The following is a 144,179-nucleotide window of genomic DNA, read 5'->3' as shown; positions in this document are numbered from 1 at the left end:
GTGGATCATATCGCCCCATATCATTGGTGAACGTAGATTATAAAATCTTCACTAAAATATTGGCCACTAGACTAAATACAATCATATTAGATCTTATACACCCAGATCAAACAGGCTTTATGCCTGGGAAAAGTACCTCTATTAATATTCGGCGGGTCCAATCAGTGATTCAATATAGCTCCCTAGAATTGGATAATAACTGGGCTCTGGCATCCCTAGACACAGCTAAAGCGTTTGACTCCCTTGAATGGCCTTTTCTTTCTGCATGTCTGCAGAAATACGGTTTTGGAGATAAATTCATTAGAGGGATAGATACACTATATAGGAATCCTAGGGCACGGGTAATTGTGAATAATTCTATCTCTGATTCCTTTACTTTACATAGGGGAACCCGTCAGGGATGTCCTCTGTCCCCGGCCCTCTTTGCCCTCGCGATAGAAGCATTGGCAATACGCATAAGGTCTTCCACAGATATCAAGGGAATAAGTATTGCGGATCGTGTAGATACCATCGGTCTATATGCTGATGATATGATCATATTTATGGATAAAACAGAAGAAACACTACCGCGAGTAATAACGACTATAGATAATTTTAGCAAATTCTCTGGTCTCTATATCAATTGGGATAAGTCTGCTCTGATGCCTCTGTCTCATGCGCCGATGCCCCGTCTCGAAAATCTCTCGTCACTACCTGTAGTCTCCAATTTCAAATATCTAGGAATACATATGTCTCAATATAGTCAGCTGGACCTACGACTTAATATTTATCCACTATTGGACCTGGCCAAATCTAAATTCATAGCTTGGAGCAGACTCCCTCTCTCCGTTGCAGGTCGCATTAATTTAGTTAAGATGATATTGCTCCCCAAATTTAATTATTGTCTACAACATAGTGCTGTGCCAATACCCAAATCTTTCTTTGCAAACTTAAACTCCCTGACCACGTCCTTTATATGGGGGAAGACTAGACCCAAACTCAAGCTATCTACTCTACAGAGACCGGCAAGGGGGGGAGGGGCAGCCTTACCAGACTTTTATCTATATTATCTTGCTGGGCAGGCTAGGGCGATAAGCAAATGGATGCCTAGCAACTCCCTACCTAATTCAGAAAGCCATATAATCCATTCTGCCCGTATTGACTGTCCACTGGGTTTTTTGGAAATGGAGAAAGTCAGTGCTCCCCGTTTGCTGCCATTGCTTCGACAAGCGAGATTAATATGGAGACAAATTAAAAAAGTTATTAAATATACAGATATAATAGCCGAAATGCCACTGTGGTATAATAGTTATTTTCCAGAATTACTAAATCACCCGTCTACTGAGTTCTGGATCTCATGTGGTGTTCTCTCGGTAGGTAATTTGTATAACCAGGATGTTTTTGTGTCCTTTGAGCAATTGCGGGATACCTGCAATATCCCAAGATCTCAATTCTTCCGTTATTTACAGCTGAGGTCAGCTTTCCAGTCACATATGCGAAATGCAGGTGCAAGTCGAGCAATTTCATCTTTACCCCTTATAGGCATTCTCAAATCACAGGGTCCTCAGGGGCTCATTTCCTCTTTATACACATACCTATTATCCGTGGGAGATGGGCTCACTATTAACACCTTAAAAAAGAAATGGGAGGGACTCCTTCCTGATACACTGGGAGAGGAGTGGGAAGATATTTTGGAATCTCCAACTAAAGTTTCTCCCTCAGTTAACAATAGGATGACCCAGCTATATATTACATATCAGACTTATCTGACTCCGACACGACTTTTTAAAATGGGCCGCCTTCAGACGTCAGACTGCTTACGGTGTCACGCACATGATGCGGATTTTACCCACATGATATGGCGGTGCCCGGTAATCCTTCATTATTGGAAAGAAGTCACGACATTGTTAACGTCTTTATTGTTAATCCCTGTCCCACTTGAACCATTGACTTGCCTATTTGGGGTGTGGGATACAGAGACCTGGGATCACCATACTGGGATTTTCCTTCGAGAAACGCTCTTCTTAGCACGAAAGGTACTGGCATTAAGGTGGATGGGTGGCTCCTCCCCGTCTCTCAGAGCTTGGATTGACCTGGTGAACTCGGTTATCCCATATGAAAGAACACTGTACCATAATAGAGGATGTCCAGGTAAATTCGAAAAAATTTGGGGTAGATGGAACTCATCTCATCATACTCTGTAGTCTGCGTGGATTAGATATATGCACGGGGAGGAGGGCATGGGGTTTGGGGACATCGTTGCAGAGCAAACTTGAATCTGTTTTCTTTTGGCGACTTATTACTAAAGGTTAAAGTTGTTTAAGTTGTATAGTAGGTATTTTGTAGGTATTAGTGATTCAACATGCACAGTCTATTGCCTCTGAACTTTGGATGCGATGATGTTTGTAATCATTTGTATCTGATGGTATGTTTAATAATGATAAATGTAATATGTGCAATGTTTGTCTATTCTGAAATTAATAAACGAATTTAAAAAAAAATAAAATATATATTTTGCGGATTGCCCTCTTGATAATGTTTCTTCTTGCACTTCCCAGGCTTCCACCCTAGGTCAGACCTCTTGGAAGTTTCCAGCACTGAATTCCAGATGCGGATGCTATGGGGCTGCCGGGGAGCAGCGGGAAGTCAAGCTGAGAGATACGACAAGTTTGACAAAGTTCTCACTGCTCTCTCACACAAACTGGAACCGTCTGTGCGCTTCAGTGAATTATAACAAAGAACCCAGTGATACGGACCGAAAAACAAAGGGATAAAATCTGCCCGAAGCAAGAAATCAAAGACTTTGTCCCAGAGGAAATATAGCACTTTTTAATGACTTTTCTTGGGGGAGGAGGTGGGGGGTATTGCTATATCACATCACAGTGCATGCTGGTTCTTGTGACATGGAATGGGTTAAATTAAATATGCTTATTAATTTACAGGTGGCTTTTATATGGAAAGGCCTGACCCCCAAAAATATGAATTCATGCTTACCGGCCATCCCAAGTGTGTGAAGAAAATATGCACTGACACTTGGGCGTCATAACGGCAGCCATGCTAGTCAGCGACTTGTTATAAAGAGGGACCGTATCTCCCCCTAGTGGTTGTGATTTCACCCGTAGGTCTATATTCCATATCAATGCCGTCTCTCCAAAATCTATCCAAAAATCATTAAACTGAACTATACCATAAAGAACACATTCCCATTTACCGCAATAACACGGACCATTACAATCATTAAACCATTTAATCAGAGCGAGATGTATAAAATAATTTTATATAACTGGAAACATTTTACTGTATATTTTCAACATATAGGAAAAGCTATAAAGAAACATTATTCATAATCTGTCATTACCACTGCTCTCTACGTGACACATTGGACTACAGTGTAATCTGTTTGCAATGCGTCATTATATTTTTATAGAAATCCTAACATTAAAATTACTTTTCTTACCAGAAACCACAAAAGGAACCATAAAGGGAGGCTCTATAGCAAATATTAGGCTTATCCTTCTACACCTTTGGCAACTCTAAAGGTACCTTCACACTAAACGATATCGCTAGCGATGCGTGACGTTGCAGCGTCCTGGCTGATATCGTTCAGTTAGACACGCAGCAGCGATCAGGATCCTGCTGTGATGTCATTGGTCGCTGCAGAAAGTCCAGAACTTTATTTCGTCGCTGGACCTCCTGCAGACATCGCTGAATCGGCGTGTGTGACGCCGATTCAGCGATGTCTTCGCTGGTAACCAGGGTAAACATCGGGTTACTAAGCGCAGGGCCGCACTTAGTAACCCGATGTTTACCCTGGTTACCAGCGTAAAAGTAAAAAACAAAAACCACTACATACTTACCTTCCGCTGTCTGTCCCCCGCTCTGCTTCTCTGCAGTGTGAGCGCCGGCCGGAAAGCACAGCGGTGACGTCACCGCTCTGCTTTCCGGCCGCTGTGCTTACACAGTGCACAGAAGCACAGCGCCGGGGACAGACAGCGGAAGGTAAGTATGTAGTGTTTTTTTTTACTTTTACGCTGGTAACCAGGGTAAACATCGGGTTACTAAGCGCGGCCCTGCGCTTAGTAACCCGATGTTTACCATGGTTACCGGCATCTTTGGTCGCTGGAGAGCTGTCTGTGTGACAGCTCTCCAGCGACTAAACAGCGACGCTGCAGCGATCCGGATCGTTGTCTGGATCGCTGCAGCGTCGTTTAGTGTGAAGGTACCTTAACCCTATCCACTGCACTGCAGTGGAGGAAGGATTGTTTTGAGGATCGTGCTACACTTCTCTTCTAAAATTAGTAGAAAGGGGTGAAAATAAATGATTGTAGCAGCTAGGGTTCAAATTCTTAAAATCCGCTGCAAAATTCCCATGTCATGTGGATTTTGATGCGGAAAATCGGCAGAAACCCTGCTGATATACAGGGGAAAGTGCGCATCAAATCCAAATTGTTGTGCGTGGCATGTAGTGTCGTTTCGAGGGGCAAAACAAATGGCGAACCTTTCCAATCCTGGATAAGGGATTGGTGGCATGGCGTGAAAATCCACTCCTTATTGGAAATGTATTTAGACTTCTGGATCTCAACCACATTCTGAAAAAAGGCCCAGATATACAGTATAAAATACCCATGTTTTGTATGTGTAAGGAGTTTTCATACATTCTCGCAAATGCGTCCCAGATAAGATGATAGGGGAGACAGTAATGTCTTTGCACAAATGTATAATTACGATGTGTCATTTCAATGTTGTCATTGAAGAGTTATAGTTTTCTTCTTTGTTGTCGATCCAACACCTCCACCACGACCGCGAACGTACAGACTTGTATAAGGACTATAAAGGACCTCTAAAGTGGACTTCACTTACAGAATGATGAATGTCAGTCGCCGTGTGTATAGGGACGTGATTTCCCCATGTAAATAATCTCAGTATGTAAATATCTGTTCACGGTCTGTGCTGTACAGAACCCTCATCTCATCTCATTGTACAGAACCATCCGCTATTGATTTCAAGTCATTTGTAAATAAATGTATTGATGTAAGAAAAAATTTTGTTTGTGGATATACGTGAATAGGAATAATACAATCCCTGAGAAAATTTATGGAATCACCGGACTTGGAGGATGTTAATTCAGTTGTTTAATTTTGTAGAAAAAAAAGCAGATCACAGACATGGCACAAAACTAAAGTCATTACAAATGACAACTTTCTGGCTTTAGCTACAAGAAATCAAGAACAAAAAAATGTGGTAGTCAGTAATGGTTACTTTTTTTTTATCCAAGCATAGGGAAAAAATTATGGAATCATTCAGTTCTGAGGAATAAATTATGGAATTGTGAAAAACAAACAAAAAAACACTCCAAAACATCCCTAGTATTTTGTTGCACCACCTCTGGCTTTTATAACAGCTTGCAGTCTCTGAGGCATGGACTTAATGAGTGTCAAACAGGACTCTAAGGGTATGTCCACGATCAGGATGGCCGGCGGTTTCGTCGGAGCGACAAACCCACTCTGCGCTAAGCTCCGCCCCCTTCTGGGACGCGATGATGCCGGATGTGTTCATAGCACACATCCGGGTTCATCGCACCCCACACATAGGGCCCTGTGTTATACCTTGCGGCGACGGTGTGTCGCCGCAAGGTATACGGACATGCTGCGATCTTAAAAGATGTGCCGCATGTCCGGAGTCGCAGGGCCGCTGCGTGTGTGTTACCACGCATAGTGGAGTTGGGATTTCATTAAATCCCCTCCACTATGCTGTAACATCTGGACGCTGCGTGTTTGACGCTGCGTCTCTATGCAGCGTCAAACACGCAGCGTTTCCTGCACGTGGAAACATACCCTTAATCAGTCTGGCTCCTACTTTCTCTGATTGCTGTTGCCAGATCAGCTTTGCAGGTTGGAGCCTTGTCATGGACCATTTTCTTCAATTTCCACCTAAGATTTTCTATTGGATTGAGATCCGGACTATTTGCAGGCCATGACATTGACCGTATGTGTCTTTTTTTCAAGGAATGTGTTCCCAGTTTTTGCTCTATGGCAGGATGCATTGTCATCTTGAAAAATGATTTCATCATCCCCATACATCCTTTCAATTAATGGGATAAGAAAAGTGTCCAAAATCTACTATATAATTGTCTAAGGGTCACTTCCGTCTTTCTGTCTGTCTATCATTTTTTCTGTCACGTATATTCATTGGTCGCGGCCTCTGTCTGTCATGGAATCCAAGTCGCTGATTGGTCTCGCCAGCTGCCTGTCATGGCTGCCGCGACCAATCAGCGACGGGCACAGCCTGCTCCATACTCCCCGCAGTCAGTGGCCTCGGCGCCCGCTCCATACTCCCCGCAGTCAGTGGCCCCGGCGCCCGCTCCATACTCCCCGCAGTCAGTGTCCCCGGCGCCCGCTCCATACTCCCCGCTCCATACTCCCCGCAGTCAGTGTCCCCGCCGCCCGCTCCATACTCCCCGCAGTCAGTGTTCCCGGCGCCCGCTCCATACTCCCTGCAGTCAGTGTGCCCGGCGCCCGTTCCATACTCCCCGCAGTCAGTGTCCCCAGCGCCCGCTCCATACTCCCCGCTCCATACTCCCCGAAGTCAGGGCCCGCTCCAAACTCCCCTCCGGTCACCGCTCACACAGGGTTAATGCCAGCGGTAACGGACCGCGTTATGCCGCGGGTAACGCACTCTGTAACCGCTGCTATTAACCCTGTGTGACCAAGTTTTTACTATTGATGCTGCCTATGCAGCGTCAATAGTAAAAAGATCTAATGTTAAAAATTATTTAAAAAAAAACCAAACCTGCTATTCCCACCTTCCGTCGTCGGACGATGCACTCGCGCCGGCCGCCATCTTCCATTCCCAGAGATGCATTGCGAACTTACCCAGAAGACCTAGCGGTCTCACGAGACCGCTAAGTCATCTGGGTAATTTCGCAATGCATCCTGGGAACGGAAAATGGCGGCCGCATCACACAGCTTCACTGGATCCCAGGGGTGAGTATATAACTATTTTTTATTTTAATTATTTTTTTTTACAGGGATATGGTGCACACACTGCTAAATACTGCGTGGGCAGTGTTATATACCTACGTGTCTGGGCAATATACTATATGACTGGCCAATACACTACGTGACTGGGCAATATGCTACGTGACTGGGCAATATATTACGTGACTGGGCAATATACTACGTGGCTGGGCAATATACTACGTGGCTCTGTGCTGAATACTACATCGCTGGGCAATATACTACGTCGCTGGGCAATATACTACGTGACTGGGCAATATACTACGTCGCTGGGCAATATACTACGTGACTGGGCAATATACTACGTAACTGGGCAATATACTACGTGGCTGGGCAATAAACTACGTAACTGGGCAGTATACTACGTGACTGGGCAATATACTACGTGACTGGGCAATATACTACGTGACTGGGCAATATACTACGTGACTGGGCAATATACTACGTGGTTGGGCAATATACTACGTGGGCTGGGCAATATACTACGTCGCTGGGCAATATACTACGTGACTGGGCAATATACTACGTCGCTGGGCAATATACTACGTGACTGGGCAATATACTACGTAACTGGGCAATATACTACGTGGCTGGGCAATAAACTACGTAACTGGGCAGTATACTACGTGACTGGGCAATATACTACGTGACTGGGCAATATACTACGTGACTGGGCAATATACTACGTGACTGGGCAATATACTACGTGGTTGGGCAATATACTACGTGGGCTGGGCAATATACTACGTGGGCTGGGCAATATACTACGTGGACTGGGCAATATACTACGTGAACATGCATATTCTAGAATACCCGATGCGTTAGAATCGGGCCACCATCTAGTACAGGTGTGTCAAACTGCATTCCTCGAGGGCTGCAAACAGGTCATGTTTTCAGGATTTCCTTGTACTGCACAGGTGATAATTTAATCACCAACTCATTATTTGTGTAGGTGATTAAATTATCACCTGTGCAGTACAAGAAAATCCTGAAAACATGACCTGTTTGCAGCCCTCGAGGAATGCAGTTTGACACCACTGATCTAGTATCAAGATAAACTTGTGCATTTATTGAAGATGTAATTGTAATACCCCAGGGTCCTGGTTGTTGCAGTGGTATTGCTTTCTTCATGGGAAGAGTGATGTCACGGAAGATGAGGAAAGGTGTGTACTCCAGTTTCTAAAATCTTGAAATTCTTTATTGGTGCATATAAATATAGCGTGATTAAAATCCTTGCTCAAAGGTGGATGCAGTCATGAGGATAGACAACGCGTTTCGATCTATACGATCTTAATCATGTCTAACAGCATATGAACATTGCCAGTATTCATAGTACTAAGAAACCAATCACTATGAGTTTCACAGTCACATGACTGAGAAGTTGCAGGTCCTAGTATATAACCATGTAACAATAAAACTAAGTATAAATAAAAACTATTTAACAATAATTATATCATATTTTGTTTTTCTTATTTAAACCTAACAGTGATCTCGTTTGTAAAGTGTATATCCAATACCCCTCCCTGGTTAGGAGGAGTCTTTTGATATCCCCACCACGATTTGAGCATTTAACCAATTCTATGCCCTGGACAGACATCGCTGCAATGTTACCTCCGTGGCAAGTAGCAAAATGTTTGGCAACCATAGATACATTTCTATTACCACCGTTGAAATTACTTGTGTCTCTTCTATGTTCAGAGATTCTCGTTTTGCGCTTTCTGCTGGTACATCCCACATATGCAACTTTACACTGTGTACAATTGATCTTGTATACCATGTTTTTAGAGTGGCAATTTATAAAATCTCTAATTTTATAACTTTTAGAGTTTTCATAATTAGTGAATGTATTGCCTAATTGGCTGTGTACACATGTACTGCATGCAATAGTGCCGCATTTATAGAAGCCTTTACATTTCAACCACGTATTAGATTTAGGTTTGGATGTATATTGACTTGGAGAAATTATATCTCCTATGGTTGGGGCTCTTCTAGCTACTATATTTATGCCATCATTTAGTATATTTGACAAAATGTCTTCCTGTTCTAAAATTGGTAGCATAATGTTTTTTCATTTAAAGGGAACCTGTCACCCCGAAAATCGCGGGTGAGGTAAGCCCACCGGCATCAGGGGCTTATCTGCAGCATTCTGTAATGCTGTAGATAAGCCCCCGATATTACCTGAAAAAGGAGAAAAAGACGTTATATTATACTCACCCAGGGGCGGTCCCGCTGCTGGTCAGGTCAAACGGGCGTCTCCGGTCCGCTGCGGCGCCTCCCATCTTCATTACAAGACGTCCTCTTCTGATCTTCAGCCACGGCTCCGGCGCAGGCGTACTTTGCTCTGCTCTGTTGAGGGCAGACAAAGTACTGCAGTGCGCAGGCGCCGGGCCTCTGACCTTTCCGGCGCTTGCGCACTGCAGTACTATCCTCTGCCCTCAAGAGGGCAGAGCAAAGTACACATGCGCCAGAGCCGTGGCTGAAGATCAGAAGAGGACGTCTTGTAATGAGGATGGGAGGCACCGCAGCGGACCAGAGACGCCCATCCGACCTGACCAGCAGCGGGACCGCCCCTGGGTGAGTATAATATAATGTCTTTTTCTCCTTTTTCAGGTAATATCGGGGGCTTATCTACAGCATTACAGAATGCTGCAGATAAGCCCCTGATGCCGGTGGGCTTACCTCACCCGCGATTTACAGACTATTTACAGACAAAGGACTGGAGTTCCTATGGGAGCTAAGGCTACGTTCACATTGGCGTTCCGCCAATGTGCGTCGCTGTTGCGCCGGCGACGCAGCGGCGACGCGCCCCTATGTTTACATAGGGGACGCGTGCGTCGTTTTGGTGGCGTTTTTCGCCATGTGCGTCGTTTCCGACGCTAGCGTCGGATGCAAGGAAACGCTACATGTAGCATTTTCTGTGCGTCCGATTTTAGTCGGAAAATGACGCACGCGTCGCAAAACGCGCGCGTTTTTGCGCGCGTTTGCGTGCGTTTTAGCGTGCGTCGCGCGTTGCGTCGCCGACGCACGGCGGCGCAACGCTAATGTGAACGTAACCTAAGTACTCCCCATCGCTTGCAAACCTGACTATGGCTTTTTGGGAATCTGTGTACATATATTCTGTTCATAACCCATTTCTTGATTATTTGTTCTGGTATGGCAGATACATCGACGACACCCTCATTATTTGGGGGGGCGCTGTGTCTGCCATTCCGGAATTCATGGAATATGTTAACGGTAATGATTTTGGTATTAGGTTTACGTACAGGCACAACAAAAAGTGTATATCGTTTCTTGATCTAGGACTGGAGGGTGAGTGCGGTAAATCTGTTCACAGCAAAACGCATATTAAACCCATGAGTGGAAATACGGTTTTACACGCCAAGAGTAGTCACCCCTCCCACACAATTAAATCCATACCAGTGGGAGAATTTACTAGACTCAAGAGAAACTGCAGTAAAGCAATAGATAAAGAGAGTTTGACAATTTGGAAATACAACTTGATAGGGGCAGTTATCCTAAACAGTGCCTAAAAAGAGCCCGAAATATGGTGGATAAAAAAGATAGAGAAAATTTATTAAAATTTAATCTTAAATCTAAAAAAAAGTAGGGCAGTTAAGCAAAATAAACCGTATGTTTGCCTTTAGTATAGTTCCCATTTCAATGAGATCAAAAACATTATACAGAAACGGCTACCAATTTTAGAACAGGATGACATTTTCTCAAATATACTAAATGATGGCATAAATATAGTAGCTAGAAGAGCCCCAACCATAGGAGATATAATTTCTCCAAGTCAATATACATCCAAACCTAAATCTAATACGTGGTTGGAATGTAAAGGCTTCTATAAGGCTACTTTCACACTAGCGTCGTTTGGCCTCCGTCGCAATGCGTCATTTTGGAGAAAAAACGCATCCTGCAAAGTTGCCCGCAGGATGCGTTTTTTTCTCCATAGACTTTCATTAGTGATGCATTGCGATGGATTGCCACACTTCGCATCCGTCGTGCGATGGATGCGTCGTGTTTTGGCAGACCGTCGGCGCAAAAAAACGCTACATGTAACGTTTTTTGTGCGTCGTGTCTGCCATTTCCAACCACGCATGCGCGGCCGGAACTCCGCCCCCTCCTCCTCGGATCTTACAATGGGGCAGCGGATGCGTTAAAAAACTGCATCCGCTGCCCCAGTTGTGCTTTTACTTCACAGCATGCTTCGGCCGGATGCATTGCGACCGGCCCGTACTGACGCTAGTGTGAAAGTAGCCTTAATGCGGCACAATTGGATGCAGCACATGTGCATCTAGCCAATTAGGCAATACATTCACTAATTATGATAACTCTAAAAGTTATAAAATTAGAGATTTTATAAATTGCCACTATAAAAACGTGGTATACAAGATCAATTGTACGCAGTGTAAAGTTTCATATGTGGGATGTACCACCGGAAAGCTCAAAATGAGAATCTTTGAACATATAAGAGATACAAGTAATTTCAACAGTGTTAAGAGAAATGTATCTATGGTTGCCAAACATTTTGCTACTAGCCACGGCCTCCACACCTTTAGTTAGGTGGTGGAGTTTATTTTTGTATTTTCTGCTGTGGATATTTTGGAAGGATTTTAATGCTGACCGCTTAGTGTCCTGTCCTGTCCTTTCCTATTTAGCTAGAAGTGGCCTCATTTGCTAAATCCTGTTTTCTGCCTGAGTTTGTCTTTTCCTCTACTACTCACAGTCATTATTTGTGGGGGGCTGCCTATCCTTTGGGGTTCTGCTCTGAGGCAAGATAGTATTCCGATTTCCATCTTTAGGGATATTTAGTTCTCCGGCTGTGTCGAGGTGTCTAGGTTTTGTTAGGCACACCCCATGGCTACTTCTAGTTGCGGTGATAAGATCAGGGTTTGCAGTCAGTATAGTTACCACCTACTCCAGTGAAAGTTTTCTTGCTGCTCCAAGGTCACCTGATCATAACACCTAGAGACTACTCAGCCCACGGACAACAGAGGGACGACAAGTGCAGCTGTTTCTCAGCGCCTACGTTGGAGAAGACGACCCTTCAAGCAAGTCCTCAGACTGATAAGTATTCTTTTCTCAAGAAATCCTGCTTACTTGCGTTACACTGTTTAAGTCCCATATTTTTGCACTGTTTTATTGCTAGTTAAATTCCATTGCTTCCTCCCTGCGAGGAGAACCTGTTTCCTGTTATTAAACCCCTCAACTGTTGGTCTGTCTGTTCCGTGGTGACATACTCAGTACTTGCATACTATTACATTTGGCGTAGTCGGCAGGATGTCACACGGTAGCCCAGACAGGGTAGACCAAGCAGCTGGAGAAGTTCCCAGGTCTAGCATTTCCCTGGGAGCCATGTTGAATAATTTGCCAAGGTTCACTGGGAACAATGTAATGCTGTGGAGTTGGACGGAGCGTATCCGTGGAATGATGCGGATGCATCCCATGACACCAGCCCTGGAGGCAGAAATTGCATTGATGGCCCTGGAGGGGGAGGCACGGGATTCTGTCATGCATAGGTCCCCCCGGGAGAGAGATACCCTGGACAAAGTGCTGGGCTTACTTGAGGAGACGTATGGGGACTCCACTGACGTAGGGGAACTTCGCATGCGACTGTTTCACCGGGTACAATGGGAGGGGGACACCGTGACCCAATTCATGAATGCCCTACAAGAGCTTCATACTGCTATCAGACAAAAGGATGGTGTAGGGGTTGGATCAGTTCATGTGGTGCTCAGGGATCAGCTGGTGATGGGACTGCGTGATGCAATGATGAAACAGGCACTGCGAGAGCGCATGCGAGTAAATCCAGACATGTCTTTCTCTGAGGTTGGCAGTGAGGCGCGTGTGCGAGAACAAGAACAGGGAGTGACGGGGCTGGTGGGAAGGGTATAGAGCGGGGAGGTAACCACCACCGCAGACAATATCCCCCAGTGGGTGGAGAACCTGAGAATGGAGTTTAGACAAGTCCATGAAGAACTCTGGCAGAAGGGCCCGGCCCTCTGGTGCGAGACAGAGAAGCTGCTCCCCCGAAGGGAGGGTGAAACTACCAGGAGGAGAAGCCCTCTTACATGCTACAATCGTGGAGAATCCGGCCACATTGCTCGATGGTGTCCCCGGCGGAGCCGACCATCTCCATGCCCTCCTTTAAACTAGGTGGCTCTGAGCTCAAGGGGCACCGCTCGGAGCGTGAAGAACAGAGGAGGAGTAGTAGTAAAAGTCCCCACAGCCTTGTTTCCACGTGCCCTCTGGTCTGGGCAGAAATCAATGGAAGAGCAGTGCAGTGCTTGATAGACACCGGTTCACAAGTGACCACCATGCCTGAGAGATATTTCCGCCATCACTTCACAGAGGTGCTACGGCCCGAATGGGGCCCTGTAATCAAACTTATGGTGGCCAATCACTTGCCCATCCCAGTCGCAGGGGTGGTATGGATGAACATAGAGGTCTGCGGAAAAGACCTCGGGAGAAGAGGAGTGGTACTGGTGGATGGAGAGGTAGCTAAAGACCATACCGTGACCCTGGGCATGAATGTGTTAAAAGACTTCGGAAGCATGGTTTTCAAGGAGTCCCCGGAACAGTTCCTGCAACAATGGAGCGACCAAACCTCGCAGAGAAGGGTCTTTCAACAACTGATATGGACCGCCCAGGATGAGGATGTGTGTTGATTACAGGCAGATAAACCGCATTACACACAAGGATGCCTACCCATTGCCCAGAATTGAAGAGTCATTAGCTGCTTTAAAATCTGCTATTTCTCCACTTTGGATCTCACTAGTGGGTATTGGCAGGTTCCTGTGGCAGAGGCGGATAAGGAAAAGACTGCCTTCACGACACCGATGGGCTTCTCTGAATTGAACTACATGCCGTTCGGATTGTGTAACGCACCAGGAACATTCCAGAGGAAATCGTCCTATTGTACCTGGATGATGTCATTGTATTTTCCAAGATGTATGAAGACCACCTGAAACACCTGGCCGAGGTGTTTGAAGCTCTGTCCAACTTTGGCCTGAAGGTAAAGCCATCTAAGTGTCACCTGCTAAAGCCCGAACTGTAGTACCTGGGCCATGTAGTGAGCGCCGAAGGTGTGGCACCAGACCCCGACAAGTTCACTGTGAATCAGGGACTGGACGAAACCCAGCAACATCCACGAAGTCCGGCAGTTCCTCAGGTTGGTAGGCTACTACCGAAGGTTCATTAAAGACTTCACAAAGATAGCCACACCACTGCAAGACCTGTTAGTGGGCCAGTCCAAGAAGACCAAGAGTAAGAATTCTCCGTTTGAATGGAACGACAGGCTGAAAGGATCCTTCACCCAGTTGAAGTTGGCTCTCACGGGAGATGAGGTACTGGCCTACCCTGATTATGATCAACCGTTTGTGCTGTATACGGAAGCCAGCAATGTGGAACTGGGAGCCGTGTTGTCCCAGGTGCAGAAAGGCAAAGAAAGAGTAATTGCCTACACCAGCAGGAAGCTTCGTCCCATGGAAAGGAACCCCGAAAACTACTGTTCCTTCAAGCTGGAGTTCCTAACCATAGTCTGGGCAGTAACAGAGCATTTCAAACACTACGTGGCCTCAGCAAGATTCACCGTGTTCACGGACAACAACCCGCTGATTCACCTGGAGATGGCAGAACTAAGTGCCTTGGAGCAGCAATGGATGGCCCGGTTGTCCAACTATGAATTTACCATCAAGTACCATGCAGGTCACAAGAATGCAAATGCCGATGCGCTGTCCCGAATGCCCAACTTACCAGAGGTGGAAGAGGATCCAGAAGCACTTGAAGAGATAGAGTTACCAGCTTTCCATCGCCCCGGAGCGACTCAGTATTCCCATCATGTGAAGAGTAAGCGTAATGACAAGCGAGAAGCCACGCTGAACCCATTGCCTCACCATGGGTGGGCAGAGACACAGGACAGTGACCCCGCAGTCCATCTGGTAAAAGAGCTACTGACGCAAGCCAATTCACACCCTAGTCCAGATACTCCACAAGAGGCGCAACAGCTGTAGAAGGAAAAGGGCAAATTGTTTATCTACGACGGTAAGCTGTGCCGGAGGAATGTTGACCCATGCACTCACGAGTTAGTCTGGCAGGTGGTGGTCCCGAGACAAGACGCGCTAATGGTTCTGGAAGCATACCACGATGGAGCAGGACACTTTGGATGGAAGAAGTTAGAGATCCTACTTCGTAGAAGGTTTAACTGGATTGGCATGAGAAAAGCCGTTGAAAAATGGTGCCGAGAGTGTGGCTCATGCAACCTGCGCAGAAAGGACCGTGGCAGCCAGAGAGCTCCCCTACAGCCCATAGTCACCAAACAGCCACTTGAGCTGGTGGCCTAAGACCACATGAAGCTATCTCCAAACCGGTCAGGCTATGTCTATGCTCTGACCATTGTGGACCATTACTCCAGATTCCTGGTAGTCGTGCTTGTCAATGACCAGACAACAAAGACGGCAGCCAAAGCCTTCCAACAGCACTTTTGTCGACCAAATGGTTACCCTAAGAATGTACTTATCGACCAAGGCCCAGCCTTTGAAGCAGAAGTATTCCAGGAGTTCTGCAACCTGTACGGATGTAAGAAGATCAGAACAACACCGTACCATCCACAAACAAGTGGTAAGTGTGAAAAGATGAATCAAGTGGTAATCAACTTACTGAAAACCTTGCCTTTGGAAGAAAGAAACCTGTGGCCAGAGAAGTTGCCAGACTGGCAGGCACGGTACCGTATAGGGAATGTGCCTCTAACTGCAGAGCCCCTACGGGAAAGCTAGTAGCAAAACACCGTGCAGTGCCAATTCCCCCCTCCCACTACTCCCCCAGGTGATGCATTTAGTGGGACGCCCAGCTGACCAACGGGAAGAAAGAAGGGGTGTCCGGGCACACCGACAAGGGTTAAATTCAGGTGCCAGGGTCAATACCTTCCTCTTTCTCCCCGGCTGACCCTCTGGAAGCGGTTGTCTTGGATCTTCCTGCAGCTATGTCTGAAGCCATGATTGAGGCCCTGCGGCAGAGAGCTGCGCAGGAAGGTGAGCAATGGTTACCATCCCTTATGTCTGGCCTAGGTGCTCACTTTCCTTTGCCCTCTCATGACTCCCTAGCCTCCCATCAGGCCCCCTCACCATCCCCCAGGGCTCCATCCTCTCCTAACCTCTCCCCGGATCACACGGGCCACGTCCCAAGGCCTCCCACAGTCCCCGATCTCGGGCCACCAGTCCCCCTTCCCCCGTCTGCGGACGCACGATTGTCAGCCACCCCGCTGGAAGGCGATCGTTGCTCCCCTGGTCGGCATGCGGCCCCATCCTCATCCATCGGTGCTCCTACCACTAATGTTGTATCGTTGCCGCCGGGTAGACGCTCTGTGCGCTCCTGCCGCCCCCCCGAGCGTCTGCATGTTGTTGGGGGGCCGGCGCTTCCAAGCTGCCGAGCCCGAGCTGCTGTTCAGTCTATCGCTCTGGGGGGCGCGGCAGTCATCGCGGGGTCATTGCCGGGCGTCACTGCTGGCAGCAAGGGACCTGGTTACCGTGCTCGTTCGTGCCAGGTGCCTTCTTCAGTGGTTGTGTCCTCCCCCTCCCTCATGCCTGAGCAGGCACCATCCATTACGGCCTGCAGGTCACAGCCCCTACCTAGAGAGCAGTGCGAGCTGCCGAAACCCCACCCACTTCCTCCCTGCAGGCCCGCGCTGCTGCCCAGAAAGCAGCGCGAGCCGCAAAGGACCTCCCATCAATCCCCAGCTGCCCTCGCGATGGCCGCGTTACCAGGCTACCCCGGCCGTTACACATGCTGGTGTAACGGAGCAGCACAGTCATCAAACCCAGGCATGCCGCGGGTACCCCTCTGCGGTGGGGAGCCTGCCCTCCCTTGTCGGTGCGGCCCCGTAAAGCCCTGCCCACTCCCCCAGGCCCGTGCACTCACTCAGAGCGCAGCGCGTGCCTGTGAGGTCCCGCTCATCCACCCACCACCCCAGCACAGACCACCGGCTAGCTGTGGCCTGGCCCACAACATCCCTCCATCAGACATAGCTGCAATGCCTGCACGGAGGGCTGTGGGGTCAGGCCGTTCACCCATCAATGCGGTCACAGGGCGAACTGTTGTGAATTCCGCTCTTGGGCTCCCTCCGGTGGTTGTAAGTGGCACTTTTGTGAGTTCTTCTCTTGGGCTCCCTCTTGTGGTTTCTAGTGGTATGGCTGCTCCTTTGAGTTAGCTGTCATCAGCTGCCTCCACTTATCGTCTCTTCTGCTCGGCTATTTAGGCCTGGCTCTTTCTTCAGCCAGTCCCACTTGTAAATGGTTCCTGGTTGGATTCACATCGCTTTGGAGTTCCCTGTTATCCTGACCAGTTCAGCAAAGCTAAGTTTTTGCTTGCTCTTTTCTGTCCATAGATTGTGGACTTATCCATTCTGTGCTTTCTATGTTTGTCCAGCTTATCAGTGTGAATTAATTCTGTCTTGCTGGAAGCTCTGGGAGGCAGATTTGCCCTCCACACCTTTAGTCAAGTGTGGAGATTTTTTGCAAACTCTGCGTGGATTTTTGTAGTTTTTTATACTGACCGCACAGTATTCCATTCTGTCCTATCTATTTAGCTAGACTGGCCTCCTGTGCTCATCCTGGTTTCATTCTGTGTATGTCTTTTCCCTCTCCACTCACAGTCATTATTTGTGGGGGGCTAATCTATCCTTTGGGGATTTTCTCTGAGGCAAGATAGCTTTCCTGCTTCTTTCTTTAGGGGTAGTTAGCTCTTAGGCTGTGACGAGATGCCTAGGGAGAGTTAGGAGCATTCCACGGCTACTTCTAGTGTTGTGTTGAGCTTAGGGACTGCGGTCAGTACAGTTACCACTTCCTTCAGAGCTCGTTCCATGTTGCTCCTAGACCACCGTATCATAACAGTACAAGTGGCCAAAAATGAATTAAATGCATCTCAAAAGAAGGAAAAAAGAATTTTTTTTTCTGTGCTCTGGTTTGTCTTTTTTTTCCTCTTGATATCTGGGTGGTTCAGGATATATGCTTTGGCATGGATGTTCAGGGTTTGTTTTCTCGTGTGGATTAACTTGCTGCAAGAGTACAGAGTATCCAGGACTATGTTGTCCAGACTCTTTAGAGCCTAGAATTCCTACTCCTGATTTGTTTTTTGGGGACAGATCCAAGTTTTTGAACTTTAAAAATAACTGCAAATTGTTTTTTGCTTTGAAACCCCGTTCTTCTGGTGATCCCATTCAGCAACTAAAAATCATCATATCCTTGCTGCGTGGTGACCCTCAAGACTGGGTTTTTTCTCTTGAAACAGGGGATCCGGCATTATTGAATGTAGATGCATTTTTTAGAAATTTAGAAAATGGTCTGTGCTCACTAAATGGAATGAAGAGGCTCTGGCTGCTATTTTCAGAAAAGGTCTTTCTGAAACCCTTAAAGATGTTATGGTGGGCTTTCCTACGCCTGCCGGTTTGAGCGAATCTATGTCTCTAGCCATTCAGATTGATCGGCGTCTGCGCGAGCGCAAAGCTGTGCACCATATGGCAGTATCCTCTGAGCAAAGTCCTGAACCTAAGCAATGTGATAGGATTTTGACTAGAATAGAACGGCAGGAATTCAGACGTCAGAATAGGCTGTGTTTTTACTGTGGTGATTCGGCTCATGTTATCTCTGATTGCCCTAAGCGTACTAAGGCTAGGTTCACACTAGCGTTGCGCCGCCCTGCGTCGGCGACGCAACGCGCGACGCACGTAAAAACGCGCGCAAACGCTCGCAAAAACGCGCGCGTTTTGCGACGCGTGCGTAGTTTTTGACGAAAATCGGACGCACAGAAAATGCTACAATGTAGCGTTTTCTTGAGTCCGACGCTAGCGTCGGAAACGACGCACGTGGCAAAAACGCCACCAAAACAACGCACGCGTCCCCTATGTTAAACATAGGGGCGCGTCGCCGCTGCGTCGCCGGCGCAACAGCGACGCACATTGGCGGAACGCCAATGTGAACGTAGCCTAAGAGAGTCGCTAGGTCTGTTACCATTAGTACTATACAGCCTAAATTTCTCTTATCTGTGACCCTGATTTGCTCATTGTCGTCCTTTTCTGTCATGGCATTTGTGGATTCAGGTGCTGCCCTGAACTTAATGGACTTAGAATTCGCCAGGCGCTGTGGTTTTTCCTTGCAGCCTTTGCAGAGCCCTATTCCTTTGAGGGGTATTGATGCTACACCCTTCGGCCAAGGATAAACCTCAGTACTGAACACAGATGACTATGTACATGGCTCCTGCACATCAGGAAGATTGCCGTTTTCTGGTGTTGCATAACCTGCATGATGTTGTTGTACTGGGATTTCCATGGTTACAGGAACATAATCCGGTGCTGGATTGGAAAACTATGTCGGTGACTAGTTGGGGTTGTCGAGGAGTACATAGTGACGTTCCTTTGATGTCAATTTCCTCTTCCCCCTCTTCTGAGGTCCCTGAGTTTTTGTCGATTTTCCAGGATGTATTTGATGAGCCCAAGTCCAGTTCCCTTCCTCCGCACAGGGACTGTGATTGTGCTATAAACTTGATTCCTGGTTGCAAGTTCCCTAAGGGCCGACTTTTCAATCTATCTGTGCCAGAGCATGCAAAGTTATGTTAAGGAGTCTTTGGAGAAGGGGCATATTCGGCCCTCTTCGTCACCATTGGGAGTGGATTTCTTTTTTTGTTGCTAAGAAGGATGGCTCCTTGAGACCCTGTATTGATTATCGTCTTCTTAATAAGATCACGGTCAAATTCCAATACCCCTTGCCTTTGCTTACTGATTTGTTTACTCAGATTAAGGGGGCTAGTTGGTTTACTAAGATTGACCTCCGAGGGGCATACAATCTTGTTCGTATTAAACAGGGTGACGAATGGAAAACTGCATTTAATACGCCCGAAGGCCATTTTGAATACCTTGTGATGCCATTTGGGCTCTCTAATGCTCCATCTGTGTTCCAGTCTTTCATGCATGATATTTTCCGCAATTATCTTGATAAATTCATGGTCGTATATTTGGATGATATTTTGATTTTTTCTGATGATTGGGAGTCTCATGTGAAGCAGGTCAGGATGGTGTTCCAGATCCTTTGTGATAATGCTTTATTTGTGAAGGGGTCTAAGTGCCTATTCGGAGTTCAGAAGGTCTCTTTTTTTGGGTTTTATTTTTTCTCCCTCATCTATAGAAATGGATCCTGTTAAGGTCCAAGCTATTTATGACTGGATCCAACCCACATCTGTGAAGGGTCTTCAAAAATTTTTGGGCTTTGCTAATTTCTATCGCCGTTTCATTGCCAACTTTTCCAGTGTGGTTAAGCCCCTTACTGATTTGATGAAGAAAGGCGCTGATGTGACGAATTGGTCCTCTGAGGCTGTTGAGGCCTTTCAGGAGCTTAAACGCCGATTTACTTCTGCCCCTGTGTTGTGTCAGCCGGATGTTTCTCTTCCTTTTCAGGTTGAGGTCGATGCTTCTGAGATTGGGGCAGGGGCCGTTTTGTCTCAGAGGGAGTTTGATGGCTCTTTGATGAAACCGTGTGCTTTTTTTCCCAGAAAGTTTTCGCCTGCGGAACGCAATTATGTCGGCAATCGGGAGTTGTTGGCTATGAAGTGGGCGTTTGAGGAGTGGCGACATTGGCTTGAGGGAGCTAAACACCGTGTTGTGGTCCTGACCGATCATAAGAATCTGATTTACCTCGAGTCGGCCAAGCGGCTGAATCCTAGACAGGCTCGATGGTCCCTGTTTTTCTCCCGTTTTGATTTTGTGGTCTCGTATCTTCCGGGATCTAAGAATGTTAAGGCTGATGCCCTCTCTAGGAGTTTTTCGCCTGATTCTCCTGGAGTCCTGGAGCCGGTTGGCATTCTTAAGGAGGGAGTGATTCTTTCTGCTATCTCCCCTGATTTGCGGCGGGTGCTTCAGGAATTTCAGGCTGATAGGCCTGACCGCTGTCCAGTGGGGAAGCTGTTTGCTCCTGATAGATGGACAAGTAAGGTAATTTCTGAGGTTCATTGTTCAGTGTTGGCTGGTCATCCTGGGATTTTTGGTACCAGAGATTTGGTTGCTAGGTCCTTTTGGTGGCCTTCCTTGTCGCGCGATGTGCGTGCTTTTGTGCAGTCCTGTGGGACTTGCGCCCGGGCCAAGCCTTGCTGTTCCCGCGCTAGTGGGTTGCTTTTGCCTTTGCCGGTCCCTGAGAGGCCCTGGATGCATATTTCCATGGATTTTATTTTGGATCTTCCTGTTTCCCAGAAGATGTCTGTTATCTGGGTTGTCTGTTACCGGTTCTCTAAAATGGTCCATCTGGTACCTTTGCCTAAGTTGCCTTCCTCCTCAGATCTGGTTCCATTATTTTTTCAGCATGTGGTTCGTTTGCATGGCATTCCGGAGAATATTGTGTCTGACAGAGGTTCTCAGTTTGTCTCTAGATTTTGGCAGGCCTTTTGTGCTAGGATGGGCATTGATTTGTCTTTTTCTTCGGCGTTTCATCCTCAGATTAATGGCCAAACTGAGCGAACTAATCAGACCTTGGAGACCTATTTGAGATGCTTGTGTCTGCTGATCAGGATGATTGGGTGTCTTTCTTGCCGTTGGCCGAGTTTGCCCTTAATAATCGGGCTAGTTCGGCTACTTTGGTTTCACCTTTCTTTTGTAATTTTGGTTTTCATCCTCGTTTTTCTTCTGGGCAGGTTGAGCCTTCTGATTGTCCTGGTGTTGATTCTGTGGTGGACAGGCTGCAGCAGATTTGGACTCATGTGGTGGACAATTTGACGTTGTCTCAGGAAAGGGCTCAACGTTTTGCTAACCGCCGTCGGTGTGTTGATCCCCGGCTTTGTGTGGGGGATTTGGTTTGGTTGTCTTCTCGTCATGTTCCTATGAAGGTTTCTTCTCCTAAGTTTAAGCCTCGGTTTATTGGTCCTTATAAAATTTCTGAAATTATTAATCCGGTGTCTTTTCGTTTGGCTCTTCCAGCCTCTTTTGCCATTCATGATGTTTTCCATAGATCTTTGTTGCGGAGATATGTGGTGCCCGTTGTTCCCTCGGTTGACCCTCCTGCCCCGGTGTTGGTTGAGGGAGAGTTGGAATATGAGGTTGAGAAGATTTTGGATTCTCGTTTTTCGAGGCGGAGGCTTCAGTATCTTGTCAAGTGGAAGGGTTATGGCCAGGAGGATAATTCTTGGGTTGTTGCCTCCGATGTCCATGCCACCGATTTGGTTCGTGCTTTTCACTTGGCTCGTCCTGATCGTCCTGGGGGCTCTGGTGAGGGTTCGATGACCCCCCCTCAAGGGGGGGATGGGTACTGTTGTGAATTCCGCTCTTGGGCTCCCTCCGGTGGTTGTAAGTGGCACTTTTGTGAGTTCTGCTCTTGGGCTCCCTCTTGTGGTTTCTAGTGGTATGGCTGCTCCTTGGAGTTAGCTGTCATCAGCTGCCTCCACTTATCGTCTCTTCTGCTCGGCTATTTAGGCCTGGCTCTTTCTTCAGCCAGTGCCACTTGTAAATGGTTCCTGGTTGGATTCACATCTCTTTGGAGTTCCCTGTTATCCTGACCAGTTCAGCAAAGCTAAGTTTTTGCTTGCTCTTTTCTGTCCATAGATTGTGGACTTATCCATTCTGTGCTTTCTATGTTTGTCCAGCTTATCAGTGTGAATTAATTCTGTCTTGCTGGAAGCTCTGGGAGGCAGATTTGCCCTCCACACCTTTAGTCAAGTGTGGAGATTTTTTGCAAACTCTGCGTGGATTTTTGTAGTTTTTTATACTGACCACACAGTATTCCATTCTGTCCTATCTATTTAGCTAGACTGGCCTCCTGTGCTCATCCTGGTTTCATTCTGTGTATGTCTTTTCCCTCTCCACTCACAGTCATTATTTGTGGGGGGCTAATCTATCCTTTGGGGATTTTCTCTGAGGCAAGATAGTTTTCCTGCTTCTTTCTTTAGGGGTAGTTAGCTCTTAAGCTGTGACGAGATGCCTAGGGAGAGTTAGGAGCATTCCACGGCTACTTCTAGTGTTGTGTTGAGCTTAGGGACTGCGGTCAGTACAGTTACCACTTCCTTCAGAGCTCGTTCCATGTTGCTCCTAGACCAACGTATCATAACAGCGAACTGACAGGTCCGATCCGACTGACCAGCATGCTCCGCAACTATTACAGTACGAAACAAACACGCGCATGGTTGTACGCAACACATGCATGCCACTAATAAACGGTGCACTGCCAACACCCCCATACACTCAGATGCAAACTGGCCTTTTTAATACACCCTCCCCAGTCCCTTCTGGCACACCCCATGCGGCTATTGTCACTGCTTTAGCACCAACGCCGTCATCATGCCCCACACCGCCAGTCACAGCCCACAGCCAGCACAACGCCCCCTTTAGTCCAGAAATAACTGCCCCCGACACATTCCTCAATCACGACAGTTGCAGGCGTATAAGCCGCAGACCGTCCCCATCCTCCTCCTAAGACTCCCGACATCACGTTTGCCACCCCTCTAATTCTCACTATTCCCCCTATCGATGCAGAGGCAACACACATAGGTGCCACCACAGGTCTCGGTCCTCTAGATGGTGCTCCCCATCCACATCAGGATGGTCTGACGATTCTGTGAGCCAAGAAAGGCGGCACCCTAGAAGACGGTGATCACCCCGAGGATCCATTGCCGGCGAAAGGGGGGTACCATCTACACCCCCAGGGCCTCCAGCCATACCATCATCCATACCAAGGCCGGAGCGACACCATCCACGGTAACTGCTCAGGCGCAGGCGCACGACGAGCCTCCACTATCAGGTGCACCATCCTCGGCTGCCGGCAGGGGGGACTCACCCCATCTCCCCGGGCTACCGGCCATCTTCAAAGCACTGCCACAACGGGAACTGGAGAAGTTACTCTCGCCCAGGCACACGGCTGTCTGCAACAACTATGTGCTGCGTCATCGGCTACCTGCCAGGGAACCCCATCTCCACCTCCCTGGGCTCCCTGCCGACATCAAAGGAACGCTATGGTGGGAGCAGGAGTACCTCCACCCCCGTGAGACACTCGGACTGCATCTGACAGCGGTAAGTGTTCTGAACTCAGCGAACTCCACGCCATACACAACATAGGAGAAAGCTAAATAGCATCCACTATCAGGACGCTAGTCCACCAGCTGACTTGCCCTGCCGGATCAACTGACCCAAGGACAACACCTCAATCAGCTAGCCTCCATAAAGACGCATTTTTCTGCAGGATTAGCCCGCTAGGTACACACGTAGATTTAGAGACAAAACATAAAATATGGGATAACGATTACGTGGATATATGGTCGCTATTATCAGCAGACCAATAGTCTGTAGATAAAGAGAGGACAGGATACAAAAGAAACAGACCAAAAATAGCGCAAACGATGAACAACTGGCCTCAGGCCTTTGCAGTCCTAGGCTGCATTATGGGGCAAAACATCCAGAAAGCTATTTATCTACCAGGACCTTGTATATAATTCATATAAGTTCCACAGCAGTTCCGCTTGGAGGCGGTATGACGAAGAGTTCCGCAGGTGACTGGCCATGCAACCCGATCTAGGCTGGGGCGTAAAAGCGACGGTTTGGCTACGACTTATGCTATCCCAAAAACAGCGCCCCTTTTTGTTGACGGCCACTAATTACCCAGCTACCGCAGGACAAACTTCAGTGGTCGTAAGGAGACCAGGGGCCTGCTTGCTGTATAATGAAGGGTACAGAAGATTCCACGGGGCCTGTAAATATAACCACAACTGCTCTGCCTGCGGAGGCGGACACCCTGCAGCAAGGTGTACCCGCCAAGCACCTATAAGGTATAACCCCCGGTGAATGTAACCACAATGGGCCCCTGGCTAAGCTTCTACCCCAATAAAGAGGCGGCCCAGCATCTCGATCACGGCTTCAAATTTGGTTTCTTTATCACCTTTAATTTTAGTCACGCACCAACATCGGCGAATAATTTAAAATCTGTGCACGAATTTCCTGAGATCTTGCAGCAAAAAATTGGAAAAGAGGTATAACTAGGCAGGATGGCGGGCCCATTTACATTGCTGCCATTCAGGAATTTCAGAATCTCACCCTTAGGCATCGTGCCAAAATAGGAACCCAGAAAATATCGGCTAATACATCACCTTTCATACCCTAAAGGCAATTCGGTCAACGACGCAATACTCGCAGAAGCGTCGGCAACCTACGCTTCATTTGACAGAGCAGTTGAACTCGTGCGGATAGCTGGGCCTGGTGCCCTGCTGGCAAAATCGGACATAGAGTCAGCATTCCGCATATTACCCGTTCACCCCGAGTGCTTCCACCTGTCAGGTTGCAAGATGGACCAGCTCTTTTACTTTGACATGTGCCTGCCGATGGGCTGCTCCATCTCTTGTCACTATTTCAAGCTTTTCAGTACCTTCCTGGACTGGGTAGCAAGTTACACAACTGGCAGAAATTCGACGGTTCATTACCGTGACGATTTCCTGTTCGTCGGACCAAAAGACTCTAAACTTTGCTCCTTCCTTCTTTAAAAATTTAAGTTTTTAATCAGTCATTTCGGCGTACCACTTTCAACCGAAAAAACAGTCGGCCCGTGTAATGTGCTGCCTTTCCTCGGCATCGAGATAGATACCAAGGCGATGGTCTTCAGACTACCAGCGGAAAAAGTAGAAAAGACTCTGCAAATGGTAGAAGACTTCTACGGATCTAAAAAAGTCACCCTCCAGCAAATGCAGTCCCTGCTAGGTTTGCTCAATTTCGCTTGCAGCTTAATGCCGGCGGGCAGAGCCTTTTCACGCCGATTACCGCTGGCAACAAAGGGCATCTACCAGCCAAGCCATAGAATCAGGCTTACTCGCACACTGGAGGAAGACTTGCGAGTCTGGAGAACATTCCTAAATTCCTACAACCGTCATACTTGCGTTATGTCTCAAGAGATGCTAAGCAAAGATCTAGGACTAGCAGCGAGAGGAAACATCAGAGATGGTTTTGTGGCAATCTACGAGAACCAATGGTGCAAAGGCAGCTGGCCAGCGTTATGGACCACAGCCAGCTGGGTCCACGACCCAGCCCTGCTAGAAGTCTTTGCGATAGTAGCAGCAGTCGAGCTCTGGGGCGCTCAACTAGAGAACAGAAACATTAGATTTTTAACTAAAAACCAGGAACCGCAAAGGGCTTAAACAGCATGTCTTCTGCATCCCCGCCTTTACTGGCTCTCCTGCGCCGCCTAGCACTACTATGCTTAAAACACAACATCTGGTGTCGTGCCACAGTAACATCGACTGTTGATGATAACCTCGTTAACTCTCTGTCATCTTCCGATTGGCAGGTCTTCAAAGCCCTCCTAATGAATGCCCAACCATCGGGCGTCCAGTGTCCGGCACTCCTTTTTGACACGGTTGCCAATCAATTATGCCATTGATCTGTGCGTCAGTGACATCGGCTACTTGGCAGGTTTATTGTAAGGCATGGGACACGTGGTGCTCGTTAGTTCAGGGAAGACTGGTTGATACGTGCGATCATGCGAGATGCAAGGTTTTGGTAGAACTCCTGAATCAGCTCAGGCAAAGAAGCGCGTCAGGAACAATGGCGCAGCATCACCTATCGGGAATAGCCTTTTTCTTCCAGCTAATGGGGCGGATGGACGTAACGAAATATTTATTTCATCAAGCAAGTGTGAGGATACTCTAGAAAAAACAGAAAGTGGACCCACTGGACCGTGACGACGACCCACCCACGGACGAGCTGACCAGATAGCCCGCCCCCTATACAGGGAGACCCGTGGGGGACTAAAGCCACAGCAGCTGGGAGACCAAAATGGACAAGAAAGTAATCCCCGGAGACACCGGACTAGCGGGCGTGCGAGAGACACAGGACTGGCGGGTATGCAGGGACTCAAGACTGGCAGGTATGCAGAGACACAGGACTGGCGGGTATGCAGAGACAGGACTGGCAGGTATGCCAAGACACAGGACTGGCGGGTAAGCAGAGACACAGGACTGGATCTAAGGAATGCAAGGAAAACAACAAGGTGAACGTGCGGCCAAGAACACTTGAAATCACAAATGATCATCAGGCACAGGGGAGAGGAAGGAGGCGATTAATAAAGCAGCGCTGCGCAATACTTCTGGGTGAGAGTCCTCCAAGGTGATAGAGAGGACAGGAAGATAGTGCCAGAAGGTTAGAAATGCGCGCGCGCAGTACTGAACCTGGTGTGCGTGTGCACCCGACTAGCAGCAGAAGCCGGGAGTGAGCGCTGAGAAGAGGACGCTGCAGCTGAGGAGACGCGCCGGGACACTGAGGACACGTGAGCATGACAGGGCGCGGGGAGCGGCATGACAGTACCCCCGTCTTTACGCCCCCCTTTTTTTAAGCTAGAAAGGAACCAGGCTAAAATTTGAGGAGCCTGAATGTTCGCCAGAGGCTCCCAGGACTGAAACCCTTCCAGTCGACCAAAAACAAAGTTCTACCTCTAAGTTTTTTCATGGCAAGAATGTCCTTAACCTCAAAGACTTCATCCGCAGAAATAGGCGAAGGCAAACAGGAAGTCGAGGTATGAAACTGATTAAAAACCACTGGCTTTAGAAGAGACACATGAAAGGAATTAGGAATATGGAGAGGCAGGTAACTTAAGCTTGTAAGAAACATTATTAATGCAAGCCAAAACCTCAAAAGGACCAATATAGCGAGGACCCAGCTTATGCGAAGGAATTTTAAGATGGATAAATTTAGAAGAAAGCCAGACCTTATCCCCAGGATGATATACAGGAAAATCGAGACGCCTCTTATCCGCATGTATTTTCATCCTCTGCTGAGCTAGATCGAGAGCAGACTTGGTCTCCTGCCAGACCCTGGAGAACTCTCTAGACAGAAGATCAGCCGCTGGTACAGCAGACAGGAGGAACTGGTAGAGGAAGACCAGGATGCTGACCATAGACGATAAAAAATGGAGACTTGGTAGAAGCTTCGCTGGTATGGTTATTATAGGCAAATTCAGCCTACGGTAATAAGTCAGACCAGTCATCATGATGAGCATTGGTGAAATGATGGAGATAAGTCACCAAAATCTGATTAGTACGCTCCACTTGGCCGTTGGTCTGCGGATGGTAAGCGGAAGAGAAGTCAAGTGAGATGTTCATCGACTTACAGAGAGATCTCCAAAATCGAACGGTGAACTGGACGCCTCGATCAGAAACAATATGTTGAGGAAGACCATGAATACGAAAAATATGATGAACAAAAATTGTCGCCAATTCAGGAGCCGATGGTAAACCAGGTAGGGCAATGAAATGAGCCATTTTAGAAAAACGTTCCATGACCACAAGGACGACAGTGCAACCAGAAGAACGAGGTAGGTCAGTAATAAAATCCATTGCAATATGTTGCCACGGAGTAGTAGGCACCAGAAGAGGATGTAAAAGACCAGAAGGTAACTGCCTCAGAACTTTATTCTTAGCACAGGAAGGACAAGAGGCGACGAAACTTCGGACATCCTTTGAAAGAGTCGGCCACCAGTAGTAGCGAGAAATCAGACTGAGGGTCTTTTTGAAGCTGACATGTCCCGCCAGTTTGGAAGCATGACCCCAAAGTAAAATGCGTTTCTAGTCCCTCTCAGAAACAAAAGTCTTACCCGGAGGTAAAGAGGTCAGAGAGACCGGAGCAACCGTGACGATCTTGGCAGGATCGATGATGTGCGTGGCCTCCTCCTCAATATCCTCTGACAAGAAGGACCTGGAAAGAGCATCAGCCTTGAAGTTTTTATTACCAGGCAGGAAGCGAAGCTCAAAGTCGAACCGAGGGAAGAACAAGGCCCACCTGGCCTGCTGGGGATTTAGTCTGTGCGCAGAATGGATGTATGCCAAATTCTTATGGTCCGTATAGATTAAAAAGGGATGTAAAGCTCCCTCCAACAGATACCTCCATTCCTCCAGTGTCAATCTGATGGCCAAAAGTTCTTTTCAGAAGATGAGAAGATCTTGGAGAAGAAGCCACAGGGAGCAAGACAACCAGAAGAGGACCTCTGAGAAAGCACAGCACCGGCTCCGATAGCAGAGGCATCAACTTCAAAGACGAAGGGTTTATTAGCTTCAGGGCGTTGGAGTATAGGAGCGGAAGCAAATGCTTGTTTAACCCCTTCCCGACCTTTGACGCATACGCTGCGTCATGAAAGTCGGTGCCATTCCGACCCATGACGCAGCATATGCGTCATGGAAAGATCGCGTCCCTGCAGATCGGGTGAAAGGGTTAACTCCCATTTCACCCGATCTGCAGGGACAGGGGGAGTGGTAGTTTAGCCCAGGAGGGTGGCTTCACCCCCCCCGTGGCTACGATCGCTCTGATTGGCTGTTGAAAGTGAAACTGCCAATCAGAGCGATTTGTAATATTTCACCTAAAAAAATGGTGAAATATTACAATCCAGCCATGGCCGATGCTGCAATATCATCGGCCATGGCTGGAAACACTAATGTGCACCCACCCCACCGATCGCCCCCCCAGCCCTCCGATCTGTGGTCCGCTCCCCTCCGTCCTGTGCTCCGCTCCCCCGTCCTCCTGTCCGCTCCCCCTGTGTTCCAATCACACCTCCCGTGCTCCAATCAAACCCCCCCACACTCCGACTCCCCCCGCACAGCGATTTCCCCCCCACACACAGCGATCCCCCCGTGCTCCGATCCACCCGCCCGCACAGCGATCCCCCACTCTGTGCTCCAATCCACCGCCCGTGTTCCGATCCACCCCCCCATGCTCCGATCCACCCCCCCGTGCTCCGTCGCCCCCCCGTGCCCTGATCTCCCCCCCCTTATACTTACCTGGCCTCCCGGGGTCCATCCATCTTCTTTCCTGGGCGCCGCCATCTTCCAAAATGGCGGGCGCATGTGCAGTGCGCCCGCCGAATCTGCCGGTCGGCAGATTCGTTCCAGAGTGAATTTTGATCACTGAGATATAACCTATCTCAGTGATCAAAATAAAAAAAAAAAGTAAATGACCCCCCCCCCTTTGTCACCCCCATAGGTAGGGACAATAAAAAAAATAAATATTTTTTTTTTCCACTAAGGTTGGGGTAAGAACTAGGGTTAGGGGTAGGGTTAGGGTTAGGGTTCGGGATGTGCACACGTATTCTGGTCCTATGCGGATTTTTCCGCAGAGGATTTGATAAATCCGCAGTGCTAAACTGCTGTGGATTTACCGCGGTTTTTCTGCGCATTTCACTGCGGTTTTACAACAGCGATTGTCTATTGGAGCAGTTGTAAAACCGCTGCGGAATCCGAAGAAAGAAGTGACATGCTGCGGAATGTAAACCGCTGCATTTCCGTGCAGTTTTTCCGCAGCATGTGTACAGCGATTTTTGTTTCCCATAGGTTTACATTGAACTGTAAGCTCATGGGAAACTGCTGCGGATCCGCAGCGTGTGCACATACCTTTAGAATTAGGCTATGTGCACACGGTGCGGATTTGGCTGCGGATCCGCAGCGGATTGGCCGCTGCGGATTCTCAGCAGTGTTCCATCAGGTTTACAGTACCATGTAAACATATGGAAAGCCAAATCCGCTGTGCCCATGGTGCGGAAAATACCGCGCGGGAACGCTGCGTTGTATTTTCCGCAGCATGTCAATTCTTTGTGCGTATTCCGCAGCGTTTTACACCTGTTCCTCAATAGGAATCCGCAGGTGAAATCTGCACAAAAAACACTGGCAATCCGCGGTAAATCCGCAGGTAAAACGCAGTGCCTTTTACCCGCGGATTTTTCAAAAATGGTGCTGAAAAATCTCATACGAATCCGCAACGTTGGCACATAGCCTTAGGCTGGGTTCCCATTGCGTTATGGGACCGCATTAAACGGACAGCGTTGCACGGCGAAATTAACGCCGTGCAACGCGTCTGTTAACGCGCCCATTCACGCTAATGGGAACGCGCTACACTAGCGCGTGCCATGATCGGCACGCGCTAGCGACGCGCCGGAGATTCCTGGCGCGCCGCGGACGCTGCTTGCAGCGTCCGAGGCGCGCCCGCGGTCCGTTCCCCGCTCTCGCAGATCAGGGATCTGCGAGAGCGGGGACGTTACCGCGACCCCGACCACAGCCCCATATAAAACATTGCGTTAGCGCAATCCGCTAGCGCTAAACGGATTGCACTAACGCAATGTGACCCTAGCCTTAGGGTTAGGGTTGGAATTAGGGTTGTGGTTAGGGTTAGGGGTGTGTTGGGGTTACGGGTGTGTTGGGGTTAGGGTTGTGATTAGGGTTACAGCTACAGTTGGGATTAGGTTTAGGGGTGTGTTGGGGTTAGTGTTGGAGGTAGAATTGAGGGGTTTCCACTGTTTAGGAACATCAGGGGGTCTCCAAACGCAACATGGCGCCACCATTGATTCCAGCCAATCTTGTATTCAAAAAGTCAAATGGTGCTCCCTCACTTCCGAGCCCCGACGTGTGCCCAAACAGTGGTTTACCCCCACATATGGGGTACCAGCATACTCAGGACAAACTGCGCAACAATTACTGGGGTCCAATTTCTCCTGTTACCCTTGAGAAAATAAAAAATTGCTTGCTAAAACATCATTTTTGAGGAAAGAAAAATGATTTTTTATTTTCACGGCTCTGCGTTGTAAACGTCTGTGAAGCAAATGGGGGTTCAAAGTGCTCACCACATATCTAGATAAGTTCCTTGGGGGGTCTAGTTTCCAAAATGGGGTCACTTGTGGGGGGTTTCTACTGTTTAGGCACACCAGGGGCTCTGCAAACGCAACATGACGTCCGCATACCATTCCATCAAAGTCTGCATTTCAAAAGTCACTACTTCCCTTCTGAGCCCCGACGTGTGCCCAAACAGTGGTTTACCCCCACACATGGGGTATCAGCGTACTCAGGAGAAACTGGACAACAACTTTTGGGGTCCAATTTCTCCTGTAACCCTTGGGAAAATAAAAAATTCTGGGCTAAAAAATAATTTTTGAGGAAAGAAAACGTATTTATTATTTTCACGGCTCTGCGTTATAAACTTCTGTAAAGCAAATGGGGGTTGAAAGTGCTCACCACATATCTAGATAAGTTCCTTTGGGGGTCTAGTTTCCAAAATGGGGTCACTTGTGGGGGGTTTCTACTGTTTAGGCACACCAGGGGCTCTGCAAACGCAACGTGACGCCCGCAGACCATTCCATCAAAGTCTGCATTTCAAAAGTCACTACTTCCCTTCTGAGCCCCCACGTGTGCCCAAACAGTGGTTTACCCCCACACATGGGATATCAGCTTACTCAGGAGAAACTGGACAACAACTTTTGTGGTCCAATTTCTCCTGTAACCCTTGGGAAAATAAAAAATTCTGGGCTAAAAAATTATTTTTGAGGAAAGAAAACGCATTTATTATTTTCACGGCTCTGCGTTATAAACTTCTGTAAAGCACTTGGGGGTTCAAAGTGCTCACCTCACATCTAGATAAGTTCCTTTCGGGGTCTAGTTTCCAAAATGGGGTCACTTGTGGGGGGTTTCTACTGTTTAGCCACATCAGGGGCTCTGCAAACGCAACGTGACGCCCGCAGAGCATTCCATCAAAGTCTGCATTTCAAAACGTCACTACTTCACTTCCGAGCCCCAGCATGTGCCTAAACAGTGGTTTACCCCCACATATTGGGTATCAGCGTACTCAGGAGAAACTGGACAACAACTTTTGGGGTCAAATTTCTCCTGTTACCCTTGGGAAAATAAAAAATTGCGGGCTAAAAAATCATTTTTGAGAAAAGAATTTTTTATTTTTATTTTCATGGCTCTGCGTTATAAACTTCTGTGAAGCACTTGAGGGTTCAAAGTGCTCACCACACATCTAGATTAGTTCCTTTGGGGGTCTAGTTTCCAAAATGGGGTCACTTGTGGGGGATCTCCAATGTTTAGGCACACAGGGGCTCTCCAAACGCGACATGGTGTCCGCTAATGATTGGAGCTAATTTTCCATTTAAAAAGCCAAATGGCGTGCCTTCCCTTCTGAGCCCTGCCGTGCGCCCAAACAGTGGTTTACCCCCACATATGGGGTATCTGCGTACTCAGGACAAACTGGACAACAACATTTGTGGTCCAATTTCTCCTATTACCATTGGCAAAATAGGAAATTCCAGGCTAAAAAATCATTTTTGAGAAAAGAAAAATTATTTTTTATTTTCATGGCCCTGCATTATAAACTTCTGTGAAGCACCTGGGGGTTTAAAGTGCTCAGTATGCATCTAGATAAGTTCCTTGGGGGGTCTAGTTTCCAAAATGGGGTCACTTGTGGGGGAGCTCCATTGCATAGGCACACAGGGGCTCTCCAAATGCGACATGGTGTCCGCTAACAATTGGAGCTAATTTTCCATTCAAAAAGTCAAAAGGCGCGCCTTCCCTTCCGAGCCCTGCCGTGTGCCCAAACAGTGGTTTACCCCCACATATGAGGTATCGGCGTACTCGGGAGAAATTGCTCAACAAATTTTAGGATCCATTTTATCCTATTGCCCATGTGAAAATGAAAAAATTGAGGCGAAAAGAATTTTTTTGTGAAAAAAAAGTACTTTTTCATTTTTACGGATCAATTTGTGAAGCACCTGAGGGTTTAAAGTGCTCACTAGGCATCTAGATAAGTTCCTTGGGGGGTCCAGTTTCCAAAATGGGGTCACTTGTGGGGGAGCTCCAATGTTTAAACACACAGGGTCTCTCCAAACGCGACATGGTGTCCGCTAACGATGGAGATAATTTTTCATTCAAAAAGTCAAATGGCGCTCCTTCCCTTCCGAGCCTTACCATGTGCCCAAACAGTGGTTTACCCCCACATGTGAGGTATCGGTGTACTCAGGAGAAATTGCCAAACAAATTTTAGGATCCACTTTATCCTGTTGTCCATGTGAAAATGAAAAAATTGAGGCTAAAAGAATTTTTTTTGTGAAAAAATAGTACTTTTTCATTTTTACGGATCAATTTGTGAAGCACCTGGGGGTTTAAAGGGCTCACTATGCATCTAGATAAGTTCCTTGGGGCGTCTAGTTTCCAAAATGGGGTCACTTGTGGGGGAGCTCCTATTTTTAGGCACACGGGGGCTCTCCAAACTTGACATGGTGTCCGCTAAAGAGTGCAGCCAATTTTTCATTCAAAAAGTCAAATGGCGCTCCTTCCCTTCCAAGCCCTGCCGTACGCCCAAACAGTGGTTTACCCCCACAAATGAGGTATCAGCGTACTCAGGACAAATTGGACAACTTTCGTTGTTCAGTTTCTCCTTTTACCATTGGGAAAATACAAAAATTGTTGCTGAAAAATCATTTTTGTGACTAAAAAGTTAAATGTTCATTTTTTCCTTCCATGTTGCTTCTGCTGCTGTGAAGCACCTGAAGGGTTAATAAACTTCTGGAATGTGGTTTTGTGCACCTTGAGGAGTGCAGTTTTTAGAATGGTGTCACTTTTGGGTATTTTCAGCCATATAGACCCCTCAAACTGACTTCAAATGTGAGGTGGTCCCTAAAAAAAATGGTTTTGTAAATTTCGTTGTAAAAATGAGAAATCGCTGGTCAAATTTTAACCCTTATAACTTCCTAGCAAAAAAAAATTTTGTTTCCAAAATTGTGCTGATGTAATGTAGACGTGTGGGAAATGTTATTTATTAACTATTTTGTGTCACATACCTCTCTGGTTTAACAGAATAAAAATTCAAAATGTGAAAATTGCGAAATTGTCAAAATTTTCGCCAAATTTCCGTTTTTATCACAAATAAACACAGAATTTATTGACCTAAATTTACCACTAACATGAAGCCCAATATGTCACGAAAAAACAATCTCAGAACCGCTAGGATCCATTGAAGCGTTCCTGAGTTATTACCTCATAAAGGGACACTGGTCAGAATTGCAAAAAACGGCAAGGTCTTTAAGGTCAAAATAGGCTGGGTCATGAAGGGGTTAAGAGACTGGAAAGCTTCTTTGGCCTCTGCTGGCCAATGGTGAGGGTTAGCTCCCTTTCGTATCAGTGAGGAGATGGGAGCAGACAAGGAAGAAAAGTGAGGAATAAACTGCCGGTAGTAATTCGCGGAACCAAGAAATCGCTGAATTGCTTTCATCCCAAACGGACGCAGCCAGTTGAGCACAGCAGAAACCTTTTCCAGATCCATACGTAAACCAGCATCGGAGATGACGAAACCCAGGAATGGCAGAGAAGACTGTTCAAAGGCGCACTTCTCAAGTTTTGCGTACAGACGATTCTCTCTTAGACGCAGAAGTACTTGCCGAACATCTCTCCTATGAGAAGGCAGGTCAGGAGAAAACACAACAATATCGTCCAAGTACACCACTACATAGGTGTAACGTAGATCCCGAAAAACGTCATTCATCAATTCTTGGAAGACTGCGGGTGCATTGCATAAACCGAAGGGCATAACCAAATACTCGTAATGACCGTCTCTGGTGTTAAAGGCAGTCTTCCACTCGTCTCCAGAGCGAATACAGATCAAATGATAGGCGCCTCTGAGATCATTTAGTGAAGATTCGTGCTCCTCGCACATGATCAAAGAGTTCAGGAATGAGATGAAGTGAGTACATGTTTTTAATTTGTGATATTATTGAGGCCACGGTAATCAATGCAGGGACGAAGGGAACCATCCTTTTTCTTGATAAAGAAAAAAACAGCTCCTGCAGGAGAGGAGGACTTCCGAAAAAAGCCTCTAGCCAAGTTATCTTGGACATATTCTGATATGGCTTGAGTCTCGGTAGGAGAGGATAGATACAACCTCTGGGAGGAGTAAAACCAGGAACAAGGTCAATTGGACAATCATAGGGGCGATGCGGTGGTAGAATCTCTGCCTCCTTCTTGTCAAAGACGTCCAAAAAAGAGAAATAAGCCGAAGGTAAGTTCGCAGGTTCCGAAACTGGCCGAAAGGAACTTGCAGGCTTGATGGGAAGCAGGCACCTATTCAGACAAGACTGTCCCCAACATAGAATGTTTCCAGTATGCCAGTCCAGAGTAGGCTCATGATTCCTTAGCCAGGGAAGTCCTAAAAGAAACGAATGAGACAGAGAGGGCAGAACATAAAAAGCCAACTTCTCTCGATGAAGAGCTCCTATTTGAAGTTCAACTTCCTCAGTGACCAAGTTGATGGACTCCCGCAAAGGCTGACCATCGACAGAAGCTATTTGCCTAGGAGTCTCCAAGGGTCTGACAGGAATCCCAAGTCTCCTAACAAGCTCTAGTCGAACAAAATTCCCAGCCGCACCCGAATCAACTTAAGCCTTCAGAGATAAGCGACTAGAACCCAAGTGCAATAAAAGACAGAATCAGAGGTGGAGAGGAATCATAGCTACCTAGGGAGGCCTCTCTTACCTGTCCTAGGAGGAGGCGTTTCCCGGCTTCTGGGGACAGGAATGCAAAAGATAAGAGGCACTGCCGCAATAAAAGCAAAGACCCTGTGCAAGTTTCTTCTTGCGGCGTTGTTCTGCGGACTTGAGGCGATCTACCTGCATGGGCTCAGGAGAAGAAGAGACTGAAGCATTTTAAGGGAAAGAAGCACCACATGTAGCAGAGGACAAACGAAGAGGTCTCCTCTCTGACCACTTCGCGGGAACGCTCCTGGAAGCGCAAATCTATGCGAGTTACCAAGGAAATAAGATCATCCAAAGAAGTGGGCGTGTCTTGCCCTGCCAGCTCATCCTTAATCTGGGACGATAGACCTCGCCAAAATGCTCCATCCAGAGCCTCATTGTTCCAACGTAGATCTGAGGACAGCGTACGGAAACGGATTGCGTACTGACCTACGGAAAGAGTACCCTGGTGAAGGTTGAAGAGGGACTCTGTGGTAGAGACCAAACGACTGGGTTCATCAAAATACCTTGCGGAAGGTATCTAAGAAAGGATTAAGTTGGGAGACGAAAGGATCGTCTCGCTTCCAGAGGGGATTCACCCAGGCCAAAGCCTCACCCTCCAAATGGGAAACCACAAAAGCTACCACAGCTCGATCGGTAGGGTATAGTAGCGGTGACAATTCAAAATGTAATTGACACTTGTTAAGAAACCCGCGACACAATTTAGGATCCCCACCATACCGAGGGGGCCAGGCCAGGCGGGGTGAGGGTTGCGGAGCGGGCGCCTGGATAGGAGCTGAGGCGGCATTCTGGAGAGAAAGAAGCCGATTATCCACAGAGGCCATATAATTCAACATATATGACTGAGTGTCCCGCTGTTGGCTAAGTTCCTGCTTGAAGGGTGGCCAACTCAGAAGCATTACCAGGATAGAAGACTGTAAGCCCGCGAGACGAGACTTCATGTTTTTAAGAAAGGACATGATCCTAGTCTGGTTCTCACGTAAAAAATGTAATTCCTTTTGAGTAGCAGAGACACCAGTGGGGTCCATGGCCTGATGATACTGTGAGGATACTCTAGAAAAAATGGAAAGTGGACCCACTGGACTGTGACCCACCCACGGATGAGCTGACCAGATAGACCGCCCCCTATACAGGGAGAGTTAGGGGCAGGCCCGTGGGGGACTATCGCCACAGCAGCTGGGAGACCAAGATGGATAAGAAAGTAATCCTCGGGGACACCGGACTAGTGGGAGTGCGAGAGACACAGGAGTGGCAGGTATGCAGAGACACAGGACTGGCGGGCATGCAGAGACACAGGACTGGCAGGTAAGCAGAGAACCAGGACTGGCAGGTATGCCGAGACACAGGACTGGCGGGTAAGCAGAGACACAGGACTGCATCTAAAGAGAGCAAGGAAAACAACAAGGTGAATGTGCAGCCAAGAACACTTGAAATCACAAATGATCATCAGGCACAGTGGAGAGGAAGGAGGCGATTAATAAAGCAGCGCTGCATAGTACTTCCGGGTGAGAGTCCTCCAAGGTGATAGAGAGGACAGGAAGATAGTGCCAGGTTAGAAATGCGCGCGCGCAGTACTGAACCTGGTGTGCGCGCGCACCCGACGAGCAGCAGAAGCCGGGAGCGAGCGCTGAGAAGAGGACGCTGCAGCTGAGGAGACGCGCTGGGACGCCGAGGACATGTGAGTATGACAGGGCGCGGTGAGCGGCATGACAGCAAGCCGTTAAAGGCTGGAAAAGGCGCCAACCTAGTCAGGAATGTTGTCGTCCGATTTCATTGAGGCTATCGCACGATATTATCACAATTTCCCTATCGGTGTGCAAGTCCCAATACGAGTCAATCCTAGTATCGGCTGTGTTCGCCTTTTTCGGAGCACTACGCATTAGTGAGCTGGTTCGCGGTCAAAAACTTAATTGGAAGGCAGTCTAACCAGCGAAGACCTCGTCATATGCAACGACGCTCTGCGCATTAGGGTGCGCAAATCAAAATGCGACCCACGGTAGAGGGACGTGGGTCCTCCTTCAAACTTTGCTTTCGTCAAGGAATGCTCCCTTTGCAGCAATTACAGCATTGCAAACCTTTGGCATTCTAGCAGTTAATTTGCTGAGGCAATCTGGAGAAATTACACCCCATACTTACAGAAGCCCCTCCCACAAGTTGGTTTGGCTTGATGGGCAAGAGTTGCCTCTTCACTGTAGACGTTGACACTGGCGTTTTGCGTGTACTATTTAATGAAGCTGCCAGTTGATGACCTGTGAGACTTCGATTTCTCAAACTACAGAATCTAATGTACTTGTCTTGTTGCTCAGTTGTGCAGCAGGGCCTCTCACTTCTCTTTCTACTCTGGTTAGAGCCTGTTTGTGTTCTCCTCTGAAGGGAGTAGTACACACCGTTATAGGAAATCTTCAGTTTCTTGGCAATTTCTCGCATGGAAAAGCCTTAATTTCTAAGAACAAGAATAGACGGTCGAGTTTCACATGAAAGTTCTTTTTTTCTGGCCATTTTGAGAGTTCAATGGAACGAACAAATGTAATGCTCCAGATTCTCAACTAGCTCAAAGGAAGATCAGGTTTATAGGTTCTCTAATCAGCCAAACTGTTTTCAGCTGTGCTAACACACTTGCACAAGGGGTTTCAAGGGTATTCTAACCATCCATTAGCCTTCTTACACAGTTAGCAAACACAAAGTACCATAAGAACACTGGAGTGATGGTTGTTGGAAATTGCATTACAAACCAGATGTTTGCAGCTAGAATAGTCATTTACCACATTAACAATGTATAGAGTGTATTTCTGAATCATTTAATGTTAATCTTCATTGGAAAAAACTGCTTTTCTTTCAAAATAAGGAAATTTCTAAGCGACCCTAAAATTTTGAACGTTAGTGTATATATATATACAGTGGGGCAAAAAAGTATTTAGTCAGTCAGCAATAGTGCAAGTTCCACCACTTAAAAAGATGAGAGGCGTCTGTAATTTACATCATAGGTAGACCTCAACTATGGGAGACAAACTGAGAAAAAAAAATCCAGAAAATCACATTGTCTGTTTTTTTAACAATTTATTTGCATATTATGGTGGAAAATAAGTATTTGGTCAGAAACAAACAATCAAGATTTCTGGCTCTCACAGACCTGTAACTTCTTCTTTAAGAGTCTCCTCTTTCCTCCACTCATTACCTGTAGTAATGGCACCTGTTTAAACTTGTTATCAGTATAAAAAGACACCTGTGCACACCCTCAAACAGTCTGACTCCAAACTCCACTATGGTGAAGACCAAAGAGCTGTCAAAGGACACCAGAAACAAAATTGTAGCCCTGCACCAGGCTGGGAAGACTGAATCTGCAATAGCCAACCAGCTTGGAGTGAAGAAATCAACAGTGGGAGCAATAATTAGAAAATGGAAGACATACAAGACCACTGATAATCTCCCTCGATCTGGGGCTCCACGCAAAATCCCACCCCGTGGGGTCAGAATGATCACAAGAACGGTGAGCAAAAATCCCAGAACCACGCGGGGGGACCTAGTGAATGAACTGCAGAGAGCTGGGACCAATGTAACAAGGCCTACCATAAGTAACACACTACGCCACCATGGACTCAGATCCTGCAGTGCCAGACGTGTCTCACTGCTTAAGCCAGTACATGTCTGGGCCCGTCTGAAGTTTGCTAGAGAGCATTTGGATGATCCAGAGGAGTTTTGGGAGAATGTCCTATGGTCTGATGAAACCAAACTGGAACTGTTTGGTAGAAACACAACTTGTCGTGTTTGGAGGAAAAAGAATACTGAGTTGCATCCATCAAACACCATACCTACTGTAAAGCATGGTGGTGGAAACATCATGCTTTGGGGCTGTTTCTCTGCAAAGGGGCCAGGACGACTGATCCGGGTACATGAAAGAATGAATGGGGCCATGTATCGTGAGATTTTGAGTGCAAACCTCCTTCCATCAGCAAGGGCATTGAAGATGAAACGTGGCTGGGTCTTTCAACATGACAATGATCCAAAGCACATCACCAGGGCAACGAAGGAGTGGCTTTGTAAGAAGCATTTCAAGGTCTTGGAGTGGCCTAGCCAGTCTCCAGATCTCAACCCTATAGAAAACCTTTGGAGGGAGTTGAAAGTCCGTGTTGCCAAGCGAAAAGCCAAAAACATCACTGCTCTAGAGGAGATCTGCATGGAGGAATGGGCCAACATACCAACAACAGTGTGTGGCAACCTTGTGAAGACTTACAGAAAACGTTTGACCTCTGTCATTGCCAACAAAGGATATATTACAAAGTATTGAGATGAAATTTTGTTTCTGACCAAATACTTATTTTCCACCATAATATGCAAATAAATTGTTAAAAAAACAGACAATGTGATTTTCTGGATTTTTTTTTCCTCAGTTTGTCTCCCATAGTTGAGGTCTACCTATGATGTAAATTACAGACGCCTCTCATCTTTTTAAGTGGTGGAACTTGCACTATTGCTGACTGACTAAATACTTTTTTGCCCCACTGTATGTGTGTGGTGATGTATATACCATCTCACTGCAGACTGCCCCGATAACCAGTACGTGACAGTGCAGCCTCTCCGGCGAAAACTTATCCTAGGTGCAGTTCCCTGACTGACCTGAGGGTAAGGGGGGCGCCAAAGGGCTGTGACTGTGTAAGCTCCGTGCAGTTCCCTGACTGACCTGAGGGTAAGGGGGGCGCCAAAGAACTGTGATTGTGTAAGCTCCGTCACAGAAAGGTGACAGCGGGGTGATATCCGTATCCCCCCGGTCCTCTCTCTCATTTTTCTTACAGCGCCTAATGGAGGTGATGGCCACAAGAAACACCACCTTCCAAAACAGAAAGGACAAAGAGACCTCTCGCCCATAAATGTAATAAACGTCCTAGTTTATACTGATAACCCGTTGAGCGCCAATTTTGATACCATTTAGGCTAGCAGTGACCACCAGTCTCTGCAACGTGTACATGAGACTTTATAAATTGTCACACACAAGGCCGCTATTGTAAAATGCTGTAAAGAGAAGCAATTTACAAATGAAAATTCCTATATTATTGTGTATACAGCACTGGTGCAGACCGATGTGTTTCCGTAATGACAGACGACAATCCCTCAGTTTTTATAAGCAAATACACCTCTCCACCGCTGCCATATTCCACCTGTCCTCCAATATTTAGTAAAGAGATGATAAAAAAGATAGGACCGATCGGTAGTCCGTGGCCACTAATCAGAGCCCTGCGAACCTGCCCTACCCACTGTGTTCGGCAGCACCTCTTCCAGTTGGTAGGACCAGCGAGACATTGTGCTGGACCTATTAATCAGAATTGGTGAGGGGAGGACAGCGGGGCTCCGAGCAGCAGCCATGCTATAGCGGCTTCATCAAGGTCTTACAAAACTTTTTATACTCCTCTCTAATTGGTAAGATTGCATGTTGAAGAGGCCAGACAGAAGGGAGAAACATAGCTGAATCGTTGTGTGTAGCCATGGAGACACATAGTACTGCTTAGCGGTTCTATACACCAAATAATAGTCATCAAAACTATTTGGAACACGGATTGTGAAGGTGGAAAAAGTCTTAAAGGGGTATTCTGTAGGTGGACATTGTTATCTCAGTCGGTCCATCCTTTAAAGTCATGTCCTCTGTGCTGCATCCACAAGCCCTTGGGACTACAGAGACAGTAATGCAGGCTGAGCTCCAGCCTTTCCTTAAGCCCGATAAGATTGAATGAGGCATTCAGCAAATGGCATATTGCAGCCCACCTGGCCATTTCCATACTTCTCCATAGAGGCAGATATTTCCATCATAGTCATTCTTGGTTAAGGTGGAATATCCCTTTAAGTCCTTCTTTACTATAAGTGGCTTGTAATAATGTGTGAATTGTAACTGATTGTCACAAGTTTGTCTTCCTCTGTACAGGGGGATCACAATACCCAGCTGATCGCAAGTCTTAGGAGACAAACCAACAGCCTTCATATATGCCTATGAGACTGATCATTTGTGTCAGGAGACCCGAGGCCTGGCCGGGTATTGTGGTCCAGAGTATGAAGAGTGAAAAACTGAGTTGTGAACCGATGGTCACATTTAGTCTGTAGCATGTATCCTATAAGTGTGTATCATACAAGTGTGAAGATCAGAATTCCAGAACAATGTATACAGACTGTGCACTGCCATCTGCCACTATCGCACTCTAATCAGTATGTCTATTCTCCCTACAGGTATGTCACTCAGCTTTCCACACAGACTTCTTACCTCTGCTCCTACTATTCACTTGGTACGTCTATCAACTAACCCCAGCTTTACCTCAGTGTTATTTATGACCTTGTTTACTTTGACTTGATCATGTGCATCTGGTCCACTCTTAATTCTCTGACCAAGACAAGCACAGACCACTCCTCTCTTCTTCACACCTGAATGCAATTTGTAGCACATATATTGCGTAGCACAAGTCTGCCAAGACTTTAGTCTGCAGTATGTATCATACAAGTGTGAAGATCAGAATTCCAGAAGGGAACTGGATACAGTCACTGTAAACAATGTTTCTGTTTGTTTTCACTATCACTCCCATAATCCTTCACTTTCTATTAACCCCGCTATTCCCTACACCAAGTAAGGAACTATTCATCTCTTCTTCAATCCTCCCCATCCACCTCATCTCCGCCTCTGAACTGTTTTTCAACATACAATCCTCTGTCTCCAAACACAGTCTCCTCATGCCCTCTCCTGCTCCCACCTGCTAACACTTTCTCTGCTCCTCCTCACTGCCGGTGATATTGCTCCAAATCCTGGTCTTCCTCACCACATTCCCACAGTCATTTCTACCTCCTATCCACGCTCTATCACAACTTTCTATTATTATTTATTAACTTTCCATAACCTCTCTAACCTTACACCCATTCACCCAGCCCCCGCTTCCCCTGTCCCACTAACAGGAGCTCTGTGGAACCCTCGCTCTGTCTGCAACAAACTTTCCTACATCCATGATCTTTTCATTACTCACACACTTTCCTTCCTCGCCATAACTGAAACCTGGCTCACCCACTCTGACACAGCCTCTCATATGGTGAATTCCATCTTTTTCACACCCCCTGCCGCAGCAGCAAGTATGGTGGAGGAGTTGGTTTTCTCCTGTCAGATAACTGCTCCTTCACCCACATCCCACTGCCACCCTCTGTTACCCTCCCTTCCTTTGAGGTGCACTCTGTGCGCATCTACTCCCCTTCCATCTGAATGTCATTTATCGCCCCCAAGGGCCATCCACCACCTTCTTTGACCACTTCACCACCAGGCTACTTCATTTCCTCTCCGCTGACACCCCCACTATCATCTTGGGTGACATCAACATCCCCTTGACACTTCCCTGTCAGCTGCCACTGAGCTTCTATCTCTTACTTCCTCCTTCGGCCTCACTTGGTGGTCTTCTGCAGCCACTCACAAAGATGGCCACACACTGGACCTCATCTTCACCCGCCTCTACTCCCTATCCAACCTCTCTAACTCACCTCTTCCTCTTTCTGACCACAACCTACTTACATTCTCTTCCCTCTACACTCCAGGTCCACAATCCCCTCTCCACCAACTCGCAGAAATCTTAAACACCTCAATCTACACTCACTGTCTGAATCCCTTCTTCCTCTTAAAGATATAAGTTCCCTTGCGGATGCCGCTGCCACTCTATATAACACCACAATAGCTGCAGCTCTGGAATCGGTTGCCCCTCTCACACATACCAAAGCTCGCAAAATCAATAGACAGCCCTGGCACACAAGCCTGACCAAAGAACTGAGACGGGATTCCAGGGTTGCTGAGCAGAGATCGAAAAGATCAAACTCCAACGAGGACTTCATCACATTCAAACAATCCCTCACTACTTTCAAAACCACACTCACCACAGCTAAACAAACCTATTTCTCATATCCTCCCTGTCTCACAACCCTAAACAGCTATTCAACACCTTCAATTCTCTCCTCTGTCCCCCAGCACCTCCTCCCTCTCCACTCATCTCAGCTGAAGACTTTGCCTCATATTTCAAGCAGAAGATTGATAACATCAGATACAGTTTTGGTCAACAACCCCCAGAGCCCTTCCTCCTAACTGTCCAGCCCTCCACCTCCAAAACCAACTTCTCGACCATTACAGAAGATCAACTCTCCATTCTACTCTCAATATCACATCTCACCACCTGTGCACTTGACCGAATTCCATCTCACTTCATCCCAAACCTCACCACAGTCTTCATCTCAACCCTAACCCATCTCTTCAACCTATCACTAACAACTGGTGTTTTCCCCTCAAGCTTTAAACATGCCTCAATCACACCTATCCTCAAAAAGCCCTCCATTGACCCATCCTCTGCATCTAGCTATCGCCCCATATCACTTTTACCCTATGCCACAAAACTACCAATTAAATTTCACCTGTCAGAAGTGTAGACTAGTGGCCCTTTTAGAAGAAAAGGTGCGGGGTCTGGAAGAAAGAATAGCAACCTTGAAACTCATCAAAGAGAATGAAGACTTTCTAGACAGAACAGAAGCATCTCTACTGGTCACAGAAGGTGAAAAAAGTGTCAGAGAACCTCCAAAAGCAGATGAGTGGAAGCATGTGACCAAAAGAAGCAAGAAGACCATGGAGAAATCACCAACCACACAACTGAAGAACCGATATCAAATTTTTGTAGAGGATGAAGATGGCACACCTAAGAATGAAGCAATACCAGCAAGCAAAAAAGAAAAGGGCACACAGCAACAAGTGACAGCAAAAAGTACAGCCAAGAAGCAACGAAGAGTGGTGGTGGTGGGAGACTCACTACTGAGAGGCACAGAAGCAGCCATCTGCAGACCGGACATAACTGCAAGAGAAGTATGCTGCCTTCCAGGTGCGATGATCAAGGATGTGACCGATAGGATACCAAAGCTCTTCAGCTCCAAGGACGTCCACCCATTTCTTCTGATACATGTTGGCACCAATGACACGGCAAGGAAGGACCTACCGACAATCTGCAAGGACTTTGAAGAGTTGGGGAAGAAAGTAAAGGAACTGGATGCACAGGTAGTTTTTTCTTCTATCCTTCCAGTAGACGGGCATGGCACCAGGAGATGGAACAGGATCCTTGATGCAAACAACTGGCTAAGACGATGGTGCAGACAACAAGGATTCGGATTCCTGGACCACGGTGTGAATTACTGGTATGATGGACTCCTCGCCAGAGACGGACTACACCTCAACAAACCTGGGAAACACACATTCGCCAGAAGACTCGCTACACTCATCAGGAGGGCGTTAAACTAGAAGAAGAGGGGACGGGAAGAAAAACATTAGACTCGAACAAAGACGACCCAGGAAAACATACTCTGAAGGGAGGTAAGAACATTTCTAAAACAATCCACAGTGAGGAGATTGGAACAAAACAAAATCCTCTAAACTGCATGCTCGCAAACGCCAGAAGCCTGACAAACAAGATGGAAGAACTAGAAGCAGAAATATCTACAGGTAACTTTGACATAGTGGGAATAACCGAGACATGGTTAGATGAAAGCTATGACTGGGCAGTCAACTTACAGGGTTACAGTCTGTTTAGAAAGGATCGTAAAAATCGGAGAGGAGGAGGGGTTTGTCTCTATGTAAAGTCTTGTCTAAAGTCCACTTTAAGGGAGGATATTAGTGAAGGGAATGAGGATGTCGAGTCCATATGGGTTGAAATTCATGGAGGGAAAAATGGTAACAAAATTCTCATTGGGGTCTGTTACAAACCCCCAAATATAACAGAAAGCATGGAAAGTCTACTTCTAAAGCAGATAGATGAAGCTGCAACCCATAATGAGGTCCTGGTTATGGGGGACTTTAACTACCCGGATATTAACTGGGAAACAGAAACCTGTGAAACCCATAAAGGCAACAGGTTTCTGCTAATAACCAAGAAAAATTATCTTTCACAATTGGTGCAGAATCCAACCAGAGGAGCAGCACTTTTAGACCTAATACTATCTAATAGACCTGACAGAATAACAAATCTGCAGGTGGTTGGGCATCTAGGAAATAGCGACCACAATATTGTACAGTTTCACCTGTCTTTCACTAGGGGGACTTGTCAGGGAGTCACAAAAACATTGAACTTTAGGAAGGCAAAGTTTGAACAGCTTAGAGATGCCCTTAATCTGGTAGACTGGGACAATATCCTCAGAAATAAGAATACAGATAATAAATGGGAAATGTTTAAGAACATCCTAAATAGGCAGTGTAAGCGGTTTATACCTTGTGGGAATAAAAGGACTAGAAATAGGAAAAACCCAATGTGGCTAAACCAAGAAGTAAGACAGGCAATTAACAGTAAAAAGAAAGCATTTGCACTACTAAAGCAGGATGGCACCATTGAAGCTCTAAAAAACTATAGGGAGAAAAATACTTTATCTAAAAAACTAATTAAAGCTGCCAAAAAGGAAACAGAGAAGCACATTGCTAAGGAGAGTAAAACTAATCCCAAACTGTTCTTCAACTATATCAATAGTAAAAGAATAAAAACTGAAAATGTAGGCCCCTTAAAAAATAGTGAGGAAAGAATGGTTGTAGATGACGAGGAAAAAGCTAACATATTAAACACCTTCTTCTCCACGGTATTCACGGTGGAAAATGAAATGCTAGGTGAAATCCCAAGAAACAATGAAAACCCTATATTAAGGGTCACCAATCTAACCCAAGAAGAGGTGCGAAACCGGCTAAATAAGATTAAAATAGATAAATCTCCGGGTCCGGATGGCATACACCCACGAGTACTAAGAGAACTAAGTAATGTAATAGATAAACCATTATTTCTTATTTTTAGTGACTCTATAGCGACAGGGTCTGTTCCGCAGGATTGGCGCATAGCAAATGTGGTGCCAATATTCAAAAAGGGCTCTAAAAGTAAACCTGGAAATTATAGGCCAGTAAGTCTAACCTCTATTGTTGGTAAAATATTTGAAGGGTTTCTGAGGGATGTTATTCTGGATTATCTCAATGAGAATAACTGTTTAACTCCATATCAGCATGGGTTTATGAGAAATCGCTCCTGTCAAACCAATCTAATCAGTTTTTATGAAGAGGTAAGCTATAGGCTGGACCACGGTGAGTCATTGGACGTGGTATATCTCGATTTTTCCAAAGCGTTTGATACCGTGCCGCACAAGAGGTTGGTACACAAAATGAGAATGCTTGGTCTGGGGGAACATGTGTGTAAATGGGTTAGTAACTGGCTTAGTGATAGAAAGCAGAGGGTGGTTATAAATGGTATAGTCTCTAACTGGGTCGCTGTGACCAGTGGGGTACCGCAGGGGTCAGTATTGGGACCTGTTCTCTTCAACATATTCATTAATGATCTGGTAAAAGGTTTACACAGTAAAATATCGATATTTGCAGATGATACAAAACTATGTAAAGCAGTTAATACAAGAGAAGATAGTATTCTGCTACAGATGGATCTGGATAAGTTGGAAACTTGGGCTGAAAGGTGGCAGATGAGGTTTAACAATGATAAATGTAAGGTTATACACATGGGAAGAGGGAATCAATATCACCATTACACACTGAACGGGAAACCACTGGGTAAATCTGACAGGGAGAAAGACTTGGGGATCCTAGTTAATGATAAACTTACCTGGAGCAGCCAGTGCCAGGCAGCAGCTGCCAAGGCAAACAGGATCATGGGGTGCATTAAAAGGGGTCTGGATACACATGATGAGAGCATTATACTGCCTCTGTACAAATCCCTAGTTAGACCGCACATGGAGTACTGTGTCCAGTTTTGGGCACCGGTGCTCAGGAAGGATATAATGGAACTAGAGAGAGTACAAAGGAGGGCAACAAAATTAATAAAGGGGATGGGAGAACTACAATACCCAGATAGATTAGCGAAATTAGGATTATTTAGTCTAGAAAAAAGACGACTGAGGGGCGATCTAATAACCATGTATAAGTATATAAGGGGACAATACAAATATCTCGCTGAGGATCTGTTTATACCAAGGAAGGTGACGGGCACAAGGGGGCATTCTGTGCGTCTGGAGGAGAGAAGGTTTTTCCACCAACATAGAAGAGGATTCTTTACTGTTAGGGCAGTGAGAATCTGGAATTGCTTGCCTGAGGAGGTGGTGATGGCGAACTCAGTCGAGGGGTTCAAGAGAGGCCTGGATGTCTTCCTGGAGCAGAACAATATTGTATCATACAATTATTAGGTTCTGTAGAAGGACGTAGATCTGGGTATTTATTATGATGGAATATAGGCTGAACTGGATGGACAAATGTCTTTTTTCGGCCTTACTAACTATGTATGTATGTTACCAAAACAACACGTCCATCTTGAACTGTCCACCCACCTCTCTTCTTGCTCCCTCTCCGATGGCTTACAATCTGGCTTCCGGCCACACCACTCCACTGAAGCAGCCCTAACTTGACCAATGACCTATTAACCGCCAAGGCCAAGCGACACTACTCTGTCCTCCTCCTCCTGGATCTGTCCTCTGCCTTTGGCACAGTGGACCATTCCCTATTACTACAGACCCTCTCATCTATTGGCATCACTGACTTGGCACTAGCTTGGATCGCGTCATACCTAACAGACCGGACATTCAGCATCACCCATTCGCACACCAGGTTCAGTCCTAGGGCTCCTGCTCTTCTCCATCTACATCTCACGGCTTTCAGTATCACCTCTATGCTGATGACACACAGATCTACATCTCTGGACCAGATATCACCACCCTACTAACAAGAATCCCACAATGTCTGTCCACTATTTCATCCTTCTCCGCTAAATTTCTAAAACTTAATATGGATAAAACAGAAATCACCATCTTTCCCCCATCTCACTCAATCTTCCCAACGACCTATCCATTAAAGTAAAAGGCTGTCCACTCTCCCCAGTCCAAGAAGCTCCCTGCCTTGGGGTTATCCTTGACACTGATCTCTCTTTCAAACCACATATACAAGCCCTTTCCACTTCCTGCCAACTTCAACTCAAAAATATTTCACGGATTCGTACATTCCTAAACCAAGAATCTGCAAAAACCCTAGTCCATGCCCTCCTCTCCCGCCTTGACTACTGTAACCTCCTGCTCTGTGGCCTCCCCTCTAACACTCTCGCACCCCTCCAATCTATTCTAAACTCTGCTGCCTGACTAATCCACCTGTCCCCCGCTATTTCCCGGCCTCTCCCCTCTGTCAATCCCTGCACTGGCTCCCCATTACCCAAAGACTCCAGTTCATAACCCTAACCATGACATACAAAGCCATCCACAACCTGTGTCCTCCATACTTCTGTGACCTCGTCTCCCGATACTTATCTGTACGCAACCTTCGATCCTCACAAGATCTCCTTCTCTACTCCCCTCTTATCTTCTCTTCCCATAATCGCATACAAGATTTCTCCCGCATATCCCCCTACCCTGGAACACTCTACCACAATATATTAGACTCTCGCCTACCATTGAAACCTTCAAAAAGAACCTGAAGACGCACCTCTTCCGACAAGCTGAAAACCTGCAGTAACCACCTCTTGACCAAAGCCACTGGTGACCAGCTCTACCCTCGCCTATTGTATCCTCACTCAACCCGGGTAAATTGTGAGACCTCGTGGGCAGGATCCTCTCTCCTCCTGTACCAATGTGACTTGTATTGTACTGTACTTGTTTTTATTATGTATACCCCTCTTCACATGTAAAGTGCCATGGAATAAATGGTGCTATAATAATAATAATTAGACCGATATATTAGCCATCTGACTAATGCATTAAAGGGATACTCCTACATCAGTTTATCAAGGCCTGGACCCGAACCACACTACCTGGCTGGGCCGTGGGGTCACCTGACACAAACTATCAGGCCCAGAGTAATATGTGAGGGTGGTTAGTTTGTCTCAGAGACCCACAAAGAGCTGAAAATTGTGGTCCGACTATGGAGCATTAAAAACTGAATGTGGACTTAGATTTGCATAAGGAGTTATTGCAACGTAACCTGGTAAAAAAAAAAAAAGGCAGATAAAACACAAGAAACGTGACCTTCCGGCAGCTGTATCCATTTATAGCTACTGAAGAGAGAAACCAGACAGTCTAAAAAAAATATATAAATTACAAGTAGTAAACGGAAACCTGAACATAGGAAAAGCTTCTTACACAGATGCTCAGCCCATATGAAGCTGAGGTGCAAACACGATGACAGGTTATTCTCACATCTGCAGGGGGGAATGCTCTGGGAGATTTTTTTTTAGCATTAAGTAATGTTTAAGAATAAAAAAATTGAACAAACAGCTAAAACCTCCTTTACCGCGTATCTGGTAAAGTCTTGCTATTACTGTGTAAATTTCCTGAGCCGTTCATGTGTAAAACGTGGACAAATGATGGAGGCTCTAGTGTTAAAGTGGGATTCACATGTCCTGCGCTTCTGGCGTGGCCACATGAGATGGGAATACCCCTTATATCTGTTCTGCAAATGGGAAAAGTGCAATCAGTACAACAATCTTGTCCATGGCGCTCGTGCTGCAATACCAGACACTGCCCCATGTAATGAAAGGAGGCAAAGCTGTTGCACTGAGTGCTTCATCCGCTGCAAAAATCACTAGTGACCTTTCTGGGCCAGTGCAGACGTGCTGCCATAAGCTGTAATTGGGAGAAAAAAGATCAATGCAGTGGACAAAAAAAAAGAAGAAAAAACAACTTTCTGAGCTTGTGTACAATCCCTAAGGTTCAGAGTGTGGTAACAAAACTAATGTGCTGTCTGACAGTCAACATTACAGCTTCTATATAAAAGGGAAGAAAAAATCTATGTATAGGGAAGGCCGGATGGACAAGGAGAGAGCAGAACTGCTGAAACCTTGAAGAAGTCCAGGGTCTAATGTCCTCCAGAGCTTTCAGGTAAGAAGCAGCGCTGCTCCAATCTTCATTCTTACAACCGCCAGTCCAAGTGCTCAGTACAATATTAGATTAAAAACCTTAAAAACATGATTTTAGTATTTTCAGGGGAAGGAGTTGAGAGGTTAATAGAGATAGTTCATGTTCTACCCCCTTGCTTAAGATGGGCGTCTCCATGTCCTTTTAAAAAAACTTCGGAGAAAATAAAATCAACACAAAGGCCATGGAGCAAGCTGAGGAAGGGTCGGCACACATTACCTGATCTCCACTCCATATTTAAATGTCCGAACATGACCCACATGGAAGAAGAAAGCCCACACAAGGGCTGAGGACAAGGCCACATCCAGCAGTTTTGTCATGTAAGCATCTAGCTCTCGGGGGTCTTTGTCCTGCCTGGCCTTTTTGGTTTGTTTCTCTGTAAAACATGTCATGTTTATATGCAGTTTTTAAAAAAATAAGTGTTGAACACAGCCAAAGGGGGAGGCAGTATTGCGTTCTCTGAGGGCTTTGTCCCATGGCCCTACAAAAAGTCTAATCCACCAGGGGGGTCAAGCAAAAGTGTGGGACAGAAGGTCACAGCAGGAGCAGCTTTCCATTCCTGTGGATTTTCAGGATCTTTCCCAAACGCTGCTTTGCAGTTGCCAAGCCTTTCTTGGGTCTCTTCCCTGAAAATAGAAATAAATGTAACTTGCACTGAGTCATCATCACAACTGATTTTCTATAAGAGAAACCAGGCTCCTTACCCTGAACTACTTGACTTGATGGAGAGGTAGCAGAAAGCCGCCGGTGAGAGAGGAAGACACCTGGTGCCATAGGGGTAGTGCCTCGGTTGACCTGAGCCATGCCAAATATATTGGGTCCTGCTGTGTATTCGTGATCCACAAGGCTACCAGAGAAGACCTCAATCTGTGGTTCTGGTGGAGGGGGCTCTGGTTCTGATGGGAGAACTGGCGGTTCAGGTTCACTTGGCAGCTTCTTCTTACTCGATACTTTTTTCTTCTGGGATTTCTGTTGCTCCTATTTCATAAAAGAAGGTGTAAATAATATAATAATCATTGCCTCTGACAATGCCCACGTTATAGTATTTCTGATTGTTTTTTGTTCATTTACCTGCTGAGAAAGTCTTGCTGCAGCTACCGCTAACCCGGTCTCCACCGAGGCCACACGCGTCCCCTCACGAATCGGACGGGCCTGTTTAGGAAGTGTTGGAGTGACCCGTGCTGAAAAAAAAAAGAACTACGGTAGTTAATATCCCCTGGATCAGGTAATGTGAAATCCAGGGGATGTAATCTGAAGAAATGGCTACATGCTAGTAACATTAATGTGCTTCCTACTGTGGAGACCAGACTGAACCAAAGGATCCATTTTGTCTCCCAGATGAAATCTGCTTCTGCACAGCAAACTTGACATTTCCTTTTATAGAAGTAATCACGCGCGCATTTCTCCTTGATATTGTAGCCTTTCACCCACATACCAGATATTGTAACTTTTCACTAGTATAGATTTGCTTTGTAAGTGATTATGAAATATGAGCGCTTGTGCGCATGTCTGTAAATGCCTAACTTCTTACTATATAAAGAAGGGGCAGCGCCCAGTGAGGCAGGCGTGCTCCGGGGCTACCCCTGTTTATGAACACACAACCTTTGTGCTGCGTGTCATTTACTTGGATTCCTCAATCCAGGAAGCCAGGGACGGAAGAGGACTCAACATTTCTTGGCGCCCGAAACAGGGACCCGAGGCGAGAGTGTCTACTCGAGATTCACCTACGGATACGGACAACGGAGATCTGGGATAATGGACGGCAAATGAATTGAAAAACCTGGCCAGGTAAGAGACATTATTAGTTCTCTTTTATCTGCCCTGTATTATCCGAAAGATCTCTACGAGCCGTGTCACGCTGGGTTAGTCTAGTAGTGAGTAGATACCTATAACACTCGGGTTACCATATTGTATAGATTTATGAGTCCTGTCCCTGGCAGTGTGTGAACAAGTGTGAAGGTTGTGGCATGTTATGAAAGAAGGATAAAAGTACGTAGAACAATAAGCCGAAATTGTTAGGACAAGTCTTATTAGTGAAGTCAGCCTAACTGGGTCATGTGGTTGCGTCCTTTCGGGGAGACCTCCGCCCATGCTTGACTCTCTTTGAGAAACTTGTTCCTTCATTTTTGGATAAGAGTTTGATAGAATGAGCCCAGGACACGAGTCCATGAGCCTGGGACAAGTATGATAACAGAGACGGAGAGTTTGGTGATCTGTTTGGTGTTGCTGATCCTGTTTGCGTGCATTGTAGGAATCAAGTTTATTCTGCACATTAGAAAGAACGGAGCAGATCAGCCCTTCAATATCTTAGCTCCCTAGGAGAGAAGGCAACGAGACATCACTCCAGAGAGGTGGTTGTCCAAACGTCACCTAGGGTAGATACAGCTATTATTGAAAAGAAAAATGGGAAATAAACAGACAAAATCCGTCTTAGGACAAGTAGAAGCAAAAGATATCATACAGGAAAGATGTGGAAAGACAGTCAGAAGGCAGATCAGAAGGGTAAGAGAAAAATTGGGAATTTCAGAAGCACTTATGTTTAGCACTGAATGGGAAAGACTGAGTAAAGAACGAGGTGGAATTATCAGGGATAATGGGTGGGAAGAAATCATACACTGTATGATAAAGGTCTCAAAAACAGCTAAAGAGGAGAATTGGAAGTATGATCCAGACACTTCCAAATGGAGTATGGGTACGGGAAAATGTTGTGCCACGACTCATTCAGTTCCTCCTCCTTACCTAGATCCGAATGTTCAACCATTTGTACCTTCTGAAGGAGGACAAACCAAACCAAATTTATATCCTGGGTTAAATGGGGTGGAAGGATGGGTGTGCAAAAATTGTGGCCAGCAGAATCCAGACTGGAGAACTGAATGTTCTGCCTGTGGGGCCCCCAGAGGTCATCAATTGTTAGCTCCTGTTAGGATAGTACCGAAACCCTTCAGAGAAACTGGTGTAGATGGAGCAATGGCAACTAGATATCACCAAACCCGACAATACTTCCCTTGGTCCCCCGCTGAAGGAATGTCTCTTCTACATAATGCACCAGATCCTACCCAGTACCCAGTTAGATTCGCACAGTATATACAGCAAATTATGCAGACTCATGCAGGAGTCTGGGCAGATGGAGAGGAATTATGTAGAATGAAAATGACTCCTGGTCTCTTCCAGGAACTGCTAACACATCTACAGGGACACAGGCCACAGGTGGGACAGGAGCTACAAGAGGGACAAGCGGGACAAGGTGCCTTACAAACGATAGAATCAGGAACACAATTTGTAGACCATTTAATAGTTTTCATGAGGCAGAAACAGAGGCAGAGAGGAACAACGGGAGTGGTGGCTCAGAGACCTGGACAATCGGTAGATGAATATTATCTAGGGGTAGAGAATAATTTTAGAGATGAAGGAATAGATCTAACCGCTCCAGGAATGATGAGGTTAATTACAAAAACCTTTATAGATGGATTGTCTCCAAAAGTAAAGGAAAAACTTAAGGCTGCAACTCCTGATTGGAGAACCTTGGAAGACCCACACTTGACCAGGCAAAAAGCCGTAGGGATAGAGTTGGATTTAAGAGAAAATCATAAGCCTGTCAGAATAGCGCAAGCAAACACAACAGGTGGAAGGGCAAGACATAATTTTCCCTGTCATTACTGCAAGAAACCAGGACATTTCCAGAGAGAATGTAGAAAGAAGCAGGCAGACATAAAATCAGGAAAATTTGTACCAAAGAATAAGCCCTCAGACATCCAACAGACATCCATAGTGGATGGTCCCATACCAGATTCAGATTGACTCAATGTGTTACAAACTTCTCTACCAGCTAGAAGACCTATAATACAGGTGAATGTAGGGGGGAGAGAGATTCCATTCTTGATAGATACAGGTGCAACTTCCTCAATTTTGAATCAAGATTTTCTTCCAAACCCGGAAGATATTTCACAACAAACAACTTTTGCTGAGGGTTATGATGGGGTAATTCAAACACTACCATACACTGTGCCCCTAGAGGTCTCCTTAGGACCTAAATGTTTTGCATCCAGATTTTTGTATGCCAGAGGTGCCCCAACATGTTTGTTGGGAACTGATGTCTTGAAGAAATTAGAAGCTAACATCAATTTTAGGGAAGATGGCACAGTCATGCTGACTATCCCTGATGATGCGGAAACATTAGAACAATATGTCAGAATTCAGGCTTTTGAGCATTATACTGAAGAAAAAGAGTACACCACAGATCTAGACCTCTCAACGGTCCCAGAAACACTGTGGGCACAGGGTGACACTGATGTGGGATTATTGCATATCTCTCCTGTAAAACTATCTGTGCAACCAGGAACTGTTCTCCCAGAGCTCAGACAATACCCTGTGAGTGCCCAGCAGGAACTAGCGATTACAAAACAGATAGAGGGATATAGAGAGAAAGGGGTTTTGGTAGAGATACAATCACCTGCTAACACTCCTCTGTATCCAGTCAAGAAGAGAACTCTTGATAAGGGTTCTATGCCCAAATATCGTATGGTACATGATCTAAGAGAAATAAACAAAGTTCTAGATCCAATCACCCCAGTTGTACCCAATCCTCATACGTTACTATCACAGATACCAGCCAGTTCTCAAGTGTTTACTGTAATAGATCTTTCAAATGCATTTTTCTCGGTTCCTTTACACCAAGACAGTTGGCATTTGTTTGCATTTACATTTAAGGGCAAACAGTTGGCGTGGACACGCCTTCCACAGGGAATGATACACTCCCCTACTCTTTATTCAAATGCCCTACAAACAGTCCTTCAGAGGTTTGAACCCGAACCACAGGTAGTAATTTTGCAGTATGTGGATGACCTACTACTTTGCTGCCCAGATCTAGAAACTGCAGAAAGGTCCACTGTGAGTTTACTATGTTTCCTAGAAAAAGAAGGGTGTAAAGTGAATAGACAAAAGCTACAAGTTTGTCAGACCAAAGTGGTCTTTCTAGGTCATTGCATTTCTCAAGGTAAAAAGCATCTTACACCTCAAAGAACTGAAGCAATAAGACAGATGAATGAGCCTAGAAATCATAAACAGCTACGAGCATTTTTAGGAATAGTGTCTCATTGTAGACAATGGATTATACATGCCAGTCAACTAATGCAACCACTGTATGACTGTGTAAAAAGTGAACCTTATTTGTTGACAAAAGAAGGTCAGATTTCGTTCCAACAATTAAAAGATGCCCTTGTTTCAGCTCCAGCGTTAGGGCTACCAGACTACACCAAACCATTTCAGCTTATGGCTGCAGAAGTTGATTCCCATGCTACAGGAGTTCTTACCCAGAAGCATGCAGGGAAACAAAGACCAATTGCATATCTTTCAGCAAGGTTAGATCCCGTAGCTAGAGCAGCGCCAACCTGTGTACGTGTAGTTGTTGCTGTCTCACTATTGTTGGACAAAGCATCAGAAATTGTCCTAGAGCATCCACTCACAGTTCAAACTACACATGATGTTTATGGGATATTAAACCAGGTCCAACCAAAACACATTTCCATGGCCAGACATTTGCGGCTGCAGTGTTCTTTGCTGCTCCCCTCTACTATCACATTTGCAAGGCTTCAGACTCTCAATTTAGCTACACTGCTACCTCTCGAGTCTAAAGGGGGGAATAAGGACACTGATCCACACGCAAATTTTTTCCCTACAGATACACATGATTGTACAGAGCTCATTTTACAAGAAACGGTAGGCTTACCCAATGTATCCGAAACACCACTTCAAAATCCAGATTTAGAGCTGTTTATAGATGGTAGTAGGTTTGCAGATGACACAGGTAACTTCCATACAGGGTATGCAGTTGTGTCAGAATCTGAAACTCTCAAAGCAGAACCGCTTCCACCGAAACAATCTGCACAAGAAGCAGAACTAACAGCATTGATTGAAGCTCTAAAAATAGCTGAGAATCAGACAGCTAATATATACACTGATTCTAGGTATGCACATGGTATTGTGTTTGATTTTGGAGTAATCTGGAGAGCTAGAGGTTACATGACAGCGTCAGGACAACCTGTAAAACATGCTTCTCTGATCAAACAGATCTTAGAGGCTGCACAAGAAACAAAAGAAGTAGCAGTAATCAAGGTAGCTGCACATGTGAGACTCGACACTAGGGAATCTAGGGGAAATGATAGGGCTGATAAAGCAGCAGCAGTCAAACCCTTACAACAGGTCCATACTGTAAACCTCACAGAAAATACTGAAGATAGACTGAGACAAGCACAGGAAGATGCAGGAGAAGAGGAGAGGGACAGGTGGAAAAAGGAAGGGGCAGAAGAACAAGAGGGAATTTGGAAGAAAAATGGACTAATATGTCTACCTAGAGCCTGGTACCCGATAGTAGTTGGTGGATTACATCACCCTACGCATGTGTCTGCAAATGCAATGACACTACTGGCAAAGCAAGTCTGGTTGGCTCCAGGTTTTGGCAACTACGCAAGAGACTATTGTGCTGCATGCGCTATATGCCTGACACAAAATCCCGGACAGACAGCAAAGACCCCTATGAAGCACCACGTCCGACCTCTCTACCCGTTTCAACGGTTGCAGATAGACTTTATCCAGCTGCCAAAGAGTAATGGGTATGAGTATGTGTTGGTGTGTGTGGACATGTTCTCGGGGTGGCCAGAGGCCTATCCAGTTCGGAAGGCTTCAGCTAAAAACACTGCTGTAAAGCTAGTTACCGAACTGGTGCCCCGTTATGGTCTCCCTGAAGTGATCGAGTCAGATAGGGGTACTCATTTCATTGGAGAAATATTTCAAAATGTACTAAAAATGTTGGGTGTTGAAAGTCAGTTACACACTCCGTATCATCCTCAAAGTTCTGGTAAGGTAGAATGCATGAATGGAACTTTAAAATTAAAAATACAGAAAGCCATGGCTGAAACAGGAAAACCTTGGACAGAATGCCTTCCACTGGCCCTTTACTCAATACGCAATACCCCAAGGGGTAAGACTAAACTGTCTCCATATGAAATTTTGTTTGGCAGGACTGCCAATTTAGGATGTTATTTTCCACAGCAACTTGTGTTAAATATTGAATCACTGACTTCCTATGTGCAAAATCTTCAGAAACAATTAACTAAGGTGCATGCACAAGTTTTTGCTTCCCTTCCAGATCCTGACAACACTGAAGGAAGTCACAAGTTGGAACCAGGTGATCAAGTCTATATAAAAAGACACACCAGAAAGGCTCTTGAACCAAGATTTGACGGACCCTTCCAAGTCCTGTTGACAACACCTACATCAGTCAAGCTTGAAGGAAAGGCATCATGGATACATGCAAGCCATTGCAAAAAAGCAGTATAAAACTCATGATATTGATGTTAATAATGTTAACCACAACGAAGGCATGGGAAAGACTAAATTCTTTAGCCCCTTTGAACAATAGATTCGTACAACATCATAGAAAATTAGTGCACGACTTGTTAAACAATACACAAACCCTGACAGATTGTTGGATCTGTACCCATTCGCCGGTATCAGCCACAAGTATACCTTTTCTAGCAGTTCCCGTATTAGCAGAAGAAATATTCGCTTGGCCTAATTGTTCAGACAACCTGGCCAACAACCAAACTGGTAATACTAGGCTATGGAATACTACAGCTCAGTTTCAGTACAACCGCCCCTCCCTCTGATGCTTTCAAACCTGTAGTATTGGAAAGATACATACATAATAGAAAATGGGAACATTCTGAGTTGTTCCCCCAAGGTGATGATAACAGTTGTACAAGTAAGCCGGGGAACCTGGTTTGTAATGAATCTGATGAGTATGTCAACGGAATGCATGTGTGTGGTAATCCCGCAGCCGGGTACTGTAGCCCCTTGGGACAAAAACCCTCTTGGTGTATGCTTCAAAATGTATCTAGTTTTGTGGATTTGGCTCACAGATTGGTATTGCAGCACTCAGCTCTATGGGATCTGCCTGAGGGTACATTTTGGATATGCGGAGAAGGAGCATATAAATGGCTTCCCGTAGGTATAAAGGGTACTTGTACATTAGGACGCCTAACCCCAGCTACTTTCATAATTTCAAATAAACAAGTGAATATGCAAGCCGTGCCCAAGCACACACTATATAAAAGAGCTGCAGATAACTCACCACGTCCCTCGGGGAGGCCACATATAGTAGAAATGGGAATTCCCAACAAAATTGCTAGTACCATTTTTATTTATCCTATGTTAACACAAATGTGGGATAAATTAGTTAGAGCCACGGATTATCTAGATGATCAGATCTGGGATATATTAGATATACTAAACACTAGTGTAGCTGTACAGAATCAGCTTATAATAGTCGTCAACCAACATACCCTGGTATTGGATTACCTAACTGCCTCACAAGGGGGTATGTGTCAAATCATTGGACCCACCTGCTGTCATTATATAGACCCGAATAGTACTATGAGTATGACATTTAAATTAAAGGACGTACAACGACTCAGAGATCAGTATGACAAAGACAATGACCAGAATAAGGATAGCTGGTGGTCAGATACCTTTTCTTTTCTTAACCCAGCCAACTGGTTCAGAGGGATCGGTGGGTGGGTTGCCGGGATTATGCAGAGCATAATACATATAGTTATGATTATTGTAATCATATATGTGTTATTCAAGATTGTACTCAAGGGTATCTCAGTATGCACAAATAAATTTTGTGTAAGAGTATAAAGTTTATTATTGCCGTACTAATTTTCTTTTATATTTTAGTATACTGCCGCATAAAGAAGAAAATGCACAAGCTTCATGCAAAAATTTATGACAAATTATAAAAGAATATGTCAAAGGGGGGAATTGTGGAGACCAGACTGAACCAAAGGATCCATTCTGTCTCCCAGATGAAATCTGCTTCTGCACAGCAAACTTGACATTTCCTTTTATAGAAGTAATCACGCGCGCATTTCTCCTTGATATTGTAGCCTTTCACCCACATACCAGATATTGTAACTTTTCACTAGTATAGATTTGCTTTGTAAGTGATTATGAAATATGAGCGCTTGTGCGCATGTCTGTAAATGCCTAACTTCTTACTATATAAAGAAGGGGCAGCGCCCAGTGAGGCAGGCGTGCTCCGGGGCTACCCCTGTTTATGAACACACAACCTTTGTGCTGCGTGTCATTTACTTGGATTCCTCAATCCAGGAAGCCAGGGACGGAAGAGGACTCAACACTACTAAACACATAATGACTACATGTGCAGATGGCCCAGGGCTGTTTGCTTATACGTCATAGCAAACATTGGGGTCACTGGTATGGCCTCAATTATGTAGACATCCGTTTTTCCTGGATAGAACTTGAACCTAGAGTGCTGTTCACATGTCTGTGTATTTTTATGGACAGACACAGAGTGGTCCACACCACAACAAGGAGACATGTCCAATTTTATCAGTCATGGACCAAACTGGCCAACATTCTCTGTCTATCAAACATTTCATGTTTTTTTTTTTTTTTTTAATTTGTTTATTAATTTCAGAATAAACCATACAATACACACATTTGCATTCGTTATTATCAGGTACAGCATAAAGTACAGATAATTATATTGCATTATTGAGTATGCGAAAAGGTGCGTACTTTATTCATAACAAAAAATATTGTACCTATTATTGATAAATTATTTTAAGGACAGCAAATTGTGTACGTCAAATCACTGATATCCTGTAAATCACCGATTATATAACATCAACTACAATAACTACTAGTTTGCCGCTTAAAAGAAAACTCTGCATTATTCTGTCCTTCATGCAATGCCCCCAAAGCCATAAACCCAGCTTCCTGCACTGATATCTAATTAGTATGGATCTATAGAGTACGGTAAGAGGAGTTCCATCTACCCCAGATCTTCTCAAATTTCCTGGACATCCTCTATTTTGATACAATGTACGTTCATACGGGATAACCGAATTCAACAATTCAACACAGGCTCTGAGAGATGGGCAAGAACCACCCATCCACCGTAGCGCCAATACCTTCTGTGCCATAAAGAGTGTCTCTCGTAGAAAAATCCCATTATAATGGTCCCAGGTCTCCGCATCCCACACCCTGAATAAACAGGTCAAAGGCTCAAGAGGGACAGGAATTGACAACAGAGATGTTAATATTGTCGTCACCTCTTTCCAGTAATGAAAAATAATAGGGCATTTCCATATCATATGGATAAAATCTGCATCCAATGAGTGACATCGCAAACATTCTGGTGAGTGGAGACGACCCATTTTAAAAAGTGGCGTCGGTGTCAAATAGGATTGATATATTATATACAACTGGGTCATCCTATTGTTAATTGATGGGGAGACCCTAGCTGGAGATTCTAGGATATTCGCACCAGGTAAAGAAAGCTTTCCAGGTACTGTAATAAATCTTGGCAGAGGCTGGCTTCCATGCCCTGATCATGGCTCCAATGACATCCGGCGAGAGCCCTGCCTGGGTTAGAACCCAGGTCTCAAGGGCCACACCGTCAAATTGAGAGCCCCTGAGTTCTGGTGGTAGAATGGGCCTTGTGATAGAAGATCGGGGCGGTCAGGGAGACGCCAGGGGGCGTCTGCTGTAAGTTGTACGATGTTGGCGTACCATGTACATCTGGGCCAGTCCGGTGCGATTAGGATGGTTGGAACTCCCTCTTGCTTGATCTTCTTCACCACCCTGGATATCAGGGGGAGAGGTGGATAAATGTACAGAAGCTGGAACTGGGTCCAGTCCTGAACCAGAGCTTCTGCTCCGAGCGACCGCGGATCGTGTGTTCTGGCCATGAAGTTGGAGACCTTGGCATTGAAGTGGGATGCCATTAGGTCTACATCCGGGGTCCACCAGTGATGGCAGATCTGGAGAAAAATTTCGGGATGGAGAGACCACTCTCCCGAGTCTATTCCTTGTCAGCTAAGGAAGTCTGCTTCCCAGCGGTCCACACCTGGAATGTGGACCGCCGAGAGAACGGACCCTGTGCCCTCCGCCCAGTGGAGGATATGCGACACTACTCGCATCGCCTGGGTACTGCGGGTCCCCCCTTGGTGATTCACATGTGCCACAGCCATGGCATTGTCCCACTGTATTCTGATGTGAGAGGCTGCCAGTAAGTGATGGAAGGCCCTCAATGCCAGGAGGATGGCACGAATTTCCAGGATGTTGATGGACATGGTCGCTTCCACTGGGGACCACTTGCCTTGTGCCCTGTGGAGTAGGTGCACTGCACCCCAACCCGTCAGGCTCGCATCGGTTGTCAGAACCTTCCATTGACCTGTGAGAAAGGATTTCCCCTTTGCTAGCGAGGTTGGCTTGAGCCACCAGTGCAGGGACCTCTTGGTTGACGACATTAGCCAGAACTCCCTTTCGAGAGAGAAAGGGTTCTTGTCCCAGGACTTGAGGATGGCTAGTTGGAGAGGCCTGAGGCAAAACTGGCCAAATGGCACAGCTTCTATTGCTGCCCCCATCCTGCCGAGGACTCTCATGGCAAACCGGAGAGATCGAGGGGGTTTGCGGAGGAGGGTGCGAACTCCTTGGCGGAAAGCCAGTGCCTTGTCCTTGGGAAAGGAGCACTAGACCCCTGGAGGTGTTGAATAGCATTACCAGGAAGGTCAGAGACTGACTCGGGGTTGGAGATGACTTTGTAGGTTGACTAACCATCCCATGCGACTCAGAGTGTCAATTGTGATTGAGACGCTGAGCTCGCAGTCCTTGAAGGTGGGAGCCTTGATGAGTAGATTGTCCAAGTATGGAACGACTACTATGCCTCTGGAGTGCAGGACATCCATGGTGGCTGCCATGACTTTGATAAACACTCTAAGAGCCGTGGCGAGTCCGAACGGGAGAGCCACGAACTGGTAGTGGTCCTGGTGCAATCGGTATATGCAGGTATGCATCTTGTATTGTCTGTGGAGGCGAGATATTCTCCCTTCTCCATGGACGCAATGATGGACCGAAGGGACTCCATGCAGAAGTGACGGACCCGTACATATTTGTTGAGTTGTTTTAGGTCCAGTATGGGCCGCACGCTGCCTCCTTTCTTGGGGACTACGAATAGATTGGAGTAGAACCCTCGGAAGCGCTGGCCATGGGGACCGGTACTATGACTCCTGCTTGAAAAAGCGAGGAGACCGCTTGTCGGAAGGCACGAGCCTTGGCTGGTGGTTTTGGGGGGGACAGAGAGGAAGAATCGGTCCGGTGGGTTGGAGGTGAACTCTATCTTGTATCCGGAAGACACTAGGTCCCTGACCCACCTGTCTTCTGTAATAGGCAGCCAGACTTGATGAAAGAGCAAAAGTCGTCCGCCTACGGGTTGTGGTGTCTTCCGGAGTCCGTAAGTCATGATGAAGAGAAAAGTCTGAGATTTTCCTCCTCTGGGCTTAGACTGGGCTGCTTTTGACTGCCAGGTCTTGTCCGACCTTTGCGTCGATCGTGAGTTGTCCCTGCGTGGGGAACGCTTACGATTTTTGTGCTGGATGCGAGACGGACTAGCCCGAAGAATTCTGAAAGGATCGGAATTGAGTTTGGTTACACTTCTTGTAAGTGCGTTTAGGTTTCAGTTGGGGAAGAGAGGTACTCTTACCCCTGGTTGCGTTGGATATCGTGTCCAACTGTTCACCGAAAAGTCGCCCACTGAGGTAGGTGAGGTGCGTGAGGGACTTCTTAGAGGCTGCGTCCGCTTTCCATTCCCACAGCCAGAGGATACGCCGAATTGTGATGGCGTTTGATGCTATCCCCGCTACGCCCCTTGCTGAATCCAAAGCTGCATGAAGCATGTAATCTGCTACGACTACTATTTGAACCGCTTGGTCTGACAGCTCAGGAGCGGATGCATGGAGGCCAGCTTGTAAATTTTTGGCCCAGGCCAGAATGGCCTTGGTAGCCCAAACTGAAGCGAACACGGGAGCCAGGGATGCCCATGCGGCCTCGAAAATTGAACGAGCCATGCGTTCTACCTGCCGGTCTACTGCGTCCCTGAGGGTTGAACTATCTGGCAGTGGAAAGGAGGGTCTGTGCTGCTAGTCTAGAGACTGGGGGATCCACTTCGGGTGGGTCTGTCCATTCCTTGGTATCCTTCAGCGGGAAGGGGTACCTCACCTCCAGATATTTGCGATTAGCGAATTTTTTCTCAATCGCCTAAAACGCTGGGTGGTTAGAGAAACCTTAGGCGGCTTCAGAGGAAATCTTGTATTCTGGGGCCTCTGGTGGCGGATCAGAAATGTCCAGCACCCGATAGATGGAAGTAGATGAAGTCCTCAACTAGCGCTGTATTGCTAGGGGGAATTGGGATCAGGGACCCCTCCATTAACTTGTCTGAGTTGGAGTCACAGATGCCTTCCGAATCCTGTGTATCACTGAGGCGTCCCCTGCTGGTGAGCTGGGGCGGAGGCCTTCTCTGGTTGGGGATTGCGGAGATCTGCATTGTCTGCCCCTGGAAGGGGACGGTCTAGGTGACCTGGAACTACGGTGTCTCTCCCTAGAAGGGGATGACCGTGTAACATAGTAACATAGTTAGTTCCTGCCATGTGATGCCAACCATGATGCTCCTATACTATTGCTTGCCATGTGAAGCCAACCATGGTTCTACTATACTAGTTCCTGCCATATGATGCCAACCATAGTAACATAGTAAGGCCGAAAAAAGACATTTGTCCATCCAGTTCAGCCTATATTTTCCATCATAATAAATTCCCAGATCTACGTCCTTTTACAGAACCTAATAATTGTATGATACAATATTGTTCTGCTCCAGGAAGACATCCAGGCCTCTCTTGAACCCCTCGACTGAGTTCGCCTTCACCACCTCCTCAGGCAAGCAATTCCAGATTCTCACTGCCATAACAGTAAAGAATCCTCTTCTATGTTGGTGGAAAAACCTTCTCTCCTCCAGACGCAAAGAATGCCCCCTTGTGCCCGTCACCTTCCTTGGTATAAACAGATCCTCAGCGAGATATTTGTATTGTCCCCTTATATACTTATACATGGTTATTAGATCGCCCCTCAGTCGTCTTTTTTCTAGACTAAATAATCCTAATTTCGCTAATCTATCTGGGTATTGTAGTTCTCCCATCCCCTTTATTAATTTTGTTGCCCTCCTTTGTACTCTCTCTAGTTCCATTATATCCTTCCTGAGCACCGGTGCCCAAAACTGGACACAGTACTCCATGTGCGGTCTAACTAGGGATTTGTACAGAGGCAGTATAATGCTCTCATCATGTGTATCCAGACCTCTTTTAATGCACCCCATGATCCTGTTTGCCTTGGCAGCTGCTGCCTGGCACTGGCTGCTCCAGGTAAGTTTATCATTAACTAGGATCCCCAAGTCCTTCTCCCTGTCAGATTTACCCAGTGGTTTCCCGTTCAGTGTGTAATGGTGATATTGATTCCCTCTTCCCATGTGTATAACCTTACATTTATCATTGTTAAACCTCATCTGCCACCTTTCAGCCCAAGTTTCCAACTTATCCAGATCCATCTGTAGCAGAATACTATCTTCTCTTGTATTAACTGCTTTACATAGTTTTGTATCATCTGCAAATATCGATATTTTACTGTGTAAACCTTCTACCAGATCATTAATGAATATGTTGAAGAGAACAGGTCCCAATACTGACCCCTGCGGTACCCCACTGGTCACAGCGACCCAGTTAGAGACTATACCATTTATAACCACCCTCTGCTTTCTATCACTAAGCCAGTTACTAACCCATTTACACACATTTTCCCCCAGACCAAGCATTCTCATTTTGTGTACCAACCTCTTGTGCGGCACGGTATCAAACGCTTTGGAAAAATCGAGATATACCACGTCCAATGACTCACCGTGGTCCAGCCTATAGCTTACCTCTTCATAAAAACTGATTAGATTGGTTTGACAGGAGCGATTTCTCATAAACCCATGCTGATATGGAGTTAAACAGTTATTCCCATTGAGATAATCCAGAATAACATCCCTCAGAAACCCTTCAAATATTTTACCAACAATAGAGGTTAGACTTACTGGCCTATAATTTCCAGGTTCACTTTTAGAGCCCTTTTTGAATATTGGCACCACATTTGCTATGCGCCAGTCCTGCGGAACAGACCCCGTCGCTATAGAGTCCCTAAAAATAAGAAATAATGGTTTATCTATTACATTACTTAGTTCTCTTAGTACTCGTGGGTGTATGCCATCCGGACCCGGAGATTTATCTATTTTAATCTTATTTAGCCGGTTTCGCACCTCTTCTTGGGTTAGATTGGTGACCCTTAATATAGGGTTTTCATTGTTTCTTGGGATTTCACCTAGCATTTCATTTTCCACCGTGAATACCGTGGAGAAGAAGGTGTTTAATATGTTAGCTTTTTCCTCGTCATCTACAACCATTCTTTCCTCACTATTTTTTAAGGGGCCTACATTTTCAGTTTTTATTCTTTTACTATTGATATAGTTGAAGAACAGTTTGGGATTAGTTTTACTCTCCTTAGCAATGTGCTTCTCTGTTTCCTTTTTGGCAGCTTTAATTAGTTTTTTAGATAAAGTATTTTTCTCCCTATAGTTTTTTAGAGCTTCAATGGTGCCATCCTGCTTTAGTAGTGCAAATGCTTTCTTTTTACTGTTAATTGCCTGTCTTACTTCTTTGTTTAGCCACATTGGGTTTTTCCTATTTCTAGTCCTTTTATTCCCACAAGGTATAAACCGCTTACACTGCCTATTTAGGATGTTCTTAAGGCCCCTTCACACTGAGCGACGCTGCAGCGATACCGACAACGATCCGGATCGCTGCAGCGTCGCTGTTTGGTCGCTGGAGAGCTGTCACACAGACCGCTTTCCAGCGACCAACGATGCCGGTAACCAGGGTAAACATCGGGTAACTAAGCGCAGGGCCGCGCTTAGTAACCCGATGTTTACCCTGGTTACCATCCTAAAAGTAAAAAAAAACAAACACTAGATACTTACCTACCGCTGTCTGTCCTCCAGCGCTGCGCTCTGCTTCTCTGCTCTCCTCCTGTACTGTCTGGGAGCCGGAAAGCAGAGCGGTGACGTCACCGCTCTGCTTTCCGGCTCACAGACAGTACAGGAGGAGAGCAGAGCACAGCGCTGGAGGACAGACGGCTGTAGGTAAGTATCTAGTGTTTGTTTTTTTTACTTTTAGGATGGTAACCAGGGTAAACATCGGGTTACTAAGCGCGGCCCTGCGCTTAGTTACCCGATGTTTACCCTGGTTACCAGTGAAGACATCGCTGGATCGGTGTCACACACGCCGATCCAGCGATGTCTCCAGGGAGTCCAGCGACGAAATAAAGTTCTGGACTTTATTCAGCGACCAACGATCTCCCAGCAGGGGCCTGATCGTTGGTCGCTGTCACACATAACGATTTCATTAACGATATCGTTGCTACGTCACAAATAGCAACGATATCGTTAACAATATCGTTATGTGTGAAGGTACCTTTAAACATTTCCCATTTATTATCTGTATTCTCATTTCTGAGGATATTGTCCCAGTCTACCAGATTAAGGGCATCTCTAAGCTGTTCAAACTTTGCCTTCCTAAAGTTCAGTGTTTTTGTGACTCCCTGACAAGTCCCCCTAGTGTGCTATGGGATGACGCAGATGGACTTAACCTATGGGTCCGCTTGCGTCCTGACCTAGACGTGGATGTGCCAGGGTCATCCTGTCCCAGAGTCAAGCTCTTCCTTTGCTGGGTAACGGTCATAGCCGACACATGACTCTGCAGAGCCTGAAGCAATGTGGAGGTTGGGTTATCTATAGACTGCGTCATAGATTGCGATATCTGAGTGACCCATTCCGGCGTGGCATTAGACACTGAAGCATTAGCACAGTAGTCTGAGTGAGCAGAGCAGGAGATAATATGCTCTCTCCCCCCACAAAGTCACACTGGCTGCGTTCTCTTAACCCCTATGTGCCAGCTCTGACACAAGGATCTTCTCACTCAGTCAGTGCAGCCAGGCAGGCACACATAGGGGTTAACAGAAGGCAGCCAGTGTGACATTGTGGGGGGAGAGAGCACTTTCTCTGCTCTCCCCCCTGGGTGGCTGCAGACAGTGCTGAAGTTTATCAGGCAGATTCCGAGGAGCTCCGTCCTACTAGTGCCTGAGTGAGTGCAAAGGTATCCAGCAGTGGTTGCAATTGTGGCTCAGTCTGCTGCTGTCTGTCTCCACTGCCTAAAAATGTGGGTGATGTCTGGAGGAGCAGCTGGTGGGGTGCAGCCTGTAGCCGCCCAGCTCACCCAGAATACATGCATGCTGCACCAAACCTGCACCAGTGGGGTAGGAAGAAGCTTAACCCCTTCCCATCTGTATGAAGGTTATTGCTGAACCTTAAAGATAACAATCCGACCCGCATAAATGGGGTTAACCAGATGCCAGGAGGAAGGGGAGCTGCTGCCATGGATAAAACTGAGCTGTGGGCTGTACGTTGGGGCCCCAGGCTGGTGACTGGAGGGACTCTGCCCAGTGCTGGTATGTGGGTGATTTCTGCTCCGGAGTCTCAGCTTCTCTCCTCCAGGTCACACTGTGCAGTCACAGCAACATTGGTTGTCTCTGTCCAGGTCCCAGCAGCTGCCACTGCTTCCACCAAGGACATGGCATCACTTAACCCTTCCCCTGCAGCCACCGGCAACAAATCCACATTATTCCTTGATTAAATCAGGTTCCAACCCAATAGAGGAGCAGACATTTCCTGCTGCCATTAGGGTCCGGGAGGGGGTGACATTGGCTGCCCTGCTACTCTGTAGTGGGGGGTGACAAGTGTAACATGGGGTAACGATGACAGAGAAATGCACAGGATAATAGTGAGAGCGACAGAGGGCAGTGTATGGTATGGAGCAGTCAGGGGGTGGGCTGCAGGATCCCCCCATACTGTACATGACTGCTCGGGACAGGGAGGCGTTTAATGAGCTTCTAATGGCGGGGCACTAATTGGGTCATTAGGGTTTGTGGAAAGGATTCAGCATCAGGTCCCTCATTAATGCCCGAGCCGCCTGTTACTTTGTAGCACAGATCTGTTGGGGCCGCAAAACCAAACAACGTTGTTTATGTAGAAAAGTCTTTGTTTCATAGAAAAACTCAAAATAGAAAAGCACCTCTCCTGTATATATACACTGCACAGCACCTTTCCTCCTGTATATATACACTGCAGAATCTACAATAGCTGTCACTCATGTAAGAAGTGAAATCTGGCATTGTACTATACATTTCTCTGCCGTATCTGTGCATCATAAATCGGGGTATGTGTTAAAGGGGGGGCCCACTGAGACTCTTTCGCCCGGGGCCCTCGAAAACCTGGAGCCGGCCCTGGATAGAGGACACCCCTGACGAGTTCCCCTGGGTAATGAAAAGGACTCAAAAATGGAATTATTTACAGTTATATGTGCCTTAGGTTTCATATACAGTATACCAATCCATCTTAAGAATTTGTCCCCAAAACCATTCTTTTGCAAACATGCAGACAGAAAGGGCCACTCAAGGGAGTCAAAAGCCTTAGCCGCGTCGAGCGATGCTAGTGCCCAGTTATTATCTGATACCAGAGAGCTATACTGAATCACTGACTGAACCCGCCTAATATTGATAGAAGTACTTTTACCAGGCATAAAACCAGTTTGGTCTGGGTGTATAAGATCTAACATGATGGTGTTCAGTCTAGAGGCCAAGATTTTAGTGAAAATTTTATAATCTACATTTACCAGTGATATGGGGCGATAAGATCCACATTCCAAAGGGTCCTTCCCCTCTTTCCTGAGCATAATAATGTTTGCCTCATAAAATGTTTCAGGCATAAATCCTCGCTTCCAAACCCCCCAAAACACCTTCAATAGGAGTGGTGCTAGTATATCTCGATATTTCCTATACAGCTCAATGGGAAACTCATCTGGTCCAGGGGCTTTTCCAGAAGCCATGTCCGCCATAGCGTACTCTAGCTCCTCCAGGGTAAACTCAGCATCCATAAAGGCCCGTTGGGCTGAACTCAATGTGGGAAATGTTACATTTGATAGATAATCTAAACATTCCAAAATATCAAGGCTGCGACTAGATTTATATAATGGCTTATAGTAATCATGAAAACAATGGAGTATTTCATCATTTGAAGATACTAATGAGCTATCCGATGCACGAATCTGCAATATTGCGTTACAAGTATTATGTTGACGCACTAAGAAAGCCAAGAATTTACTTGCTTGATTTCCCAGTTCAAAATAGGATTGACGAGTAAAGAATAATTTGCGTTTAGACTTAGTGTCTGCATGCTGAGTATATAACCTTTGAGAAGCTAGCCTCTCAACCCTATTACCATTAGTTTGATTAGATATATATGCAGCCTCCAAGTCTTTCAACCGTTGTTCTATCACATCATCCTCTCTCGTGGTCACTTTTTTGATATAAGAAATTGTAGAAGACAAGCACCCCTTAAGTATGCCTTTAGGGTGTCCCAAAATAGACTGGTATTCTGGGGTTCTGGGTGAGTTGAGGTGAAACAGTTCAACTAATCAACCGTCCTATCATTAGAATCTATTAGTTTCAGCCAGAATGGATTCAATTTCCAGAACATACCATTATTTGATTTCCCATATTTAAGTTTAAGAATAACTGGACTATGGTCCGAAATCCCCCTATTGCCATGTTCAACACTCTCCACCCACAATGCCAACCCACTGGATCCAAATATATAATCTATAAGAGATAGAGATCGCCTAGTGGATGAGTGGCAAGTATATCCCCTAGTCTCGGGGTGACGTATTCTCCATAAATCCAACCATCCGCTACCTCCCATAAATAGTGCCAGTTGGGACGGAGCTTGAGACGGGGGTTCTCAGATATCGCGTCATCCAATCTCAGTCTATCAAGATGATTATCCATGACTAAATTAAAATCTCCCATACAAATAACACTTGCATCTGGATAATTTAAGGAGAAAGTCATTGCCATACGAAGAACCGATGTGTTAGCCTGGGGAGGATTATAGACACATAATATCACATATTCACGGGAGTTGATTAATGCATGCACAAAAACAAAGCGACCCTCAGGATCCCTCCGAGCCTCCCTGGCTTCCCATCTGACATCTCTATGTATTAACAGGGAAACCTCTCTCGAATAGCTAGTATGGAATGCATGGATAGACCACTGTACCCATGGCTTTTGCACGGATAGGGCTGTATCTCTGGTCAGGTGTGTCTCCACCAGCGCTACAACGTGAGGATGATAACGTTTAATCTGTGAAAATACCTTAATTTTCTTCCGAGGAGATTTAATACCCCGTACATTCCAGGTCATACATATAATCTCAGATCCCAAACTTATATTTAAAAGAAAGAATAATGTGCATTTTTACTCGGGCAAAGTTCAGAGACATCACACAGAGCACAATAATGCTGTTGGCGGCGACTTTACACACATAACAGACAAAACTAATATAAAGAACAAAACAGAGCAAAAACGGAACAGTGTAGGAGTGAAGACCTGAAATCCTACAATCAAATAGAAAAGGGGATACCCTCACTGAATCCAACGTCCGGTATTGTTGATGAACTCGGCGCCCGTATAGAGAGCTCCGCTTGTATAGCCATTAGACAAGAAAGATTTTGTTGGATTATGAGTATATTAGGATTCTTTTGCATTAGACACCTTGTGGGACCGTAACCATTCAGTTACTTCCACTGGGTCTGTAAAGAATATGGAAGAACCTTCATGGTTGAGTCGAGCTGGATAAAGCATAGAGTAGATGACATTTTTGTCTCTAAGTTGCTTCTTGATTTCCATAAACCGTGCCCGCTGTTTTTGGAGCTCCATTGAAAAGTCCGGAAAAATCAAAATTGTAGCATTGTTGAATTTGATAGGGACTTTTTGCCGTGCCAAACGAAGAATAGCATCTCTATCCTTACAGTTAGGAGACGTGCCAGAAAATGTCGAGGTGGAGTTCCAGGGAGGAGAGGTCTTTTAGGGACCCTGTGGGCCCTCTCCACCGAGAATGTTGAGGAAAATTCATCCCCCAGAGAGGCCCTGAGCCAGTCTTCCAGAAATTGCTCAGATTGCTGACCCTCTGAACGTTCCGGCAGGCCAATAATTCGGATATTATTTCGGCGTAGTTTGTTCTCCAAATCGTCTGCCTTTTGTTTCCAGGCGTTTATAGAGCCAGCCACTTTCGTCAGTTTAGCCTCCATGGGAGTGATGGTATCGTCTATATGGGACACTCTTGTTTCCACCTCGGTAATGTGCCCCCTCATGGCCTGCATATCATGCCGCAGACGACCCACCTCAGTGTGTACATCCTCTATTTTTTCAGTAAGAGATGATCTAGTTAGGGATATAGCCTGCATTAATTGCACAGATGCCTGTTTAAGAGTCAATTCGTTTTGTTCACCCTCCTCATTACTATTAGAGAGGTGGTTTTTACGCTGGGCCAGTGAGGGGTTATTTCTAAGAGTTCGTACACTATCAGGGGGATCATCCCTGGCATACCTTTTTAATTTGTCAGCAGCTCCTGCTCCCTTGGAATGGTGCATGGCTAACAGCAACAAGGTACCACAAAATGATTACAATTGTATTTGTGAAGAATCCACATTCCAGTCACGGACACAGCAGGGTTAAATGCAGAGTTTATATCTTAAAGTGACTCTGAATAAATGGGATGTTCAGAATTGTAAATGTAGCAGCTTTAAAGGTACCGTCACACTTAGCGACGCTGCAGCGATACCGACAACGATCCGGATCGCTGCAGCGTCGCCGTTTGGTCGCTGGAGAGCTGTCACACAGACAGCTCTCCAGCGACCAACGATCCCGAGGTCCCCGGTAACCAGGGTAAACATCGGGTAACTAAGCGCAGGGCCGCGCTTAGTAACCCGATGTTTACCCTGGTTACCATCCTAAAAGTAAAAAAAACAAACGCTACATACTTACCTACAGCCGTCTGTCCTCCAGCGCTGTGCTCTGCTCTCCTCCTGTACTGTCTGTGTGAGCACAGCGGCCGGAAAGCAGAGCGGTGACGTCACCGCTCTGCTTTCCGGCTGACCGACGCTCACAGCCAGTACAGGAGGAGTGCAGAGCACAGCGCTGGAGGACAGACGGCTGTAGGTAAGTATGTAGTGTTTGTTTTTTTTACTTTTAGGATGGTAACCAGGGTAAACATCGGGTTACTAAGCGCGGCCCTGCGCTTAGTTACCCGATGTTTACCCTGGTTACCAGTGAAGACATCGCTGAATCGGTGTCACACACGCCGATTCAGCGATGTCTGTGGGGAGTCCAGCGACGAAATAAAGTTCTGGACTTTCTTCCCCGACCAGCGACAGCACAGCAGGGGCCTGATCGCTGCTGCCTGACACACTGGACGATATCGCTAGCGAGGACGCTGCAACGTCACGGATCGCTAGCGATATCGTCTAGTGTGACGGTACCTTAAGTCTTCACCAGGGCTCTGTGCATCAGAGCTGACTCACAGAAGGGAGGGGGTTAATCCCTCCAAAGTAATGGCGTTGGCAGGTGAGTGCCTATCTAATAGGGGAGCGCAGGGCCCAATCTTCCAGAGCACACACCACACGTCCCTTTATTGTCTCAGGATGTATGCTCACCTCCTGAGCATCACCGCAAGGATAGCAAGTAGCGTTGCTTCTCCTCCTGTCAGGGCGCGCGCTTTAAAAATGGCCGCTGTCCCACGTAGGCGCCGCCGCCCGCCCAGGTCTTCCAACTCCCGGTGCACCAGAGTTCCACAGCATTCAACCGCAGGTGTCGGGAGACACCGGAGCCCAAGGGGAGAGTCCCGCCGCTGATAGAGGTTGGCGCCACGTCCCGTCGGAGCACACGCTTTAGAAAATGGCCTCCACCACATGTGGATCCCGCTGTCCGTCCAGGTCTCCTTGACTCCTGATGTCCCGGAACCTCGCAGCACCCTTCCGCAGAGGTCACAAGCCTCCCAAGGTCCAAGGGTTCTGATACCGGCAGGTATAACTTACTAAAAAGGGGTCTTAATGGCAGGATGAGCTCAGGATTCCAGGAGCTCTCTCTGGGTGAGTCCTCTCTCCTCTGCTACATAGCCACGCGCCACAACTTTTCATGTTTGATGGGAGAATCTTGAAAAAACATCTTATACAAAAAAAAGATAAAACTGAAATGGATATAAGAAACTAAGAATCTGATCCAAACCACTGGTGGAAACGGGTCAGTTTTTGAGTACAAGAAAAATCAATGATGTCTGAATTATGCCTTACTTCTCGCTATCCTACCGAATGAATGTTTGTAGCAAACAGGTGACAGCTGTAAGGCGTATGAACTGTTACCATGCCCACTCTCCTTTTACGTAATTTTTTTTTTGCCTTCAATGCCTGTATATCTCTGGACCACAAGAAAACTGCTGCACATAAGCAACCATAACCAGACCTGTCGCAATCACACAAATACCTTTTGGGTTCCAAGGGGCATCGTCCGTTTGTTTCTTTTTCTTGGGACGTGACCTCAGGGCTGGGTCGTCATCATCTGACTCCAGAGAAGGATAAACTGTAGGAAGAACATCGATAAAAATGTACTGTATGCAACCGTGGACAGCACCGACCATAAATTACATGATGACTTGTGTGTATAACAAATGTGCACTTACTATATTCAGAGTCTTTGAAACATGCCCCCAAGGTTTCCTGCTCATCCGTACTGTCGTCATCCTCCTCGCTGTCCATGCTGCGATGTGCTGGTCGTCTTACTGGCCTTTTCCCCGGCCGGAGTATAACTTTACTGTTTCCTGTTCCTCCGCTGGTACCATTGCTACCCGCCTTGTTACTCCCTGCAGCTTTTCCGCCACCTTGAGGTATACTTCCTGTAGCCCCACCCTCCTGTCCCGCGGCCCACCAAGCCTGCAGACTGGAGGGTGTACAGGAGGAGGAGGCTTGCAGATTTGCCATGCAGAGCATGCCCTGGATTGCTTCCTGGGTGCTCGGAGATGCAGGAGCTTCACTGTGCATTAAGGGGGGGAAAAAAAAACAAAACAAAACAGGATCACTACTAGCTATTATTATAGGGAGGGGGATTACATGTCTATGATATGTTCTGAGTTGGTCTATGTATATCTGCCAGCTTTAAAAGGGGTTTGCTCACCATAGAAAGGTGCGCACACCCTTCACACTGCGGCTGTATCTAGGATCCCGCGCTCCATATTTATGAGTTTTCCTCCTTATACCACCATACAGATCTTTGCCTTGATAAAGGCCAGTTGTGGCCGAAACGTTGGCTTTTTTTTACTGTATGTCTGGTCTTCAATAAACAAACTAATGATTTCCTCAGAATTATTGACTTTTCTGATGTCCTCGGATTGATCTTTTTGATATTAGTAAATTGTTTTCCTGAGGACGATTAACTCATTGATCTATTGAATATTGATCCCCTTGATCTTTTTCATGTATTAATACCAGAGTATGACATCTTTGTATGGACAGTGTAACCCGTCACCTCTCAGTTTTGTAGGAGACGGCAGAATAGCGCTATTCAATTGAATGTAGTTGTGTTACATTTTCATGCACGGTGGGTGGCGCCACCGAGTAGGCTAAAGATTGAAGAGAGGGTCCCAAACCCCTAATCACAATTTTATGGCATATTCCTAATATGAAACAGGGATTTTTGTGTACTCTCCGTAAAATCCTTTTCTCCGAGCCACTCATGTGCTCCTCATGCCTGTTTGCTAGACCTGGAACTAATGACCCAAGCTGGCAGACAGTCGTGAGCCACAATTCATGGGACCGCGAGCCACATGTGGCTCCCGAGCTATAGGTTGGGGACCCCTGCTTTAGAGCCTTGGGACTTCAATTTGGTGCTAAGTGCCCTTCAGGAACTGCCCTTTGAACCGCTTCAGGACATTTCGCTGGTCTTTCTGTCCCGGAAGGTTGCCTTCCTTGTGGCGATCACAAAATTGAAAGCGCTCTCCACACTCTGAAGCTAGTCAGAGCTCTGCAAAGGTACGTCTCATGGACCGCATCCTTCAGAAGAACAGATGCCCTGTTTGTTCTCCCGAAAGGTCACATGAAGGGTCTTGCTGCTTCTAAGGCCACGATAGCCAGGTGGATTCGTTCCACCATTCAGGAGTCATGCCGAGCCAGAGGTCAGCCCATCCCAGTGGGGATCAGGACACACTCCACTCGGGCGGTGGGGGCTTCTTGGGCCATTCAGCATCAGGCAACGGTGGAGCTGGGCTGTAAAGCTGCGACTTGGTCCAGTTTACATACCTTCGCAAAGCACTATAATATTCACTCTCAAACTTCAGAAGATGCGAGTCTGGGTAGAAGAATTCTGCAGGCAGTGATGGCGCACATCTAGGCAGTTGTTGCATGTAGCCTAATTCTTTGTGTTGTTTTCCCACCCAGGGACTGCTTTGGGACGTCCCATGGTCTGTGTCCCCCAATGAGGCAAAGGAGTAACAGGGATTTTTGTGTACTCAACGTAAAATCCTTTTTTTGAGTAACCCTGCACAGAAGAGCAGATCTGAATGCACATACAGGTCCTTCTCAAAAAATTAGCATATAGTGTTAAATTTCATTATTTACCATAATGTAATGATTACAATTAAACTTTCATATATTATAGATTCATTATCCACCAACTGAAATTTGTCAGGTCTTTTATTGTTTTAATACTGATGATTTTGGCATACAACTCCTGATAACTCAAAAAACCTGTCTCAATAAATTAGCATATTTCACCCATCCAATCAAATAAAAGTGTTTTTTAATAACAAACAAAAAAACCATCAAATAATAATGTTCAGTTATGCACTCAATACTTGGTCGGGAATCCTTTGGCAGAAATGACTGCTTCAATGCGGCGTGGCATGGAGGCAATCAGCCTGTGACACTGCTGAGATGTTATGGAGGCCCAGGATGCTTCAATAGCGGCCTTAAGCTCATCCAGAGTGTTGGGTCTTGCGTCTCTCAACTTTCTCTTCACAATATCCCACAGATTCTCTATGGGGTTCAGGTCAGGAGAGTTGGCAGGCCAATTGAGCACAGTAATACCATGGTCAGTAAACCATTTACCAGTGGTTTTGGCACTGTGAGCAGGTGCCAGGTCGTGCTGAAAAATGAAATCTTCATCTCCATAAAGCATTTCAGCCGATGGAAGCATGAAGTGCTCCAAAATCTCCTGATAGTTAGCTGCATTGACTCTGCCCTTGATGAAACACAGTGGACCAACACCAGCAGCTGACATGGCACCCCACACCATCACTGACTGTGGGTACTTGACACTGGACTTCAGGCATTTTGGCATTTCCTTCTCCCCAGTCTTCCTCCAGACTCTGACACCTTGATTTCCGAATGACATGCAAAATTTGCTTTCATCAGAAAAAAGTACTTGGGACCACTTAGCAACAGTCCAGTGCTGCTTCTCTGTAGCCCAGGTCAGGCGCCTCTGCCGCTGTTTATGGTTCAAAAGTGGCTTTACCTGGGGAATGCGGCACCTGTAGCCCATTTCCTGCACACGCCTGTGCACGGTGGCTCTGGATGTTTCCACACCAGACTCAGTCCACTGCTTCCTCAGGTTCCCCAAGGTCTGGAATCCGTCCTTCTCCACAATCTTCCTCAGGGTCCGGTCTCCTCTTCTCGTTGTACAGCGTTTTCTGCCACATTGTTTCCTTCCAACAGACTTACCATTGAGGTGCCTTGATACAGCACTCTGGGAACAGCCTATTTGTTGAGAAATTTCTTTCTGGGTCTTACCCTCTTGCTTGAGGGTGTCAATGATGGCCTTCTTGACATCTGTCAGGTCGCTAGTCTTACCCATGATGGGGGTTTTGAGTAATGAACCAGGCAGGGAGTTTATAAAAGCCTCAGGTATCTTTTGCATGTGTTTAGAGTTAATTAGTTGATTCAGAAGATTAGGGTAATAGGTCGTTTAGAGAACCTTTTCTTGATATGCTAATTTATTGAGACAGGTTTTTGGGGTTATCAGGAGTTGTATGCCAAAATCATCAGTATTAAAACAATAAAAGACCTGACAAATTTCAGTTGGTGGATAATGAATCTATAATATATGAAAGTTTAATTGTAATCATTACATTATGGTAAATAATGAAATTTAACACTATATGCTAATTTTTTGAGAAGGACCTGTATACTGGTTTTAGAGGTTTAGAGATGTTTTAGGTATGGGGGATATTAACTGTTAGAGCCGGTTCTTGAACCTGAATGCGATAGTGTGTTGGGAGTCCTTGATGGGAGAAAGATTGAATTGGAGCATTTTGGTAACCCTTGGATCTCAATGCACTGCTTTGGAGTGATTTCTGTGGAAAAGCTTCGGTTATCATTATACTCGTAATGGGGGCTTTGGTTGACACTATGTTGAGGGAGACAGGAGCAGGATGTTGCTTGTGACCCCCTCAGAGCAGAATGTGGCTTGCGACCCTCTCTCAGTGCTGAATGTGGCTCTCTATGTCAAAAAGGTTGGGGACCGCTGCTCTAAAGGCATGCGATAGGGAGGAGCGACACGTGACACCCCCTGAAGAAAAGTCTTAACCTGGAGTTTTGACGAGATGCGTCTCTGAAATAAGACCTATAGAGGGAAGATTTGGCCCTTGAGAGAGCTGAGTGCCAGCTCGGAGTCCATACCGACCTGTAGGAAGTCTAAAATGGTGTGAACCGAAAAGACGAGAGGAAAAAGGCCACGATCCTTGCACCAAGCAAAAAAAATAGCTTCCAAGTACGATGTTAAATGCGTACCGATGAGGATTTACAGGCACTAACCATGGTGGAAATTACCTGTTGAGAAAACCCTGCCTGGGTTAAGACACAGGATTCAACGGCCACGCTGTAAAACACAGGGCCCCTGAGTTCTGGTGGTAGATGGGGACCTGGGAGAGCAGATCTGGCCGATCCAGCAGTCTCCAGGGTATGTTGGCGACGAGGCGTACCAACTCTGCGAACCACGAGCGGTGAGGCCAATCGGGGGCAACCAGGATCACTGGTACTCCTTCCGCCTTGATTTTCCTGATTACTCTGGGGAGTAACGGTAGAGGAGGAAAAATGTACAGAAGGCAGACTTGGCGCCATGAAAGAACCAGAGCGTCGACACCGATGGCTCTTGAATCTCGAGACCTCGCTATAAACTGGGGAACCTTGGCATTCAGTCTGGACACCATGAGGTCCACATCTGGGATTCCCCAGCGAAGACATATCTGGGAGAAGACTTCCAGATGGAGCTCCCACTCCCCCGAAGTGAGACGCTGACGGCTGAGGAAGTCCGCCGTCCAGTTTTCCACTCCAGGAATGTGTACCGCTGAGATCACTGAGTGGTTGTTCTCTGCCCATCAAAAGATGTGAGTTACCTCGGACATGGCAGTCCTGCTGCGGGTACCCCCCTGATGATTGATGTATGCAACAGCTGTGGCATTGTCTGATTGTATATGGATGGGGTGACCTGCCAGAAGATGATGGAAGTGCTGCAGGGCCAGCCGAATAGCACAGATCTCCAGAACGTTGATCGGTAGCTTCGATTCATGAACTGACCAGCGGCCCTGAGCAGCAAAAGACATCGGCAGTCACCACTAGCCATTGAACGGGAAGAAAGGATTTTCCCCCGTTGAGGGAAGAGTTCAATGTACACCGCCTGAGTGTCTGTTTGACCTGCAGGGATAAGCGGCACTTTCGGTAGAGGGAGAAAAGGTTTCTGTCCCAAGCTGCCAGAAGGGCATGTTGAAGGGGACGAAGGTGCGGTTGCACAAAGGGGACAGCTCAATCTTTCCTAGTACCCTCATTGCAAACCGGATGGAGTGAGGGGTAGACTGACAAAGCGCTCGGTCTCCTTGTTGAAGGGCTAAGACTTTGTCTGGAGGGAGAATTACCAACCCCGAGATGAGTCCAGGGACATTCCTAGAAAGGAGATCTGCTGGACTGGGGCTGGAGAGGATTTGCTTACGTTTATCAGCCAGCCCAGGCAAGAAAGGTTATCGCAAGTAATGCGAACGGACTCCATGCAGTCGTGGAAGGAGGGGCCTTTGATCAACAGGTCGTCCATATAGGGCAGAACAATCACGCCCCGAGAGTGCAGGAAGGACATGACGGCCGCCATGACCTTTGTGAACACTGTGGGGGCAGTAGCAAGGCCGAAGGGCAGGGCCGTGAATTGGAAATGCTGTTCGCAAATGGCGAAGCGCAGGAATCTCTGGTGAGGGGGAAAAATTGGAATGTGCAAGTAAATGTCTCGGATGTCGATTGAGGCTAAGAATTCCCCTTCTTCCAGGGAAGTGATAACTGAACACAGAGATTCCATGCGGAAATGATGGACCTTGACAACTTGTTTAGAAGTTTGAGGTCCCCGAAGGATCACAGAGGGATTCAATCGCTTTGGCCAGAGAAGCCATAGATTGAGACAGTGTCAAAGCCCACTCAGGGGACCTAGGTACACGGGGCTTGGTGGCGGCAGAGGGCTCCTGAGCGCAGTTGGGGTCACAGGCATTGCAGATAGGCGAACTCTGAGCCTTAGGAAATGCAGATTGACAGGAGGACCATGAAGTAAAGAATATAGCCATAGTCTTGTTAGACTTTTTAGATGCCTTAGGCTGGAACATGATGTACCCTTCTATGTGGCCCTATCATATTAGGGGCTGCCGAGAAAAGATACTGCTGAGAAAAGGGGGATACAGCAGGGAGGAGGATGTATAATGCAGCGCTCCCTTACCCAGGTCCATGTCCCCGCTCCTCCTTCATGGCCCCTATGCTGAGAACACTTGCTGCCGGTCCTGATGGCAGTTAGTGTGTCCTGAGGTGGTCTGGGGGGAGAAAGATGGCCCCCGAGATCTCAGATGCGCTTCTCGTTCTGTACGAGAAGTGCCAGGACTGGTGGGTGGGGCCTCTGCATTGCATCATCGCATGGGCGGAGATAGGGGTTGCGGCCTAGTACAGGGCCGAAGCCGGGGACTAAATTTGCGGCACCAGCCGGCGCCGATGCAGGAGGGGGTCGAATGCACGCCACTGCAGTGAAAATGGGTCCCCCTTAACCAGCGCTGCCCCCAGACCACCTGAAAGGAGCCCTCCAGCCCCAGCACTTACCCGGAGAAGCTGCCCGGTGGCAGGTAAGGCAGCTTGCTGCAGATCCTCCTGTGCTGCTGCTGGTTTGGACGGTGCAGGGATAAGGGGGAAACCCTCAATCCACCATCCCTTTAGAAGGGAGGTGAAGCGGGACTGTCCGACTCCTTGTACTATCCACTTTAACAGTGGTGGTGCAGCGGGGGGGCTGCTCGGATACCATGAGGTGGGCCTCTGTACATCGAAAGGGTTAATCATCTAGGATGGGACAGGGCAATAGGCCTAGCTGCGGAAGAGGATACGTAGAGGCGACACTCCATGTGCTCGTCTGTTCAAGTTGTGGGGAGATCCGTGGCCTTGAAGGGACCCGTCGCCCCTAAGAATCAGCTCAGGTGTGGCATTCCATGTCGCAGAAGAGGATACGGAGAGGCGACACTCTCCGTGCTCGCCTGTTGATGGTTTGGGGAGATTGGAGCCTTGAAAGGATCCGTCGCCCCTTCGTCCGTTGTAAAAAAATAAAATAAAAAATGTGAACAATTGTAAAAATGTGAAAATTAAAATAAAGAGTTTTTGGTTTGTATAGCAGACCAATCCGTGTGCCTCCTATGGACACTAAGGCTACTTTCACACTAGCGTCGGATTCGGCCCGTCGCATTGCGTCGGGCCGAGATTCCGACGCTAGCTTTTGTTGTGCTGCACAACGGGTGCAGCGGATGCATTTCTCCGGCGCATCCGCTGCCCCATTGTGAGGTGCGGGGAAGTGGGGGCGGAGTTCCGGCCGCGCATGCGCGGTCGTAAAAGCGGTCCGTCGGCTGCAAAAAACGTTACATTTAACGTTTTTTTGCTCCCGGCGGTCCGCCACAACCGTCGCAAGACGGTTGCGACGTGTGTCAATACGTCGCAATGCGTCGGTAATGTAACTCTATGGGGCAAAAACGCCCCATAGAGTTGCAGGATGCGTTTTTTCCCCTAAACGACGCATTGCGACATATTAAAAAAAACGCTAGTGTGAAAGTAGCCTAAGCAAGAACTCTTGACTCTGAGTGGCAAGCAGCATACACCCATGGTCTGTGTCCACCAATGAGGCGAAGGAGAAAATGGGAATACTCTTTTACATGGCAGCATGTAATTATAGGTAACTAGAATTAAATGGCAGCAGAATACATTCGCCTTACTCGATCTCGGAGTAGTCTGGGCCTCCGACTTGTCGACTGGCCTTCAGAAGGTCCAATATTCCTCCGCTGCTAGCGCCAAGTTGGTCTCCGTCAGCGTCTCCCATCTCCTCGTCTGTGGTGTAATCCTCCTAGTACATGAACACAGTTCCAGACTAAGAATATTACACACAACGCGTTTCCAATGCCAAGCAGTAGCTCATTTACCTCTACGTCAAACTCCAGCTCCCCAGGCTCCCGGACCCGATTGGGGTCTGAACATGGCTTTGCTCTTGGTAGTTTTCGAGGGAACTCTGCAAAAAATAAAAATAAAGGATTTGTACAGGCTTAGTATAAACGGTCTCCTTTCTAGATATTGCCCATGGATTGGACTGGACTGTCCTCTGGGATGGTGGGAGCCAAGAAATTACTTTGCTCATTTACTGTGAGCCCTCGCAGGCAGGGTCCTCTCGCCTCCTGTACCAGGCGCTAACTCATTTTGTTCCAAGATTATTTTACTTGTTTTTGTTATGTATATCACTTTTCATAGTAGAGCGCCATCGAATAAATGGTACTCTAATAATAATGATCTAGCAGTCTGAGGTAGGCATTGGGTACACACTATGAAGCTTTCTTTTCTGAGGAGGCAACTTCCTCTCTTTACGAGGTGTCTCATCAATTTGAAGGTCATCTTCAGAGTCCATGAAGAAAGGGTCACTGGGCAAAAGTTCTGGATCCAGAGATTCACTTTTAGGGGTTTTTAGGGTAGTTCCGTGACGCCTACTGCCTGCTCCTACGCGGATCTTTTTACCACTAGAATAAAAAATAATGACAAATTACGATGAGCAGGGTGACAAAAGACCTTGTAAAATTAGATTAGGAATTATCCAGTAACTACAGCTCACAACATGGCCTCTCAGCTGATGGAGCTGCGTCGTCTACACAGAAAAGTGGTTCTATAAGTGACTCCCATATCTCACCATTCCTTTTACATTGAAACTTCATAGGATTATCAGGAAAAGTAAAATTCACCAACCTCACATTTGCACCATTGGACAGGACCAGACGCAGTTTACTCTCGGTCAATTCTGAATCCAGTAAGCAGCCATCAGACTCTTCATCAAGGTCGTCCATGAGGTCGTCGTCTTCCTAAAAGTTTGGAAAGAATCTCACTTAGTCTTTGGTTTGTTGTAGAAGCAGATCCATCAGATAATGGACCCTATTGATTTATAATGGGGTCTGTCAAACCAAAGCAGAAGTAGGAGACGGCAAAATAGAGACCCTTCTTATAAGCTAGAGTGACACTGATGAGAAATAGGGATTTTTGTGTACTCACCGTAAAATCCTTTTCTCCGAGCCAATCATTGGGGGACACAGGACCATGGGTGTTATGCTGCCGCCACTAGGAGGACACTAAGTTAACACATAAAGAATAACTCCTCCCGTGCAGTATACGCCCTCCTGCTGGCTCTAATTGAACCAGTTCGGTAACAAAGCAGTAGGAGCTTAACAATTAACAAGAATGAACTATTTCAAAACAAGGTCAACACAGAAAAAAAAAAAACTAAAGCCAATAGGCTAACAGGGTGGGTGCTGTATTCCCCCAAAGATTGGCTCGGAGAAAAGGATTTTACGGTGAGTACACAAAAATCCCTATTTCTCCTACGCCTCTTTGGGGGACACAGGACCATGGGACGTCCTAAAGCAGTCCCTGGGTGGGAAACAATCCACTGCAATTGCTCCTTGTACCCACAAGTTACAGATGCGGTACTGCCACCTGCAAAATTCTTCTGCCGACGGACACATCTGCTGAGGCCTGAGAATGGACATGGTAATGTTTCGTAAACGTATGCAGGCTGGACCAGGTCACAGCCCTGCAGACTTGTGCTGCCGACGCCTGGTGCCGGATGGCCCAAGACGCACCCACTGACCGAGTAGAATGAGCCTTAATCCCTGCTGGGACGGAGTGACCTCTAACTCGGTAGGACTCCAGGATAGCTAAACGAATCCACTTAGCTATCGTAGCCTTGGAAGCGGGTAGACCTTTCCTTGGCCCTTCTGAGAGCACAAACAGGGCATCTGACCTGCGGAAAGACGCCGTTCTCGAAACATATCTCCTAATAGCTCTTACCAAATCCAGTGTGTGTACAGCCTTCTTGGTGCGATGTACCGGCGCCGGGCAAAGTGAAGGCAAGACAATCTCTTCATTGAGGTGGAAAGATGAGACAACTTTTGGTAGAAAAGACGGGGATGTTCTCAAAACCACCTTATCCTGATGAAAAATGAGGAAAGGAACTTGGCAAGACAAGGTCGCCAGTTCTGAAACTCGTCGGATGGACGTGACCGCAACCAGGAAGGCAACCTTCCATGACAGAAAAGACAGGGAAACGTCATGGGAGCCTCCTGCAAGTCTCCGAGGACCAAATTAAGGTCCCATGGAACGTCTTCACCTGTAATCTGTTGGCAATTTTAGGTTGGAACAGGACTGACAAGGCTGAAATTTGCCCTTTGAGAGACCTAAGTCCAAACCCAACTGAAGGAATTCGAGGATGGAAGGAACTGAAAATTCAAGAGGAGAGTGTCCTCGGTCCTGGCACCATGAGAAGAAGGTCTTCCAAGTGCGATGATATATACGCATAGACGTAGGCTTCCTAGCACTCATCATAGTAGAAATGACATTTTGAGAAAAGCCTGCCTGTGTCAGGACCCAGGACTCAACGGCCATGCCGTCAAACACAGGGCCTCGGAGTTCTGGTGGTAAATGGGGACCTGGGACAAACAGGTCTGTGCGATTCGGTAATTGCCAGGGGACATCGGTGACTAGTTGAACTAGTTCAGCGTACCAGGCCCTGCGCGGCCAATCTGGCGCAATGAGGATCACTGGAATCCCCTCTGCTCTGATCTTCTTGATGACTCTCAGCAGTAAGGGGAGCGGGGGAAATATGTACGGAAGCTGGAACTGACGCCACGAGTGAACGAGTGCATCTGCCCCGATCGCTGCCGAATCGTGGGACCGAGCAATGAATTTGGGAACCTTGGAATTTAGCCATGAGGCCATCAGATCCACGTCCGGGGTTCCCCAACGACAACAGATCTGGTGGAAGATCTCCGGATGGAGAGGCCACTCTCCGGAGTCGAAACCTTGGCGGCTGAGGAAATTCGCCTCCCAATTTTCCACTCCCGGGATGTGAACCGCTGATATCATTGAGCGGTTTTCCTCGGCCCAACAAAGGATGTGTCCTACCTCGGACATGGCTGCTTTGCTGCATGTTCCCCCCTACCGGTTGATGTATGTCACAGCCGTGGCATTGTCGGACTGAATCCTGATGGGACGACCTGTCAGGAATGGATGGAATTGAATAAGAGCCAACCTGATTGCCCGTATTTCCAGGATGTTGATGGGCAGGAGAGATTCATGAAGAGACCAGTGGCCCTGAGCAGTGTGATGGTGGAACACCGCTCCCCAGCCCAGAAGACTGGCATCTGTTGTCACAACTAGCCAATGTACTGGGAGAAAGGACTTCCCTTGATTCAGGGAGGACTTCAAAGTCCACCACCTGAGAGAGTGTCTGACTCGCTGGGGAAGAAGGAAACGACGATCGAGAGATAACAGGTTCCTGTCCCACACAGCCAGGAGAGCATGTTGTAAGGGGCGGAGGTGTAGTTGAGCGAATGGGACCACCTCCATAGCTGCTACCATCCTATCGAGGACTCTCATACTGAAACAAAGAGAGTATGAGGTTGGGAGAGCTTCTGAGCTTCCCGCTGTAAGACTGAGATTTTTTTTCCAGGGGAAGAAGTACCAACCCCTGAGACGAGTCCAATAAATAGTATTCAACACAAGGAGGGCACCATCAAGTAAAAAATTTAAAAATACCCATGGGATCCTCCTGCAGTATGTATTGTATATAGGATCAACAACCAAAGAGCAAGAAGACATACAAAAAAGCAGGGATCACCTTAAGAAATGTCAAATTTTATTATTACACATAATCCCACAACACCAGGAATTTTTAAAAACATTTAAAAACAATCGGTAAGTATATAATTAATATAACAATCAGGAGCACTGGTTAATACAGTCAAGGCAGGTATGTACCATGCAATCACAATATAATAAAGCACAAATGTTAGATTTTAAAGGAGGCAGAGGGAAGTGTGACTGTATTAACCAGTGCTCCTGATTTTTACATTAATGGTATACTTACCGATTGTTTTTAAAAGTTTTAAAAAATTCCTGGTGTTGTGGGTTTATGTGTAATAATAAAATTTGACATTTCTTAAGGTGATCCCTGCTATTTTGAATGTCTTCTTGCTCTTTGGTTGTTGACCCGGGGACGAGTCCAGTATCATTCCTAGAAAGGAAATTCGCTGAGCCGGTACTGGGGAAGATTTTTTTGAAGTTTATCTTCGAGAAAGAGTATCTATTGTGATGGTCACGGCCTCCTTGCAGGTGTGGAAAGAGAGGCCTTTGATGAGGATATCGTCAAGATACGGTAACACCACCACACCTCGGGTATGAAGGATGGCCACGGCGGCCGCCATGACCTTGGTGAATGGCCTGGGAGCGGTGGCGAGGCCGAAGGGCAGAGCAGCAAACTGGAAGTGATCTTCCTGAACTGCAAAGCGAAGAAACCTTTGGTGAGAAGGTAAAATGGGAATGTGGAGGTACGCGTCCTGGATGTCTATGGACGCCAGGAACTCGCCTTTCTCCATGGAGGCGATGACAGAACGAAGCGATTCCATCCGGAACCGTCGTACCCTGACAAATTTGTTCAGCAGTTTTAGGTCGAGTATGGGCCGTACTGTACCGTCCTTCTTTGGAACAATGAACAGGTTTGAATAAAAACCTTGAAACCTTTCGCTTTGAGGAACTGGGATAATAACCCCGTCTTAACTCTGATGCCTTTGCCCTGGGAGGGGAAGACAGGAAAAAGTGATTTGGTGGAAGGGAAAGAAAGTCTATCTTGTATCCGGAGGACACTAGGTCGCGGACCCATTCGTTGTGAACGACCGAGAGCCACGCGTCGCTGAAGGAAAGCAGACGGCTGCTTACTTTGAGGGTGTCCTCCAGATACCGCAGGGTGTCATTGTGTGGGAGACCTGCCCGGTCTGGACTCTCTGGACCCTGACTGCCTAGGCCTGCCTCTCCAAGAGGGAGAAGGTTTGTAAGAGGTTTGAGGACCTCTATCCCTGCGTTGTGCCCGGCCAGGTCCGGAGGATGTGGAAGTAGAGGACCAGTTTGAGTTGAAGCGAAAAAAATCGGGACCGGGCCTGTTGTTAATGATTCCGAAATGGCCTAAAGGGTCTCTGCTGTGGAAGAAATTTACTCTTCCCTCCAGTGGCGTCGGAAATTAATTGTTCGAGCTTTTCGCCAAACAGGCGACCGCCCCCGCCCTGATATGGAAGAGAAGTCAATGACTTTTTGGAAGTCGAATCCGCACGCCAGTCCCTGAGCCATAAGGACCTCTGGATGGTGATTGCATTTTCTCCCGCTCTGGCTATCTGAGTAGTGAGGTCTGCTATCTCGGGGGGGGGGGGGGGGGGGGAGGTTAATATCCAGCACCGCTGCGGACAAGGCCTCAGCCCAGTGGGTCATAGCCTTAGCCACCCGCGTAGCGGCAAAAGATGGGAAGAGCGCGGCTGCTGAGGCTTCAAAGGCTGAATGTGCCATATTGTCAATCTGACGATCGGTTGGATTTTTAATAGAGGCGCCCTCCGAAGAGGAAAAATAGATTTACTAGCCAGGCGTGATACCGAAGGATCTACCAGGGGAGATTGAGACCAATCTTTTCTTAGATCCTGGGCGAAGGGATATTTTGATTCCATGGACTTCTGCCCTGTGAATCGTTTATCGGGACGGATCCTGTGAGATTCAACAATTTTCTTAAATTCTGGATGAGTATCGAATACCTTGTGAGCTCACTTGGTCCTCTTAAAGGACACGGCATGATCCTTCTTAGATAAAGATTCCTCCTCAAGTTTCGAAGACTTATTCACTGACTCAATCAGAGAGTCGAGAGTCTCCTGATCATGATGAAATTCCTGATCTAGGGTCGTGTCAGAATCGTCCTCTGAAACAGGTGCTCTGCTAGCCCCAATGGAAAGGGAGCGAGAAATGGAGCTCTCAGAACCCGAATCCCAGTGATGGTCTGGGGACATAGCATGAGTCCTTTTCTGGAAGGGCGAGAGCCCCTTGGCAAGGTACGACCCCTAGAGTACGAGGGGTTTTGAGGATCGGAAGCGTCGTCCGTAAGAGTGCCCTGGTTAGAGGAGGGGTCTCAAAACAATTCTAACGCTTTTGCCAGGGAAGCCATAGACCGGGTAAGGGAGGTAGCCCACTCAGGGGGACAAGGCTCACTAGGTTCGGTATCAGTAACAGGTGGTTCCTGAACAGTCGCCAGTTCACAAGCTGTGCATAATGCAGTATTATGACCTCGGGGTAATGAGACCTTACAAGAGGTACATGCAGCAAAAAATACTGTGTGGGTTTTCCCAGACTTTTTGTGAGGCCTTGATTGAGACATAGTAACCTTGAGGAGAGCGCTAACTAGCAGGGGAAGGGTTAAGCTATGTATCTGCAGCTTACCCAGGTCCTGTGTCTTGAGTCCCCAGGGGAGGTCCGCAATGTATAAGCTGTATATCGGTTGTGACCCCGGATCCAGAGATTAGGAAGGCTTGAGAAGCGCTGCAGGATCAGCGCTGGGTGTTCCAAGATGTCTGCCGAGATCTGAGAGAGCGCTTCTCATGGAACGAGAAGCGCTGGAAAAGATGGGCGGCGATAATTGCCGGTGGGCGTGGCCAAGGACTCCGGCCTGTATGAGAAAAGCTGGGGACCAAATTGAAAAAACTTGCGGTTGCGGCCTGCTGCCAGTGGCGGCGCCATCCTGAGGTAGCGCTCGTACATCAAAAATGAGCGTTGCGGACCACCCACGGACCCGGGCTTAGCCCGTTAGAAGTGCGGACCTTCCATACCCCGGGGACCGGGACCCCCCAAGCGCCTCGGCCCCCGCAGTGTACTCACTGTATATGCGGTGGGTCGTTGCTCTATCCACCGAGGAAAAAAATAAAAAATTAAAATAAAAATGGTAGGGTCTGAAACAGATCCAAGTGCCTCCTACAGACACTAAGCAAGAACTGGTTCACTTAGAGCCAGCAGGAGGGTGTACACTGCAGGGGGGGGAGTTATTCTTTATGTGTTAACTTAGTGTCCTCCTAGTGGCAGCAGCATAAACACCCATGGTCCTGTGTCCCCCAATGAGGCGTAGGAGAAATTAAAGGGAACTTACAGTAACAACCGATTCACATGCTGCTCAGACTACAGGCCGCATAAATCAGTCGTGTGCGGTTATTTCAGGCAGATAAGTTCTACCTTGAATGTGGCGAAGGAGAAAATATACTAAAGCTGACCGAGGCCCATGCTTCCGAGGTGACTAATCCAAGGCAGCGGCTTCTCCACGTCACATTCCGCTTGAATGACTGATTTCTCCCTACATGTGTGTGTACAGACAGATCACTCCAGGGGCGCAGAGTAAGGAGAATCCACCGGCGTCCAGCTGCGGACTAGTTAACTGAATGTTATGGTCCCTGGCTGGCTTTTAAACACATTTTCTGTGAAACAAAGGGTTTCAGAGCAAAATATGCCGGCCATGCAACCTTAATAGCAAATCTTTCTTCCCTGACAGTACACTTCTCCAGCTAGAACATGGAGTCACAAGATCTGAGCAAACAGGTCCCAAGAGGTGGAGTGTGCAGCCTAACTAAGCACTGACAGTACATGAAAAAGCACAGAAATGTGGAGCCAGTAACTCTCTGTAATATATACAGATTTGCACTGTGTAATGTATCCTTGGTACTTATTTAGGCAGCAAACTCCAGGAGCAAGCAACTGTAGACTCAGGTCATGTGATCCTGATGACATCATAGGCCTTTCTGCACTACTATGTTGCTGCCTGCTTATGATTGGTCACTGTCATATAGGAGTCAAAAGTACACGCCCCAGGCATATTCACATCTCCAAGATCCTCTCCCAATATGTAGTAGGTGTAATTATAATGATAATAATGTTAGCATACACCTCCAATTAGGAATGTAGCGTAGATTTTCTGCTTCGCTATGTTTCCTTCCTCATGTGCACGTATTGCCGGACCTTGGGTATCCATGGTTATGACCAGGGCCAGCCATCAGGGCATTACTGCCCTTACTGCTGGATGGGGCCCAGTCAGCAGCAGTACACAGAGGGGCCCGCCGATCCGGGGCTCCACTGTTGTGCTGCTACTGATCGGGCCCCATCGTACACTAAAATACTGTGCACTGCGGCGCACAAGTCAGCGCTGAGGCCCGGGAGCCTTTTTGGAGCTGTGCACGGCCGTCTTACCTAGTCGGCTGCGCAGCTCCTGCTCGGCGGGAGCTAGAATGTATGGGCTCCCTGCAGGTCCTGGCTAGAGCCCATACATTCTAGCAATCTCAATAGTGAATGTGCTAGAATGTATGGGCTCCTTTCAGGTTCTCTCGGCAGCCCATACATTCTAGCTGCTGCTTCATTGCTGAAAACACTACACGCCCCGGGAACGACGGAGATAAGTATTTTTTTTTTTAATGGGTGAGATGGGGGAAGAGGATGGGGGGGGAGTGAGACTGCAGATGATGAAGTGTGTTTGAGGGGGTACTGCACATGTTGAAATAATAGGGGGCTGCAAATGATGAAGTGTGCTTGAGGGGGTACTGCACATGATGAAATGATAGGGGGCTGCAAATGATGGAAGTGTGTTTGAGGGGGTACTGCACATGATGAAATGATAGGGGGCTGCAAATGATGAAGTGTGTTTGAGGGGGTACTGCACATGATGAAATGATAGGGGGCTGCAAATGATGAAGTGTGTTTGAGGGGGTACTGCACATGATGAAATGATAGGGGGCTGCAAATGGTGAAGTAAGGGGGACTGCAGATGAAGTGAAGGGTGGATAGGGGACTGCAAATGATGATGTGGGGGTGATGGGGAATGTAACTGATCATTTGGGGGTGATGTGGACTGCAAATGATGATGCAGGGGTGATGAACACTGCAAATGATGATGTGGGGGTGATGGGGATTGCAAATGATGATGGGACTGCAAATGATGATGTGGACAGCAAATGATGCAGGGGTGATGGGGACTGGAAATGATGAGGTGTGGGTGATGGGGATTGCAAATGATGGAGACTGCAAATGATGAAGTAGGGTGATGGGGACTGCAAATGATGTGGGAGTGATGGAGACTGCAGATGATGAATTGTGTTTGAGGGGGTGCTGCACATGATGAAATGATAGGGGCTGCAAATGATGAAGTAAGGGGGACTGCAGATGAAGTGAAGGGGGGATAGGGGACTAAATAATGAAGTAAAGTGGACTGCAAATGATGAAGTGGGAGTGATGCGGACTGCACATCAAGTGAGTGTGAGGGATGGTGGACAGCAATTGAAGGTGCGGGTGGGGAGAGCAAATGGTGTACTGAAGGTGGGGAGAGCAAATAATGAATTTTGAGGGTGGGGAAGAGCAGTTGATAATGAATAGAGGGAGAGAGAGAAGACATGACAATGAATTGAGGCAGAAGGGGCATGTAACTATAATGAATCGGGGTAAGGGTTAGAGCGGGAGGTACATAGTAGGGTCGTTGAGGATAAAGTGACTGGAAATAAATTGGGGGAAAGAGTACAGGTGCTAATTAATTTATATGTTAAACTAGATGGTGGCCCGATTCTAACGTATTGGGTATTCTAGAATATTTATTTATGTACGTATATAGCAGCAACATAGTATATAGCACAGGCCACGTAGTATATAGGAGCCATGTTGTATATAGCAGACAAATACTACGTGGCCTATGCTATACACTATGTGGCTGCTATATACATACATATTGTAGAATACCCAATGCGTTAATACAGGCCACGCAATATATAACAGTGGCCACGCAGTATATCACACAGCCACGTACTATATAACACAGCCCACGCAGTATATAGCAGCCACGCAGTATATAACACAGGCAACGTAGTATATAACACAGGCCACGCAGTATATAACACTGGCCACGTAATATATAGCACAGCCCACGCAGTATATAGCAGCCACGTAGTATATAACACTGCCCACGCAGTATATAGCAGCCACGTAGTTTATAACACTGCCCACACAGTATATAACAGTGGCCACTTAATATATATAGCACAGCCCAAGGAGTATATCACACAGCCCACGCAGTATATAACACTGCCTATGTAGTATATAGCAGCCACGCGGTATCTAACACAGCCCACGTAGTATACAGCAGTGTGGGCACCATATCCCTGTTAAAAAAATAATTAAAATAAAAAATAGTTATATACTCACCCCCTAGGATCCACCGAAGCTCCGGCGATACGCGCGCAGCTGCCGCCATCTTCCGTTCCCAGGATGCATTGGGAAATTACGAGACCGCTAAGTCTTCTGGGTAATTTCGCAATGCATCGCCAGGAACGGAAGATGGTGGCAGGCGCGAGCGGCTCGGCGGACTACGGAGGGTGAGAATAGCAGGTTTTTGCTTTTTTTTATTATTCTTAACTTTACATTTTTTTTTTACTATTGATGCCGCATAGGCAGCATCAATAGTAAAAAGTTGGGGACGCACAGGGTTAATAGCAGCGGTTACGGAGTGTGTTACCCGCGGCATAACGCGGGCCGTTACCGCCGGCATTAACCCTGTGTGAGCGGTGACTGGAGGGGAGTATGCGGGCACTGACTGCGGGGAGTAAGGAGCGGCCATTTTCTTCCGGACTGTGCCCGTCGCTGATTGGTCGTGGCTGTTTTGCCGCGACCAATCAGCGACTTGGATTTCCATGACAGACAGAGGCCGCAACCAATGAATATCCGTGACAGAAAAAAGGACAGACGGAAGTGACCCTTAGACAATTATATAGTAGATGGGGAAAATGGCTATGTACAGATAGTGGGGGCACAGTGGCGGATTATAATTTATATTTGGAATGGTGGGTTGCATAATAACCAATTATATATGAATGGTGGGTGAACGTCTGTATTCAGATGTGTAGTGTGGAAGAAAGGGAAAAAGTGGGGAATGTGCTCTGGAAGCGGTGCTCTAGATAACTGTGTTATTTTATGCAGAGACGAGTCCTGGCTGAAAGAAGTGATGGCGGTCTGCGCTGGATTAAAAAGAAACGCAAAGATGAAGGACTTCAGCTAGAGACGTCACTGGTGAGTCACTATGTTACCTGTACACTGACACTATACACTGTTTACTGTATACAGAGCTCCTGTGTATAATGTCAATGGTGATCACTATATTATCTGTACACTATACAGTATATACAGAGCTCCTGTGTATAATGTCACTAGTGATCACTGTATTACATATACACTGTATCCCAGGGGTGTCAAACTGCATTCCTCAAAAGCAACAAACAGGTCATGTTTTCAGGATTTCCTTAGCATTGAACAAGGTGCTGGAATCATTCTGTGCAGGTGATTAAATTATCACCTGTGCAATACAAGGAAATCCTGAAAACATGACCTGTTTGCGGCCCTTGAGGAATGCAGTTTGACACCCCTGCTGTACCCTATATACAGAGCTCCTGTGTATAATGTCACTGGTGATCCCTGTTTTACCTGTACAATGACACTATATATAGAGCTCCTGTGTATAATGGCACCGGTGACCACTGTATTACCTGTACACAGACACTGCATACCAAGTACAGATCTGCTGTGTATAATGGCACTTATGGTGATAGTATTTTTTTTTTATTATTAATGATCAGTATTGTACTAGTATTTTTTTTTTATTATTAATGATCAGTATTGTACTATTCAGTCACAATGTGGTGGTAATATGTTGTCCGGCCATGGTGTGGCAGTATTTGTTCCTTGTATGTGCTATTATTTGGTCACTATGTGGTGGTAATATGTGGTCTGGTCATGGTGTGGTGGTATTTGTTCCTCGTATGTGCTATTATTCGGTCAATGTGTGGTGGTAATATGTGGTCTGATCTGTTGTGAATTCTGGGCTCCCTCCGGTGGTTGTAGGTGGTAATGCAGTTGTCCCTGGGTTGCAGTCCTGGTCAGGTATATCTGCTGATTGCAGTTCTGACTGAGGTATTTAGGTGTGCAGGATTCGTTAGTCCTTGCCAATTATCCATGGTTGTTGGGAGGTGTTGGACCTCTGTCTGGTTCCTCCTGCCTTGCTGCCAAATCAGCAAAGATAAGTGTCTGGTTTTGTTTCTGTGGCACACATGCTGTGTGCTTGATAATTCAGTGCTATTCATTTGTTTTTAATTGTCCAGCTTAGATTGTGTCAGTATTTTCTCAGTCTTGTTGGATTCTCAGGAGTTGCAGATATACGTTCCACGTCTTTAGTTAGATGGTGGAATTTTTTTTTTTTTTTTTTTAAATTCGTTTATTAATTTCAGAATAGACAAACATTGCACATATTACATTTATCATTATTAAACATACCATCAGATACAAATGATTACAAACATCATCGCATCCAAAGTTCAGAGGCAATAGACTGTGCATGTTGAATCACTAATACCTACAAAATACCTACTATACAACTTAAACAACTTTAACCTTTAGTAATAAGTCGCCAAAAGAAAACAGATTCAAGTTTGCTCTGCAACGATGTCCCCAAACCCCATGCCCTCCTCCCCGTGCATATATCTAATCCACGCAGACTACAGAGTATGATGAGATGAGTTCCATCTACCCCAAATTTTTTCGAATTTACCTGGACATCCTCTATTATGGTACAGTGTTCTTTCATATGGGATAACCGAGTTCACCAGGTCAATCCAAGCTCTGAGAGACGGGGAGGAGCCACCCATCCACCTTAATGCCAGTACCTTTCGTGCTAAGAAGAGCGTTTCTCGAAGGAAAATCCCAGTATGGTGATCCCAGGTCTCTGTATCCCACACCCCAAATAGGCAAGTCAATGGTTCAAGTGGGACAGGGATTAACAATAAAGACGTTAACAATGTCGTGACTTCTTTCCAATAATGAAGGATTACCGGGCACCGCCATATCATGTGGGTAAAATCCGCATCATGTGCGTGACACCGTAAGCAGTCTGACGTCTGAAGGCGGCCCATTTTAAAAAGTCGTGTCGGAGTCAGATAAGTCTGATATGTAATATATAGCTGGGTCATCCTATTGTTAACTGAGGGAGAAACTTTAGTTGGAGATTCCAAAATATCTTCCCACTCCTCTCCCAGTGTATCGGGAAGGAGTCCCTCCCATTTCTTTTTTAAGGTGTTAATAGTGAGCCCATCTCCCACGGATAATAGGTATGTGTATAAAGAGGAAATGAGCCCCTGAGGACCCTGTGATTTGAGAATGCCTATAAGGGGTAAAGATGAAATTGCTCGACTTGCACCTGCATTTCGCATATGTGACTGGAAAGCTGACCTCAGCTGTAAATAACGGAAGAATTGAGATCTTGGGATATTGCAGGTATCCCGCAATTGCTCAAAGGACACAAAAACATCCTGGTTATACAAATTACCTACCGAGAGAACACCACATGAGATCCAGAACTCAGTAGACGGGTGATTTAGTAATTCTGGAAAATAACTATTATACCACAGTGGCATTTCGGCTATTATATCTGTATATTTAATAACTTTTTTAGTTTGTCTCCATATTAATCTCGCTTGTCGAAGCAATGGCAGCAAACGGGGAGCACTGACTTTCTCCATTTCCAAAAAACCCAGTGGACAGTCAATACGGGCAGAATGGATTATATGGCTTTCTGAATTAGGTAGGGAGTTGCTAGGCATCCATTTGCTTATCGCCCTAGCCTGCCCAGCAAGATAATATAGATAAAAGTCTGGTAAGGCTGCCCCTCCCCCCCTTGCCGGTCTCTGTAGAGTAGATAGCTTGAGTTTGGGTCTAGTCTTCCCCCATATAAAGGACGTGGTCAGGGAGTTTAAGTTTGCAAAGAAAGATTTGGGTATTGGCACAGCACTATGTTGTAGACAATAATTAAATTTGGGGAGCAATATCATCTTAACTAAATTAATGCGACCTGCAACGGAGAGAGGGAGTTTGCTCCAAGCTATGAATTTAGATTTGGCCAGGTCCAATAGTGGATAAATATTAAGTCGTAGGTCCAGCTGACTATATTGAGACATATGTATTCCTAGATATTTGAAATTGGAGACTACAGGTAGTGACGAGAGATTTTCGAGACGGGGCATCGGCGCATGAGACAGAGGCATCAGAGCAGACTTATCCCAATTGATATAGAGACCAGAGAATTTGCTAAAATTATCTATAGTCGTTATTACTCGCGGTAGTGTTTCTTCTGTTTTATCCATAAATATGATCATATCATCAGCATATAGACCGATGGTATCTACACGATCCGCAATACTTATTCCCTTGATATCTGTGGAAGACCTTATGCGTATTGCCAATGCTTCTATCGCGAGGGCAAAGAGGGCCGGGGACAGAGGACATCCCTGACGGGTTCCCCTATGTAAAGTAAAGGAATCAGAGATAGAATTATTCACAATTACCCGTGCCCTAGGATTCCTATATAGTGTATCTATCCCTCTAATGAATTTATCTCCAAAACCGTATTTCTGCAGACATGCAGAAAGAAAAGGCCATTCAAGGGAGTCAAACGCTTTAGCTGTGTCTAGGGATGCCAGAGCCCAGTTATTATCCAATTCTAGGGAGCTATATTGAATCACTGATTGGACCCGCCGAATATTAATAGAGGTACTTTTCCCAGGCATAAAGCCTGTTTGATCTGGGTGTATAAGATCTAATATGATTGTATTTAGTCTAGTGGCCAATATTTTAGTGAAGATTTTATAATCTACGTTCACCAATGATATGGGGCGATATGATCCACATTCCAAGGGGTCCTTTCCCTCCTTCTTAAGTACAATGATATTTGCATCATAAAATGTTTCAGGCATAATTTCTCCCTCCCATATATTCTGAAGCACCTTCAATAAGAGTGGTGCCAGGTGGTCCCGATATTTTTTATAGAACTCAACGGGAAACCCGTCAGGTCCAGGGGCCTTCCCGGTGGCCATATCCATTATAGCCTGTTCCACCTCCTCCAGAGTAAACTCGGCTTCCATAAAAGCTTGCTGGGTTGGGCTCAGTAAGGGGAATGTCATGTCTGATAGATAGTCTATACATTCAGGGACCCCAAGACCGCTACCCGATTTGTACAGTGACTTATAGTAATTGCAAAAACTTTGAAGAATTTCCTCGGTGGAGGATACCAACGAACCATCGAGTGTCCGAATCTGTAGTACCGTGTTGGAGGTGTTATGCTGACGTACCAAAAAAGCTAGGAGTTTACTGGCCTGATTCCCCATTTCAAAATAAGACTGACGGGTAAAAAATAATTTACGTTTTGATTTAGTGTCTATATTTTGGGTGTATAATCTTTGGGAAGTGAGCCACTCCACCCTGTTGCCGTTAGTTTGATTGGCCACATAGGCGGCTTCCGAGTCCTTCAGCCGTCGCTCAATCTCGTCATCTTCCCCCGCCGTCACCCTCTTTATATAGGAGATTGTAGAGGACAGACATCCCCTCAAGTATGCCTTTAGAGTGTCCCAGAACAGATTGAGATTCGAGGGGTCTGGGTGAGTAGAGACAAAGCAGTTTAACTGATCAACCGTTCTATCACTAGCATCTATTAGTTTCAGCCAGAAGGGATTCAATTTCCAAGGTATATTATTATTTGACTGACCGTATTTAAGTTTGAGAACAATTGGGCTGTGATCTGATATCCCCCTGTTACCATGTTCGACACTATTCACCCACAGCGCTAGGTCGCTAGATCCAAATATGTAATCTATACGGGATAGAGACTGTCTAGTTGAAGAATGACAAGTATATTCCTTTATCTCAGGGTGACGTGTTCTCCATAGGTCTAACCATCCGCTACCGTTCATAAATGATGCCAATTGAGAGTGAGATTGAGAAAGGGGCCCCCTTGACATCTCGCCGTCTAGTCTCAGTCTGTCTTTAAGATTATCCATGACTAAATTAAAGTCTCCCATACAGATAACACTAGCATTAGGATAATTTAGGGAGAAACCCAGTGCCATGCGAAGAACCGATATGCCGGCCGGGGGTGGGTTATAAACACATAATATCACATATTCCTTCATATTAATAAAGGCATGAACAAAAACAAAGCGACCTTCGGGATCGCGTCGCGACTCTCTAGCCTCCCACCTGACATTCCTATGTACCAACAGGGAGACCCCTCTGGAGTAACTGGTGTGAAATGCGTGAAGGGACCATTGCACCCACGGCTTTTGAGTACACTTAGCTGTGTCTCTGGTCAAATGCGTCTCCACAAGTGCTACAATATGTGGATGATACCTTTTAATTTGTGAAAATACCTTAATTTTCTTTCGAGGAGTCTTAATACCCCGTATGTTCCACGTCATACATACAATCTCAGATCCCATATCTACGTTCGGGAAAAGGCATAATATACACCACAGCCTGGGCGGGAATCAGGAACATCATACAGAGCATAAGGTTATCACTGGCGACTAATAAACATAACAAACAATTGAAACTGGTGTAAAATACCAAACCAAACAACATTTGAACAGTGGAGGAGTGTAATCCTACACTCCTATAGTTGAGTAGAATAGGGGATACCCTCACTAGAATCAGCGTCCGGTATAGTTGACAAACTCAGCACCCACATAGAGAGCTCTAGATTGTGTTGCCATCAGATAGAAAGAGCTACTCAAGAGTCCGGGGTACTAGGCCCCTTGTATGACCGTAACCATTCGACCGCCTCCGCCGGGTCAGTGAAGAACAGGGAGGAGCCTTCATGAACAATACGGAGTCGAGCTGGATAAAGCATGGAGTAAATGATGTTTTTATCCCTGAGCTGCTTTTTGACTTCCATAAATCGAACTCGCTGCTTTTGAAGTTCCATAGAGAAGTCCGGGAAGATTGATATAGTGGCATTATTGAATTTAATAGGGGCCTTCTGCCTTGCCAAGCGAAGAATTGCATCCCTGTCTCTGCAGTTAAGGAGACGTGCCAGAAAGGGTCGGGGCGGAGTTCCAGGAGGAAGAGGTCTCGTTGGGACCCTATGGGCCCTTTCCACAGAAAATGTTGAGGAGAATCCGTCTCCCAGGGAGGTTTTAAGCCAGTCCTCTAGAAATTGTTCAGGTTGCTGACCCTCCGAGCGTTCTGGTAGGCCAATAATTCGGATATTATTACGGCGCAGCCTGTTTTCCAGGTCATCTGCCTTTTGCTTCCAGGCATTCACAGAGCCAGTGGCCTTTGATAACTTAGCCTCCATTGGGGCAATGGTGTCCTCTATCTGAGACACCCTTGTTTCAACCTCTGAAATACGCCCTCTCATAGTTTGTATATCTTGTCGCAGACGGCCCACTTCAGTATGCACGTCTTCTATTTTCTCAGTGAGAGAGGACCTGGTGAGAGATATAGCCTGCATCAACTGCTCAGATGCTTGTTTAAGAGTCAGTTCGTTTTGTTCTCCCTCCTCATTGCTGTCAGAAAGACGATTTTTGCGTTGACTCTGCGTGGGATTATTTCTGAGAGAGCGTGTATTATCTGGGGCATCTTCTCTGGCATATTTCCTCAACTTGTCAGCAGCCCCCGCTCCTTTAGGATGATGCATAGTGATTGGCAGAAGATCCCCACCAAAGGACCAGAGTTATTATTATGGCAGTCTATTCTCCACTAGCAGACCGGACAGGGCCAAACACCGGGATGCACCCCCGAGAGGCAGCAAACCAAGCAAAAAGTCTCAGATATCTGCAAATGTATCAACTTAGGGGTTTGCCCAGGCACCGTGTCCCAGAGCAGCCACAGTTCCCCAGGAAGAACAGCAGGGAGGGGGAACGATCCCTCCAAAGTAATGGTGCAAGCAGGGGTTTTGATAAGGGGAGTGCAGGGCCCAATTTTCCAGGGCGCACACCGCTCTGCCCCTTTTAGTGTTTCAGGCCGGTAGCTCACCTCCTGAATGCACCGCAGTCTTGCTATATAGCGCCTCTCTCCTTGCTGCTGGAGAGTGCGCTATGGTAATGGCCGCCGTCTCCCAGGGCCCGCCCGCCGCTCCAGACCCGGCACCTGTCTCCTGCTCCTCGATGTTCCACAGCGTCCCCGCTGTATGTAAGTGCCTGCCGTGCTCCCCGGGGGATCCACCCGGCTTCAGCCGCCGCCGGCACTGCGTCCCGCCCGTCGGAGCCGCGCTCAAAGATGGCCGCCGCAGCTCAGGGACTCTGCCGCTCTTCCAGGCCGCCACAAATACCGGCTCTCCAGCGTTCCACCGCCGCCGCCCGAGGAGTCGCCGGTCTCCCGAGCTCTCAAAGCACCGTCTCAGCCGGTGCAGGCTGCAGTTCAGGGGAATTAGTGGCCGGATTCAGGTCAGGATAATGGGAGCCTCCAAAAGGTGCGTCTTCTCTCTTGGCTTACATAGCCACGCCCCCCGGAATTTTTTGTATTATCTGCTGTGGATATTTTTGGAAGGGTTTTAATACTGACCGCTTAGTATTCTGTCCTATCCTTTCCTATTTAGCTAGAGTGGCCTCTTTTGCTAAATCTTGCTTTCTGCCTGCGTGTGTCTTTCCTCTCCTACTCACAGTCAATATTCGTGGGGGGCTGCCTATCCTTTGGGGTTCTGCTCTGAGGCAAGGTAGAATTCCTATTTCCATCTATAGGGGTATTTAGTCCTCCGGCTGTGTCGAGGTGTCTAGGGTTTGTTAGGCACACCCCATGGCTACTTCTAGTTGCGGTGTTAGTTCAGGATTTGCGGTCAGTACAGTTTCCACCTACTCCAGAGAAAGTTTCATGCGGCTCCAAGGTCACCAGATCATAACCCCTGTCATGTTGTGTTGGTATTTGTTTCTAGTATGTAGTTGGTCACCATGTGGTGGTAATATGTGGTCTGGTCATGTTGCGGTGGTATTTGTGCCTTGTATGTGATATTGTTCGATCACTGTGGTGGTAATATGTTGTCTGCACATGGTGTGGCGGTATTTGTTCCTTGTAGGTAGTATTATAGGTCACTGTGGTGATAATATGGTGTCTGGTCATGGTGTTGTGGTACTTGTCCCTTGTATGTCGTATTATTGGTCATTTGAAAAATTGAAAAATAAAAAAAAATATACCTAAATTGTATTGCATATTTTAACAAATGTTTAATAAGTTAGAGTAGAGTATGGCCCGGCCAAAAGAGTCTACCTTGTCGTCGTGACAGATTAAAACAGAGGGATTTTTGGTTCTTACCGTAAAAGCTCTTTCTTGGAGCCTTCATTGGGGGACACAGGTAACCATGGATGTATGCTGCTATCACTAGGAGGCTGACACTATGCAAATAAAGAAGAAGTAACTCCTCCCCGGCAGTATACACCCTCCGACAGGCACCAGGCAACTCAGTTGGTGCAAAAGCAGTAGTAGGAAGTGGAACAGGTAATATAAAACTCAACCTATGTACCAACCCACAACAACGGCCCGTTGGCCAACACGGTACAACTTCAAGGGAGGGTGCTGTGTCCTCCAATGAAGGCTCCAAGAAAGAGATTTTACGGTAAGAACCAAAAATCCCTCTTTCTTTCTCGCCTCATTGGGGGACACAGGTAACCATGGGACGTCCAAAAGCAGTCCCTAGGGCGGGATATTCTGCAGAAAAAGAGGAGTTAGGTTCAGTCTTTGGGCCCCTGCTCTTCTCCATTTACACCTTTGGCCTGGGACAGCTCATAGAATCTCATGGCTTTCAGTATCACCTCTATGCTGATGACACACAGATCTACATCTCTGGACCAGATATCACCTCCCTACTAACCAGAATCCCTCAATGTCTGTCCACTATTTCATCCTTCTTCTCCGCTAGATTTCTGAAACTTAACATGGACAAAACAGAATTCATCATCTTTCCCCCATCTCATGTGACCCCCCCAACGAACCTATCCATTACAGTGCATGGCTGCCCACTCTCCCCAGTCCCACAAGCTCGCTGCCTTGGGGTAATCCTTGACGCTGATCTCTCCTTCAAACCACATATCCAAGCCCTTTCCACTTCCTGCTGACTTCAACTCAAAAATATTTCACGAATCCGTACATTCCTCAACCAAGAATCTGCAAAAACCCTAGTCCATGCCCTCTTCATCTCTCGTCTTAACTACTGCAACCTACTGCTCTGTGGCCTCCCCTCTAACACTCTCGCACCCCTCCAATCTATTCTAAACTCTGCTGCCCGACTAATCCACCTGTCCCCCCATTATTCCCAGCCTCTCCCCTCTGTCAATCCCTTAACTGGCTCCCCATTGCCCAGAGACTCCACTACAAAACCCTAACCATGACGTACAAAGCCATCCACAACCTGTCTCCTCCATACATCTGTTACCTCGTCTCCCGGTACTTACCTACACGCAACCTCCGATCCTCACAAGATCTCCTTCTCTACTCCCCTCTTATCTCCTCTTCCCACAATCGTATACAAGATTTCTCTCGCGTATCACCCCTACTCTGGAACCCTCTACCACAACACATCAGACTCTCTCCTACCATCGAAACCTTCAAAAAGAACCTGAAGACCCACCTCTTCCGACAAGCCTACAACCTGCAGTAACCACCGATCGACCAAACCGCTGCATGACCAGCTCTATCCTCACCTACTGTATTTTCACCCATCCCTTGTAGATTGTGAGCCCTCGCGGGCAGGGTCCTCCCTCCTCTTGTATTGTTTAAGATTATTGTACTTGTTTTTATTATGTATACCCCTCCTTACATGTAAAGCGCCATGGAATAAATGGCGCTATAACAATAAATAATAATAATAATAATAACTGCCCAGGAAGCTCCCACAGCCCGGGTAGAGTGAGCCTTCACCCCCGAAGGAGGCTGTTTGTCTTGGCACGGTATGCCTCCAGAACCGTCGAACGGATCCAAGGAGCAATTGTGGACTTGGAGGCGGGGAGCCCCTTTCGACGCCCTTTCGAGACGACGAACTGCGGATCGGCCTGACGAAAAGAGGCAATCCTGGCGAGATAAATCCGGATAGCCCTGACCACATCCAACTTTTGAAGAGCCTTCTCCAAGGGATGAACCGGGGAAGGGCACAAGGAAGGGAGGACAATGTCCTCATTGATGTGAAAGGGCGAAACTACCTTTGGTAGGAAAGAAGGAACCGGACGAAGAACCACTTTGTCCTGATGCAGGACTAGAAAAGGAGAACGACAGGATAATGCCGCCAGCTCCGACACTCTTCTAATGGAGATGATGGCGACCAAAAAGGCAACCTTCCAGGATAGAAGCGAGAAGGAAATGTCCTGAATCGGTTCAAAGGGCGCACGCTGGAGGGCATCTAACACGAGGTTGAGATCCCAAGGCTCGACAGGAAAACGGTAAGGGGGAGCTATATGAGCGACCCCCTGGATGAAGGTCCTCACCTGAGGCAGGGAGGCCAGGTCTCTTTGAAAAAGAATGGATAGGGCGAAAATCTGACCCTTCAAAGTGCTAAGGGAAAGACCCGAATCTAGATCGGCTTGAAGGAAACTGAGAAGGGAAGGAAGGGAAAAGGTCATAGGAAACAGATTGTTGTCCTGACACCACTGGAAAAAGGCCTTCCAACATCTGTGGTAAATACGCGAGGAAGCCGGTTTTCTTGCTCCTATCATAGTCTGGATGACGCTATGAGAAAAACCCGCGTTCTTCAGGACCGTGGCCTCAACGGCCATACCGTTAAATTCAGAGACCGAGAATTCGGGTGGAAGAGGGGCCCCTGCGAAAGAAGGTCCGGGAGATCCGGAAGCCTCCACGGAACATCCGATAGCATGTTCACCAGTTCCGCATACCAGGCCCTGCGAGGCCAATCTGGAGCTACCAAGAGTACAAGGACCCCTTCTGTCTTGATCTTTTTTACGACCTTTGGGATCAAGGGGAGATGTGGGAACAGATAGGGCATCTGGAATTGGGCCCACGAGATCACGAGAGCGTCGTATCCGACGGCTATCGGATCCCGAGATTTGGAGACGTACTGGGGAACCTTGTGGTTTGCCCAGGAGGCCATCAAATCGACGTCTGTGACGCCCCACCGCTGGCAAATCTGGCTGAAGATTGAGGGAAGAAGAGACCACTCGCCCGCCACGATGCCCTGGCAACTTAGAAAGTCGGCCTCCCAATTGTCCACCCCTGGGATGTGGACGGCTGACAGAGAGGGAACGTGACCCTCCGCCTAATGGAGAATTTTTGCCACTTCCGTCATGACTTGACTGCTGCGAGTCCCTCCCTGATGGTTTATGTAAACCACGGCTGTGGCGTTGTCCAACTGAATGCGGACCGGCTTTCCCGAGAGGAGGGACTCCCAGCGGATGAGGGCTAGGAAGATGGCTCTGATCTCCAAGAGGTTGATAGGGAGGCACGCCTCCTGAGCAGACCAGCGGCCTGGGCCGTGAGGTGGAGAAAAACCGCTCCCCAGCCTTGGAGGCTGGCGTCGGTGGTGATCACCTGCCAGCGGGGAGGAATAAATGACCTCCCGCGCAGAATGGAGGTGGACAGCGTCCACCAAGAGAGAGACTGTTTCACTCTGGGGGAGAGGCGAAACGGGCGATCCAGGGAAAGAGGATTCCTGTCCCAGGCCGAGAGAAGGGCCAGCTGGAAGGGACGAGAGTGGAACTGGGCATAGAGGACCGCTTCCATGGAAGCGACCATTTTCCCCAGAACCTTCATGGCGAGGCGGCGAGACAGAGGATTCGGGCTCTTTAGAGCTCTGACCCTGACGAAGAGAAAGGAACTTCTCCATGGGGAGAAAAACCTGAGCCTGAGGTCGAATTCCATGCCCAGGAACACCAGACGCTAGTTGGAATCAGGGAAGACTTCTGGTAATTGATTATCCAGCCGAGGCAAAGAATCATGTCCAGAGTAAGCTGGAGGCTCTGGCTGCAATCCCGACAGGATGGACCCTTGATCAAGAGGTCGTCGAGGTACGGGATTACCAGAATCCCCTTTGAACGTAGGATGGCCATGACAGCTGCCATGACCTTCGTAAAGACCCTGGATACAGACGCCAGACCGAAAGGGAGGGCCGTGAACTGATAATGATGATCTTGGATCGCGAACCGGAGGAATCTCTGATGCCGTACGCAAATAGGAACGTGAAGGTACGCATCTCGGATGTCCACGGAACACAGAAACTCTCCCGGTTCCATGGACGCGACCACCGAGCGTAGAGATTCCATCCTGAAGCGCCGAATCCGGAGATGGCGGTTCAACTGCTTGAGGTCCAAAATTGGACGGAGAGAGCCGTCCTTTTTTGGAACCACAAACAGGTTTGAGTAAAAACCCGAAAACCGCGATAAGGCACCTGGAGAAGCCCTGGGAGATGAAAGGGCTGTTTGGGAGGAGGAGAGAGCAGGAAACGACTTCCTGGGGGCGAAGAAAATTCTATTTTGTAGCCTGACGTGACGATCTCCCTGACCCAGGCGTCGTCAACTACCGATAGCCAAACCTCCGAGAACAGAAGAGGCCGGCCTCCCACCCTGGAGGGATTTCCAGGTGGGGGCAACCCGTCGTTTATTAGAAAACCTGTGGCCGGTGGAGGCCTGAAAGAAGGTTTTCTTCGGTCCCCCTGCGAGGAAGAACGGTCCTGGTTGGGGTTTCCTGAGGAGGCGAAGGACCGAGAGGGACGAAAAGACTGGGGGCCCCTCCTGTTAAAGGGTTTCGGCTCGTACTGGGGTAAGGAGGTACTCTTGCCACCCGTAGCGTCCGAGATCATTTGATCCAGCTGCGTGCCAAAGAGTCTAGAACCCTGGAAGGGCAGACCAGTGAGAGATTTTTTAGAAGCAGGGTCAGCGTTCCACGCTTTTAGCCAGAGAATCCGGCGAATGGCCACAATGCTGCTGTTAGCCCTGGTGGAGCAGGCCGCCGCATCAAGGGAGGCATTCATGAGGTATTTTCCTGCAAGAGAAATGTGATCCGCCAAATCAAACAGTTCCTCAGCAGGAGCAGAGGCCAAAATGCCCCTGCGCAGGGCTTTGGCCCAGGCTGACACAGCCTTGGCTACCCATGACAAGGCGAAACTAGGGCAAAGGGAGGCTCTGGAAGCCTCAAATGCCAATTTTGCTAGTGCCTCGATCTGTCTGTCCGTGGGGTCCTTAAGGGAAGCCGCGTCCGGGATAGACAGAACCGTCTGCGAGGATAGTCTGGCCACGGGCGGGTCGACCTTAGGAGACTCGGACCATTTGGAGACAAGGTCGGAGTGAAAAGGGTATAACACGTCTAGCCGTTTCCTGCCAGGGAAATGCTTACCAGGGTTTTCCCAGTGTGTAGAGGTAGTCAAACTCCCTGTGATTAGGAAAAACCCTAGAGGGACGTTTAATCCGTTTAGAAGCAACGGAGACATCCTGAGAGCTTGCCTCATCCTCCTTAAGTTCAAGCGTCTGAATGATAGTTGAAATAAGGCTATCGACCATCTCCTGTGTTCCGGAAGTCTGATCTGCATCGGAGTCAGATTCCGACTGAGAGGATAGGTCAGACCCGACGTTCGCCTGCGAGGAGGGAGAATGGGCAGATAGGGGGATCCCGGTGTGGTCCAGGGAACTGGAAGAGGAACTAGATAAGGTCCTTTTTCTGTCTCTTTTGTCCGGTCTGCATCTGTGAGGGTCTAGGACAAGTGCGAGCGAATCGCCGTGTGAGGCGTTCGTGGCACTGGTGGCATTAGAGAGAAGCGGGATACGTTCAAGTGCCTGGACCAGGGACTGAGACACCTTAGTCAGGTCAGACACTGATTGAGACATTGCATCAGCCCACTCCAGGGGACGGGGGTGCACTCATCCCGAGACCTAGGAGCTTCCTGAGGGGCTGACATGATGGGAGGAACGCAGGACGGGCAGAAAGGAGAAGGCTGACCTGAGGCCCACTTTTTCTTACAGTGAGCGCAGGCATAATCGATGGCCGTAGTGGCAAGGGCCGGAGTGGGGTCGGACATAGGTGGAAATATTACCTTGTCCAGGTGCGGAGAAGTACTGCCGGGAGGAGTAGAGCCCGAAAGAGCAGTAGCGCTGAGCCTGCTGAAGGACAGTGACCGCGGTAGCCGCAGGTGCCTGTGTTCCCCCGAGATTCCTGTGTCCCACGCGGTGAGCAGACGCTGATAGGGAGCAGGAAGTACCAGAAAGAGCGCTGAGACAGCGCGACGCTGTGGGCGTGCACAAGTGCCGAAGGGGGGAATGCATAAGAGAGAGGAGAGGGATGAGGAGGGGAAACAGGCAGGACTGGCCACCGAGGAAGAAAGTCACCCTGAGCACCGGAATGGGTGACAGGGGACAAAGTCCTGCCCAGCGGGTCCGAGAGGGTGTGATGTGGGTGATACCACACTGATCTCTCGGTCGCTCAAAGTGGGGAAAACAGGGTGAGAAAAAAACTGCACCCTGTTACCCTGATGAAAAAAGTCTGAAAAAGAAAGGGGAAAAGGGTAAATAACACACAACAAATCCCTGTAAAAGAAACGCGGATCTGGTGTTAGATCCAGGTCCGCCTCCTACAGACACTAAGCAATAACTGAGTTGCTTGGTGCCTGTCGGAGGGTGTACACTGCCGGGGAATAGTTACTTCTTCTTTATTTGCATAGTGTCAGCCTCCTAGTGACAGCAACATACACCCCATGGTTACCTGTGTCCCCCAATGAGGCGAGAAAGAAAAACCTTTTGGCCAAAACAAAATCTGCTGGCAGCGGTGGGGCTGTGGACAGTTCAAAGGGTGGAGGCAGGGCTGGGGTGGAGCCTGGGCGGAGTCTTAAGGGGGCCCCGAAAATGTTGCCAGTATGGGGCCCCGAAATTTATAGTGGCCGCCCTGGTTACAAGCCAACTAACTTACTATATCAGTGGTCGTAACCATGAATACCTAAGGTCCTGCAATGCCTGCACATGAGGAATTAGATAAACTATACTACATTTCTAATTGGATGTATTTGCTATTATTATTATTACATTATTATTATTCCTACTACATATTGGGTTCTTGAAGATGGGAATACCCCTTTAACAACTAAATTTAACTCATTAGGTGCAAAATATTTGATTGCCAAGATCTTTGCAACTGCGAGGCAAAAGAAAAAAAAAACAAAGGAGAAAGAAAAACCATTTAGGTCCTCTTTCATGGTACGTCTACATGTCAAATCCTTAGCAAATATGTTTTACATGTATGAAGTTTTGCGAAAAGGGTAAAAAATTGCAGATTATTGCTTTTAATTATAGATATATTGGAATAAAAAGCTTACCATTTCTTCCTTAGGGATCAAGGTCTTCCCGTGAAGGTCAGAGACATCGGGGCTCATTTCATCTCCCTGGTGACCTCTTCCTACATTCCTTAACAGTTCCTTGGTTTTAAGACCTTTCTTCTTGGAATTCTTGGCTAGCAGTGACATGACAGGAGAGGACGTGCCAGTGATAGGACTCCGGGTCATACCCAGCAGACTGCCAGTTTTCTCAATGTTTTGGTGGAAGATGTCCTGCAGAGGAAAGGACAGTGTTTCACATGACTGTTGCATTGTATGAAGCAATGCCCATGGAGGAGATGTAAACAGGGGAACTTCACCTCCATGAGTTTGACTTCACGATCCAAATCCTTAATGAGCTGCACAGTAATGATGGTCTCTGGAATCTCCTCCTCGTGATCCATAATTGCCTGCAAAATAAGCCCAAGTGAGATGGAGACAGAAACCCCAGACACTTGGAAGTTTTTATTAGTAAAGTTAGTGTCTGGGATGGGAAGGGTGTTGATTTATTTCCCTTTGAAAAAGGGATATTCATTTCCTAGGTCTGCGCTTTGTATTGTAGTATTGAAGTGAATGGTTCTGTTCTGCAGTACCAGACGAAGACTACAGGAGAGATGGTGCTGTTTGAAAATTTTGGCTAATCCCTTTAAGAGGTATATAAATAAAGAGCACCTCCTTCTTGGTCCAAGCTTTGAATGCCATGTTCAGGGCCTTGGCTCCATGCAGTAAATAGGATGCTGGATGTCTTCTGTTCTCTCTTAGACCTGAATACATAGAGTTATGGATAAGCATAAAAGTTATAAAATGCATGCTTCACAAATATCTAATTCTTTAATGCCACAATTAAAGGGAACCCGTCACCAGGTTTGGCGATATGAGATACGGGCATCACTTTTCAGGGCTGATATGTGGCATTCTATAATGCTGTATATCTACCCCCAACCCGACCTGCAAGAGAAGAAAAAGGAGATTTTTATTCACTCACAGTAAAATCCTTTTCTCTGAGCCACTCATTGGGGGACACAGGACCATGGGTGTTATGCTGCTGCCACTAGGAGGACACTAAGCAAATACAGAAAGAATAGCTCCTCCCCTGCAGTATACACCATCCTGCTGGCTCTAAGTGAACCAGTTCGGTAACAAAGCAGTAGGAGCTTAACATTTAACAAGGATGAACTATGCCAAAACCAAGTCAACACAGAAAAACCAAAGCCAATAGGCTAACAGGGTGGGTGCTGTGTCCCCCAATGATTGGCTCGGAGAAAAGGATTTTACGGTGAGTACACAAAAATCTCCTTTTCTCCTACTCCTCATTGGGGGACACAGGACCATGGGACGTCCTAAAGCAGTCCCTGGGTGGGAAACAATCAACTGCAATTGCTCCTTGTACCCACAAATTACAAATGCGACACTGCCGCCTGCAAAATTCGTCTGCCGACGGTCGCATCTGCCGAGGCCTGAGAGTGAATATGGTAATGTTTTGTAAACGTATGCAGGCTGGACCAAGTCGCAGCTTTGCAAACTTGTGCTGCCGAAGCTTGGTGCCGGATGGCCCAAGATGCACCCACTGATCGAGTGGAGTGAGCCTTAATCCCTGCTGGGACAAGAAGACCTCTGACTCGGTAGGACTCCTGAATAGCCGAACGAATCCATTTGGCTATTGTCGCCTTGGAAGCGGGAAACCCTTTCCTTGGTCCTTCCGGGAGAACGAACAGGGCATCTGACCTGCGGAAAGACGCTGTCTGCGAGACGTATCTCCTAAGAGCTCTCACTAAATCCAGTGTGTGTAGGGCCTTCTCGATGCGATGTACTGGTGCTGGACAGAGTGACGGTAAAACAATGTCCTCGTTGAGATGAAAAGAGGAGACAACCATCGGTAGAAAAGACGGGGATGTTCTCAACACCACCTTATCCTGATGAAAAGTCAGGAACGGAACTTGACAAGACAGAGCCGCCAGCTCTGAGGCTCGTCTAATGGACGTGACCGCGACCAGGAAGGCAACCTTCCATGAAAGAAAGGACAGGGAAACCTCCTGTAAAGGTTCGAAAGGAGCTTCCTGCAAGACTCCGAGGACCAGATTAACCCCTTCATGACCCAGCCTATTTTGACCTTAAAGACCTTGCCGTTTTTTGCAATTCTGACCAGTGTCCCTTTATGAGGTAATAACGCTTCAACGGATCCTAGCGGTTCTGAGATTGTTTTTTCGTGACATATTGGGCTTCATGTTAGTGGTAAATTTAGGTCAATAAATTCTGCGTTTATTTGTGATAAAAACGGAAATTTGGCGAAAATTTTGAAAATTTCGCAATTTTCACATTTTGAATTTTTATTCTGTTAAACCAGAGAGTTATGTGACACAAAATAGTTAATAAATAACATTTCCCACATGTTTACTTTACATCAGCACAATTTTGGAAACAAAATTTTTTTTTGCTAGGAAGTTATAAGGGTTAAAATTTGACCAGCGATTTCTCATTTTTACAACGAAATTTACAAAACCATTTTTTTTAGGGACCACCTCACATTTGAATTCAGTTTGAGGGGTCTATATGGCTGAAAATACCCAAAAGTGACACCATTCTAAAAACTGCACCCCTGAAGGTACTCAAAACCACATTCAAGAAGTTTATTAACCCTTCAGGTGCTTCACAGCAGCAGAAGCAACATGGAAGGAAAAAATTAACATTTAACTTTTTAGTCACAAAAATTATCTTTTAGCAACAATTTTTTTATTTTCCCAATGGTAAAAGGAGAAACTGAACCACGAAAGTTGTCCAATTTGTCCTGAGTACGCTGATACCTCATATGTGGGGGTAAACCACTGTTTGGGCGCACGGCAGGGCTTGGAAGGGAAGGAGCGCCATTTGACTTTTTTAATCAAAAATTGGCTCCACTCTTTAGCGGACACCATGTCGTGTTTGGAGAGCTCCTGTGTGCCTAAACTGAAAAGGAGAAACTGAACCATGAAAGTTGTTGTCCAATTTGTCCTGAGTACGCTGATACCTCATATGTAGGGGTAAACCACTGTTTGGGCGCACGGCAGGGCTTGGAAGGGAAGGAGGGCCATTTGACTTTTTGAATGAAAAATTGGCTCCACTCTTTAGCGGACACCATGTCACGTTTGGAGAGCCCCCGTGTGCCTAAAAATTGGAGCTCCCCCACAAATGACCCCATTTTGGAAACTAGACACCCCAAGGAACTTATCTAGATGCATAGTGAGCACTTTGAACCCCCAGGTGCTTCACAAATTGATCCGTAAAAATGAAAAAGTACTTTTTTTTCACAAAAAAATTATTTTAGCCTCATTTTTTTCATTTTCACATGGGTAACAGGATAAAATGGATCCTAACATTTGTTGGGCAATTTCTCCTGAGTACACTGATACCTCACATGTGGGCGTAAACCACTGTTTGGGCACATGGTAAGGCTCGGAAGGGAAGGAGCGCCATTTGACTTTTTGAATGAAAAATTATCTCCATCGTTAGCGGACACCATGTCGCGTTTGGAGAGACCCTGTGTGCCTAAACATTGGAGCTCCCCCACAAGTGACCCCATTTTGGAAACTAGACCCCCCAAGGAACTTATCTAGATGCCAAGTGAGCACTTTAAACCCTCAGGTGCTTCACAAATTGATCTGTAAAAATGAAAAAGTACTTTTTTTTCACAAAAAATTTCTTTTCGCCTCAATTTTTTCATTTTCACATGGGCAATAGGATAAAATTGATCCTAAAATTTGTTGGGCAATTTCTCCCGAGCACGCCGATACTTTATATGTGGGGGTAAACCACTGTTTGGGCACACGGCAGGGCTCGGAAGGGAAGGCGCGCCATTTGACTTTTTGAATGGAAAATTAGCTCCAATTGTTAGCGGACACCATGTCGCGTTTGGAGAGCCCCTGTGTGCCTAAACATTGGAGCTCCCCCACAAGTGACCCCATTTTGGACACTAGACCCCCCAAGGAACTTATCTAGATGCATATTGAGCACTTTAAACCCCCAGCTGCTTCACAGAAGTTTATAACGCAGAGCCAAGAAAATAAAAAATAACTTTTCTTTCCTCAAAAATGATTTTTTAGCCTGAAATTTCCTATTTTGCCAAGGGTATTAGGAGAAATTGGACCCCAAATGTTATTGTCCAGTTTGTCCTGAGTACGCTGATACCCCATATGTGGGGGTAAACCACTGTTTGGGCGCACGGCAGGGCTCGGAAGGGAAGGCACGCCATTTGGCTTTTTAAATGGAAAATTAGCTCCAATCATTAGCGGACACCATGTCACGTTTGGAGAGCCCTTGTGTGCCTAAACATTGGAGATCCCCCACAAATGACCCCATTTTGGAAACTAGACCCCCAAAGGAACTAATCTAGATGTGTGGTGAGGACTTTGAACCCCCAAGTGCTTCACAGAAGTTTATAACGCAGAGCCATGAAAATAAAATAAAAAATTATTTTCTCAAAAATGATCTTTTAGCCTGCAATTTTTTATTTTCCCAAGGGTAACAGGAGAAATTTGACCCCAAAAGTTGTTGTCCCGTTTCTCCTGAGTACGGTGATACCCCATATGTGGGGGTAAACTACTGTTTGGGCACATGCCGGGGCTCGGAAGTGAAGTAGTGACGTTTTGAAATGCAGACTTTAATGGAATGCTCTGCGGGCGTCACGTTGCGTTTGCAGAGCCCTTGATGTGGCTAAACAGTAGAAACCCCCCACAAGTGACCCCATTTTGGAAACTAGACCCCGAAAGGAACTTATCTAGATGTGTGGTGAGCACTTTGAACCCCCAAGTGCTTCACAGAAGTTTATAACGCAGAGCTGTGAAAATAATAAATATGTTTTCTTTCCTCAAAAATAATTATTTACGGGGTCTACAGTCACCGTCAATTCTGTTAAAGGAAAATGGAGTGAATTGCTTTCTAACTTGCATGAGGAGGAATGGGAGGACATCCTCGAATCCCCGATTAAAGTATCTCCGTCAGTTAATAACAGGATGACTCAGTTGTATATTATACATCAATCATATCTAACTCCGACGCGACTTTGCAGGATGGGTCGGTTTCAAACGACAGAATGTATGCGGTGTCACTCACTAGATGCGGACTTTATTCATATGATATGGAGGTGTCCTATTATCCTGCGCTATTGGAAAGAGGTGACATCACTGTTAACATCACTGCTGCTGATCCCTATTCCCCTGGACCCATTAGTTTGTATATTTGGAGTGTGGGAGGAGGAGACCTGGGACCACTATATTGGTACTTTCTTGCGGGAGGTGCTCTTTTTCGCACGTAAGGTACTAGCGCTGAGGTGGATGGGAAATTCCTGCCCTTCTGTGAGAGCTTGGATTGACCTGGTTAATTCCGTTATCCCATATGAACGTACGCTATATCAGAACAGGGGCTGTCCGGGAAAATTTGATAAGATTTGGGGTCGATGGAACTCTTCCCATCTCACCCTATAGATGTGGTCGGGGGCAGCGCGTGGGGGTTGGGCACAGGGATATATGGCGAATTAGTTAATAATTAGAGTAGAAGTAGTCCTAATTCGAGAGTTTTAGTTTCACAGGTTTTCTCTTTCCTTACTTATGTAATATATATGTAATATGTATGTTACAGATGGTTAACAAATACATCATAACATTGGTTAAGAGTAATAAGTACCTTTTATTTCATGTGGCTAGCATGTATGTATGTTTAACACTGTACACTTGATAGTACTATAAGTCATGTTCAATGTGTCCAACATACATTGTTTGTAACGCAATTTATTTTGTTGTTAATAAACGAATTTAAAAAAAAATAATAATTATTTAGCCCAAAATTTTTTTAATTTTCCCAAGGGTAACAGGAGAAATTTGACCCCAATATTTGTTGTCCAGTTTCTCCTGAGTACGGTGATACCCCATATGTGGGGGTAAACCACTGTTTGGGCACACGTTGGGGCTCGGAAGTGAAGTAGTCATGTTTTGAAATGCAGACTTTGATGGAATGCTCTGCGGGCGTCACGTTGCGTTTGCAGAGCCCCTGATGTGGCTAAACAGTAGAAACCCCCCACAAGTGACCCCATTTTGGAAACTAGACCCCGAAAGGAACTTATCTAGATGTGTGGTGAGCACTTTGAACCCCCAAGTGCTTCACAGAAGTTTATAACGCAGAGCCGTGAAAATAATAAATATGTTTTCTTTCCTCAAAAATAATTATTTAGCCCAGAATTTTTTATTTTCCCAAGGGTTACAGGAGAAATTGGACCCCAATATTTGTTGTCCAGTTTCTCCTGAGTACGCTGATACCCCATGTGTGGGGGTAAACCACTGTTTGGGCACATGTCGGGGCTCAGAAGGGAAGTAGTGACTTTTGAAATGCAGACTTTGATGGAATGGTCTGCGGGTGTCACGTTGCGTTTGCAGAGCCCCTGGTGTGCCTAAACAGTAGAAACCCACCACAAGTGACCCATTTTAGAAACTAGACCCCCCAAGGAACTTATCTAGATATGTGGTGAGCACTTTGAACCCCCAAGTGCTTCACAGACGTTTACAGCGCAGAGCCGTGAAAATAAAAAATCATTTTTCTTTCCTCAAACATGATGTTTTAGCAAGCATTTTTTTATTTTCACAAGGGTAACAGGAGAAATTGGACCCCAGTAATTGTTGCGCAGTTTGTCCTGAGTATGCTGGTACCCCATATGTGGGGGGTAAACCACTGTTTGGGCACACGTCGGGGCTCGGAAGTGAGGGAGCACCATTTGACTTTTTGAATACAAGATTTGCTGGAATCAATGGTGGCGCCATGTTGCGTTTGGAGACCCCTGATGTGCCTAAACAGTGGAAACCCCTCAATTCTACCTCCAACACTAACCCCAACACACCCCTAACCCTAATCCCAACTGTGGCCATAACCCTAATCACAACCCTAACCGCAACACACCCCTAACCACAACCCTAACCCCCCCACACCCCTAACCCTAACCACAACCCTAATTCCAACCCAACCCTAACCCTAAGGCTATGTGCCCACATTGCGGATTCGTGTGAGATTTTTCAGCATCATTTTTGAAAAATCCGCGGGTAAAAGGCACTGCGTTTTACCTGCGGATTTACTGTGTTTTTTGTGCGGATTTCACCTGCGGATTCCTATTGAGGAACAGGTGTAAAACGCCGCGGAATCCGCACAAAGAATTGACATGCTGCGGAAAATACAACGCAGCGTTTCCGCGTGGTATTTTCCGCACCATGGGCACAGCGGATTTGGTTTTCCATAGGTTTACATGGTACTGTAAACCTGATGGAACACTGCTGCGAATCTGCAGCCAAATCCGCACCGTGTGCACATGGCCTAATTCTAAAGGTATGTGCACACGCGGAAAACGCTGCAGATCCGCAGCAGCTTCCCATGAGTTTACAGTTCAATGTAAACCTATGGAAAACAAAAATCGCTGTACACATGCTGCAGAAAAACTGCACGGAAACGCAGCGGTTTACATTCCGCAGCATGTCGCTTCTTTCTGCGGATTCCGCAGCGGTTTTACAACTGCTACAATAGAAAATCGCAGTTGTAAAACCGCAGTGAAATGCGCAGAAAAACCGCGGTAAATCTGCCATAAATCCGCAGTGGTTTAGCACTGCGGATTTATCAAATCCGCAGCGGAAAAATCCGCAGAGGACCAGAATACGTGTGCACATACCGAAACCCTAACCCTAACCCTACCCCTACCCCTAATTCTTACCCCAATCTTAGTGGAAGAAAAAAAAAAAATCTTTATTTTATTATTGTCCCTACCTATGGGGATGACATTTTGGAAGATGGCGGCGCCCAGGAAAGAAGACCACGGACGGCTCGGTAAGTATGATGGGGTGGAAGGGGAGCACGGGGGGGTGGATCGGAGCATGGGGGGGTAAATCGGAGCACGGGGGGGTGGATCGGAGCACGGGGGGGGGGGGTGCATTGGAGCATCGGGGGGTGGATCGGACTGCAGGGGGGGTGGATCGGACTGCAGGGGGGGTGGATCGGAGTGCAGGGGGGGGTGATTGGAGCACGTGGGGGTGATTGGAGCACGGGGGTGAGCGGACAAGAGCACGGGGGGAAGCGGACAGGAGGACGGAGGGGAGCGGAGCAGCGTAAAGGACAGATCGGAGGGCTGGGGGGGCGATCGGTGGGGTGGGGGCACATCAATGTTTCCAGCCATGGCCGATGATATTGCAGCATCGGCCATGGCTGGATTGTAATATTTCACCAGTTATAATAGGTGAAATATTACAAATCGCTCAGATTGGCAGTTTCACTTTCAACAGCCAATCAGAGCGATCGTAGCCACGGGGGGGGTGAAGCCACCCCCCCTGGGCTAAACTACCACTCCCCCTGTCCCTGTAGATCGGGTGAAATGGGAGTTAACCCTTTCACCGGATCTGCAGGGACGCGATCATTCTGTGACACAGCATATGCGTCACAGGTCGGATTGGCACCGACTTTCATGACGCATACGCTGTGTCACAGGTCGGGAAGGGGTTAAGGTCCCATGGTTCCAACGGCATCTTATAGGGTGGCACCCTATGGGAGACTCCCTGAATGAACGTCTTCACTTGTAATCTGTTGGCAATCCTGCGTTGGAACAGAACGGACAGGGCTGAAATCTGCCCCTGGAGAGAACTAAGGGCGAGACCTAAATCCAAACCCGTTTGTAAAAATTCGAGGATGGAAGGAATGGAAAATTCAAGAGGAGAACGTCCCCGGTCGTTGCACCAGGAAAAGAACGTTCTCCAAGTGCGATGATAAATGCGCATAGACGTAGGCTTTCTAGCGCTGATCATGGTAGAGATGACTTCCGAAGAGAAACCTGCCTGGGTTAGAACCCAGGACTCAATGGCCATGCCGTCAAATACAGGGCCTTGGAGTTCTGGTGTTAAATGTGATAGCAGGTCTGCGCAATTCGGTAATCGCCAGGGAACATCGGCGACTAGTTGAACAAGTTCCGCATACCACGTGCGGAGCGGCCAATCTGGCGCAATCAGGATTAACGGTACCCTTTCCGCTGATTTTCTTGATGACTCTCGGCAGTAAAGGAAGCGGGGGAAATATGTACGGAAGTCGAAAATGATGCCACGGGAGTACGAGAGCATCTGCCCCGATAGCTGCCGTATCGTGGGACCAAGCTATGTAGTCAGGAACTTTGGAATTTAGCTGTGAGGCCATCAGATCCACATCCGGAATTCCCCAACAGCAGCAGATCTAGTGGAAGATCTCCGGATGGAGAGACCACTTCCCGGAGTCGAGGCCCTGACGAATGAGGAAATCTGCCTCCCAATTGTCCACTCCCGGGATGTGAACCACAGAGATCATTGAGCGGTTTTCCTCGGCCCATCGGAGGATGTGGCCTACCTCGGTCATGGCTGTCTTGCTGCGGGTTCCCCCTTGGCGGTTGATGTATGCCACTGCAGTGGTGATGTCGGACTGAATCCTGACTGGGTGACCCGCCAGGAAAAGATGGAATTGGAGAAGCGCCAACCTGACTGCCCGAATTTACAAGATGTTGATTGGAAGGCGTGATTCCTGGGGGGACCAGCGGCCCTGAGCAGTGTGATGAAGGAACACCGCTCCCCAGCCTAGAAGACTGGCATCTGTTGTCATAACTAACCAATGTACTGGAAGAAAGGACTTCCCTTGATTCAGGGAGGATTTCAATGTCCACCACCTGAGAGACTGTCTGACTCGCTGGGGAAGGAGGAACCGACGGTCGAGGGAGAACGGGTTCCTGTCCTAAACAGCCAGGAGGGCATGCTGTAGGGGTCGGAGGTGTAATTGAGCAAATGGAACCGCCTCCATAGCTGCTACCATTCTGCCGAGAACTCTCATACTGAGGACCAGAGAGTGAGTGCGAGGCTGAGAGAGCTTCTGAGCTTCTCGCTGTAAGACTGAGATCTTCTCCAGGGGAAGAAGAACCAACCCCGGGAGGAGTCGAGTATCATTCCTAGAAAGGAAATTCGCTGAGCAGGTACTGGGGAAGATTTTTTGAAGTTTATCTTCCAACCCAGGCAAGAAAGAGTATCTATTGTGATGTTCATGGCCTCCTTGCAGGTGCGGAAAGAGGGGCCTTTGATGAGGATATCGTCTAGACACGGTAGCACCACCACGCCTCAGGTGTGAAGGATGGACACGGCGGCCGCCATGACCTTGGTAAATACCCTGGGAGCGGTGGAGAGGCCGAAGGGCAGAGCAACAAATTGAAAGTGATCTTCCTGAACGGCGAAGCGAAGAAAACTTTGGTGAGAAGGTAAAATAGGAATGTGGAGGTACGCGTCCTGGATGTCTATAGGCCTGCCTCTCCATGAAGGGGAAGGTTTGTAAGAGGTCTGGGGACCTCTATCCCTACGCTGTACCCGGCCGGGTCCGGAAGATGTGGAAGTAGAGGACCAATTTGAGTTGGAACGAAAAAAATCGGGATCGAGCCTGCTGCTGGTTCCAAAAGGGCTGAAAAGGTCTCTGTTGTGCGACAAAAAGGCGACCGCTCTGATATGGAAGAGAAGTTAATGACTTTTTTGAAGCAGAATCCGCACGCCAGTCCCTGAGCCATAAGGACCTCCGGATGGTGATGGCATTTGCTGCTGCTTGAGAAGCGCAGTTAGCAGCATCCAGGGACGCGGTCACTACAAAATCTCCAGCTCTGGCTATCTGAGTAGCGAGGTCTGCTATCTCGGGGGGAAGGTTGGTATCCAGCACCGCTGAAGACAAGACCTCAGCCCAGTGGGTCATAGCCTTAGCCACCCACGTAGCGGCAAAAGATGGGAAGAGGGCAGCTGCTGAGGCTTTAAAGGTTGAACGCGCCATATTGCCAATCTGACGATCGGTTGGGTTTTTAATTGAGGCACCCTCCGAAGAGGATAAAACAGATTTAGTAGCCAGGCGTGATACCGGAGGATCTACTGGGGGAGACTGCGACCAATATTTTCTTAGATCCTGGGCAAAGGGATATTTTAACTCCATGGGCTTCTGCCCTGTGAATCATTTATCTGGACGGATGATGTGAGATTCAACAATTTTCTTAAATTCGGGATGAGTGGCGAACACTCTATGAGCTCGCTTGGTCCTCTTAAAGGACACAGCATGATCCGTTTTAGATAAAGGTTCCTCATCAAGCTTCAAAGCCTTATTCACTGACTCAATCAGAGTCGAGAGTCTCCTGATCGTGATGAAATTCCTGATCTAGGGACGTGTCAGAATCGTCCTCTGAAACAGGTTCTCTACTAGCCTCAAGGGAAGGGGAGCGAGAAATGGAGCTCTCAGAACCCGAATCCCGGTGATGGTCTGGGGATATGGCATGAGTCCTTTTCCTGGAAGAGTGAGAGCTCCTTGGCAAGGTACGACCACTAGAGTACAAGGGGTTCTGACGATCGGAAGTGTCGTCCGTAAGAGTGCCCTGGTTGGAGGAAGGGTCTCGGAACGAGTCTAACGCTTTTGCCAGGGATGCCATAGACCGGGTAAGGGAGGTAGCCCACTCAAGGGGACCAGGCTCACTGGGTTCGGTATAAGTAACAGGTGGTTCCAGAGCAGTCACCGGTTCACAAGCTGTGCATAATGCAGTATTGTGACCCCGGGGTAATGATACCTTACAAGAGGTACATGCAACGAAGAACACAGTGTGGGCTTTCCCAGACTTTTTGTGAGGCTTTGATTATGACATACTATAGCCTTGAGGAGAGCGCTTACTAGCAGGGGAAGGGTTAAGCTATGTTTCTGCAGCTTACCCAGGTCCTGTATCTTCAGTCCCCAGGAGAGGTCCGCATTTATGCCCAGAAATCGCTAGTCTTGAAGGCTGTGATTCAAAAAGGCTGGAGCAGAGCTGCAGCATCAGCCCTGTGGATGTCCCAAGAGGCCGCCGAGATCAGGAAGTGACAGCTTTTCTCAGGGAATGAGAAGCGCCAGACAGAGTGGGCGGCGGTAACTGCCGGTGGGCGTTGCCAAAACTCCAGCCTGTATGAAGGGGAAAGCCGAGGGCTAAATTTTTAAAACCTGCAGTTGTGGCCTGCAGCACCGCGACCGCTATTAGTGCCATCCTTAAGCTACACTCCTTTATTGAATTGCCGCACTGCGGACCACCCACAAACCCGGGCTTTAAGGTGCAGACCTCCCATATCCCGGGGACCAGGACCCCCCAGCGCCTCGGCCCCCGCAGTGTACTCACGGTAGATGCGGTGGGCCAGTGCTCAATCCACCGTCGCCATAGTCAGGGAGGGGGTGGAGAGCTTCTGCCACCTTTCGTCATCCGCTATATCAGTGGTGATGCAGTGGGGGCTTCACGGACACCATACATAATATGTCTGGCTATGCACCTGGCTCCAGGAGAGATAGATGGAGGGCTACTCCATGTGGTCGCCTGCTATGGAGGGGGGAGATTGGAACGCGAAGGAACCGTCGCCCGTAAGGTGAGCTCAGGGCTGGCATCCAACGTTGCAGGAAAGGATACGGGAGGAACGCTCCACGTACTTGCCTGTTGATGGTTCAGGGGAGATCAGAACCTAGAAAGCATCCGTCGCCCTCATTCGCTCCGTTAAGGGCAAAAATAGAATAAAAAGTAAAAAGCTAAAATAAAAACGGTGGGGCCTGAAAGCAGACCCAAGTGCCTCCTACAGACACTAAGCAAGAACTAGTTCCCTTAGAGCCAGCAGGAGGTGTATACTGCAGGGGAGAAGTTATTCTTTCTGTATTTGTTTAGTGTCCTCCTAGTGGCAGCAGCATAACACCCATGGTCCTGTGTCCCCAATGAGGCGTAGGAGAAAAGACATTTTATTATACTCACTTGCAAGAGGGTCCGGTCCGAGGGGTGTCGCTGCTCTTGGTCTGGCGCCTCCCTTATTCTTGCGATGCTGCCCTCTTTCTTGTATTTTGTGGATGATGTGTCACTACATCATCCACACAGTTTCCCCAGCATCACGCTTCTGCACAGGCGTACTTCTCTGCTCTGACTAGGGTAAAGTACTGCAGTGCACAGGCGCCAGGAAAGGTCAAAGAGCCCCAGCGCCTGCATACTGCAGTATTTTCTCTCCCCTCGTCAGGGCAGAGAGGTATCAGACCGGACCGGGTATAATAAAAGGTCTTTTTTTTTTGTCTTGCAGGTCAGATTGGGAGCTTATATACATCATTATAGAATGCTATATATCAGCTCTGAAAGGTGGTGGCCGTATCTCATATTGGTCAAACCTGGTGACAGGTTCCCTTTAAATAGGCTGTGCAGCGCCTGTTATATCCACATTGAGAGCTGAGAAATGCTGCTGCAAGCCAGGGATGACGCCAGGTATGACGGGCGCTGAGGCTTCCGGGCAGGTGTGCTGCTCTCATTCCAGGACACACACAATACCTGATAATTGTTAGACAGGAGCGCCACATCAGTACAGTCTGTTGAGTAGCAGCGAATTTCAATACCAGAATAGAGACTTCTCATAGAACGACAAAGGGGGGAATGACGGGAAACAATGGGGTCAAATACTTGCCTCTAAAGGTATCCAGTAAATGCTTCCCAACGTACCAACAGATAGACTCAAAATTTGGAAACTTAAAAAGGTCGGCCGTACTCAGCCTCTTCTCAATTTCATACGCTCTGTGGAATTAGGAAAAAAAATAGATTTTTAGCTACAAAACAATGAAATTATGGCTACATCATCAATTTGTATTTAACCCCTTAGTGACAGCCAATTTGTACCAAGCCAATTTTTATAATTCTGACTACTGTCACTTTATGAGGTTATAGCTCTGGAACGCTTCAATGTATCCCACTGATTCTGAGACTTTTTCCGTGACATATTGAACTTCATGTTAGTGATAACATTTCTTTGCTATAAAGTGCGTTTATTTATGAAAAAAACGGAAATTTGGCAAAAATTCTGAAAATTTTGCAATTTTCAAATTTTTATTTTTTGTGCCCTTAAATCACAGAGAAATGTCACACAAAATAAGTTGATAAATAACATTTCCCACATGTCTACTTTACATCAGCGCAATTTTGCAAACATAATTTTTTTGTTAGGAAGTTATAAGGGTTAATATTTGACCAGCAATTTCTCATTTTTCCAAAAAATGTACAAAACCATTTTTTTTAGGGACCACCTCACATTTGAAGTGAGTTTGAGGGGTCAATATGACAGAAAATACCCCAAAGAGGCATCATTTTAAAAACTGCGCACCTCAAGGTGCTCAAAACCACATTCAAGAAGTTTATTAGCCCTTCAGGTGCTTCACGAGAAGTAAAGCAATATGGAAGGAAAAAGTGAACATTTTACTTTTTCACAAAAAATTATTTGGAACCATTCTTTTTAATTTTCACAAGGGTTTCAGGAGAAAATGGACCACAAAATTTGTTGGGTAATTTCACCTGAGCACGCCAATACCCCATATGTGGGGGAAAGCCACTGTTTGGGCGCATGGCAGGGCTCAGAAGGGAGGGAGCACTGTTTGACTTTTTGAATGCAAAATTGGCTGGAATCAACGGTGGGTGTCATATCGCGTTTGGAGACCCCCTGATGTACCTAAATAGTGAATACCCCACCCAATTCTAACTCCAACCCTAACACACCCCTAACCCTATTCCCAACTCTAACCCTAACCACAACCCTAACCTGAAACCTAACCCAAGTGCTAGCCCCAACCCTAACTCTAGCCCCAACCCTAATGGAAAAATGGAAATAAATATATTATAATTAATATATTAATAAAGGGGAATTTGATTTACTATTTTTTTATTTTGATCACTGTGATAGTGTGCCAGCCAGCAGATCTCGGCGGGCACACTGCGCATGCACCCGCCATTTTCTTCCCGGAAGAAGACGCCGACGGCTGGAGGACAAGACCGGGGGATGCAGGAGGGACCAGGGACACCAGAGGTACTGGGGAGGGGGATCGGGGGACCCCATTTCTCTTTCCTCTGACGTGCTAGATTATATCAGAGGACAGAGAAATTCAATGGGAAAACTGAATTACTTTTTTTTTTTGCGGTCGCCGTTATTCCATGAAGAACGGTGATTGCAACACTGGGGTCAGTAAAAACTAACCCGAATCATGTTCTCCGGGGTCTCAGCTACTCCCGGTAGCCGGGACCCCGGAGAATTTCCGACGCTGGGGGAAAAATATTTAGAAAGAGTCCTCAGTGGTTGATGCTGGGGGGGCGCTATAACCTTATTTCTCAACACTAAAAGAGGAGCTGAGGAATAAGTGCCCTTAGCTCCTGCCGTTAAAAGGTGTATCGGTGGTCGTTAAGAGGTTAAAACTAAAGAAAACTGGCAGATAGCGCAATGTGTTAGACACTGTATTGGAAGGGAAGACACCTAAATATATTGACCTTAAAAGGGTAACACAGCCCTGCTGACCCCCAGATCAGGAGATGACAGGGCTGGTTGCATCAAAAACCTATCTGCCGGCTCCAATGCTTAAGACAGGTGGGCCATAAATACTGTTTGCACACACTAGGCGCCCGTTCTCAGTAGACGTGATGTGACAGGATCCGCTCACCTCCCGATGTAGAAGTGAGCTCAACTAGACAACCTACTTAAAGGGGTTGTCCGATGAAAACAAGTTAACCCCTATCCACAGGATCAGTGGGGGTCCATACATTGGGAACCTTCTAGATTCGCAGAATGGGGCACCTTTATCTCCCAATGCATATACTCAAGCACCAATCATATTCTCCATATTCTCTATCAATTCAATCATAATAGGGCTGTTGGTTTTGACCTTGGCTTTTTCCGGAAGCTCCATAAAGAACAAATGAAGCAATTGTTGGCCATCTGACCCGCTGCTTTATTTTATATCGGGGGAATAGAGTCCCTCGATCTACAGATCAGTATGGGTCCCAGAGGTCAGACACCCACCATTCAGCGAGTTTTCACCTATCCTATGGATATTCCCTTTGAGTGGACATATGCCTGTATGCAACAGCGATGTTTCTGTTCTCTTACCTGAGCTGCATGGCAATGTTCAGACTATGCAGAAAGTTTCCTCCAAAAGCTAAACAGTCCACGGGAGTGAGCACAGCATGGATCCACCCTGTGAGGAGCATACATAACAACCTGAAGTACAGACTCGGTATTTGGGTGTAGTACTCAATAATTCAGTAACAACATGGTCACCTGTGGGGATGAAGAGCGTCTGCCCCTGTTTCACTGGACACCGGTAACACTTATCGACTTGATCGCCAAAGAACATTTCATTCTGGTTTGAGGAGCTGCTCCAACACTCAAACAAGGCCAGGTTAGTCTTCGTGGGTTGTATCAGGTAGAAAATCTTTTCACCCTACAGCGGACAAAAAATAAACACAGGACATTATGGCATCAAATCACAGCACACGGGAGCACAGGGTCACGTCAACGACTGAGTGTCTTTTATACACATGCTTCAGAAAGTACATCTGCCCAATACACCAATCTCAGGACTAGTGCTTTCCGGTTGCTGCAAATCTACTACTCCTAGCATGCTACACAAGCTGTGGAGGGCCTGGCACATCCACGCATTCCCCAGACAGGCCATTGATTTCAATGGGTGCAATCTAATATTTTATTTTTTCCTGCGGTGGCGCTACTGGGATCTGAAACAGATTACTCTGGATGAAATGTCATTCAAGAACCCTTAAAAAAATAAATAAAAAAATGGGAGAATCCCTTTAAGTTTAGGACACACGGGGTGATACAAGGAGACAAAAAAAAAAAAAAAACTGCTTCTGACAATTAGGAGCGCTTGTCCTTGTCCAGGGGTCACTTAGATGACTGGCACCACTGGCATTATTGGCACAGCAGGGGTATGGGCTGAGTGACATTTTTACCTTTAACACGTGGTACCAGACAGAGGTGCCCCCAAAGTCTATGTGGAAATCTGTATAACTGTCCTTGACGCCCATCAGGCAGTATTTCTGAACATTCGGTCTCTCAAATACACTTTGCTCAGGCCACAAGTTTTCAACCCAGGAAAGTTTGCGGACAATTTTTGGAGTTTCCACAAGGTTCGATAACCTATTGAAAAGATGCAAGCGATAAGACCAAGAAATACGACTGATGGAGAGAAGAATATGGTAGACTGAGTTAAGCCTAGTGCAAAAGCAATAGAGGGCGAGAAGCAGGACACAGAGTCAAAGACCACCAAAGTGGGAATGCCGGTGCCTTGCTCCACCGCTCGAACGCCGCTCCCTTTAATGTCAGTCACATTAGTCACCTCGTCTCAGAAAACTCCAAGCTGATAACGTTCAGCACCTTCTCCCTTTTGGGGCTATTGTAATATTTCACAAAATCCTTCAGCTTCATTTTCATGTCGGCTTGTCTTGTCACGTCGATTACATCTATTTCCTTCTCCCCCCCTGAAATAAAACAGAAAGGCAGAGAAAAAAGCAGATTTACAAGAGGTATTCTGATCAGTGAGCAGGAGAGATCCGGAGAGGCTCCCGTTCATGAGCGGCGGTCTCTAGTATAACCTATGAGGAATGCAGAGACAGGCTAGTATTAGGGTCCCCATCACTGCTAATGGAGGACATGGGGCTCCTGTTCTCTGCATCAAACAAACCTGTTCAATACAATTTATAGTCCACTAATGCTGTAATATGAATAAGGCTAATATTACACATCCGACTTTTATGATCTGAGTGTGATCGGATCGTCCATAGGTCCCCCAAATTAACAGCTTCTTAGATATATATGTGGCTGGTGAGTTCAGGTCAGGAGATCAGCAGCCGGTCATCGGACCATGAATTTAAGCTATGTAAAACCGGTCTAAGACGCTAACTCACCGACATAATACTCCACATCATTCACTGCAAAGGACAGAGGGGGAAGGGTCATCCCAAGCCCATCTTTTTTCAGAACCAGGATGGGGACGCTGAAGCTGTTCTCTTCCAAGTACTCCACGGTTAGCTGAGCTCCCTGCGGCTTCAGGATCACCTCATCTGCACTGGATATATAGTAAAAAACAAGAATACAGTCCACAACATCAATGAAAATTACTGAAAAAGTTTTTAAGATGATTCACAGTGCATATAAATAAATAACTATCTAAAGGGACCACAGGATGACACCCCTGCACAGGCATCAGTAATAAACTAATAGATCTGATCCTAACATCTACCACTAGGTGGAGCATCCTGCACACAGTCAAATGTATTAATCGTGTGCAGTTAGCTCCCCCTAGTGGCTATTATAGATAATATTGTGGCTACAGCCTATACCAGGGGTGGGCAAATAATTTCTCCAAGTGGCCACAAAAGACCGTGACTTTGGGGAAGGGCCAAACTTAATTCAGCTCAATAATAAGTAATAAAAATGTATATAGTAATATTGAGCAAAATTAAGTCTGCTGACTCCACTGCTGCTAATACATGTGACGATAGGGATTATTAAATCCTTCATTGTTACCTGAAGTGGCTGATCAACACCAAATAATTCACTGCTTGCTATGAAATTTATAAATCAGAAGTAAATCAGGTGCTACTGTCATTCAACCTTAAGGATATATTTACACTACCGTTCAAAAGTTTAGGGCCACCCAGACAATTTTGGGTTTTCCATGAAAACTCATACTTTTATTAATCCAATGAGTTGCCAAATTAATTGAAAATCTAGTCCAGACATTGACAAGGTTCGAAAAAAAGATTTTTAATTGAAATAATTTTCTCCTTCAAACTTTGCTTTCGTCAAAGAATGCTCCATTTGCAGCAATTCCAGCATTGCAGACCTTTGGCATTCTAGCAGTTAATTTGCTGAGGTAATCTGGAGACATTTCCCCCCATGCTTCCAGAAGCCCCTCCAACAAGTTGGTTTGGCTTGATGGGCACTTTTTGCACCATACGGTCAAGCTGCTCCCACAACAGCTCAATGGGGCTGAGATCTGGTAGCTGCGCTGGCCGCTCCATTACAGATAGATACCAGCTGCCTGCTTCTTCCCTAAATAGTTCTTCCATAATTTGGAGGTGTGCTTTGGGTCATTGTCCTGTTGTAGGATGAAATTGGCTCCAATCAAGCGCTGTCCACAGGGTATGGCATGGCGCTGCAAACTGGAGTGATAGCCTTCCTTATTCAATATCCCTTTTACCTTGTACAAATCTCCCACTTTACCAGCACCAAAGCAACCCCAGACCATCACATTACCTCCACCATGCTTGAAAGATGGCATCAGACACTCTTCCAGCATCTTTTCAGTTGTTCTGCATCTCACAAAGGTTCTTCTGTGTGATCCAAACACCTCAAACTTGGATTCGTTTGTCCATAACACTTTTTTTCCAATCTTCCTCTGTCCAATGTCTGTGTTCATTTGCCCATATTAATCTTCTCCTATTATTAGCCAGTCTCAGATATGGCTTTTTCTTTACCACTCTGCCCTGAAGGCCAGCATCCCAGAGTCGCCTCTTCAATGTAGATGTTGACACTGGCGTTTTGCGTGTACTATTTAATGAAGCTGCCAGTTGAGGACCTGTGAGACATCGATTTCTCAAACCACTGACTCTAATGTACTTGTCTTGTTGCTCAGTTGTGCAGCGGGGCCTCCCACTTCTCTTTCTACTCTGGTTAGAGCCTGTTTGTGCTCTCCTCTGAAGGGAGTAGTACACACCGTTGTAGGAAATCTTCAGTTTCTTGGCAACTTCTAGCATGGAATAGCCTTCATTTCTAAGAACAAGAATAGACTGTCGCGTTTCACATGAAAGTTCTTTTTTTCTGGCCATTCTGAAAATGTAATGGAACCAACAAATGTAATGCTCCAGATTCTCAACTAGCTCAAAGGAAGGTCAGGTTTATAGGCTCTCTATTCAGCCAAACTGTTTTCAGCTGTGCTAACTTTCTTTCACAGGGGTTTTCAAGGGTATTCTAACCATCCATTAGCCTTCTTACACAGGTAGCAAGCACAAAGTACCATAAGAACACTGGAGTGATGGTTGTTGGAAACAAGCCTCTACACACCTATGAAGATATTGCATTACAAACCAGACGTTTGCAGTTAGAATAGTCATTTACCACATTAACAAGGTATAGAGTTTATTTATGAATCATTTAATGTTAGCTTCATTGGAAAAAAACTGTGCTTTTATTTCAAAAATAAGGACATTTCTAAGTGACCCTAAACTTTTGAACGGTTGTGTATCTTAAGCAACAGACCCCTCACACACAGTATAATTGCCCTACAACTCTTCCCCCAACACAGTATGATGCCCTTACATATCCCCACAGTAAGATGCCCCACAATGCTCCGACAGTATGATGCCACCATAACCCCCACAGTATGATGCACCCACAACATAATGCCCCCACAACACCCCCACAGTATAATCCTTCCGAAATGACACACCACAACCCCCTCACAGTATGATGCCCCCAAAATATGATGTCCCCACAACCTTCTGACCCACATTACAATGACTACATAGCCCCTCCTCACAGTATGATGTTCACACAGCTGCCCCGCCACCACCCCACAGTATAGAGGGCTCATCCTTATTCTCACTTGCACATGGAAACACGAGAAGCAGTGAATCTTTGAAAAACCCTGGAGAACAGGAGAAGTCTCAGAAGATTGGAGAAGGGCAAATGTGGTCTCTATCTTCAAAAAAGGAAAGAAGATGGAGCCACGAAATTACAGGCCAGTGAACCTTACTTCTATACCAGGAAAGATCTTTGAACAAATTATTAAACAACATTTATGTAAGTACTTGGATAAGAATACAATAATTAAGCAATTCCAGCATGGGTTTGTAGCAAACAAGTCATGTCAGACTAATCTAATTTCCTTGTATGATGGAATCACTGACTGGGTGGATCAGGAAAATGCAGTAAATACATTATATCTTGACCTCAGCAAAGCATATGATAAAGTATCTCATACTATCCTTATTGAAAAAATTACCAATCATGGGATTGACAAGGCTATTGTTAGGTGGATTCATAACTGGCTCAGTGATCGTACTCAAAGAGTGGTTATAAATGGTTGAACATCCAATTGGAAGAGTGTTTGGCTACGTTCACATTAGCGTTGCGCGCCGGTGCGTCGGCGACGCAACGGCGACGCAACACGCGACGCACCAAAAACGCGCGCAAAAACGCTGCGTTTTGCGACGCGTGCGTCGTTTTTTGACGAAAATCGGACGCACGAAAAATGCAACTTGTTGCATTTTCGTGCGTCCGACGCTAGCGCCGAAAACGACGCACATGTTGAAAAACGCAAACAAAAAAACGCACGCGTCCCCTATGTTAAACATAGGGGCGCGTCGCCGCTGCGTCGCCGACGCAACAGCGACGCACATTAGCGTAACGCTAATGTGAACGTAGCCTTTCAGGTGGAGTACCACACGGCTCTGTGCTGGCCCCAGTGTTGTTCAAACAATTTATAAATGATCTAGATAAAGGAACTGAAGGTAAACTAATCAAATTTGCAGACAATGCAAAGCTAGGAGGGATAGTTAATACTAGAGAAGACAGAGAAAGGATTCAGAACAATCTAGATAAGCTTGAGTAATGGGCAGCGACCAATAAAATGGTATAGAACAACAGGGAGCAATGCAAGATTGTACAGGTGAGCAAAAAAAATCTACAGAGTTGTGAGGAATAGATCTAATCAAGAGCATGTGTGAAAAAACTTATATACTAATAGATCACACACTGCACATGAGTTAACAGTGTGATGCAGCAAAAAGGGAAACACAATTCTGGGATGTATTAAGAGAACAATAGAGTCTGGATTATGTGAAATAATTATCCTGCTCTACTCCTCCTTGGTCAGGCTGTATCTGAAAAACTGTGTCCAGTTCTGGGCACCATATTTTAAAAAAGATATTGAAACAATGGGGGAAATTCAGAGAAAAGCTACCAGGATGGTGTGTGGACTGCAAAGTATGTCCTACAAGGAGAGGTTAACCCCTCTGTGACCTTAGACGTACTATCCCGTCGAGGTGCCCTGGGCTTATCTGACCCTGGACGGGATAGTACGTCATAGCCGATCGGCCGCGCTCACGGGGGGAGCGCGGCCGATCGCGGCCGGGTGTCAGCTGCTTATCGCAGCTGACATCCAGCACTATGTGCCAGGAGCGGTCACGGACCGCCCCCGGCACATTAACCCCTGGCACACCGCGATCAAAGATGATCGCGATGTGCCGGCGGTGCAGGGAAGCACCGCGCAGGGAGGGGGCTCCCTGCGGGCTTCCCTGAGCCCCCCGCAGCAACGCGATGTGATCGCGTTACTGCGAGGGTCTCCTCACCTCCCTCCCTGCTCGAGCCCCGGATCCAAGATGGCCGCGGATCCGGGTCCTGCAGGGAGGGAGGTGGCTTCACAGAGCCTGCTTAGAGCAGGCACTGTGAAGGCTGCAGCGCTGCATGTCAGATCAGTGATCTGACAGAGTGCTGTGCAAACTGTCAGATCACTGATCTGTGATGTCCCCCCCTGGGACAAAGTAAAAAAGTAAAAAAAAAATTTTCCAAATGTGTAAAAAAAATAAAAAAAAATATTCCAAAATAATGAAAAAAAAAAAAAAAATATTATTCCCATAAATACATTTCTTCATCTAAATAAAAAAAAAAAACCAATAAAAGTACACATATTTAGTATCGCCGCGTCCGTAACGACCCGACCTATAAAACTGTCCCACTAGTTAACCCCTTCAGTAAACACCGTAAGAAAAAAAAAAAAAAAAAAAACGAGGCAAAAAACAACGCTTTATTATCATACCGCCGAACAAAAAGTGGAATAACACGCGATCAAAAGGACAGATATAAATAACCATGGTACCGCTGAAAGCGTCATATTGTCCCGCAAAAAAAGAGCCGCCATACAGCATCATCAGCAAAAAAATAAAAAAGTTATAGTCCTGAGAATAAAGCGATGCAAAAATAATTATTTTTTCTGTAAAATAGTTTTTATCGTATAAAAGCACCAAACCATAAAAAAATGATATAAATGAGGTATCGCTGTAATCGTACTGACCCGAAGAATAAAACTGATTTATCAATTTTACCAAACGCGGAACGGTATAAACGCCTCCCCCAATAGAAATTCATGAATAGCTGGCTTTTGGTCATTCTTCCTCACAAAAATCGGAATAAAAAGCGATAAAAAAATGTCACGTGCCCAAAAATGTTTTCAATAAAAACGTCAACTCGTCCCGCAAAAAACAAGACCTCACATGACTCTGTGGACCAAAATATGGAAAAATTATAGCTCTCAAAATGTGGTATTGCAAAAAATATTTTTTGCAATAAAAAGGGTCTTTCAGTGTGTGACGGCTGCCAATCATAAAAATCCGCTAAAAAACTCGCTATAAAAGTAAATCAAACCCCCCTTCATCATCCCCTTAGTTAGGGAAAAATAAAAAAAAATGTATTTATTTCCATTTTCCCATTAGGGCTAGGGTTAGGGCTAGGGCTAGGGTTAGGGCTAGGGTTAGGGTTAGGGTTAGGGCTAGGGTTAGGGCTAGGGTTAGGGTTGGGGCTACAGTTAGGGTTGGGGCTAAAGTTAGGGTTAGGGTTTAGATTACATTTACAGTTGGGAATAGGGTTGGGATTAGGGTTAGGGGTGTGTCAGGGTTAGAGGTGTGGTTAGGGTTACCGTTGGAATTAGGGTTAGGGGTGTGTTTAGATTAGGGTTTCAGTTATAATTGGGGGGTTTCCACTGTTTCGGCACATCAGGGGCTCTCCAAACACGACATGGCGTCCGATCTCAATTCCAGCCAATTCTGCGTTGAAAAAGTAAAACAGTGCTCCTTCCCTTCCGAGCTCTCCTGTGTGCCCAAACAGGGGTTTACCCCAACATATGGGGTATCAGCGTACTCAGGACTAATTGGACAACAACTTTTGTGGACCAATTTCTCCTGTTACCCTTGGGAAAATACAAAACTGGGGGCTAAAAAATAATTTTTGTGGGAAAACAAAAAGATTTTTTATTTTCACGGCTCTGCGTTATAAACTGTAGTGAAACACTTGGGGGTTCAAAGTTCTCACAACACATCTAGATAAGTTCATTGAGGGGTCTAGTTTCCAATATGGGGTCACTTGTGGGGGGTTTCTACTGTTTAGGTACATTAGGGGCTCTGCAAACGCAATGTGACGCCTGCAGACCAATCCATCTAAGTCTGCATTCCAAATGATGCTCCTTCCCTTCCGAGCCCTCCCATGCGCCCAAACGGTGGTTCCCCCCCACATATCGGGTATCAGCGTACTCAGGACAAATTGGACAACAACATTTAGGGTCCAATTTTTCCTGCTAACCTTGGAAAAATACAAAACTGGGGGCTAAAATATAATTTTTGTGGAAAAAAAAATATTTTTTATTTGCATGGCTCTGCGTTATAAACTGTAGTGAAATACTTGGGGGTTCAAAGCTCTCACAGCACATCAAGATGAGTTCCTTAGGGGGTCTACTTTCCAAAATGGTGTCACTTGTGGGGGGTTTCTACTGTTTAGGTACATTACGGGCTCTGCAAACGCAATGTGACGCCTGCAGACCATTCCATCTAAGTCTGCATTCCAAATGGCGCTCCTTCCCTTCCGAACCCTCCCATGCGCCCAAACGGTGGTTCCCCCCCACATATGGGGTATCAGCGTACTCAGGACAAATTGGACAACAACTTTTGGGGTCCAATTTCTCCTGTTACCCTAGGGAAAATACAAAACTGGGGGCTAAAAAATAATTTTTGTGGGAAAAAAATTTTGTTTTATTTTTATGGCTCTGCATTATAAACTTCTGTGAAGCCCTTGGTGGGTCAAAGTGCTCACCACACATCCAGATAAGTTCCTTAGGGGGTCTACTTTCCAAAATGGTGTCACTTGTGGGGGGTTTCAATGTTTAGGCACACCAGTGGCTCTCCAAACGCAACATGGCGTCCCATCTCAATTCCTGTCAATTTTGCATTGAAAAGTCAAACGGCGCTCCTTCCCTTCCGAGCTCTCCCATGCGCCCAAACAGTGGTTTACTGCCACATATGGGGTATCAGCGTACTCGGGACAAATTGGACAACAACTGTTGAGGTCCAATTTCTTCTCTTACCCTTGGAAAAATAAAAAATTGGGGGCAAAAATATAATTTTTGTGAAAAAATATGATTTTTTATTTTTACGGTTCTGCATTATAAACTTCTGTGAAGCACTTGGTGGGTCAAAGTGCTCACCACACCTCTAGATAAGTTCCTTAGGGGGTCTACTTTCCAAAATGGTGTCACTTGTGGGGGGTTTCAATGTTTAGGCACATCAGTGGCTCTCCAAACGCAACATGGCGTCCCATCTCAATTTCTGTCAATTTTGCATTGAAAAGTCAAACTGCGCTCCTTCCCTTCCGAGCTCTCCCATGCGCCCAAACAGTGGTTTACTGCCACATATGGGGTATCAGCGTACTCAGGACAAATTGGACAACAACTTTTGAGGTCCAATTTCTTCTCTTACCCTTGGAAAAATAAAAAATTGGGGGCAAAAATATAATTTTTGTGAAAAAATATGATTTTTTATTTTTACGGTTCTGCATTATAAACTTCTGTGAAGCACTTGGTGGGTCAAAGTGCTCACCACACATCCAGATAAGTTCCTTAGGGGGTCTACTTTCCAAAATGGTGTCACTTGTGGGGGGTTTCAATGTTTAGGCACATCAGTGGCTCTCCAAACGCAACATGGCGTCCCATCTCAATTCCTGTCAATTTTGCATTGAAAAGTCAAATAGCGCTCCTTCCCTTCCGAGCTCTCCCATGCGCCCAAACAGTGGTTTACTGCCACATATGGGGTATCAGCGTACTCAGGACAAATTGGACAACAACTTTTTGGGTCCAATTTCTCCTGTTACCCTTGGTAAAATAAAACAAATTGGAGCTGAAGTAAATTTTTTGTGTAAAAAAGTTAAATGTTCATTTTTATTTAAACATTCCAAAAATTCCTATTAAACACCTGAAGGGTTAATAAACTTCTTGAATGTGGTTTTGAGCACCTTGAGGGGTGCAGTTTTTAGAATGGTGTCACACTTGGGTATTTTCTATCATATAGACCCCTCAAAATGACTTCAAATGAGACGTGGTCCCTAAAAAAAAATGGTGTTGTAAAAATGAGAAATTGCTGGTCAACTTTTAACCCTTATAACTCCCTAACAAAAAAAAAAATTGGTTCCAAAATTATGCTGATGTAAAGGAGACATGTGGGAAATGTTACTTATTAAGTATTTTGTGTGACATATCTCTGTGATTTAATTGCATAAAAATTCAAAGTTTGAAAATTGCGAAATTTTCAAAATTTTCGCCAAATTTCCGTTTTTTTCACAAATAAACGCAGGTACTATCAAAGAAATTTTACCACTATCATGAAGTACAATATGTCACGAGAAAACAATGTCAGAATCACCAGGATCCGTTGAAGCGTTTCGGAGTTATAACCTCATAAAGGGACAGTGGTCAGAATTGTAAAAATTGGCCTGGTCATTAACGTGCAAACCACCCTTGGGGGTAAAGGGGTTAAAGGATCTTGGGAATGTTAATCTTGAAAAATAGAAGGCTAAGAGGAGACTTAATAATTGTCTACAAATATCTGAAGGGATGTCACAGTGTAGAGGGATCATCATTATTCTCATTTGCACATGGAAACACGAGAAGCAGTGGAATGAAACTGAAAGGGAGAAGAAACAGATTAGATGTTAGAAAAAACTTTTTGACAGTGAGGGTGATCAATGAGTGGAAAAGTCTGGCACAAGCGGTGGTGAGAAGGGTTGAGCGACTTTTACTTTTTTAGGGTAGAGTCAGGTTTCGCAAAACCTGACTATTTCTAAAGTCGAGTCGAGTGAAATCGGCCGATTATGGCGAAAAGTCGGGGATCGACCGAAACCCAATGCAAAGTCAATGGGTTGGTTTTTTTTTTGTTTTTTTTTCCTCTCTCTCTCATAAAATGCCCTCAATGCCACCCCACCACATGAAGTCCTCACAGCATATGATACCCTCACTGCCCTTCTACACAGCATGATTAAACCCCACATACAGTATGATTCCTTCCGCAAGCCCCACAAAATATGAAAGCCCTACGGCTTCCCACACATTATGATGCCTGAGAATGCAGATACCATTGAAATAAAGATAGTGAAGGAGGGACAGGAGGGATCCAGCATGGTGCGGGACCCCACTGTTTCCAGCTCTCCTGGGAATATAGGCCCAGCAGGAATAGCAAAGGGGCCACAGCTTTCCCAGGTCTGATCTCCATCTTCTGCACATGGACGGTATAGGGCAGTGTATCCAAGGGACACATTCTGAATGACAACAATGTTATTTCACATATGACTACAGTGCAGAAAAGGGTGAGTGGGGGAGTAGAAAGCATTGCCCACCCATACAATAAGTAAACAGTGGCTTAATAGGATGAGATCTTCTGCGTCCTGTATTACCTAAGGGTACCGTCACACAGTGAAATTTTGATCGCTACGACGGCACGATTCGTGACGTTCGAGCGATATATCTGTGACGTTCGAGCGATATCGCAATGTCTGACACGCTCCTGCGATCAGGGACCCCGCTGAGAATCGTACGTCGTAGCAGATCGTTTGAAACTTTCTTTCGTCGTCTAGTGTCCCGCTGTGGCGGCATGATCGCATGGTGTAACATATATCGTATACGATGTGCGCATAGTAACCAACGGCTTCTACATCGCACATAAGTCATGAAATTATCGCTCCAGCGTCGTACATTGCAAAGTGTGACAGCAGTCTACGACGCTGGAGCGATATTGTTACGACGCTGGAGCGTCACGGATCGTACCGTTGTAGCGATCAAAATTTCACTGTGTGATGGTACCCTAACTCCTCATCAACAAGTCCAGCGTACCTTGGAAAGTTCCTGCTTCTCAATTCCTTGATGAAGTTAGCGCTTCCGGTCTGCACGAGCTTCCCCACTTCCTTGCTCACACAAGGATCTTGCTTTAAAGTCCCCCGTCTTTTCTTCACTGAATTAACGGAAGATTGCAGAGTTAGTATGAGAGTGAAAGACTGTACAAATCTGCAGCTATGCACTCTGGGAATTAAAGTGATTGCGTCAGCTTCTTCCTGCAAATTATACCAATGCTTGTGCCTGGTGGGGGACTTACACAGGAGTGTGCAGGTGTCTAAGTGGCCTTCGAAAGGTCTGAGAAATTGAACTTTTAACCTATATGCTAATGAAGTCACAAGTGCCTAAAGGGCGGACACAGGCCCAAACTGAAAAGTGCTCTGCCTTTTGCATGTGTCGACCCAGTATAAAACCCAACATGCGCAAGATTTTGAAGCTTCAGACAGTGATGAACAATGGAGCAGTCAAATCAGACGTAGGATGGTGTAGGGTTAAACAAGGAAAGTCTGAGCACTTGCCCCTGCCCGGCACTACTATTAAAAGGCAAAGAGGAGCCCTTAAAAGGGTCCTCCCCCCAATGTCCCAAAGTCAGGTGGGTGTGCCCCTCAAAAGGTAAGGAAAAGTACTTACTGACTGACGGACCATGAGTGATCTGGCAATTCGGGCAATGATACAAGTCAATATCAGATGCGTTTTCCTCCTCGACACCAACACAACTGTCAAGAAGAGAGGAGGGTGTTAGCCATAGTGTGACTCACAGCCTCCCTGCACATCAGCCATATAGAGAGGGGTCAGCTTCAATATAGGAATACCCGACTTACTAGAGGTCTGAATAATATGTCAAATTCCTCCCAGCGCCCCTGCAGATTGTCAGGAGACCACCATTGCTACCAATAGGGTCTACAATAATGGCATAGTAAGGAATTGTCAACCAAACACATCATGTCCCTTTAAGAAAGCAAAGCACAACCTACCTGCCGTGGAACCAGTCTTGGCAGACATCGCATTCGATCATGAAGCGGGTGACATCATACGGCAGACGGCACAAGCAGTAGACTGGCACAGACGCCATCCTGCGAGGGTCACTGCACACAGGGGTTAGGAGCTGCTTCTTAATCTGCCCTCAGTCGGTGACTGACACATGGACGATACAAGGGATTCTCTAATCTGCCGCTACCAGTAAATGGTTCTCATGAGAGGAATATTGTGGAGGAACCCTGCAGAGAGAAGACAGAGGATGCGTTAATCTACATCCATAGCCACTAAAGGGGTCCTCCGGGGCTGTCCTAATGATGACCTATTGAGAAACCGCCAGTCATAATAAACACTGGATCTTCAAAGGATGTAACATGGGAGCCCACAGCATGTTATGGGGCACCAGGACAAGCTCTATTATAGGGTATGTGACGGGTACAGCAGTGGACTGGAATCATAAGGACACTATTATAGAGGAACTTGGCTGGCAAGATATTGGCACCATAACAGCAGCTCCGGCAGACACTACAAGGGTATGTGCACACAACATCTATCTCATCTCCGCTCCGAAGCCTGCTGGAACAAAATGCTAAGAGCCAAGAAAAGAATGAGTATTAGCTCTGAAATGGAAAAAACACTCAACGGGCACAAGTTCAAGAGGTTAGAAGTGACCGGTCCATTCTTCAGGCACTCGCTATTGTATTCATAATGGAAAATATCTCATACAGGAGAACAAAGGAGCTTACAGATAACAAGTTTAAAAAGTACAAAATTTTATTAAGACACTGAAAAACACACACTGACAAGTACATACATGAAATAAAATAAGGACACTAAAGACCATCCCTATACCCCATCCTATCCAAGGAGTAATGCAATGTGCTGGTAAAGCAGAGGAACAACCGTGTGCCTATATGGACAATGGGTCAATGTAAGCCATAGACCTCACAAAAGTGCATATGAGGTCAAGGATAGCAGCCAAAGTAACGCTGAATAGTACTATCCAAAAAGCGATCCAAAGTCCAGGGCATACTACAAAGAGATCTACCAGACTGCCAGTAATGTAAATGCCACTAGCGTAAAGAGCGCAGTACAGATAATCTCCGATGGTTCCTCTTACCCAGGTAGAGAGATGGATAACGTTAGGCGAGACCTAACGTTATCCATCTCTCTACCTGGGTAAGAGGAACCACCATCGTTGGCATCACATGGCAGGAACTAGTGGCACCATGGTTGGCATCACATGGCATGAACACCATGGTTGGCATCACATGGCAGGCAATAGTATGGGGGCACCATGGTTAGCATCACATGGCAGGCACTAGTATAAGGGCACCATCATTGGCACTAGTATAGTGGCACCATGGTTGGCATTACATATCAGGCATTAATTAGCATAAGGGCACCATGATTGACATATAATGGCAGGAACTAGTATAGTGGCACCACATGGCAGGAACTAGTATAGTGGCACCGTGGTTGGCTTCACATGGCAGGCAATAGTATAGGGGCACCATGGTTGGCATTATATGGCAAGAACTAGTATAGCGGCACCATGGTTGGCATCACATGGCAGAAACTAGTATAGTGGCATCATGGTTACATTACTTGTACGATGGACTCCTCGCCAGAGACGGACTACACCTCAACAAACCTGGGAAACACACATTCGCCAGAAGACTCGCTACACTCATCAGGAGGGCGTTAAACTAGAAGAAGAGGGGACGGGAAGAAAAACATTAGACTTGAACAAAGAAGATCCAGGAAAACATACTCAGAAGGGAGGTAAGAACATTTCTAAAACAATCCACAGTGAGGAGATTGGAACAAAACAAAATCCTCTAAACTGCATGCTCGCCAACGCCAGAAGCCTGACAAACAAGATGGAAGAACTAGAAGCAGAAATATCTACAGGTAACTTTGACATAGTGGGAATAACCGAGACATGGTTAGATGAAAGCTATGACTGGGCAGTTAACTTACAGGGTTACAGTCTGTTTAGAAAGGATCGTAAAAATCGGAGAGGAGGAGGGGTTTGTCTCTATGTAAAGTCTTCTCTAAAGTCCACTTTAAGGGAGGATATTAGCGAAGGAAATGAGGATGTCGAGTCCATATGGGTCGAAATTCATGGAGGGAAAAATGGTAACAAAATTCTCATTGGGGTCTGTTACAAACCCCCAAATATAACAGAAACCATGGAAAGTCTACTTCTAAAGCAGATAGATGAAGCTGCAACCCATAATGAGGTCCTGGTTATGGGGGACTTTAACTACCCGGATATTAACTGGGAAACAGAAACCTGTGAAACCCATAAAGGCAACAGGTTTCTGCTAATAACCAAGAAAAATTATCTTTCACAATTGGTGCAGAATCCAACTAGAGGAGCAGCACTTTTAGACCTAATACTATCTAATAGACCTGACAGAATAACAAATCTGCAGGTGGTCGGGCATCTAGGAAATAGCGACCACAATATTGTGCAGTTTCACCTGTCTTTCACTAGGGGGACTTGTCAGGGAGTCACAAAAACACTGAACTTTAGGAAGGCAAAGTTTGACCAGCTTAGAGATGCCCTTAATCTGGTAGACTGGGACAATATCCTCAGAAATGAGAATACAGATAATAAATGGGAAATGTTTAAGAACATCCTAAATAGGCAGTGTAAGCGGTTTATACCTTGTGGGAATAAAAGGACTAGAAATAGGAAAAACCCAATGTGGCTAAACAAAGAAGTAAGACAGGCAATTAACAGTAAAAAGAAAGCATTTGCACTACTAAAGCAGGATGGCACCATTGAAGCTCTAAAAAACTATAGGGAGAAAAATACTTTATCTAAAAAACTAATTAAAGCTGCCAAAAAGGAAACAGAGAAGCACATTGCTAAGGAGAGTAAAACTAATCCCAAACTGTTCTTCAACTATATCAATAGTAAAAGAATAAAAACTGAAAATGTAGGCCCCTTAAAAAATAGTGAGGAAAGAATGGTTGTAGATGACGAGGAAAAAGCTAACATATTAAACACCTTCTTCTCCACGGTATTCACGGTGGAAAATGAAATGCTAGGTGAAATCCCAAGAAACAATGAAAACCCTATATTAAGGGTCACCAATCTAACCCAAGAAGAGGTGCGAAACCGGCTAAATAAGATTAAAATAGATAAATCTCCGGGTCCGGATGGCATACACCCACGAGTACTAAGAGAACTAAGTAATGTAATAGATAAACCATTATTTCTTATTTTTAGTGACTCTATAGAGACAGGGTCTGTTCCGCAGGACTGGCGCATAGCAAATGTGGTGCCAATATTCAAAAAGGGCTCTAAAAGTGAACCTGGAAATTATAGGCCAGTAAGTCTAACCTCTATTGTTGGTAAAATATTTGAAGGGTTTCTGAGGGATGTTATTCTGGATTATCTCAATGGGAATAACTGTTTAACTCCATATCAGCATGGGTTTATGAGAAATCGCTCCTGTCAAACCAATCTAATCAGTTTTTATGAAGAGGTAAGCTATAGGCTGGACCACGGTGAGTCATTGGACGTGGTATATCTCGATTTTTCCAAAGCGTTTGATACCGTGCCGCACAAGAGGTTGGTACACAAAATGAGAATGCTTGGTCTGGGGGAAAATGTGTGTAAATGGGTTAGTAACTGGCTTAGTGATAGAAAGCAGAGGGTGGTTATAAATGGTATAGTCTCAAACTGGGTCGCTGTGACCAGTGGGGTACCGCAGGGGTCGGTATTGGGACCTGTTCTCTTCAACATATTCATTAATGATCTGGTAGAAGGTTTACACAGTAAAATATCGATATTTGCAGATGATACAAAACTATGTAAAGCAGTTAATACAAGAGAAGATAGTATTCTGCTACAGATGGATCTGGATAAGTTGGAAACTTGGGCTGAAAGGTGGCAGATGAGGTTTAACAATGATAAATGTAAGGTTATACACATGGGAAGAAGGAATCAATATCACCATTACACACTGAACGGGAAACCACTGGGTAAATCTGACAGGGAGAAGGACTTGGGGATCCTAGTTAATGATAAACTTACCTGGAGCAGCCAGTGCCAGGCAGCAGCTGCCAAGGCAAACAGGATCATGGGGTGCATTAAAAGAGGTCTGGATACACATGATGAGAGCATTATACTGCCTCTGTACAAATCCCTAGTTAGACCGCACATGGAGTACTGTGTCCAGTTTTGGGCACCGGTGCTCAGGAAGGATATAATGGAACTAGAGAGAGTACAAAGGAGGGCAACAAAATTAATAAAGGGGATGGGAGAACTACAATACCCAGATAGATTAGCGAAATTAGGATTATTTAGTCTAGAAAAAAGACGACCGAGGGGCGATCTAATAACCATGTATAAGTGTATATAAGGGGACAATACAAATATCTCGCTGAGGATCTGTTTATACCAAGGAAGGTGACGGGCACAAGGGGGCATTCTTTGCGTCTGGAGGAGAGAAGGTTTTTCCACCAACATAGAAGAGGATTCTTTACTGTTAGGGCAGTGAGAATCTGGAATTGCTTGCCTGAGGAGGTGGTGATGGCGAACTCAGTCGAGGGGTTCAAGAGAGGCCTGGATGTCTTCCTGGAGCAGAACAATATTGTATCATACAATTATTAGGTTCTGTAGAAGGACGTAGATCTGGGGATTTATTATGATGGAAAATAGGCTGAACTGGATGGACAAATGTCTTTTTTCGGCCTTACTATGTTACTATGGTTGGCATCATATGGCAGGAACTAGTATAGTAGAACCATGGTTGGCTTCACATGGCAAGCAATAGTATAGCAGCATCATGGTTGGCATCACATGGCAGGAACTAGTATAGTGGCACCATGGTTGGCATCACATGGCAGGCAATAGTATAGTGGCACCATGGTTGGCTTCACATGGCAGGAACCAGTATAATGGCACCATGGTTGGCTTCACATGGCAAGAACTAGTATAGTGGCACCATGGTTGGCTTCACATGGCAGGAACTAGTATAGGGACACTAGCAGAACATGATCTTTTAAGACAGTCACAGTGGGTGGCATCACATGAGCACACAGACAATCGTTATATGGCACCATGAGTAGTATGGCAGATTAATATAAAGGCACTGCAGGTGGTGAAGGGGGACTCCACAGGGGCACAGATGTGCCAGTCCGGTCATTAGTAGGTGCCCTGCGGCTGCATCACTACACAGGGGTCATGTGGGTAATGTCGCATGTAATGATGGGGGTGATGATGATGAGGGTGGTTGTCTCTCTGCTGGCTGTGATTATGATGATAACAGTGATGACAATGTTTGGGGTGATGATCTCTCCGCCGGCTGTGACGTGTTACCACAGGGGCAGTGCACACATTGCGTTATGAAGGGTCCGAACTTCCCAGCAGTCGCTCTTTTCCCAGCCGCTGTGTGCTGTGTCGGGCCCGGCCGCGGGTTTTACCTGAGGCCGAGGCCTGTGCGGCGCCCCTGCTCCAGCGGAGGTCAGAGCCGTGCGCTCCGGGGAGAAGCGGCCGGAGGAGCGGGAGGGCTGCAGCCGGTCAGGGACTGAGCTGAGAGCGGTAAAACCCAGTCTGGGACCGCGGAAACCGCGGCATTTGCGGCGGACGGGGCTTGGGCCTTCGCGACGCCATTAACTTGCTAGCTCCGCCCAGACTCAGCAACCTGTGTACATCAATAAAGTTTATTCAAACTCCGTCGTCTGCTGGGCGCCATATTGGTGGTGGCAGAGCATTAGTCATTGATGCTGGCTGTGCAGGCTCCTGCTGGGGGCGCACGTCACTGCGTAGGTCATAGCAACAGGTGTAGGCCAGTGCCCCTGGATATCATGATGATATTAGCTTCTCATTCACAGAAAAATACATTTTCCCCACTAGTTTATTAATGACAATGTATCATCTGCGAGGCGATGTGAAGGGTTAAATAATATTGGGCCACAACCCTCATCTTGTAAACAGAAGTGAAGCTCCACCTCAAAATACATGATCAAGGACAGGCTGGTTCAAAACATTTCAGGGCACAAAAGTTGACAGACGGACACTGACTGGCATAACTGGTTTTACAAAGAATTACTGGACTTCTAGTGAGACCCCCTTTGTGCCCCTTACAAAACCAAAATGCCCCCTGGACATTAATAAAGCTCCAGCCTCATTAGCATTAGATAATAAACCTACAGTGGTTGGAATCTTCAGTGATGGCGCTCATCCAGGAGATGGCATCCGGAGTTACCTATCTGGGCCCTGGCACCAGGCGATGCCCCTTCTGCCTCAGCCGACCCCTCTGCTCGTCAGGTCAGCATAGTAACCCGCTGCACGTCTCTACTGAACCAACTCTGCTGTACCGGTACCAGCTCTGCTTCAAGTACATCCCATTGCTCATTATCTCAGCCCATTCATCGTCTCAGCTCATCAAACGTGTGAGGTGTCTACATACTAATAACAGGGCAAAGCATACATGTGGCATGTATAAATTTGGGCACCCCTGGTCAAAATTACTGTTATTGTGAGCAGTTGAGAATGTTAACCCCCTTAGTGATGAAGCAAAATTTTAAAAACCTGACCAATGTCACTTTATGTGGTAATAACTCTGGGACGCTTTGACAAATTCCAGAGATTTTGAGATTGTTTTTTTGTGACACATTATACTTTATGATAATGGTATATTTAGGTTGATATGTTTTGTGTTTATAAAAAATATCAATAAAAAGCTGGAAGGAAAGTAAAAGCGCAATAGGGTCTTACCTAGGTATTAAGAGATACCGTATTTTTCGGACTATAAGACGCACCGGACCATAAGGCGCACCCCAAATTTGGGGTGAAAATTGCAGAAAAAAAGATTTTTTATAAGATGGGGTCCGTCTT

At 46.5% G+C, this 144,179-nt stretch overlaps 2 protein-coding genes across 4 annotated transcripts in view; one reads left to right on the top strand and one right to left on the bottom strand.

Moving 5' to 3' along the window:
• The window catches only part of SH2D3C (SH2 domain containing 3C), a 74,708-nt gene extending 69,687 nt beyond the window's left edge, over positions 1 to 5,021 (top strand). For 2 of the 3 annotated variants that reach the window (XM_069748207.1, XM_069748208.1), the window contains one exon: positions 2,538 to 2,918. In XM_069748207.1, coding sequence (XP_069604308.1) covers positions 2,538 to 2,713 — 176 coding nt within the window. In that variant the 3' untranslated portion in view covers positions 2,714 to 2,918. Of the gene's footprint in view, positions 1 to 2,537 lie in introns of all 3 variants that reach the window. The other variant, XM_069748209.1, reaches the window with a different exon arrangement.
• A 45,270-nt stretch (positions 5,022 to 50,291) lies between these two features.
• PHF8 (PHD finger protein 8) lies at positions 50,292 to 142,980 on the bottom strand. The gene is made up of 22 exons (XM_069748204.1): positions 142,763 to 142,980; positions 137,317 to 137,559; positions 136,973 to 137,058; positions 136,343 to 136,460; positions 126,321 to 126,481; positions 125,753 to 125,894; positions 125,367 to 125,553; positions 124,678 to 124,840; positions 124,507 to 124,594; positions 122,050 to 122,156; positions 109,250 to 109,341; positions 108,898 to 108,987; positions 108,581 to 108,811; positions 83,344 to 83,456; positions 82,930 to 83,120; positions 82,536 to 82,621; positions 82,332 to 82,459; positions 74,754 to 75,103; positions 74,558 to 74,653; positions 52,250 to 52,359; positions 51,883 to 52,156; positions 50,292 to 51,804 (listed from the first exon to the last, which is right to left on the bottom strand). Exons 2-22 carry the CDS (start codon positions 137,412 to 137,414, stop codon positions 51,713 to 51,715), a joined length of 3,003 nt encoding a protein of 1,000 aa, XP_069604305.1. The 5' UTR covers positions 137,415 to 137,559; positions 142,763 to 142,980; the 3' UTR covers positions 50,292 to 51,712.
• Positions 142,981 to 144,179: the final 1,199 nt, after the last annotated feature.

This window comes from Ranitomeya imitator, chromosome 2, assembly GCF_032444005.1.
Source record: "Ranitomeya imitator isolate aRanImi1 chromosome 2, aRanImi1.pri, whole genome shotgun sequence".
Taxonomy (NCBI): domain Eukaryota; kingdom Metazoa; phylum Chordata; class Amphibia; order Anura; family Dendrobatidae; genus Ranitomeya; species Ranitomeya imitator.
The sequence above is the reverse complement of the archived record's forward strand: the minus strand, read 5'-3'. Positions and strand labels throughout refer to the sequence as shown.

Coding starts and splice junctions, on each gene's coding strand:
- PHF8 (XM_069748204.1), bottom strand. CDS start 137,414: ATGGCGTCTGTGCCAGTCTACTGCTTGTGCCGTCTGCCGTATGATGTC. Junction 137,059..137,316: donor CAAGACTGGTTCCACGGCAG/GTAGGTTGTGCT, acceptor TCTTCTTGACAG/TTGTGTTGGTGTCGAGGAGG. Junction 126,482..136,342: donor AGAAGCAGGAACTTTCCAAG/GTACGCTGGACT, acceptor CTATATATCCAG/TGCAGATGAGGTGATCCTGA.